General features: G+C 42.8%; 2 protein-coding genes across 11 annotated transcripts; one reads left to right on the top strand and one right to left on the bottom strand.

Annotated features, from left to right (window-relative positions):
• Positions 1 to 12,576: 12,576 nt before the first annotated feature.
• LOC114588784 (THO complex subunit 2) lies at positions 12,577 to 70,514 on the bottom strand. Of its 9 annotated transcripts, none has more exons than XM_028714254.2 (39): positions 70,103 to 70,514; positions 59,698 to 59,741; positions 58,542 to 58,633; positions 57,504 to 57,555; positions 55,210 to 55,280; positions 54,465 to 54,586; positions 51,369 to 51,502; positions 50,757 to 50,923; positions 49,140 to 49,232; positions 47,578 to 47,733; positions 43,862 to 44,034; positions 42,757 to 42,952; positions 40,374 to 40,415; positions 38,889 to 39,019; positions 38,684 to 38,785; positions 37,771 to 37,855; positions 36,943 to 37,036; positions 35,134 to 35,214; positions 34,341 to 34,437; positions 33,715 to 33,832; positions 31,771 to 31,950; positions 31,069 to 31,233; positions 30,526 to 30,801; positions 28,889 to 29,030; positions 28,051 to 28,208; positions 27,381 to 27,509; positions 26,828 to 26,959; positions 26,560 to 26,744; positions 25,666 to 25,850; positions 24,867 to 24,972; positions 23,741 to 24,189; positions 23,420 to 23,478; positions 21,848 to 21,883; positions 18,223 to 18,360; positions 17,899 to 17,968; positions 17,658 to 17,812; positions 17,236 to 17,312; positions 17,100 to 17,147; positions 12,577 to 13,409 (listed from the first exon to the last, which is right to left on the bottom strand). In XM_028714254.2, the coding sequence occupies exons 1-38, from the start codon at positions 70,486 to 70,488 to the stop codon at positions 17,120 to 17,122; spliced, it is 5,106 nt and encodes a 1,701-aa protein (XP_028570087.2). In that variant the 5' UTR covers positions 70,489 to 70,514; the 3' UTR covers positions 12,577 to 13,409; positions 17,100 to 17,119. The 9 variants fall into 9 exon arrangements, 4 of the variants coding, with proteins under 4 accessions (XP_028570087.2, XP_028570088.2, XP_077778626.1 ...); XM_028714255.2 differs by having other exon boundaries at positions 12,577 to 13,405; XM_077922500.1 differs by lacking the exon at positions 17,100 to 17,147 and adding an exon at positions 14,015 to 14,039.
• A 3,351-nt stretch (positions 70,515 to 73,865) lies between these two features.
• XIAP (X-linked inhibitor of apoptosis) lies at positions 73,866 to 94,200 on the top strand. Of its 2 annotated transcripts, none has more exons than XM_028715081.2 (7): positions 73,866 to 74,020; positions 80,245 to 81,161; positions 82,299 to 82,398; positions 83,265 to 83,340; positions 89,368 to 89,401; positions 90,244 to 90,444; positions 92,010 to 94,200. In XM_028715081.2, exons 2-7 carry the CDS (start codon positions 80,279 to 80,281, stop codon positions 92,201 to 92,203), a joined length of 1,488 nt encoding a protein of 495 aa, XP_028570914.2. In that variant the 5' UTR covers positions 73,866 to 74,020; positions 80,245 to 80,278; the 3' UTR covers positions 92,204 to 94,200. The 2 variants fall into 2 exon arrangements, with proteins under 2 accessions (XP_028570914.2, XP_028570915.2); XM_028715082.2 differs by lacking the exon at positions 73,866 to 74,020 and adding an exon at positions 74,086 to 74,299.
• Positions 94,201 to 103,459: the final 9,259 nt, after the last annotated feature.

Raw genomic sequence — 103,459 nt, 5'->3', positions numbered from 1 at the left:
TTGTCTTTGTCCATGGAGTTTTCTTGGCAGGATACTGGAGTGGCTTGCCGGTTCCTCCTCCAGGTGGATCACGTTTGGTCAAAACTCTCCACTATGACTTGTTCATCTTGTGTGCCCTGCTCGGCGTAGTTCATAGCTTCTCTGAGTTCTTCAAGCCCCTTCGCCACGGCAAGGCAGTGATCCATGAAGGGGAGACTAGAACTTAGGCAACTGCTAACTCTGTCACAGCCATACATATTTAGATCTGCCTACCCTCCACCCCCCAAGCCCTAGACATTGTAGTTTTAATTCTCACAGAGCCACAGTTGCCATGATCTTTAATAATACTAACAACAACAACAACAACAACAACAACAGATTTTATTTATAATCCGCCCTCCCCAGCCGAAGCCGGGCTCAGGGCAGCTAACAACAATAAAAATAAAATAATACAACATTCTAAAATCATTTCATTAAAATTAATTCAACTCAAATTGATGGCAACCATTAGGATAAAATTCTATGAAGATTGCCAAAGGAGGGAGTCAGGCTGTGCCCTGGCCAAAGGCCTGGTGGAACAGCTCTGTCTTGCAGGCCCTGCGGAAAGATGTCAAGTCCCGCAGGGGCCTAGTCTCTTGTGACAGAGTGTTCCACCAGATTGGAGCCATAGCCGAAAAAGCCCTGGCTCTAGTTGAGACCAGCCTAACCTCTCTGTGGCCTGGGACCTTCAGGATGTTTTTATTTGAAGACCGTAAGTTCCTCTGTGGGACATACCAGGAGTGGCGGTCCCGTAGGTACGAGGGTCCTAGGCCGTATAGGGCTTTAAAGGTTAAAACCAGCACCTTAAACCTGATCCTGTACTCCACCGGGAGCTAGTGCAACTGGTATAGCACCGGGTGAATGCGATCTCGCAGCGAGGACCTTGTAAGGAGTCTCGTCGCGGCATTCTGCACCCGCTGGAGTTTCTGGGTCAGTCTCAAGGGCAGCCCCACGTAGAGCGAGTTACAATAATCCAGTCTGGAGGTGACCGTCATGTGGATCACAGTGGTTAGGTCAGGGCGAGAGAGGTAAGGAGCCAACTGCTTAGCTTGGCGGAGATTAAAAAATGCTGCCTTTGTTGTAGCTGCAATCTGCGCCTCCATGGAAAGGGAGGTGTCGAAGATTATACCCAAACTCTTAACGGACAGTGCTGGCCCTAATTGCACCCCCACAAGAGATGGGAGTTGTCCCCCCAATCCCATATCATCCCTTCCCAGCCAAAGGACCTCTGCCTCCGGCTCCCACGTACCCATCCAGCCACAGCTTCCAAACATCTGATCAGTGTGTCTGGGGCTGAGTCAGGATGGCCATCCATCAACAGATAGAGTTGGGTGTCATCAGCATACTGATGGCAGCCCAGCCCAAAACTCCGGACAAGCTGGGCGAGGGGGTGCATAAAGATGTTGAAAAGCATTGGGGAGAGTATTGCACCCTGAGGCACTCCACACACCAAGGAGTGGCGCGATGACTGTTCCCCCCCCAGCACCACCCTCTGTCCCCGACCAGCTAGAAACGAGCGCAGCCATTGAAGGACTGTGCCCTGGATCCCCACGTCGGCAAGGCAGTGGTCCAGGAGTTCGTGATCGACCATGTCGAAGGCTGCTGACAGGACTAGAAGAATCAGCAGCCCCGACCCGCCTCGATCCAGCTGCCTGCGGAGATCATCTGTTAGGGCGACCAGAGCCATCTTGGTCCCATGACCAGTGCAGAAGCCGGACTGGAATGGATCCAGAGCCGATGTTTCATCCAGAAACCCACCAAGCTGTTCAGCAACTGCTCTCTCAATCACCTTACCCAGGAATGGAAGATTCAAAACCGGGAGGTAATTGGATAGATCTAAAGGATCTAATGATGTTTTCTTTAAGAGCGGGCGCACCACTGCCTCCTTCAGTTCCCCTGGGAATGTCCCAGTGCCAAGGGACAAATTGATGATATCCCCTAGGGGGGCCCGCACCTCGTCTGGACACGCTCTAATCAGCCAAGACGAGCACGGGTCAAGAGGACAGGTGGAGGGCTTTCCAGCTCGAAGGAGTCTGTCCACATTGGCTGGGGATATCCAGTCCCAATACTGGACCCGAGGACAGTCGAGGGGCCTCCAGTTCCTTTATTGTATCCAAATTGGCAGGGAGGTCATGGCAGAGGAACAGGACCTTCTCCGCAAAAAAACTCGCAAATGCCTCACAGCTGTGTGTCAAATTATTATTTAAATTTGGCTGTCCCTCGAGAGACGTTAAAGACCTACCGTATTTTTCACTCTATTTTTTGCTCCAAAAATGAAGGGGAAATGTGTGTGCGTCCTATGGAGCGAACACAGGCTTTCGCTGAAGCCTAGAGAGTGAGAGGGGTCGGTGCGCACCGCCTGTAGCCTTTGGAGCGCAGCGGGAACTTGGGTTGTGCTCCAAAGGCTTCGGGTTCCTTTTGCTGAAGCCGGGAGAGCTGCATCTTGAAGCGGGACTGGCGGGGTCTGCACAGCTTGCCCCGAGGCAGCTTGGCCAGCTGAGTGGGCTGAGGGAACTCCTCGGCTATGCAGACGAAGTTTGGCATCACCGCCTGGTAGCTCGAGTAGATGCCCATCAGCTCCGCGGGCTTGGCGGTGGCGGCAGCCATCAAGCGGGGGTAAGAGAAAAGCAGCAAAAAAGGGAAAGCCGAGAAAGAGCGCGCGCACCAGAAAACCATCACCCCAAAGAGTGCCTCGCGCTTTGGTCTTGCTTTGTGCTGCTGCTTATTCTTCGCTGCCTTGAGGTATTTCTCTCTAATGCGAGGGAGACCCGGGCGAAAATGGGGAAATGTGTGTGCGGAAAGCCGCCGGAGGTGGGGCGAGAGGGTGGCTTCTGCCGCTTCGCGGCCGAAAAAGCGCGCTGGGGAGGGAGGGCTGGTGGCGGCGACTGGCAGAAAGAAGCGTGCGCTCCACTGGTGTCCCCGTGCCACGCTCTCTCTCTCTCTTTTTTTTTTAAAAGATATTTATTAAGGTTTTCAAATTTAATACAATAAAAAAGAATCAAAGAGAAAAAAGCAAAAAAGTTTAAAAACACATAAGGTTCACAATACTTATTTTTCAATAACATATTTCACTGACCTCCTCATACCTTTCCTTCTTGTATTCCAATTCAAATTGTTAGTTCAGCAAATCCTTATCCGTAATTTTAACCTATTTCTATACCCCCTTCCCCCCCCATATCGCATTACAGCTAAAAAACCCTTAATTTCTATCCGACATCATTCAACATTCATTAATTTTACAATATTTCTGTAAATAGTCATTGAATTTCTTCCAATCTTCTTCCGCCGACTCGCCACGCTCTGTCTCTCGCCTGCCGGCACAGGAGCATGCTCAGATGAGAAGCAATGCCATTTAAAGGCGGTGAGGCCGCTTCCCTTCCGCCTGACGACGACGCAGATGCGCGCTCCCACCGCCCCTCTCCCTCACTGCCGTGGGGGGATTGCTCTTCCAAGGAAAGCCCTGCCAGCACCCACCTCAGAAACGGCCGGGGGAGGGAGCGAAGGAACCCAGAAGGCGAGGCGGGGGGGGGGGAGATGAGGAATGCGCCAAAACACGTCACCCCTGCCAGCTGGGGGAAGGGGGGTTCCTGGAGAAGAAGCACCCCCTTTTTTTGCAGGGGGGTCGGCGAAGGCAGCCGGGAAAGGAGACGCGAAATAGGCGCGATGGGATCTCCCGACTTTCTTTCTTTTTAAAAAAATTTGAAGCAGCCACAGGGGAAACATAGAATCATAGAAGTCCAACTTCGATCATAGAATTGTAGAGTTAAAAGGGATCCCAAGGGTCATCTAGTCCAACCCACCACAGTGCTAGGGGATTTTATTAGCAGCGTTTACGGGGGGCGGGGTTTAAGCGCGTGTGTGTGGATTTAAATCCCGCTCCCCACATGGTCTGTTTCCTTCCTCTTTGCAGCCCCAAATCCTGGCTGCTGTCACCCCACCTGCACTCGGGACTGTTATGTACTGAAGTTCTCACCCTGGGCCAGCAGGGGGATACTGTAGATAGTTATGCAAATGAAGGATCGAAAAGTGACGTTCAGTGATTGGATAGTTTGTATGCAAATGAAGGATCGAAAAGTGACGTTCAGTGACTGGATAGTTTTAGAAAGTTGCAACAGTTACACTGTTCTGGAGCTCTATATAAGCAGGCTGACTGAGCTCCTCAGTTCAGTTCAGTTCTGGCCTCAGAATAAAGAAGAGCTGTTTGAAGAATCGCTGTGTCATCTGATATGTTCGCCCACAACTTAACACTGGCGACGAAGGTGGGATGGATGGACATCAGAGCACAGCCAGATGCAGCCACCCTCTGAGCAGAGCTGAATCACTGAGCTGAATCACTGAGCTAAATCACTGAACAGAACCAATTCAGAGCTGACTGTTCTGGCTAGAGCACTGTGTTCCATCCATCGCCCTTCACGCCGGCATCGGAATCATGGCTTCACTTGTGCCTCTACCGCCCTTTGCGCCAGCCTCTGAATCATGGGACTCCTACCTCGCTCGGTTCGACTGCTACCTCCAAGCCAACGAGCTGACGCAAGTATCACAGGAGCGGAAGTGGGGCCTATTCCTCAGCCTCTGTGGGCCTGAGGTGTTTGAGATGGCCCGAGCATTGGTTGCGCCTGTAGCAGTCCAGGAAACACCGTGGGACACGATCCAAGAGAAGCTCCGCAACCACTACTCGCCAAAGCCGTCCAAGATTGCTGCCCACCATGCGTTCTACCACTGGAACCAGGCAGAGGGGGAGTCAATCAACAACTACACCACCGCCCTCCGACAAGCTGCAATGCACTGCGAGTTCCGAGACTTAGACGATGCCCTGATGGATCGAATCGTCTGCGGGGTCCGGGACATCCATCTGCAACGGCGTCTCCTCGCCAGGCCAGACCTCACGCTGCAGAAAGCCATTGAGGAGGCCGTGGCATTGGAAGCTGCTGAACGCTTCGCCCAGGAGATCCGCAAGGCCAGCAGCCCACGTCTTGCTAGGAAGCCAGCTCCAGTGCATCACAAAGAGGCCAGCAGTGATGAGGCATCCTCCAGTGAAGACGAAGACGTGCACCAGACAAAGTGGGAGCGCAGGAAGTTCCATAAGAAGTCCAAAGGCCAATCGGAATGTGCCGGCTGCGGAGGCAACCATTCCCGTGCCAAGTGTCGATTCAGAGATGCCATCTGTCGGAAGTGTTCCAGAAGGGGCCACATTGCTAAGGTCTGCCGATTGGCTCCATCTGACACCCCCCCCTTCACCGACTCGCAAGTCCAAGTCTTCACTCCAGTCTGCCAAGGAAAGCTGTTGCGCTCTCACCAATTGCCGCTGCCCTTCTGGAACCACGATTGGCCAAACCGGCTCGCCTACGCGACACAAGCTGAATGTCACGGTTCTCATTGAAGGAGCTCCATGTGTCATGGAGATCGACACCGGGTCTGCCCTGTCCATCGTGTCTTGGAGCACCATCCAAAAACTGGTACCCAGAGTGTCCAAAAGGCAACTCGACTCTCACCGCGTACACCTGAGAGACTACCAGGGAAACAACATTCCCGTGGTAGCCGTTGGCCGGTTCCGGATCGCCTTCAAGGATTTTTCGGGCCTGCTCCGACTGGTGGTGGTCGAAGGTCAGCGGCCAAGCCTCCTAGGGTTAGACTGGTTTGATGCCCTCGGCCTGGAAGTCACCGGCATCAACTGCATCTCTAACGCAGAGACTGAGGATCTGGTCAAAAACTTTGCTGAGGTTTTTGATGGCACTTTGGGGCAATATACAGGTACGCCCATCTCCTTTAGCCTTGATCCACAAGTTGCCCCCATCAAGCTAAAGCCACACCAGGTTCCTTTTGCTCTCAAGGCTAAGGTTGATGAACAACTGGACAAGCTGATCGCCCAAGGAGTTTTGGAGCCGGTTGACCACGCCAAGTGGGAAACCCCCACTGTCATGCCTGTCAAGCCGGACGGGTCGGTGAGAATCTGCGCCGACTACAAGTGCACGATCAACAAGGCACTTCAGCAGCACGCTTACCCGGTTCCTGTTGTTCAGCACCTGCTGCATTCCTTGGGTGAGGGTAAGGTCTTTGCTAAGCTGGACCTTGCCCAAGCCTATCAACAACTGCCCGTTGTTGATGCCACCGCTGAAGCCCAGACAATCGTCACCCACCGAGGGGCATTCCGTTGCCGCTGTTTGCAGTTCGGGGTGAGTGTGGCTCCTGGCATCTTCCAAAGCCTTATGGAGCATCTCCTGTAAGGGATTCCGGGCATGGTATCATATTTTGATGACATCTTGGTGTCCGCAGACTCACACCAGCAGCTGTTCGAGCGCCTCCGCGCCATGCTGACCAGGTTCCAGGAGGCCGGGCTCAAGGTAAAGAGGGAGAAGTGCCAGGTAGCCGTTCCACAGGTGGAGTTCCTGGGCTATCTTATCAACGCCTCTGGCCTTCACCTGACCACATCCAAGATCTGCGCTATCCAGCAGGCCCCCATCCCAAAGAACAAGTCGGAGTTGCAGGCGTTCCTGGGACTGCTGAACTTTTATAACATGTTCCTGCCCCACAAAGCCACGGTGGCTGAGCCTCTTCACTGACTCCTCAGCACAAAGACACCTTGGTCCTGGGGTCATCGGGAGACGGCGGCCTTCAACACGGTCAAGGCTCTCCTTTCATCGGACAGTGTGCTAGTACAGTACAGTGAAGCCAGGCCGCTGGTCCTTGCCTGCGATGCCTCACCTTTTGGCATAGGCGCTGTCCTCAGTCACCGTTTTCCAGACAGAAGAGAAGCACCGCTCGCCTACTTTTCCAGGACGCTATCTCCAATGGAACGGAATTACAGCCAGCTCGACAAGGAGGCACTGGCACTTGTGGCTGGAGTGAAGAGGTTCCATGAATACCTCTACGGCAGGACTTTCGACCTTATCACCGACCACAAGCCGCTCCTGGGCCTCCTCGCCGGTGATCGACCAACTCCAGTGGTCCTCTCGCCACGCATGCTGTGATGGACTGTTTTCCTGGCTGCCTACCACTACCAGCTCGTCCATCGCCCAGGTAAATCGATGGGCCATGCCAACGCCCTCAGCCGTTCCCCTCTTCCAGCGTTTGTGGAAGACCCAGCTCCTGCCTCATCGCTCCTCCTGATTGAGGATCTTCTGGCAGCGCCTGTATCGGCTGCCACTGTGGCCTCCGCATCTGCCCAGGATCGCACCATCAGCCTTGTGCTCAACTGGGTGTGGAGGGGGTGGCCACAAGGGCCTTTTGCATTGGAGTTCCAGCCGTTCGCAACCAGACAACATGAACTCTCGGCTCATCGCAGCTGTCTGCTGTGGGGAGACCGCGTCATGATTCCACAAAGACTCCGTCAATGCGTCCTTGAGGCTCTGCACGTTGGGCACCCGGGAATCGTCAAAATGAAGGCGTTGGCTCGGTGTTACGTCTGGTGGCCTAACATGGACGATGCCATCACTGCCTAGGTTTCCGCCTGTCAAGTGTGCCAAGAATCGAGGCCTGCGCCACCGGCAGCTAAGGGACACACCTGGGAGACGCCCAAGACACCCTGGTCGAGGGTGCACATCGATCTGGCCGGCCCCTTTCACGGCCGGACCTTTATGGTAGTGGTGGACGCCTATTCCAAGTGGCTGGAGGTGGCCCTGATGCCCTCCACCACTACCCAGGCCGTCATCTGGGTGCTGCGAGGCCTCTTTGCGACGCATGGGTGTCCTGATGTCCTTGTCTCTGACAACGGACCACAGTTCACGTCCGGCACGTTTGAGCGGTATCTTTTGGGACTGGGCATCCGCCATGCCCTAACGGCACCATTTCATTCATCCAGCAAAGGGCAAGCAGAGAGAATGGTGTGCTCGGCAAAAGAGGCACTGGCCCGCCTGGACTGGGGAGACTGGCACGAGTGGGTCGCTGAATACTTGTTCGTGCAACACATCACCCCTCATGCAGCCACAGGGCGGAGTCCTGCCGAACTGCTTATGGGCCGCCGCCTCAGGTACCCACTCGACCGGCTGCACCCGGACTTTGCCATGGCTGAACCCCCAGGCTGTGCCAACGCGCCACAGTCATTTGTTCCAGGTCTTTGCGCGGAACTTTGTGGGGGACATTCCTTGGGTGCCAGCTACAGTAGTGGGAGTCACTGGACCTCGCTCGTACCAGGTGGCACTAAAAGACGGACTCTTGTGGCGCCGGCACATAGACCAGCTTAGATGCAGGGTTGGGGACTTGGACACTACCGTGATGCCCCCAACTGCGCTCATGGCTCCGGAAGAGACACTTACAGATGGTGAGGCTCCACCTACACCTCTCTCGCAAACTGCCGTGTGGAGCCAAACCAAGCCACTTCAGAGAGTCTGCCAGACTTACCAGACTCAGACCACTGCCGTGCCTGACATTCCGCCAACTCCACTTGCAGAGGTTCCATCCACAGCAGCGGATCCAGGGGACTTGGTTTCAACGCCACCTAAGGTCGCACCGCAGCCTTAGCAAGAATTGGGTGGCCCCCGGACTTGGCTACCAGTCCCCAGCGGTCTGGCAGATCTTCTAAGCGCCCAACTTATTTAAAGGACTATGTTGTTGGACATGTATCACTGTTGGTCTAAGTATGTGAAATGTAACAGATATGCTTTTGTGCCTAATTGAACCATTACGTGTAGTACTGTATATAAGGAAACCATTACGATTGTAACTAACGCTTTATCTCGGTGGGGAGGGGTGTTATGTACTGAAGTTCTCACCCTGGGCCAGCAGGGGGATACTGTAGATAGTTATGCAAATGAAGGACCGAAAAGTGACGTTCAGTGATTGGATAGTTTGTATGCAAATGAAGGATCAAAAAGTGACGTTCAGTGATTGGATAGTTTTAGAAAGTTGCAACAGTTACACTGTTCTGGAGCTCTATATAAGCAGGCTGACTGAGCTCCTCAGTTCAGTTCAGTTCTGGCCTCAGAATAAAGAAGAGCTGTTTGAAGAATCGCTGTGTCATCTGATATGTTCGCCCACAACTTAACAGGGACAGTTTTCACACACAAACACGACTTAAGACAGCAAAAAGATCAGTGCATACATACATCGTGTCGCTTGCAAAGCAGCGCTTGGTTTTGTCAACCCGATTTGGAAGGAAGATGTCTTTGGGATGGTTGGTCTGGGGCTCCGTCACTTCAGCCCCCCTAACCCTAGCCTTGTGCTGCAAAATGGATCCCCACATCAATTTTCTTGACCCCCCCCCCCTAAAAACTAGGTGCCCCCTATGGTCCGAAAGAGACTCAGAAACAAGTTGGTGGTTTCTACCTCAACAGCCTCCGTCAGTTTGGTGACCTATAGATGTTTTGACTGGAGCTTCTGGAACATTCCTGGACACCAGCCATGCTGTCTATGGCTGATGGTACTTGGAGTCCTACAATATCTAGAAGTTGGGGAAGGCTGGCGTTGTAATGTAATGTCACTGACTTTCAGAGTTTGACAGCCCTATAAGAAATTCACTTACAGATCAATCTAGATGAATTGGATTCCTTTCTTTTTAGGTTGGCTTGGAAGAAATCCACCCCCAAGCTGCTTTAGAAGGCAGAGGTGTTTGTCGTTGGCTTGTGGGAGATCAAGCCAAGGCTTTTTGAATGATTTGTGGGTTCCTTTGCCAATATTGGCTTTTGAATTCCAGAGAAGGGCAGCACATGCAAGTTGCCAGGAATCAACAAATGTAAATGAAAGAGCTGTATTTTGATTTCTAGCCAATAAATGAAAAGCGTTGACTGAATGTTCAGAGGCTGTGTTGAAAAGCACCACTTGCCACAACCAGTTAAATGATTTCCAAAGTGCCCAGAAGGTAACGGGTGCTGTCCCCTCTTTTGGGTGGTCTGGAACCCCAGCAAGGTGAATGTGTGGGATTCTGCCTATCCGACGTTGACCAAAGGGTAACGGCGGGGGTAGCCGAGTTTTTGGTAGCAGTCCTCCAAGGAGCAGGTTAACAAGGAAAACCACAGTGCCAGAGTAATCCAAGGATGCCAGCAAACTATTTGCCTTGGCTTTTCATCCCCGTCAATTTAAACCAGGCATGGGGACCCTCCAGCTTGTGGGCCAAATGCAGTCTGCCAGGGGTCCTAATTCACCCTGTGTGGCTGTTTTTCTCAGCCACAACCACCTGCCTCACACTTGACATTATATGACATCAGGTGTCAGGCAGGGAAAGCCACTGGTGTAAAGGAACGAGAAGGAGCCTTGAAGTGTAGCTTCCATTTCTCCACCCATGTGTTAGGCTTGTGTTTGCTGCTTTTAAATCTGGCGCCCAACGCAAGTCATGCCGAGGTTGGCTGTGTGCTAGGGAAGCACCCACCCATTTTAAACCATAGTTACGGTTTGCAGACGGTGTGCATGCTGGTGCACAGGGTGAAAACTGAGGGTGCTTCACTCCCCAGACAAACCATGAGTGGCAAGATAAGAACATTGTTTACAACTTGTGGTCTCTTTGGAGAGAAATAACTCATAAGCCCGAGTTCAGATGCAACACTTGGAGGTGCAGAGGAGAAAAGCACTGTGCACTGGCAGGCTGCGTGTTCAACTTCAAAACTTAGATTTAACTATGGTTTCAACTAGTGTGCGAACCAGGCCTGTATCTAAGCACGTGAGAAATATGCTGATTTATGACCAATCTGCATATTACAAACAAATGTAAGACAATCAGGCTGCGGTCACATGAGCCATCATGCAATGTGAAATCTGGAATATTTTCTGTCCCAAATGAAGTCTATTCAGGCTATGCCAGAGTAAAGTTTGTCCCTGGTCATCTAAAATTTAAAGGTTTCTTTTACTGGCAGTGAATTATTCAGCGTAGCTGTAAATCCCTTGAAAAAATTCATTCAGCTGCTTACCAGGCATTACTTTAGAGAAACATATTTTACAGACACTTCTTTTTAATGAAATAAGTACCTCCAAAATACAGATTAGTATGATGGTCAGCATCCCCCAATCCAAATAAAATTTTTGAGGACCACATTCTTTGGGCTTTAACATATCTTCCACATCACTTCAGTTCCTAAATGAAGTGGAACTTAAGGGTAAAAACAGTTCAATATGCTTGACTTGCAGGGGGTGACAATGTCCTTACTACCCTTTCTTTTTGCACCATGTCAGGAAAGTAGGGGAAATGCCTGCTCTGCATCCCCCCCCCCCCCAGCTTTAAGACAAGGCTATAGTGCTCTAGAGATGCAGACTACACAGCCTTTTTATTTCAAGCACCATAAAAGGGAATAGTTTTTCAGATTTAAAAAAAACCCCACAAGAACAAGCCAACAGAAAGCTTCAAGTATGATTTGCTCACCCCCCCCCAAAAAAAAGGCCTGGGGTGTTATGTGCAAAGAGCAAAGGCTGCACACAATTTAGCTATTCAAAGCTCTAAATGGGGGTATCTCTGCTTCCCGGATTTATTAAAACCCCCTACAAAGACAGAAAATTAAACATTTAACCTATTACGTCCCCTCTCTGCTAGAGAAATCATTACAAATTAGCTGGAGAGGAGTCTGATTTCCAGACACTTGTGTTTTTTTTTTTGTAGGCAGTCCATAATTTTATTTTCCAGACTGGGTCAATAAAGAACAATCTCTGTGCGCACAGCTGAATTGATTTTACTGAGTCTCAACGGCCCTTGGTTTAAGGGTGTGTGTTTCTTAAAAACACATCCAATGCACAAGTTATGGGTTGCTCTTTTTAAAAAGCACAGCATGGGCCTCAAACACTCAGGATAATCCATCCAGAACAATTCAACACCTGTTGTTTCTCCTGATATATCCATGGCAGTCATACACAAAGCGGTTGTATTTTTCCTAACTTCAATTACAAATCCGCTCTGATAGTCTTCATCACCACCCCCTTTTTAGCAGTTCTTGTGAGTGTGCTAGTCATAAAAATGGTGGGATACACTTCTGTGGAAGCTCTTTTGTTGTATGAGAACATCATTTTAGATGCAAAACCTACATAAAACTTAACCTTGCAGCCCTTTTATGCTGCTGCAGACGTGACAATTTTCTCTTGGCGCTCTTGACTCTGCTCCCAACCCACTTCTTTCATTATAGACATAGATATTAAAAGTCATGCTAACGAACTGGCGTTTCTATCTGCTCCTCTCCATCCTGTATTGGTCATAAAGACAAAACTGTTTGGTTGAAATAGAGGATGGGTGACGCATCAGGTAAAAAGCTGGTTTCTTTTATCAAAAGGAGAGGCAGAGCGTAACAGAACTCCAGCAAGGGACTCGGCTATACAGCTGCAAATGTGATGTTTTAAGTGCATTATACAAATGTGACACTAGATGGTAATGGTGAGCTTGTGGCAAATTTGCTATATTTCCCCAAACCCTTAAAAAGCAAGCAAACATTTGCACAGCGTTTTTTGTGACCCTGTTTTTCATTGCTTTAGGTGTAGTCCTAGCTGCACCACTGCTTGGGCTGCAATATTCCCTAAAGCTTATGAAATAAAATTATGAAATAAAATAAAATAAAAATATATTAGGTGTCAAAGTGGACTGAAGAGGACAAAAGTATACGACAGTTAGAAATTACAGTACAGAACCACCTGAATAAGCAACACACACAATGATTTACGACCCATTGAGAAAACTATTGTTTATTTAGAAAAAAAGGTTACACTGGTAGAATTTCAGATAAAAAAATTGTTTTACTTTTCTTAGAAATGTCATTGTGAAACGTTTTTTTTCCTGACTAAAGTCCAGCGATACAAAGCTCCTGTAGCTGTAATATGAAAACCTAATTCTTAAATTTCTGTTTGGAATGAAGTATTTCCCAATTTCTAGAAACATTATGACAAACATATAAGGTGTAGCGGGGAACAATAAGTGAGGGTTCCTTTTTTTTTTCTTTTTCAACTGGTGAAATGCTGTGCACATAATATACAAATAATTCTTAAGCACCGCACAAAAACAATGCTCCCACTTGGTTTTAGTTATTGATATTAGAAACAATAAATAAAAACTGGATTTTAAATGAGGTAAATTCCAAAGGTTCAACAACTGTTTATTTGTTGGGTTTTCAAACACAGCAAATGTTTCAATTCCATCTGAAAAGGATTACTGAAATCAGGCAGTATTTGGGTAACCTAATGTGAAACTCTGTACACGTATAAACCTCATTTGCACGATGGCAACAATTTGCAGCACATTGTGCTAAAATATGGAACATGTAACACTTTCAGCCAGGTACTGAAAATAAATGTTTAAGAAGCTAACCAACAAAAATACAGTAATGTACAACTCAACAATCAAATCTTCAGCAATGGGAGGGAAATAAAGCAGAGAACTGAATAATTTAAGGAGATGCAGATGGGTCCTCTTCATTCGCAATCTTCTGTGCAATGTATATTCCGGAAAATACATATATGGTCACACCTCAGAATCTTCTCATTTTCAAACCTGCCTAAAAAAGAGAGAGAACATCAGGACAATTAAATCTATTTCATAAAGGATCAGGAGCTGAAACTAACAGAACTAAGATTGCAAACAAGCAGAATGGCGTGAAGTTGCTCTCACTCAGATAAACAAAGCGCATGAAAAAGATGCCCAGTTTTTACAGTGGCATGAAGCCCAAAATGGATTAGCATGGCTCAGGACATGATGCTCTACTTCCCATAGACGAACAGGAGAGAATTCTTACTAAACCCTCTTTGAAGAGATGAAACACTGCACAAAACTAAGCACCACGTGTCCCCATTGTGCAGTTACAGCCCTAGTATCAGCCCAAGAGCAAAAGTAGAAAAAGGAGTCTGTGGTAACTTAGGGGGGGATTACTTGATACAAATGGAATTTAATTTAACCTGAGAGCAACACCATCTGTAACAAAAACCTTATTTTATATACAGTAAGAGTGCAACTTTTATGTTAGAAGTGAAACGTGACAAGTGGTAAGATTGCCAGTGCCCCCCGGGAATTCCTAAATTAGATAAATGGATCAAGAATAAAAAAAAGTGAGATAGCTCCCTTCACCTCGTGAATGCCCAAAGTAAGCATTGTTTTGACACTTACAGAATACCTGGGCAGCCACTGATAGCTGAAGCAGCATGTTAAAGCTTGACATCTGAACATGTTGACTTTTAATCAGAAATGGACAAACTTTTACCATTATTATTTCAAGTATTAGAATACATAATTCTGTCTTTTGACTGAAATGGAATTCATGATATATAGTAATCTCAGCATTTATCAAAGTCTCAATGACATTGTGCTAAAATAAGTCTTTCTTTAAATAAGTCCTATCCCCACAAATACATATGTGGCAATACAAGCCCATCCCATACAGTGGTGCCCCGCAAGACGAATGCCTTGCAAGACGAAAGGGTTTTCCGTTTTTTGAGTCGTTCCGCAAGACGAATTTCCCTATGGGCTTGCTTCGCAAGACAAAACGTCTTGCGAGTTCGTTTCCTTTTTCTTAAAGCCGCTAAGCCGTTAATAGCCGCTAAGCCGTTAATAGCCGTGCTTCGCAAGACGAAAAAACCGCAAGACGAAGAGACTCGCGGAACGGATTAATTTCGTCTTGCGAGGCACCACTGTATTGGTGAGACAATAACCTCAGGCAGCATGATCCACAGGGGCAACAGATCTCTGTTGCTGCAGCAGCCAGAGTGGCAGCTACAGATGTGGAGTGCTCCTGGAAACCAGATCTGTTGCCTCCTCAGCATCCTCTTGGCAAATAGGAGGCACTGCTGGTTTCCTCGCACCCCTAATGAGAAAATGGTGGGGGTTGCCCTCCGGGATCACCTGTCCAGCATGTTTCATAGTAGGCCCTTTCTTCCAAACAACAGCCTTTGATTCACACTTCAACCATCAGATAAGGTTGGAGTTTTTTTTGGGGGGGAGGGTACCATTTTGTGGTTCGCCTCAGGTGCCAAAATGTATTGGGCTGGCCCTGCCACAGTATGGTCATTTCAATAGTAGTAGTAGTAGTAATAATAATAATAGTAGTAGTAATAATAATAATAATAATAATAATAATAATAATAATAATAATTTATTTATACCCCGCCCATCTGGCTGAGTTTCCCCAGCCATTCTGGGCAGCTCCCAATCAAGTGTTAAAAACAATGCAGCATTAAATATTAAAAACTTCCCTAAACAGGGCTGCCTTCAAATGTCTTTTAAAAATAGGATAGCTGCTTATTTCCTTGACATCTGATGGGAGGGTGTTCCATAGGGCAAGTGCCACTACCCAGAAGGCCCTCTGCCTGGTTCCCTGTAACCTCACTTCTCGCAATGAGGGAACTGCCAGAAGGCCCTTGGCGCTGGATCTCAGTGTCCGGGCTGAATGATGGGGGTGGAGACGCTCCTTCAGGTATACAGGACCGAGGCTGTTTAGGGCTTTAAAGGTCAGTACCAACACTTTGCATTGTGCTCAGAAATGTACTGGGTGCCAATGCAGATCTCTCAGGATCAGTATTATGTGGCCCAGGCGGCCACTCCCAGTCATCAGTCTAGCTGCCGCATTCTGGATTAACTGCAGTTTCTGGGTCACTTTCAAAGGTAGCCCCACGTAGAGCGCATTGCAGTAGTCCAAGAGGGAGATAACTAGATGACTCCCAGGCTGCGCACCTGGTCCTTCAGGATCACAGTTACCCCATTCAGGACCAGGGAGTCCCCCACACCCACCTGCCTCCTGTCCCCCAAAACAGTACTTCTGTCTTGTCAGGATTCAACCTCAATCTGTTAACCACCATCCTCCAACCACCTCCAGGCACTCACACAGGAACTTTACCACTTTCACTGGTTCCAATTTGAAAGAGGTAGAGCTAAGTATCATCCGCATATTGATGAACAGCCAGCCCAAACCCCCTGATGATCTCTCCCAGCGGCTTCATGTGAATGTTAAAAGCATGGGGGAGAGGACGGAACCCTGAGGCACCCCACAAGTGAGAGCCCAGACTCATCCCCCAACACTAATTTCTGGACACGGCCAAGGAGGAAGGAGCGGAACCACTGTATAACAATGTCCCCAGCTCCCAGCCCCTCTAGACGGTCCAGAAGGATGTTATGGTCGATTGTATCAAAGGTCGCTGAGAGATCCAGCAGAACTAGGCAACAGCTTTCACCTTTGTCCCTAGCTCGCCGGAGATCATCGACCAGCGCGACCAAGGCAGTTGAAGGGATCACAGGTTAACCTGGCTACCTTGGTAGAATTTTTCTATTAACTGAACAACTTGAGAGTTCTTTTTGAAAAATGACTTATGTTAATGAACCTAAAGCTAGAGTGACAGAAACTTCAGTCTGCACAGCAGTTTTTGATGGTATAGAAAGCTTTCATTTAAAACAAGTGACAGAACGAATCCATGGGTTACTGTATGATTTTAGTCTTGGCTATAGAGACTTGCTCTATAGAGCAACCTCTGAGACTACTATTTGGGATTCGGCACTATTTTTTTACACATATAATGTGGTTTGACATTATATTTGTATGCTTTTTTGCAGTCATTCTCTATGAAGGAAGAGAGAGAGAACATTTACATTTTTTAACATCAATATGATGTTAAAGAGCTGGATTTAGGACTGCTGAGTTTTTTCAGTTGGCATTAACTTAGCTATCAGCAACTACGTCTGCCACAGATCCACAACCCCATACAGTGGTACCTCGGGTTACAGATGCTTCAGGTTACAGACTCCACTAACCCAGAAACAGTACCTCAGGTTAAGAACTTTGCTTCAGGATGAGAACAGAAATCGTGCGGCAGCAACGGGAGGCCCCATTAGCTAAAGTGGTACTTCAGATTAAGAACAGTTTCAGCTTAAGAACAGACCTCCAGAATGAATTAAGTTCTTAACCCAAGGTACCACTGTATTTAACAACTCGCCTAGAAGCTATAAGCAGTCAGGAATTTCATGCAGCGGGGTAAGCAGGCCAGAAGAGGAGGAGCCGATTGCTCCATCCCTCCTCTGCCAGTCCACCTTATTTTTGTGCTAGCTGCAGAGAAAGGAAAGTCTCTTCCTCCACAAGAAGCCCAGAAATGTAGCAGACTGGCAAAGGAGGGAACAGATCACTCTGTACCTCTTCCATCAATCCACTTGGCAAGGAAGATTCTTTCCCATCTCCAGTGAAGAGAGAAGATCAAGAAGTTATTCTCACCTTGGTCAGAACATTGTTCATTATCTGTGTTTGTCTGAAGACTTATGAGTAAATCAAAAGATTAAGGGAAATTTGGTTGTTTTAAATTTTTGGGAAACCAACAGACACAAAGACTAATGGCACAGTGAAAGGATATTGTTTCTTTTCTTCTTTTCCTCCAGTACTATCCCGTTTCTCTTTTTTCTCTGTTTTCTCCTTATCATGTCTGGACTCCTACACAAAACAAGTTTAAAACATGAGGAGAAATAATAACTTATACATAACACATTTGATTCTTCTTTCACAGGAGTGGGAAAGGCCAGGTTAGTGAAAGGGAAAAAAAAGAACAAGGTATTTACTCTTCCTAATCAAAATTTCTGGTTTGTTGTATTCTACTTCATACATTAAAATGAAAGCTTGCATTCACACATACACACACTCATTAAAAAGCTACTGATCTGAACTCTATATTCAATGCAATTATTATTATTATGAAGGACAAGCTTCACATGCTACCTAAAATCCACTGAACAAGACAATGATTTTACTAACGGGGGGGGGGGGGGGAGTCTGACTTGCCTTTTTGCTACCAGAGCTTTTCTCCATCTTTTCAACTTTTATTGAGTCTCCTTTCTCTTTGCCGGAAGATTTTGATTTGCTTTTGTCCTTTTCCTTCTCATTGGAGTGAGGAGAATCTGAAGGACTTTCACTCTTACTATGTTTGGAAGAACCAGCTGGAAAGACAAAAGCTACATAAATAGAGCCACTCATATCACCACCTAGGCATTGTCAAAAAAAGAAAAAGCTGGAGAGAACGTACTTGTTCCATTTTCCTCTTTGCGACGTTTGGTTGAATCCTGAGGCACTTCCCGATCACTATTTGAATGATCCTAGTCAGATACAACATTAATAAATTTAATACACACAGATCTCCAAAACAATAGTTTAAATATTATGCTTAAAGAGAGCTGGTTTGTTAAAAGCTGCTTCTTCCTTTGAAGTGCCTCCTTGCACCACAAATTGTAGTAATTTGCTCCCTGTTTTGTCTTAGTGAAATCAAGAAGCAGTCATTAAAAACTTTGCTGAAACCTGTCGTCATATTTTAAGAACCACAGTTTAAAATTGTTATGTATAAGTCACAAACCCTTTTTCGATCTTTCCTTTCCTTTTCCTCTTTCTTCTCTCTCTCTCTGGATCTTTCCCTTGACTTGTCCAAATCTTTCTTGTCCACTTCTCTCTCTTTACTCTTGGACAGTGTTGGAGTTGAGTGGTTAATGTAGTGCTGTTAAATTAAGGCAACATTACCAAGGATTAAAGCTTATCTGTCATGACGGTGCACTAAAATAATTCTCTTTTGCAGAAATCCAGAAATATTTATTTTTCATCTCTAGCAGTCTCTCTGCTTTTCCTTATGCACCACTCTGAAAAATTCCTTGAATATCTTGAATTCAAAGTAAAGCTGGAAAAAATATTTTCACAATTTTATTGTTTTACTCAGCATTGTGACTTACTACATACTGGAATCCTGAAATTTCAGTAATAGAAGGACAACAGACAAAAGTGGTGTTCAAGCATGCTTGCATTGTAGAACTCCAAACTTAATTGTGAATCCAGTCTATTTAAATAATGAGAAACATTAATGATGTAGACTACACTTGCTTCCTAAAAGATTTGTTATCAAGCTCATTTATAAAAGGTACATAAAACTGTATGCTACCGTTTGCCTTTATTGTTGGTGATTATATGAAATAACTAAGCTTCGGTGGCAAGAAAGAAGACAGCGCATGGAAATGTTGCATGAATATAATTTTTCATTCAAGTTCGGGGATGGGTTAGCACAGAACTCATAAAATTACTTACAATAATATTGCATAGTAGCTAGTTCCCTATTTTAAAAATAACTGCACAAAGTACTTAGTAGAAAAATAGAGCAAGCCTTGTTCCAAACTTAGTACGATATAGAAGATCTGTAGTTAGGATATATCAAAATTTTCAAAAATAAAATAAAAGCAGCCACACAACAGGGGCAGGTCAATCTGATCACATATTTAAACACATATTTAAATATGCTCAGTTTTTCTCTGTTTAAACTAACTGGCCTGGCATTTTCCCACTTTATATTCCCCACATACCTATATGGTTTTTTTTCCCTGCAGGGCAAATAGCTTCAGGGAATGAGGGAATTTAAATCGTAAAAAATACATGAAGAGAGTTATCAGATTTTCCATACCTGGCACCAGTCTCACTTGGTCTCTCTCTCTCTCTCTCTCTCACACACACACACACACACAAAACACCCTTCATGGCTGCTTTTAAACAAAAAAAATTGTGTGATCTTGTTCAAGGATCTTCCATATCCACCTAGTTTAGTCTTCACATTCTGCATTTCCCCAACTTTTGGGTTTTTCTTGAAATAGCATTCCCCACGGGAGCCATTCAAGAACAGAAATCTTTACCTGGGCCCGCTATTTCTAACCATATGCAATTATTCCCCAAGAGAACCTATTATTTCTGGCTTTTCTGAAGTACAAAAAAAACAAAACAAACAAAAACCCCAAATAAAATATACTGGGAGCTGAGGGTTGCAAGTTTAATCTCGGATATATCCATAAGCAGATCAGTAAGTCTCCTCCCTCACCTGTCAAAGCAACTTTGCCCCTTCCTAATGGAACCATAAATGTTGCATCCATTATCATCTCATACTGACCGCCACACCTAAATCAGTGTACTCCCTATTCTTTCAAGAACCTAAGAGCAGCCCTGCTGGATCAGGTTGGTGTATCCTGGTTTCCCTGGAGGCCAGTCAGATGCTGCTCAGAAACCTGCAACCAGGACCAAGAGCAACAGACTTCTGCTATTGCTCCCTAGCAACTGGTATTAATACATACAGCTATCCCCCAAGAACCTATCTACAGTGGTGCCCCGCAAGACGAATGCCTCGCAAGACGAAAAACTCGCTAGACGAAAGGGTTTTCCGTTTTTTGAGTCATTCCACAAGACGAATTTCCCTATGGGCTTGCTTCTTGCGAGTTTGTTTCCTTTTTCTTAAAGCCGCTAAGCCGCTAATAGCCGCTAAGCCGCTAATAGCCGTGCTTCGCAAGACGAAAAAACCGCAAGACGAAGAGACTCGCGGAATGGATTAATTTCGTCTTGCGAGGCACCACTGTAATGCCTTTTTAAAGCCAGCAGCCATCGCATCTTGCAGCAGGGAACTCCATAACATGTTTCTGAAGTGTTGTGTACTATTACTGTTGGGTGTTGTGAAGAGAGAATGGCTTACTGGATAGACTATTTAGATTAAGAGGGAAGGTACAATGTGGGAGGGAGGTCCAAATGAGATTTGTCAGTTAAAAACCAGTTAATGGGACTATCAGGAGGAGATGGAATTGCTGGGTTCGGCACTTACTAGCCATTCAGATTTACAGCTTCTAGGCCAGACAAATCTACCTGCATTTTAAATTTTTTAGGTTAGAGCACTGGCCAGGTCTGCTTTTCGCCCAACCCCAAAGCAATCCTAGCTTTCTGATTCAGGAGATTGCTTCCAAAGCCACTAGCTGAAGTAAACTTGCCCTTTGAAGGGCAATCCTTGAAGACAACACAGAAGTTTCAGCTTGTGCACGTAGATGGAACTGCCGCTTGCACAAAGAGTAAATGCTTTTTCCAACTAAAATCCCGTGAAAAATAGAATAATTAAAAAAACCCCCATTTCATTCAGCATAGCTGGCAGCTGAGGAAAAGCATAGGGGGAAACGCATGTAACTGCAACAATTTGGGACAGAAATGCTAGATGCTGCTTTCCTAACAAGCAAAAACTCTTTAGAAAAATATGGCACAAATACATTATAAAACCTTAAGTGCAATCAGGGGGATTTAATGAATTGGCAGGAGGGAATAATCGCATCAAAAGTGCTGAATCATTCCAAGCACCTCGGTAAAAGACAAGCCCCCCTGGTTGCTCATATGCCACAGTGGTTATCAAACTTTTTTTGCCTTCAGGGAATACTTTCAATATTGATCAGACTATTGAAGAATGTCTACCACAGAATAGTTGTAGAGGATTCTAGCGCATGTTCTAGGAGGATTGACCATGTGGGGGCCTGACATGCCCCAGGGATGCCCTGCTTTAGCTGAAAGTGTGACCTTGAACTAAACAATATGGAAGAAGCCCCAAAAAGCTTTGTAGGGCTTTCCAGAACACAGTCCGAAAACCAGTGGGCATATTGCACTAAAGCAGTGCAGCATGTTGCAGTAGCCAGGTTTGCACAATTCATACATGGCTTGCAATGCATCTTGCGGTGCTAACGCAGGCAGGGTCTGCACAGATATTAAAAAATGCTATAAAAAACTCCTATATATCTATATATCCAGTGCTTTTTTCCTAAAAAAAAAGTTTAGGGATACTTCTCATTTTCCTACTCATATTGAAATACTGCCCCACAATGAGGCCAAACTTAGATCCACAAAATGTTTAGGGATACTTCTCATTTTCCTACTCATATTGAAATACTGCCCCACAATGAGGCCAAACTTAGATCCACAAAATGTTTAGGGGTATGTGTACCCCGTCCCCCAGAAAAAAGCACTGTCTATATCTAGAGAAAGAGAAAGAGATCCCAATGCAATTTACCATTGACTTTGGATTGCAGCACTACAGCGCCACCTGGTGTCATATTTTTATAATGTACTCCATGTTATAAAATTGTCACAGCTGAACCTGCAAAAACCATTATTTTTTATTTATTTTCTGTGAGTGATTGAAAGATTCAAACCTTTGCTGAAGAGTCCTTGAGTTCGCTGAGGTTGTCCTGTAGAAAATGAATGGAGATGACACGTAAGGTCGCACAGTTCTCAGAAACTCAGGAACTTGGGGAAGCAGGGCCATACCCTTGAAACAAAAAACAGCTACTCCTTCTGGGAATAAATGAAGTATTAATACTTCTCATATGCACTTAAATAATAAGAACAACCTAGCTACAAAATAATGTGTTTGCCAATTAGTTTTTTTAAAACACCCAAACCCACATTATATCTTAATTTATTTATTTTATTGAAGTGCTATATTTTTAAGTAATAGCTATACAACTGGGTTGAGGTGGGGAGAGAAATTCTCTACCTTCCTGACTTAACATTAAACATGTGAATAGCATTCCCCTAAATAGCTATAAATGCAGCTATTTAAATAAATGCACAGAAAACAATACTATTATAAATGAAAACTGCAATCTTTGCCACATGTTTGCCTGGGACCGAATTCCACTGATACCAATGGGACTTGCTCCCAAGCAAACATCCTGAGGATCAACATCCCAACTATCTATCATTACTCAAAATCTTTAATGAAATTGTACTACTCCATCCAGCTGCTCTACACCTCATGCCAACGTCTTAAGAGATAGGTTTTTTTAAATGTTGGCAAGATGGCGACACACCCACATAATCCATCCCAGTTTCTCTGATGACGCATCGGTAACTTACAGTTTTAAAGCTTCAACGTACTGCAAATTCAAAGATTCCATGAGCTTAGTTGGTTTAGAAATAAAATTATAAACATGGAGCAAGGAATTGCTACCCTGAGTCTTCAAGAAGGCTACAGCCATGGTTTTGTGCTGCACTCGACTGCTGGGGGTTTTCTCTTTGCTGGGTGGAAGGTTTTGGCTGCCGCATCTGGCTTAAGCGTAACGCAGAGCTCAACAGGGTGGGAACCCACTGGAATATAAAAAACCTCGCAGGAAAAGGTGCAACAGAAGCTGCCTGCTCACTGAATATACACAACTACAGGAGAACTGATCACCAAGGAGACTTTAAAACGGGGCTCCTTTTCAAGGCTCCTCCTTGGAAGGCACACCGTGGTATGAAGCTCATCAAGAAGCCTGGTGAATTCAGAGGTATCGCATATCCCACAATCCTCCAGGAACTCTTCAGTGCTACAGATTCTTCAACATTAGTGCAGGAAAAATAGGCTCCTCTCTCTGCGTGCTGCAAGACACTCGTTTGCTTGTAGCTACCACTGCACTCCAAAAATATATCTGACTGTTTAAAAACAGTGAGGCACTTTTTGGTTTAAAAAAAAAAAAATCTTGACACTTCCAAATTCTATTTACAACATTTGTGCTAGGTCCTTGAAGCTTTTAATTTCTTTTTCTAATTTTTTTTTAAAAAATATTTTTAAAAATTTTAATATGAAAAAAGAGTCCACCAAACCAAGAAAAATAACGCATTTCGTAATGCAATATAAAACCTCCAATGGCTCCAGTTGGCACAAAACTTGAAGGAAGTCGAACACTGGCATTCCAAACACCGAGAGCCTAAAATGGGCGCTGCCTTCCTCAGGCTATACTAACCTTTACTGTTGAGGAATGTGATGGAGAAGAATGGGTATCAACTTTGCGACGTTTTTGTTCTAGGAAAGAGAGAGAGGAATGAACTAATTTATTAAATCGTTAAAATCAACGTGAGTCAGGTCAAGTGCTTGGAAATTCACAAGCCTCAAATATTCAAGATGGTTTACCAATTTTATGGAGCTTTTCCACGAGAAACAAGGAATGGCTTAATCTGTTAACTGGCACGCAGCTTCCATTAAAAAAATCAAAATCAAAACCTTCTACCCTATTATGTGTTACAGTTAAGGAAAGAGAAGACCACAAGAAAGGAGGTGAGCTTACCCCTTTCACACTCTGATGCTTCTGATCGGGGAACAGGTGACTTCAAGGACCCAGCTACTGGAGCCTTCTCTCCTCCTCCTCCTCCTCCTCTAATGTTTTCCTTGGATTTCACATCCTTGGTTACTTCTCTCTCTCTGGACGGCTCCTTCTCTTTCTCCTTTTCTGCAGCTGACTTTGACTCAGCATTGGTCACAATGATCTTGGATTTTTCATCCTTTGACGACTTCTCTTCTCTCTTGTTCTTTTCCTTCTCTTTATCAGACTTAGGTGTCTTTTCCTTGCTATCTCTTGCTTTGTCTTCTTTGTTCACCCTTTCTTCCTTTGGTTTATCTTTCCCATCCTTCCCAGGTGTTTTGGCCTCAGGAGTGGCAGCTGGAGTTTTCTCTTTTTTCTCCTTATCTTTTTCCTTCCCGCATTTCTCTTTCTCTTCTTTTTCTTTTATAACTTTGCTACATGAAATAAAAAGGAAATCAGTACTAACACGAAATGCGATTTAATCATCCTTAATTTAAAACATCCCTCTCTATAGAGTGCAAAAACCCTTTTAAGTTCTGCTTTTCCTAAACATGTTAACAAGAGATACTCTCACTTTTTAAATTTAAGTGGTGAGTGGCATCAAAAAAAAATTTCTGGAGCAGTGGTTGCTTCAGTTGGTTAAGTGGGTCAGCATAATTGAATTCTGTCACATCCCTACATTAGAGGCCCATAAAGTTGCATTACCCCATCCCTACATGGCCTCATGGTCATGTGCACCAGTGGGAAGTCTCCATTTCATCCCAAGCAAAATGGAAACATTTTAACCCCAGAATTCTGTCGTCCTTTGAAGATACAGTCAAGCAGTTCCCAAATGGCTTCGTTTTGGAATGTTTTGGCTCGCAAACACCAAAAACCCAGAAGTAAATGCTCCAGTTTTCAACGTTACTCAGAAGCTGAACATCCAATGTGGCTTTCTGCTTGAGTGCAGGAAGCTCTTGCAGTCAATCAGAAGCCGCGCCTCGGTTGTCGAACATTTTGGAAGCCAAACGGGTTTCCGGAACGGATTACATTTGACAACGGAGGTTAGACTGTACGGATCTTTTCCCAATGTAATTTGGATTCTAAAGAGAAAATGGTGGCAGTTACTCACCTGTTGGAAGCATTGCTTCCATTGCTCGTAGTCAGCTTTGGTGTTGCACTGGCAGCTTTATTAATCACTTTAACAGCACCCTGAGATTTCTCCTTTAATAATTTATCTGTTGAAAGAAAAAAAAAGATACTGACAATGAATAAACCAATAGACTAACTGAAGTATAAATTCTTCAAAACAAATTATACTGTGCTTAACACCCAAGTAAAATCGTATTTGTTTTACAGAGAAACAGTACGCATCAATAAGGATTTGTCAGTAACAAAAAAGTTACATTGCGGATAATAATAATAATACCACTAAGATTAACCTCAGCAATTCTTATTCATACAGTAATAAAGAACTATTATGAACATTGATAGTACAATCCTATAAATGTCAAAAGTTAAATCTCAATGAGCTCAACAGTGCTTGCTCTTGGGTAAGGTGGTGCTTAACTTTTTCATCACAAAGTAGGCAATTTTTTTATTTAAAAAAATCAATTCAGCATTATTTAATGTGTAGCACACATGCATCTTTCCCTTCCTGATAATACCGAGCTAAACAAGTAGTGGGCAGGTTCACACATGTATGTGCATAAAGGACCAGAATTCTATCCATGAAAGAGCATTAACTCACTATCTCAGTCATAAAGTGTTTCAACGGAGTAACTTCTCACTCTTGCAGGTCATCAGCAGTTTAGCTGATGATACAGGTATGCATGTGTAAACTGGCCCTTATCTGTTCATGTTTTTAACTAAGAAAACATCAGTGTGAATTCCCACCATCTATACTGCTACTTTTATGGTAACTGACATACCAGTCTCCTCAGCTGTGCTTTCTTCCAGTTTAGCTGCATTTACTGTGAGTGAAGAAGTAAGCCCAGCTCCTCCGGGCCCATTTTGGACTGTTGTAGGTACTGCATTCTTGGTGGGTGGATCCTTGTGGTGGAAATCATTTTCAGGGATCATGCAATGTTTTCTACTTTTCAACTGTCCAGAATAGCTGTAAGTCGCATAAAGTGTTAAATACGCACAACACACACAAAAAAACAAACACAAGAAGTGGATAGCCGCTTGAAAAGATAAAGCAAATGATTTAACTGTAGGTCGTTTAACTAAGCCAAGTTAAATACAAACATTTAATTTTGTAGAATCGCATAGCTCTCTTCAAATCAACTGTAACAACTTAATCCTTACTGTGATCCTCAAAACCTCTGCCACCAAAATATTTTCCCCTCGGTCTGAAAAGAATAACCAATCACTGACACTATGAATGAAATGCATTAAAAGTTTTTTTTCTGGAACATAGAAAGGAGGTTAGCATGTATAAGAATGTGGTACAAAATGCAAAATACATGAGGATTTAATCAAAGAAGTATGAAAGTTCAATATGTACAGAATAACACTTTCTACCCTATATTATACTTTTAATCAACTTGCTCTTATCTGCCAACTTTGTTAAACTCTAGATGTACTATCTAAGTTTACGCAAACGTTTTAAGGACAGGACTTTTGAATTTAGTGTGCCCAAGAAGGTTCCTGACAAATAAGCCATCTACAATAAAAACCCAAAGTTCCTCTGAAACCAACAGATACACAATCTTTCAAGGTAAGGCAAAGTCAACCTAAAGTAAAAAGCTGATCTAGAAAAAAACCCCAGGAATGCTTTCCTTGTATTATTTAGTCATGTTTTTAAATGAAGGATTTGTTACCCCATCGCTAATGCATATAGGTCAGGTCTCTTCTCTTTCTCCTCTTGGCAGATCTTATGGACTCTTCTCTCCAAAGCCTGGCCCAAGTTCAAAACTTTGGGGTACCATGGAAGGATTTTGATCAGCACTATCAGGATATTTCTGATGTGTGTATATTCGCCGGTTTCCAGGCAGTGTACCGATGCCTAGGAAAGGCAGAGGAAGATGTTGCCAAGAGGCTCTCAGCAAAACTACAAAACCAACAAGCTTCACAGTGTCGTCAGGTTACCTTGGTTAACTTATAATGCCACTTGTGTACCACATGCCGAAAATTTTCATAATCTAACTGGTCAGCTTTGTTCCCACCATCAAAACCAGTTGCCCGTAATATGGTGAGGAAGCCCGGATAGTTGCCACACTCCTGCATGTACACAAAGAAGGTATTTAAGCTTATTCAAGAAGCATGTTAAGATGAAAGTGGTTTATACAAAGCTATTGAAATATGAGCCTACTGGGGGGGGGGGGCAGATATTGGTATGGCTAAGGCTAGACAGGGGAAGTCAAGATCTCATGGGTATATTGCTACTTAAAATACAACGACAAGTTTCCCCCAGGCTAGGATTTAAATGCAGGCCTTCTACAGAAGCTACTAAACATAGTATAACACTCTACAAACATGTATCAGTTTTTAGTTATGATACAGTCCTTCCGAATGACACCAAGCTCCTATTATATGGGCTGGCAAAAGTTTCTACTTCCTTTAGTGGGAAAAACACCTGCAACACTGATACTTCTTTAAGTATGACAGGTTTTCAAATGAGCATTTTGAACATTTTACATACCTTTTCATATATGGCTCTATCACTATGCCACCGAGTTACAGTATCAAGCATGCAGCAGAGAAACCTCCCATATCGACTAGCTTCATTTTCAGTACAGCTGGCTACAGTATAGATTATATCAGAGAATACCTGCAAGAAATTTTTTTTATTGACACATTACAATGCTATGAAACCAAGTTTTTATACTTGAAACACTGGATTTTATTCCAATAATTTGTTGAAGGAAATGAAAATGAAATCCCCAATTATCCTCTCCACTCCAGTCAGGTTTTGTTTCTTGTATTAGTGTAACCTGATGTCAAAAAGCCTTACTATTACAAAAGTTAGAGAACAATTGTATAATAATTTTTTAAACACTGAAAAATTAACTTTCCTGATTTCATTAGTATCCTATGAAGGCAACAACTTTCTCAGTCTTTTAAAGCTACCAAATCATCAAATAGCTTTCTGATCCAGAAAGATTAGGATTCTTTTTTTCCTGCAACCACTCATTTCAAGTTTCCATAATATGTCTAATCTCTATTAGCAAAGGAATTGACATTATTACCTATACTCTAAGAGTTACAATTCAGAGAAATACGTCTTTCAGCTAGTGCGTCTTTCCTTCCTTGATGGAAAGGGTTCATCACTACTACTCAAAGAATCATAATACTAAACAAGAGCTACTTACTCTGTCATAACAAAGAAGTGTTGAAAAGTTTGGTGTTTTCTGTTGATGCACCAGTTCCACAAAGCGAGCGCAGTAAACAGCATCAATAGCAGAAAAGATACACCGAGGAAATATACACAACTGCAGAAATTTTGTTATAGTCTCATTTTTGGTGGACTCTAATAAACAAATAAGAGGTCATCATTACATCACCATCTAATCTTCAGTAAAATTAATTTGCCACATGCACCATGCACAAAAAGGCATTTAAATTTACTGATAAAGGGAAGAAATAAAGTGGGAGTACTTGGGTGCACAGCGTGTCCTTGCCTGATGAAGCCATCAGATTGAGATAGGTAGCCCTCAACCAGGTATCTCTATCTTCTCCCCAGAGGAAATCCCCCCTCCCCAATCTTGAAAAACTACTAAGAGATAAATGGGTACCAGTGATAAGACAGTTAAGCCTAAACCAGTAACCTACTTACTGAAGACAGGTTGAAGTTGGGCCGTAAAGAGGGATCCTATACCCATTTAACGCAGGATGAGAGAATGTGCTATAGGAAGGGCAAAAGTTGCAAGGCTCAATCTCTTGGGCATAATTACAATTGCAACGGCATTAGATCTGCAATTGCCCTAAGATATGTTTACAAGTGAGGGAAACTGCCACCCAAAGTGCCAAAATTCTGCCAACTTTTGGGTCTGCATTCAAGTAATGAATTTTATATTCATTACAAAAAAGTAAGAACGAACAGTAACTCATTTACAAATATTTATCAAATCATTTACACAGATGCTGCCAAAGTCAGAATGCTGCAATTCTGTGTAAGTGGCTGGTGATGAAAAGGTCTATCCTACTTACTTGCAAGAAGCCAATTATCCTTTTCCAGCTTCAGTCTCTGCAGCACTCTTTGCACGTGCTCTAACTGCTTCTTTTCCTCTTCAAGAAGCTTGTCCTGAAGAGCTGTACAGCGTTCTTTTTCTTTTTTCTTTTTGTTCAGAGGCTACGAAAAAGGAATGGCGTGTTCAGATGTCATAGTGTGCTTACTATCCTGCGGGTGGAGCTGTGGACGCTGGTGGCACTGTGGTCTAAACCACTGAGCCTCTTGGGCTTGCCGATCGGAAGGTCAGCAGTTCAAATCCCTGCGACGGGGTGAGCTCCCGTTGCTCGGTCCCAGTTCCTGCCAACCTAGCAGTTCGAAAGCTCGTCAAAGTGCAAGTAGATAAATAGGTACCGCTCCGGCGGGAAGGTAAACAGTGTTTCCATGTGCTGCTCTGGTTTCACCAGAAGCAGCTTAGTCATGCTGGCCACATGACCCAGAAAAACTGTCTGCGGACAAACATCGGCTCCCTCGGCCAGTAAAGTGAGATGAGAGCCACAACTCCAGAGTCGTTCACGACTGGACTTAACTGTCAGGGGTCCTTTACCTTTTAAAATCCTGCTAAACTGCTATTTGGTGGGAAAGTGAGCACGCACTTTATCTTGCAGCCCACTCCTTTTCCTTACAGGTGATCTGCAGAATTTTAACACTCCTAGATGCCCATTTGTGCTCATTTCTGATTGTTGGATCATCTAAAGGAAGGTGTGTATGGTTGTTGTTTCTGTCTATGATTCCCCATTCAGTTAGGTAAATGGTTATGGAAGCCTACTTCTACCATGGTGCCCCTAGCCCCTACCTGTCAGGGGTCCTTCTGTTTTACCTTATACCATCTGACCACATGGATAGATTCAAAACTGATCTTTCACAAAGAGCTGGCTTATTAAGGTGTAAAACATGTTCCTTATATTTCTATTCCACAAACCATATCAACACAAATCACCAGGGTTTGATAGTCTCCTTTGTAAGGTCCATTTAAATGGCTGGGAGCTGGACAGGACCAACATCTGCTGGCTTATGCCCAACACTGGCACTCCTTGTAAACTTACATACCACATTCCTCTGTCATTATTCTGCTGCTAACAGAGCCTTGTAAAGCAATTCAATGCCATTGGAAAGCTAATACAGTCGTGCCTTAGTTGTCGAACGCCTTGGCTCCCAAACGCTACAAACCTGGAAGTGAATGCTCCGGTTTGCAAACGTTTTTTGGAAGCCGAACATCCAAAGCAGCTTTTGATTGAGTGCAGGAAGCTCCTGCAGCCAATCGGAAGCCGTGCCTTGGTTTTCGGATTCTGTTTGAGAACCAAGGTACGACAACTGAAAGGCACTACAACTGAAAATAGCGCTATTCTCTTGTGTCTAGTCACTGTATAGCTCGATGGTGGAGAGGTCTAGAATGGCCCCAGAATTGCAGAAATGCAGTGCTCAGGCAGAATTGTAGGGAGTATTTTTTTTATTTAGAGAGAAGAGCAAGGTAACTAAAAACATCAGAGCAGAAAATGTAATTGCTTAAAAAAAAGCCTATTATCTAATGCTGTCAACTGTTCTTGATCAATGGTTTTCATGAACTGATAAGATTCTTAAAAACGGCAAGCGAACATACATTTAAAACGATACATACCATTTCCGGATTGTCATCAATAGCTTTCATCTGGACTTTGAGTTTGTTGACTTCCCGTTCGTAGCTACTATGTGGCACAGCAAGGTCATACATTGTCAGTGACCAGAACGTAGCATAGAACTGTGGACTGATATCATCCCAGACCTTTGGGATGTGCAAGGAGATCACCGAGTCATGAACAGGGGCCATCACAAGCTCACACGCTGTAATGTATTTGTGAACTTTCTGCTGCTGTTTGTTCCCTTTCTCAGCCTTTTTCAATTCATCATATTTTGACTAATAAAAAGAAGACACAAGAACTCAATTATCCACTTCTCAAACAGAAAACAAAATCCCTTTTTTATTAACTCTATTAGATTTAAATACAAAACTAAGTCCAAGAAATTAAGTCAGCTAGATTTTAAACCCAGTAACTGAATGAGGAGCGCTTTCAATCTCAGCAAGGTCCCTTTAAAAGAATCAGTGGAATGACAGGTTTAATTTTCAATACATCTGTGTGTTCTGGATATACAGACTGAAAGCTAACTGAACATCTGTACTTACTGAAATGTGATGTGCATACATAGGCCGTGAAAGGAAAAATGCAGCATCGTGAGGGGTGTGGAAGTCATTACAGAGAACATCAATGGAAGGCACTCGCTTAATATAATCATCTGTGCTTAAATTGGAAGCCAAAAATCCACCGAATTGTACCAGAGTATCATGGCACTGAATAGAAAAAATAGAGAAGTATTAGATCAGACTTTTCAATGAGATTTAAATATAATGTTAACCTTCTAAAAATCAAGAAAATAGCTGGAAAATCACTACTTTTTGTAATAAACATGCAGTAATACTAATGTTCCTCAGTAACAAACTTTGTTCCTCAGTAACAAACTTTATGTATTTCTTATGAATACTCAAGGCAACTTCAGATATGACAACACCATACAGTCAACTAAATCTGTAGTCACTTCTGAATCTGGTTAGCAGTACAGTACAAGATCACACCTGAAACAGAACTTACAGAAGCTATGCAGGCCAGTGGAATCTTGTCAAACAATGTGACAGCATTATGGATGGTAAGGGATTGCCATGACTGAAGCTACTTAGTTTTCCTTTTTGTAAATTTCATGAAGAACCCAAAACACAAGTAAAACAAACATCTATACCACAAAATATAAATTCAGTTTTCTGAATGCAGTATACATGGCATTTCCATGGAGGTTTGTTTAAAACAAACACAAATGTGATCATTTCACTTGCCTGATCATAGAGTTTTCCCACCAGCTTCAAATGTTTCTCGCCTCCTTCTTGAAATATCACTCCATTTCTCTGTTGAGCCATGAGAAGGCACAATGGAAGAGCAAGATCGTGGTCCAAAAGTGCATCTTTTAATCTCTGGGAAGATTTCTTAGTGTTTCTGATTTGCCCAAAATATCCACCCTGCCCAAAGAAGAAATGTAGTTAAGATACCTAAACTGAGAAAAACAGCAGAGGATGTAAATTAAGGTGTACAGTGCCAAACCCTGTCAGTAAATAGCCTTCAGGAAACCTTGAGTTAGAATGTTTCTTCCTCTCCAGTTCCCTAGCATGCTTAAGAGAAATTTGACATTTCCTGGCTTACAGTAGGATCTGGGGTTGAGAAGCTTTTTCAGGCTGAGGGTGATGAACCTTCTTGGGCAACCTTTGAGGGTCTTCATGCCAGTATATGCAGGCCCTGCTTTCCAATCACAATGCATTCCAAGAATTTGCACAATGAGCTGATGATTTCGATTATTTCTAATCTGTGATCTCTCTCCCCACTCCCACCTTGGTTTCTTCCTAAAACGGCTGCAGCCAACCAGCAAAAGTGAGACAAAGGAAAAACTGCTTTGTTTCATCTCTCTTCACACCTCCCTCTCTTCCATGGTTTCTGACCGAAAATGCACAAACAAGTCAAGTAGTGGGCAAAGTCTGGCTGCTTGGGTATCTCAATCAGCCATGCACTTGAGGCTTGGGTGTAATTCTTTATGTTTGGATAACTGAATCTGCAGATGAGCATTCTGATAGCAGCACTTGCGTGTTCTGAAACTGGAAGGCCATGTTAACATGCACTTCTCCTCCTTTCCTATGCTATGCAATGGTCCAAATACCAATCTTAACCACCGTTGAGGCAAACAGGAAAGTTCACTGCTGGCCAGGATTTCACAACACATTTGAAGGCAGGTTTCGAATCCCTGGTTAGCAGCAACCCCCTTATTTATTGCTTTGGTAAGAAGCAAACGTTAAAAAGTTAACTGAACAATGCATTGTTTATTTGTGATTTTGGACAGTTCTCTCTCTCTATGCCATATTTAAACTAGTCCATTGTTATACTGGTGACGGGCTGCACATGCTCCAGGGTGGGTGAAGCCTTGGACAGGCAGTTGGTGGAGGCGGCCAAGCAAGCTGGGATCGCATCTTTGGTTTAAAGTAGGCAAGTGAGTTGCGTCTGTGAACTAAATGACAGGAGCTGTGTGGGCAAGTGGAGCGGGCGAGTGAGCTGGGCTTGCAGCAGTAGCAAGCTGTGGAGGTTTGGTGAGAAAGGGGAAGGGGAGCTTTGTGGAGGTGGGGTGAGCCAAGTGAGCAGGTACTTGAGCCCCAGGAAAGTAATAATTAATTTAATTTAAAACAAAGAGTTAACCATATTTAAAGATGGTACCAGTTAAGAATGCTTAAGGCCAGCAGTGAGAAACTTGTGTGTGACAGAAGAGGAATAATCCTGCTAAACATTCCTGTTTAACTGCTGCTAAGAATCTGAAGTGTTACACGTAGATCAGGCACGTGAACACGCTGCTCTAGATTGCTACTAAAATTATTTCCATAGTTGTTATTGTATTAATATACCTTTCAGAGGTGTATCAATTATTCATCTACCTTAAAAAATAAATACAGTCGTACCTTGGTTTTCGAACATCTTAGTTCTTGAACGTTTTGGCTCCCAAATGCTGCAAACCGGAAGTGACTGTTCCGGTTTGCGAACTATTTTTGGAAGCCGAACGTCAGACGGGGCTTCTGATTGGTGAAGCCGCGCTTTGGTTTCCAAACATTCTGGAAGTTGAACGGACTTCCAGAATGGATTCCGTTCGACTTCCAAGGTACAACTGTACAGCAGGTGAAACATCCTAAGCTACTATGTATGTATTTTTGGGACATCTATTTTTCTTTTCTCTCTAGCTTCAAACACACCTCTGCTTTCAGCTGCTCTCCACCAGTCATGGCCTCTAGCTGGTCCATTGTCATCTCTTCAGTGATTTCTATTCCAGCCATTTTTTGTACCACCTCTTTCAAAATAAGCAGGTCAAAGCTATGGAAAAGAATGAGAACAAAAATGGGCGAGGGGGCGGGGGGAAGAGAGAAAGAGTGAAACATAGGCAGGTAAAACCACTGCTCTTGAACTCTACTGAAAGTATTGTGAAAGGTCTAAGAGCCCATTACAATATCTTTCTGAAATTACTTGCACATGAAGCACAAACCACTTTGTCTCCAATCCAAGTGCATCAATGTCAAGATGTTGTAACAGCAACATGAACAGCAGACCGTATACATGAGCACTTCAATGCAGTTTCACAATGTAGTAGGCACTCTGTGCAATTTCCCTGGGAGATGTGAATGTAACCTAGCTGCTCGGTGCAAATTACCCAACTGTTTATGTCTTAGTGTATTTTGAATCCTAGGATTTTCATAAATCTTAAAGATTGCAAAGTTATATTAAACACAACTAATCAAAATATATTAAAATACTCCAATGAGGGCAACAAAAACTACCAAACTGGCATAGTTTTTGAGATCTAAAGTAACCATGCTCTACTTACCTTTTCCCAGCCTTTAGCTGGTTTGCCACATACTGAAGTAGACCAGCTAGTTCTATAGGGTATTTTCGAAAAACAGCACCACAGAAGCTAGCTAAACCTAAAATAGATGTGAGGAAAATGAACTTTAATTACTGTCACTGAAATATAAGCTTTCCTATGTCATGCACATTCAGTAACATCACATCAATAGACTATTTCTCATGCGTCAAAAGCAAGTTACCCTTAGAACCTGTTTTTCACACTTCTTGGTGTGCAAATGACATTCTACCTGGTCCCTCCCTCCTGCCCTCTCTTCCTGTACTTAAGGAATCATGTCTGCAACCATACATTTCCTGGCTCCAATTTTTATTCAAGTGCCATGAATTTACAGACAAGTGGCTCCCAAGCTCTTGCCAACAACAGAGGTTCTTGGAGGCCCTCTCTTCTACATTCCTGCTCTTTCTGAATTGTACTAGGGCTACTCAGGCCTATGGAACTCCCATCCTAGAGCCTTGTTGATTTTCAGACAGGTGGCTAAAGCACTCTTTTTTTTCCTGTAGCTATTTCAGAATTGTATTCCAGATGGCTCTGGAATACATTTGCTCTGTGTGTTTTTTGAAATGCTGTCCCCCCTTGATTTGTGTGTGTGCGCGCACACACACACTTTAACAACCATTAGCCACAACATGGATTTTTTTAAAAATAGAAAGGCAAGATACAAATGTTTTAATTAATGAATTAAACACGTTAGCAGATGCTAAGTAACGAGAGGACTGCATTTCTAATTAAAAATAAATAAAACCCAAGTACTAACTTTGAAGCCAACTGGAGATTGTGGTGTCATCGTGTTTCATCCTCTCCTTCTCAGGATTAGCCAGTGCTTCAATTATGCAATCTTTGCTGAGGTTAAGGAGGAATTCTTCCCCAAACATAATTACATCCAGTAATAAGCATTTAATTATTTTGCTTTGTAAATTTAACAATATTTTGAGACACCTGGCATACACTACTACCTGTGATATTATAGCAGAAACCTAAAACGATGAACACTTCAGGAATATATCTTTGTGATTCCGAAGTGTTTTGAGTTCTTGTTCACTCAAATTCCTTTTTCTCACACACCTTTAACCACAACTCAAACAGGATAAAGCAAAGAACAAGGAACACCCTTAGGAGTATTTATTCCTCTTCTGTCAAAAGCTACAGCTCCCTAAATCTATGACACATGGCCAAATGAGCAGTCAAATACGGCTTGGCTCTTAATAATTACACTAACAGCAGTTCATGAGTCTGAATATTTAGAAATTTACAATATATGATAAAGGGATTACTACTACTGTGCTACAATGGCAGGACGATTTTTTTTTTTAAAAAAAAATGCTTTCAATTATTCAATTTGTGCAAGGAGTAGGCCTGGGCAATATGGTGATAGATTGTTGAAAACCAGCTTTAAATCCACACGTGATAACCCGTTCAAAATATTTGCCCAGATGGTAAATCATTCAAAGCCAGAGGATGCTTTTGTCTCAGCACTCCCCTGCCTCCCGCAGAGGGCAGCAAATCACAGAGCAGGAGCAGGCCAGGAACTTTCATCTGGCTAGAACAGTGTTTCCCAACCTTTTTTGGGCAAAGGCACACTTGTTTCATGAAAAAAATCTCGAGGCACACCACCATGCCAGATGGGGAAAGGTCACTTTTTACTTATGTAAAAAAAAATAAAAAAATAGTAACAGCATAGAAGGTAATGGTTAGGCTAGCATCCCTCTTCCAAATATGCTAGGTTTTTATTTGCAGGGACTGTTCTACATGGGAAAGCATTCAGCACTGTCATTCTCCCATCTGCCATCTGAATTGGTACTATTCTGGGTCAACTTACTCTGCTGCATGTGTAGATGAAAATGGCACCAAGTGTGGGGGAGGGGGCAGAACAGGTTTCAGATACAGGATATTAAGCATACACGTACTTCAGATTGAACTGGTTGCTTGCTTTGCAAGTTTTCATTTCCCAAATGACTGCCTTGGCAAGCGCAATACCTACCAGGCTCAAGGCCGGTCTCGCACTGCCGCTTCCCGCGCTCTCAAGGACCCGGGAGGAGGAAGGCGTGAAGGGAATCCCGAAGGCGCGAAAATCTCGCGCATGCGCAGGCCTTCCGCCTGCGACAGCCCAGTAGGCCGGCCGAAGCGAGCGGCAATGGGATGTGGGAGGGAGCTCACTCGCCGCCCCGCGTGTGCCTATGTGGGGCACGTTACAGCCCCGTGACGTCAGCGCCACGCAGGCAGCCAGGCAGGCAGACGGCGAGAGCCCCGCGCTGGGCGGCCTCTCCTCGCCGTCGCCGCCCCGCCTCTCGCCGCCCGACTCGCCCGCCTCCCTCCAGGCAACATCTCGCGGCACACCAGGCAACGTCTCGCGGCACACTAGTGTGCCGCGGAACACCGGTTGGGAAACACTGGGCTAGAAAGCAGCTTGCTTAGATGAGCTGTTTAAGAAGCACCCCTGTACAACGAAGGCGCTTGCTCAGCTGAGGCAATGATTCTCATTGGAGCAGTAAAAAAAACCTAAACAACTTGTGTAAGATATAACCATTGGGTAACTAGCAGTTCTAGGAAGTTAGCAAAAGGATACATGCCAAGACATCATAGTTCAAGGAAGTGAGGTATTTCAGTGAGTCGACAACAGGGGTGATTAAATTATCATACTTCTGTATCTGAGACAAAATCTGAAAAAGAGCGAAAATGAGTTTCCCAAGTATAAGAAGAAGAAGCCAGAAGTCCTTAAAAACTCTTAAAAGAAACTACTGTTATGGTTTTCAATCTGAAGAAAAAACAAGTAAATAATGAAACTTCATGCACACATCTGTATTACATAGTTAATGTGTGCACTTTTCCTGTCGTATTATATGAGAAGAGCCCTGCTGGATTAAGCCAATGGCCCATCTAGTCCAGCTTCCTTTTCTCAAAGTGGGCAACTGGACGCCTATGGGAATCTCACAAGCAGAACCTGAGCAGAACAGCACTCTCCTCACTTGTAATTCCCTGCAGCTGGTATTCAGGGGCATACAGCCTCCAAAAGTGGAAGCAGAGCTAAGCCATCGCGGCTAGTAGGCATTTACAGCCTCATCTGCCATGAATTTGTCTCACTCCCTTTTAAATCCATCCAGGTTGACAGCCATTGCTACATATTGTGGGAGTGAATATAGGGTCTTTGAAGAAGCACCTCCCCCCCCCCCCCCGTCCTGTCAACACAGTTTTACTGGATTGCCTCAATTTCTAGCACTTTAGAGGGAAATTATCCATTTTCTCCACACCATGCATAATACTATATACTTCTACCACGTCCCACCACCCCAGTATCAAACACATTTTAAAATATTCAACTTGTTTTTCGGAATAAGGTAACTTAAATGGGGCTACTAGAAAAGCAAAGGTAGACAATACTTATCTTGCCACATACATAATCAAATAAAATGGTTGGGTTGCTGTGGCTCAGTTTTCCTATTTGTCTTCCAGATGGCTTTACGTTTTCCTTGGTTAGACGCCTACAAGAGTACATTCACATTTTAGTCCCTCTCTTTGCAGTCTTATATTCACATTTTTCTAGTCACGGCTTTAGATTAATCTAGTTTCCTGTAAATGTAGATAGACCTTCCCAATTCCCCCAGGGAAAACTCATGTTACAGGCAACTTTCACATACGATTTCTGTATTCAGCTTGGAACAGAGGATATAAAATACAAATAGGCAAGCTGTAATGAATTAACGCTCTGGGGCAGAAAAGATTCAACAAGGTTTGTAAAGCTAGTGTATTTTCATTTTATTTAAGCTGGCATTATTTAAAATAGCACAGTCCCAACAGCTAAATTTTCTGACACACCTAATACTCCTATGGTAACCACCTGTACCCAGGGTCCTAGCCAACACATTTCCTTATGGGGTGGGATAATTACTCTCTTCATGGAGCAAGCTTCCATGCATGAAAAGGGAGCTGTGTTCCTGAAAGGACCCATTCCATGAATCAAATTCTCCTTCTGTAAATGGAAACTTCTTTGTGTACAGTAATTTATCTAACCATCTAATGAAACTGATTTAATATTAAATTGTAGAAGTCTTGTCAGGCTGCCCAGCTTTCTAAGTTAAGGCAGTATTTTTTGTTAAATATAAATTACATTTTTAGGAAGTTTCATTTAAACACGGTATTACTTGGTAATAGCAGGTAGCATTTCAATCCAATACTTAGGCTGCAATCCTAAGGATACTAATTGTGGGAGCCAGCTTCATGGAACCCAATGGGACTCACTGCCCTGCTACAATTTGTTCCATAGTCTCGTCAACATTCCCCAGGAGAAAACAAGTTTCAACATAACTTACTTCATAATGTATTTGGCTCGGTCAATTGTCTGAGCTTTAACTCTCACCAGTAGTGGATGACTATTGTATGTTTCATTCTTCCACTGCCCATAGAGGCGATACCTATAGAAGGTTCCAAGAAATCAAAATATGTATTTAATGCCTCTCTTAGATGATTTGATGAAGAAATTCTGATGCCATATAGTTTTTACGGGTAATTACTCACCGATACTGGTATGGAAATGTTTTAAACATCCCCCAGAGTTCCTCAGACATGCATGCATTACAATCCATCAAAGAAAGAGAAGGAAGCAAAACCTGGTCGGTAATACTCAGCAAACAGCTGAATAATAACTCCTGAAGGAAAGGAAAGGAGTTACCTTATTTGAAGGCAAAATCAAAGGGTAGACATTCTACAACTTTATGAAGCAAAGTCTATGGCTACTAGTTTTACATTTAAAAAAGGATTACCGTATTTTTCGCCCTATAGGACGCACTTTTCCCCCTCCAAAAATGAAGGGGAAATGTGTGTGCGTCCTATGGGGCGAATGCAGGCTTTCGCTGAAGCCTGGAGAGTGAGAGGGGTCGGTGCGCACCGACCCCTCTCGCTCTCCAGGCTTCAGGAAGCTCTGTACAACCCTTCCCCCGCGCCAGCCCCACGCCTGGGGGGGAAATAATTTTTTTTTCTTTATTTCTCCCCCAAAAAAACTAGGTGTGCCCTATGGGACGGTGTGCCCTATGGGGCAAAAATTACAGTAAATTCTGTCAGTTTTCTGTTATATATTTTTGAATTTAAAAGATAACATGGCTTTAAAATATAACAATATACAGAAGCTGCTGTTGCAGTACATTTCTATGCCACCTTCCCACTAGACTTGTGAAGAAAACAAAACAGCAAAAATTAATGAAGTCACTGTGGGAACAGTGGGGTCATCTGGTTTTATTTTTTAAAGACAGGTGTTAAGTGTCTACAGTCCCATTATTCCAAGGGAGAAGGTTCACCACAGTCTTACTAGGCACTACTAAATCAGGACACATTTGTCCAAGTTGACCAATCACCTGCTTTTTCTATTCAGGCAACCGAGGTAGAAAAGCTGTATTTGGCAGCTATGACATGTGATGTACAATAGGAATAGACATTGGGGAAGGTGGGGGGGGAGGCAAGAAAGGTTGGTGCATATGTAACATCCTCTCACATCCCCTCACCCTGTTGGCGAACTGCTCTAATAACACAAGCTCTGAAAACTTTCTGCACTGAAAAGAATGGACATTGTATGTGACTATCTCAGTGCACATTTGAGGCCAGACAAGTGTTTGGGTCTTCAACAGTACACTTGAGCCCTGGAAGCTAGAGAGGCTTTAGAAGAATTGTGCCTCTTGCATACTTTGAAATAATAGTATGCCACGCTTCAGGGTGAAGCCCATCTAAAGCATCTTACAACATTAAAAATGTTAATACAACAATTAAATTATTATAATAGAAACAAAGAAGTAAAACATATTCAAAGCTTTTGAAACCTTCTTTGGCCTTCCAAGACAGCTCGAGTGGCAGGCCAAAGGATCAGCACTGAGTTGCAGCTTTTATTATAGCTGTTCCACCTTTAAGCCACATTACATAGACTATCCAGATATATGGTGGTCATTTCTGCCACACTTATAATCAGGATTGGAAGGGGGGAGAGAATCAAGAATACATTTTAAAACAGCTCACCATTTTCTCTTTTTCCTCTTGCTTGCCTGCATCTGCTTGGTGCTAAAAACAACAACGAACAATCAAATACTACTAAAATGCAATGGTTTCATATCAAAGACAATATTGAGCAAGTCAGGTTATTCCCCCTTCCCAAGTGCAGGGATCAGCTGAGCTAGAGCAAGGTCTGCAAAATTGGATTCCTTGGTCCTCTGCTGCTGAAGAGAAAGTGGGGTACTGAATAAGGTGAATACAAAGCTGAGTAGTAAGGAGAAGCTCTCTTTACTGCTGAACACAGGAGGGGAATGGTGTTGCTCCAGCCACAACTGTCTATAGCAGTTCTCCAGAGTATGAACAACCACAAATGTCTGGACACTCTTGTAAGTATGCTTCCCTCCCTTTAGAAGCCAACAGCCAAGTTGGGCTTAATACTAAACCAGTTTAGAGTTACATGAATGGGCCTTGGGTTTGTGAATTCCCTCCTTCCCTCTGACAAGACAGCAAGAAAATTAGAAGAATCTCCTTTCTGTTTTCAACTAATCACTATAAATTAACCTATGGTTAATTACTTTAAGTAAGGTCTGTTGACACACATTAGGATCAAACTGTAATTTAAGACATGACTTCTTGTTAAAAAAAAATATATACCGTTTAAAATAAACAGAGCCTGCAGTTTTTACATAACAAGAAAACTCTGATTAGTTTAATCCAGGAACAGATGCTTCCAATCTCCTTTTTGTGGAAGCGCACCAAAGGAGAGGTTCATCTACTCTTAAATAATGGTTGGGCCAATGTGTGAACTGCAACCTTGTCACTTTGTGCTTAACTTGTTTGCAATTGAACACTTCAAACATTTTACCACTAGGGGGGGGGGGTAGAATCAAGTCTCAACAGTATGCTTCATTCTTTCTGCAAAAGATATTGTGCCATGCAAGTGATATTTACAGAGACATTTGTCAAAAGCTGCCAAGGATTTAGATTTACAAGTGCTTATCCAAGTAGTTAACAGATGCTTAAAAACTTGCAAGTGTTAGAAGACATATTTTACTGTACTTCCCATGGAAACTACTGTGTTTAACAAGGAAATTACACAGGGCACTTTTCTGTAAGAAAAGGGTTAACATTTTCTCTCAATGGATTGGCAACAGTACATTATTTGTACAAACAACTTCTTATAACATAATCCCAAAGAAACACTCCAAAATACAAATGGCATAAAAGCTTCATTTTGGTACCTGTTTACATGTTTTTTGTTTTGTTTTGGTTTGGGTTTTTTAGTCAGTCGGAAATAGCATTTTAAAACCATGGAAGTGTGCATTACTCACAATTTACAACTGAAAAGATGAAAAGTAAAATATGGAGTGGCAGGTTAGGGAAAGAATAAGTGTTACAAGACTTACAGACATCTTGTTAGCAAACTTCCTATATCCCAAACATCTACTAAAGTTCAATTTTTTTTAGAGCAGAGTTGCCAACATTATACATTAGCATTACTAGAGGAGAGCAGGTGTGGGCCTCTGGTTTGTAAATTCCCTTCTCCAAGCCCTTCTTTGCACATGGCAATTAAAAACTTCCAGTCATTTTCTTTGTAGCAAATCATAATTTGCTATCCAAATCTGGAAGACCTGAACATGTATTACCCAGGCCCTGGCATCCTCTCATTTGGATTACTTCAATATGTTGTATATGAGGCCGTCTTTAAAACAGTATGGAAACTTTAGCTCACAATTCTGCTGCCATACTCTGAACTAACTAGGACTGGGCATTAAAAAACACATTATGCTGAAGTTCAGTCATCTCCAGCAGCTTCCATTCCATATCTGGGCCCAATCTGAAGTGCTTGCCTTTATCTTTCAGGATCTTTGGGGTTTGATGCTACAGTAACCAAGCAATGAAGGGCTCTAAAGGACTTCAGGGCAGTTCAAAATCACCTCTTACCGCATGTGCCAAGTCAGATCCTGACATCTTCTCCAGATAACTTTTTAAAATCCTGTTTTAAGTATTACTGTTTTACTCTACACGTCTTGTTTTTTAGGCTGCATCATTTTTTATTGTTACTTTCTATGCTACTATCACGTAATCTTTAGCTAGTTGTATTTTATCTTGTAAATTTGCCAAGGAATCTTTCGTTATAAAATAGCTTATAAAGGCTGTAAGTAATTGTTTCTTATTTCTGTTTAATAAGAAATATATTCTCCTATCGTTATTCAACTTTCAGAACGCTAACACCTTTCACTTTAGATAGGGACAAGATTAGGCCATCAACAGTTTCCTTTTAAAATCTTTTCAGGAACTCTTTGATCTCCCACATATGCATTCTAATATGTACAAAGCTACAAAATATACTTCTGTAGGGCACAGAAAATTTTGGGAAATTTTGTTCATTAACTATAAGGTTACCAACCTCTTTCATAAATGCTTTTCCAAGACGCACTACTTTTGCAAACAATATGGGGTCATGAGAGAGATGTGGGCCAAGGTAACAAAGCATGTTGATCACTTCCTTTCTTAAATCTTCAAAACTTTCTACTTGCTTGGGTGCTCTCTTGTTTTGCAATGGAAGAATTGGTGTCCCTTTGGCACCTTTGGGTACTCCAACCCTGTAAATGAGAGGCAAGTTTTACAGTTAGGAGCAGTAGAAGTTGCTGTTTACCGAGCCAGACCATTGGTCCATCTAGCTCAGTATTGCTTACACTGACTGGTAGCAGCTCTCCAGGGTGTCAGGCAGGGGATATTCAGAGATTCCAGTGATTGAACCTGGGTCCTTCTGCATGCAAAGCAGCTATGGCCCTTCCACAGTTTATACAATGCACTTTAAACATATCAAAGTACTTTCTTCTACAGTTTCTGTGCATTACTTGTAATTGCCACATCCGTGCACTTGTCAGATTTCCTCCATATAATGCACAACCAACCCCAAAATAGAGGACCTGGTGAATATTAGGCAAAGGGATATGCATTCAGTAAGCAACTTCTGCAGACAATTTCCATGTAGCACAAGAGGTGCAGGTATAGAATGATTTTTTTAAAAGATACACCAGACCAAGCAAAAATATTACAACAAAAAAATCATACTGTGAAAAAGCTTTTCTGCCAAGACCTTCTCAGCAACACTGCTATCGTTGCCTACTAATGGACAGTGTGACTGAGCAGGATTTTTCTCTTTCTTTTGGATCTCTTTCCATCCACTTGCCCCCTTTTATGGCTTTACACATTAGGAGAATAGAAGGTCTGAAACTAGGCCCTAACACAGACAATGCCTACCTAGGTATTAGTACATTTGTTTTCATTTTAAGACTTGGCATCCCTAAACAACAAGCAGCCTCATTGGCCTCCTAGCTTTGGGCACCATGTGTGAGCTTTTAGAAAGTTTATAAACATTTCCTAACATCTCCACAGATGAATCAAAGGTTAAGAAGAGCTCATTTCAATCAATCACAGCCAGATTTATGCATGGTTAGCTTGTACAAATATTCTCAGTGCACATATCATCTATTCAATTTCTTTACCTTCGGTAGAGAGGTTCAATCATCACATGAAGAAGCTGACAAAGAGCAACAGCAATAGGTTTGTGTGAAGTTGCATAAAATGGAGGCATCTGATCCATAATGTTTTGTGCATGTTGCCAGTCACCAATTTTTAACATTGCTTCTAATAAGCCCAGTTTCTGGTTATCAGGTGGCTGAAAAGATAAGCAGGCATGCAAGGTTGTTTAGTGCAGAAAAACTTTTTATCCTCCCAAGGTAAGAGGAAGAACTACCATACCCATGCTTTCTATGTACATTTGCATCTCTTACATACATGATAACTGGGAGGAAATATTAGGGCTGTCACTTGTTTAAAGGAAATCATAGCTGATTAATAGCATATGAAAAAGTAATGAGTTTTAATCAAAGTCCTGCAACCGGACTTCCAGCGAGACAAGATGGCAAGCATCACTGCTGCAAGGGGCTCCTAAGGACCGCCAGCACCTACTGCGCTGACTAGCTGGTCCCCACACTGCCCACAGTGCCACCACTGGGGGGGGGGGGACCAGGGTGCTCGGCTTGACAGCTAGGAAAGCTGTGCGGAACCCACAACCCACCCCCCTGTGGCCTCGACCACACAGGGACCAGGAGCACCCGGATAAGAGGTCTGGAGGCCTCCAGAGTCAAGAAGAAAACAAAGCAAAGAGCAACAAGGAGCCCCACCCCCAGTTGAGCACCAGCCTCTGAGCACCACCTCTGAATATACAAATAAAAACATCAAATATCTATATACATATATCTCCCCATTAATTCTCAATAGTGTGTTTGTATTCATATTCTTGTCTTTTATCTCCTAACTTGAATCCACAATACACGATATTTTTTCTCTTCCTTTTCCTTCTTTTAATGACAATCCTGTTAAGCCTTTAAATTTTTAATTCTTCATGGTATTTACATACGTGGTGATGCGTACGTAAACACCATGAAACCACACATTGCCTTCCTACAAGAAGTATACAATCCACCCAAAGGAAGCAAACTCCTGAGCGAACCCCGCTTCAGTCAACAATGGGTGGCACCTGACTCAGAAAAGGCCAGCGGAGTAAGCATAATACTCAGTAGAGACCTAAATTTTAAAGCCACAACAGTGCTAAAAGACAAAAAAAAGGAAGATTCATTTTTCCTAAAGCGCTATGTACTAGATGGCAAAACAAAAGCAACAATTGGCTCCATTTACGTCCCAAACACAAAACAACTAGAGTTCATCCAGAAAACACTAAACAAATTCCTCTCCTTCTCTGAAGGAGAAGCAATCCCCCTGGGCAACCTTCCTCAGATGGAAACCCCAAACACTTAGAGACGCCTACAAACTACTGAAAATGCTAAAAAACATAGGCCTTTATTGACATCTAGGGAGAAAAGAACCCAAGAGACTCCAACCACACATTCCAGTCTGGATGCCACAGCACAATGTCCAGAATGGAGAGCATTCTGCTCACACAACACCTGATCCCCCTGGAAGAAACAACAAACACTGGTAACATTAAAATCACAGACCACACCCCAGTAGAAGCTACCCTCAAAATAGGAGAGGAAGCGCAAACTACCCCATCATGGTCTTTCAGCCCCATCCTAACCACAAACCAACTAGCTAGAGAGCCTCTTGAAAACTCTCCAAAACTACTTTAAGGACAATGATGTGGATGACATAACAACTCCCCTCCTCTGGGACACAATGAAAGCAGACATCTCCTCCTGACAGCAGAGGGACATGAAAAAGGGATGGCATTCACAATATACAAAATACTGCTCCAAAATCCCACAAACCCCCTTGACGCAATCAAAGAATAATAGGAGCACAACAGACTATGAAATTAACCCCATCCAATGGACTAGAATGTGGTCTAAACCTCCTTTTAAGTCCATATCAGCCAAAAGAAGGGAACTCACTCAAACTCACCTACAGGTGATACTTAACACCACAGAAACTGGTACTGATACGCCCAGGCCTCACTTCCACATGTGGTGGGAATGCCCTAAAATCCAACCTTTCAGGACAGCAGTCCTACAAGAGGTATGCAAAATAACTAAACAGGTATTAGAACTCACCCCAGAACTGGCCCTACTGAACATCTTCCAAGATCATAATGGCCACTCACATTATACAGAGCTCATAACCCTCCTACTCTCAGCAGCCAGAAGTCTCATAATCAGACACTGGAGGGACCTGTCAGGTTTAAACACGAACCAATGATATAAAATTGTATGGGAAACGGCCTTACTAGAAAAGCTAACCAATAAGCTGAAACTGACATGGGGACAAATAGAAAAGGATGCCTTCACCCCAGTATGGCTCCCCTTTATCACATACACAGCCCAACAAGAAGACAAGAATCCACCAACAGCATACAAATCAATCTGGCATACCTGACCCAACACGTCCTTCCCCACTCCCAAATGCAAACAAATCCCACTGCAGCCAACTACACCCTGCACCCCAATACCTCTCACTACCAAGAAAATGTAATAAACGAATAGAAAGAACCTACCCAGTTGATGCTGACACAAAACCCCACAGGCACACTATACAAAAGAATATAAGCCTCCCCACCCCTCCTCTCCCCTCTCTTCTTCCCCAACCTTATACTGTACTCAACACCAAGGACTCATAACAAATGTAACTGATCTGTAAGAAAGACTATACAACCTGAAAAAAGAGGCAAGGCATGTTCTTTTGTAAACCAAGAAAATCTTTAATAAAAATGTATTTTTTTAAAAAAAGCTGCAGCCCTATGGTCACTGGGAGGATGTTTCAGACCTCCCTCTCCGAGTGTAGAGAGAAATTTGCCATCAGTGAAATCTGACCTTGTGAAGCTGCTCCCTGCTGCTATGGAAACCTTCACATCCCTTGCTTTACCAACATCAGAGCTTTAACCTCAACAGAAGTATAAAGAAGGCTTGGCTGAGGGCAGACTGGAAAAATGACCCCTGATATGGCCACAAAATGGAGGAAACATACCAGCCCTGGAGCTGGCATATTTATTCTTCCCTCCCACTGTTTCCAATGGGAGCAATACTGCTAAAGGAAAAATCAAAACCTTGGAAAGAGGATCAATACTGCCACTTTGTTCCTGCTTTTCCTCTGCTGCCACAAACCCAGTAGTGTGTTTGGGGAAACTGGATTGTCCACCTTTGGTTCTCCCCATCCTGCTTGTTGAATTGCTATGTAATGCTGTGAACACCCGCACAGTGGTTTTGAAAACCATACAAAACTCTCTCCCCCTCCCCCCGCCCATCTACTCAGTATTGTCAACTATGTCTCACTGACAGCAGCTCTGTCTCAGGTCATTCCTTCCTCATTATCTACTACCTGATCCTTTTAACTAGAAATTTGACTTTTGTCATTCTGCATGCAAAATATATGCTACGCCACACAGTCTCTTTAGAAAGCATTTTTTTTTAAAAAAAAAGATGAATATAGAAAACAGATAAACAGATATAAATACTGAATTTGAACTGTTCATTCTAGTCACAGAGTTTGGGTTTAATGGGCACACAGCTTAACAGATTTGTCCAAGAGCTCTGAATTAGTTACAAGTGCTTTTGTTTTTCAACAGCTGCATATCCCCCCCCCCAATCTCTCAACAAAATAGATTTCTGTAACTGCAAAAAATGTGCTATTTAACTAAAGTTCTGCTCAACTGAGATGTCTGGATATCTGTGCTAGATTTACAACTCTAAATATCCTTAGAACTTACTTTTTCTGTTTTCTCCTCTTCCTTTTCCTTTTCCTTCTCTTTCTCTTCAGTCTTTTCGGAAGACAATACAACCACTGTGAGCTTCCTCACAATTAGTTTGGCTTCTCCGATTTCTCGTTTATGTTCTTCAATAATAGTGTTGTCTGCTGGAAGAAGCTAAAGAGACAATTCGGAGATTCTTATAAATAAAGGTGTTTTACTTAATTGTGAATAAAGATGCCTACTGTAATCCTCAGTAAAACTCCACAAAACAGATACCGTATTTTTCGCTCTATAACACGCACCCCACCATAACACGCACATAGTTTTTAGAGGAAAATCCGTAGGCATGCCACTCGTAGGCATTCCCTCCATAACACGCAGAGACATTTCCCCTTACTTTTTAGGAGGAAAAAAGTGAGTGTTATGGTGCAAAAAATACGGTACTTGAAATACTGGAGCTGAAGATTACGAGATTGAGAACAAGTATTGTGTCTCTGGGCTACATCCTTACCCCTCCGCCCACATGTGCCCACTTTCAAGTACATATATGGTTTATTAGTGTCAGTTCCTCATGATGTCTGAGCCAGAAACCAGTTTAAGCCAAATCAATGGGTTTTTTTTAAAAAAATAATAATAATCATTTTTTTATTTAAATGGCATTTTTTTATTTAGGGTGAGGCAGGGCAGATTGATGCAGAAAAATTCAATATCATATTTTATGTAACAAAAATGAGTCAAGTAACATTTTTTTGTTTTCTGCATGGCATGACTAATCAATATTATAATAGCAATCACAAGAACCATTAAAGTTAGAAGATAATGAGGATATAGTGACTTGAGTAAAAAAAATGAGTTTTGTATCATTCTGCCCCACCTACGGGGCACTTTGATACACCGGATGGGGCACTTTGATACAAAGCATAAATTATATGAGAATCGTAATTATTTACAATTTTTTTTAAAAAAAAAACTTTTTTTTTTGTGAGAAATCAGCCTCACCATTTGTTACTCAAAACCTAAATTATGTAGCAAAACAAAGTGTTTCACACATATCATAGACTTTATGGCAGGTTTTCTTAACAAAACATCAAAACCTCTCTTAATCTTTCCCCAAGACCTATCCATTTAAAAAAAACTTTGGAAAAACTTAAGTATAAGAACTCACATTAGGTAGTCAAAAAAATAGTAATTTAAACAAAATGCTTATGAAAAATAAGATAATAACATTTAGCTTCTATTGCACATTATATCCACTGAAGTCAATAGAAAAAGTATAAAGAGATGATATTTGAGATGTGCCCTTAGAGAAATTTGTTTTTCGCAACTGCAAAACAACATCCCTGAAATCAACGTTTGCCTTATCTTCTACAATGGGGAAGACAAACATACAAGATCCTAGTTTTCTCCTGAGATATGACACTGAGATAAACTTACCATAACCAACTATATGAACAGTCTAGAATGCAAATGTGCACAGAAATTAGCAATGAGATACTGTTGTTGTTTTTGTAAGCCACAAGCAACAATCTCAATAAAAATAATTCATATGAGCAGTTTTCACTTCAAGAAAAATAACTTACATGGACATAAAGGTCTTCCAAATCTATCAGATTGCTTTGCAAAAGTACTGCAGCAACTCTATACAAAGAAACAGGTGTCTCTCCATTTGGCTCCTAAAAAGAAAAGGATAGCTTTAGAAAGTCAGTTCAGAGTGTTACAGAACATTAGAGGGTCCTCCATTTTAAAAGAAAGGTAAAGAGGGCGGAGGTTTAACAGAGAAGGCATCTCCCATGCAAGAACTTGCACAGCCGTGCAATAAATCGGTTGTTATATTACCACTGCTTTTAAAAAAAGTCTAAGCGCTTAATCTTCTGACAGTTCAATTTTCCTCAATTTTCTGTAATAACTTCTATAATATGAAGTTTCTCCCAAATTAGCCTAGTGTGACTGCAAAAAACATAGATCCATTGGAGGGGGGATCACAAGAGGGGAAGAACAGAACAAAGAAGGTTACGTTCTCCTCTCCCTATACCCACGTTTTTCATCTCCTCCGCAGAGCCAGTTATGGTGACAGCTGCCCCTCTGCTTGAGCCAGAAACTGGCTTCAGAGGCAAAATGGTATTGTGATGAAGATAAGGATCAGCCATCACAGGGACTTGTCAGGCTCAGAAGATAAACAACCTTCACCACGGGAGAAAGATGAGCTCATCTCCCAAGTACAAAGCACTCAAATCCTAGCAATGCCAACACTGGGGAGGGAGGAGTTTGCTTCATCTCCCTTTTGGCACTTCCAAACATATTGTGGGTTGGGGTGGGAATGTGATGAGAGAATGCAAGGTATGATGTCCTCTGTGCCAATTTCACATGGTTTGATGCTTAAAACTATTCAGCACTGATTTGCAATCTTACTGCAAAATCACTCCATTAAATATGTATTAAATTTATCTCAATGTACAAATTTTCAAAACATTTTATTCTAATATAAGCATTTTTAAATGTATTTTTGTACTGTTTAAAGACAAGAACTGTATAAAACAATTTGAAGGAGTGGAAAACACAAAGGATATTTATAAACTGATCTGCATAGTAGCTCATTAAGAAGCATGAACATTTAAGGCTATGAGGCTCATTAAAACCTTAAAGGTAAAGGTAAAGGTACCCCTGCCCATACGGGCCAGTCTTGACAGACTAGGGTTGTGCGCTCATCTCACTCTATAGGCCGGGAGCCAGCGCTGTCCGCAGACACTTCCGGGTCACGTGGCCAGCGTGACAAGCTGCATCTGGCGAGCCAGCGCAGCACACGCAACGCCGTTTACCTTCCCGCTGGTAAGCGGTCCCTATTTATCTACTTGCACCCGGGGGTGCTTTCGAACTGCTAGGTTGGCAGGCGCTGGGACTGAACGACGGGAGCGCACCCCGCCGCGGGGATTCGAACCACCGACCATGCGATCGGTAAGTCCTAGGCACTGAGGTTTTACCCACAGCGCCACCCGCGTCACATTAAAACCTTAGGTCCAAGTAAACAAAATGTTAGCCATGATTACCTTTTCACAGTCAGCTCAATGAGGCTTAAGTACAACTAACTGGATCCAACACAAAATTATTTCGACTAATGTTTCATATTAAGAAAATAAGCATCAGGTAACTGAAAAACACACTAATACCAATGAATTTTAGAGTACTAATACCTGCATTACCTGATAAAACTTAAATTTGAATCCAAGGATATGGCAGAGTGTTTGAGGTTCACACATGTACATGTAAGATTCTATCAAAGGTACAAAGAATTCATCATACTCTGGCCTGCATTCATAGACTTCTAAAATAATATCCAACACTCTGTTGGGATCAAGGTTGAAACAACCTACAAAAAAAAAGGAGATTTAAAAAGTTATCACTGCCTAAGGCAACTAAAACAACCCTTTTAGCTGTATCAGAAAATGTTTTCTATCAATTCTAAACAGAAATTTATTAACTGTATTCGTAATTAGGCACACCAGTATCAGTACATTTACAGGAATATGGAATTTGCCCTATGTCTTTACAGGACTAGATATAAGAATTAAGGGTTGTTTCTGACCAATTTAAGTTTCAGCTGGCCTATTCAGAGTGTGACTTAGGTCAGATACCACACTTAGAAACTATAGAGACATGGCCAAAATTTCAGTTGGGCTGAATGTTCAAAACCAGACAACATTCTTTTTTGGGGGGAGCAAGTGTTTATAAATTAAAATTAGCATTGGGTTAAATCCAAGACATATCATAGCTATCCAGGAAAAATGTCAAACATGCCAGTGTATTCGCCTTACCTATTAAAGATTTGATATTTTCTAAGATCAGTTCACTAGTGATATTGCCAGATAAATCTTGGCCCAGTTCAGCAATCAGTTTTGCATAACCTTCATTCTCTTCTCTTAATAAATTGAATTTCTGTTGCTTATAACTACAGAAATAAGAATAAAGAACAAAAATAACATGTTGACATTTTTAAATTAAAGCCGTACTTACAGTAATACTGAACTGATCATATCTGCATTTATTTTTCTAGGTTTTCATATTACGTTTCCATAGATGTGAAACTGAATTCAATTTAAGAACTTGTTTATATGGTCTATTTAACCCAGGTATGGAGAACCTTTGGCCCTTCAGATGTTTGCTGAACTACAACTCTCATCATCTCTGGCCCTTGGCCATGCTTGCTAGGGCTGATGGGAGTTGTAGTTCAGCAACATCTAGAGGGCATAAGGTTCCCACTCTTGATTTAACTCTACTGCGTACAAGCTACATGCTGATGCAAGCTGCTTACAGTGAGGGGGGAAAGTATTTGATCCCCTGCTAAATTTGCCAATTTGCCCTCTGACGAAGAAATGACCAGTCCATAACTTTAATGGTAGGTTTACTGTAGCTGTGAGAGACAGAACAACAACAGGAAAACCCCCAGAAGACAAAAGTCAGAGATTGATGTGCATTAGAATGAGTGAAATAAGTATTTGATCACCTATCAACCAGCCAGATGTCAGGCTACCTGGTATCTTCACTGTATGTAACAAGCTGAGATTAGAAGCACCTGCTGTAAGGGAGAGGTTTTACCTGTAATCCCAGCTCATTTCAGTATCTGTACAAAAGACACCTGTCGACAGAAGCAATCAATCCAGCAGATTCCAAAGTAGCCACCATGACCAAGACCAAAGAGCTGTCCAAGGATGTCAGGGACAAGATTGTATATCTGCACAAGGCTGGACTGGGCTACAAGACTACAGTGGTACCTCGGGTTACATACGCTTCAGGTTACAGACTCTGCTAACCCAGAAATAGTACCTCGGGTTAAGAACTTTGCTTCAGGATGAGAACAGAAATCATGCAGCAGCGGCACGGCAGCAGAGGGAGGCTCCATTAGCTAAAGTGGTGCTTCAGGTTAAGAACAGTTTCAGGTTAAGAACGGACCTCCAGAACGAATTAAGTTCTTAACCCGAGGTACCACTGTATTGCCAAGCAGCTTGGTGAGAAGGTGGCAACAGTTGGTGCAATAATTCGCAAATGGAAAAAACACAAGATAACTGTCAACCTCCCTTGGTCTGAGGCTCCATGCAAGATCTCATCTTGTGGAGTTGCAATGATCAGGAGAACGGTGATGAAGCAGCCCAGAACTACACGGGGGGGGGGGGGACTTGTAAATGATCTCAAGGCAGCTGGGACCATAGTCACCATGAAAACAGCTGGTAACACACTACACCGTGAAGGACTGAGATCTTACAGAGCCCACAAGGTCCCCTTGCTCAAGACAACACATGTACAGGCCCATCTGCAGTTTGCCAATACACATCTGAATGACCAAGAGGAGAACTGGGTGAAAGTGTTGTGGTCAGATGAGACCAAAATCGAGCTCTTTGGCATCAACTCAACTCACTGTGTTTGGAGGAGGAATGCTGCCTACGACCCCAAGAACACCATCCCCACCGTCAAACATGGAGGAGGACATATTATGCTTTGGGGGTGTTTTTCTGCTAAGGGGACAGGACACCTTCACCGCATCGAAGGAACGATGGACGGGACCATGTATCGTCAAATCTTGGGTGAATACCTCCTTCCCTCAGCCAGGGCACTGAAAATGGGTCGAGGATGGGTATTCCAACATGACAATGACCCAAAACACACGGCCAAGGCAACAAAGGAGTGGCTCAAGAAGAAGCACATTAAGGTCCTGGAGTGGCCTAGCCAGTCTCCAGCCCTTAATCCCACTGAAAATCTGTGGAGGGAGCTGAAGGTTCGAGCAGCTACACATCAGCCTCGAAATCTTACTGACTTGGAGAGGATCTGCAAAGAGGAGTGGGACAAAATACCTCCTGAGATGTGTGCAAACCTGGTGGCCACCTACAAGAAACGTCTGACCTCTGTAATTGCCAACAAGGGTTTTGCCACCAAGTAGTAAGTCATGTTTTGCAAAGGGATCAAATACCTATTTCACTCATTATAATGCACATCAATCTCTGACTTTTGTCTTCTGGGTTTCTGGGGGTTTTCCTGTTGTTATTCTGTCTCTCACAGCTACAATAAACCTACCATTAAAATTATGGACTGGTCATTTCTTTGTGAGAGGGCAAACAGGCAAATTTAGCAGGGGATCAAATACCTTTCCCCCCTCACTGTACATACCTGGAGCTCATTGAAAATACTGTATGCAGATAGGAGTTGCAAACTGCTTCTTCCAGCTGCATTATTTTGCATCTATTAAATGCTTATACTGTATAGAGAGGTTCACCAGTCTTCAAGCAGTGGCTTTCTGTGTGATGTCTGTCGGAGAGTGCAAAGCACGTGTGTGTGCGCACACGCGCACGCATGTGTGTAACATCATACACAAACTTTGGATCAAAATCTTTTGTCATCTTTGACACGGATGTATCTCATGACTGTAGGAATACCTTGCCCTGTTTCAAAAGTAAGTTTCACTTTTTATCTTGTAATTAATGTTAAATGGTTCTGTGTTCGTAATATTGTACATGGGCACCAGGTTTTTGTACTGCGAGATCAGGAAATTAAGTTCTTCAAATATCTGAAAATTTCAGATATTTCAACTTGAGCATGATTTACTATTGTATGTGTCCCTCTGGCTGCATTTTAGCCAAAGACTTGAAGCATTTAGGCTAATAACCTTATCAGCGGCCACATTCAGCATGCTGGGCTGAAGCTACAAAAGTTGATGCATGCAGCTTAACACTTGTATTTCATTGTTGTTGTTATATTATTGTTACATTATTATTATATGCAGTGAAACAAAACATGGAGCAGCAGCAGACTTCGTGTCTGAACCAGTGTTTGTTTCTCTCTACATTCAGGAGCAAACCACAAATACAATTTTGGATTGCTGCTGAGACATACACTCAATTGGAACTTAGTTTTGTACTTACAAAAGTTTTGTCTTGATTTTCACAGATTTCTGATTAAACTGCTGAGACTGCTTGATGAGCCCTAATGATTCTAATGTTTCTGGGTCCAGACGTTCTTTTAGTATAGTATCTGAAACCAAGTACTGAGTGGAAAAAGAACACAGTAGACATTATCTATTGCAGCATCTGACCTTTGGTTATCTTACAATGAAAACAAAAATAATTCATATTAAAGACATGAAGATTCAGGCCTAGTGAAAAACCTGTACATGCAGCTTTACTGCTTCAGGCTGTGCTCATGCGACTGAACGTTTCTTGGTACAAAAAAGCCTTCCTAGCAAGTGAATGGGAGGAGGTTTCTAACCTAGATTTCTCTCTGTAACACGGTACCTCTGAGAGAGAAAGACGACAGAGAGAAACATTCAGTCACTTGGAACCCCACTTACAACCTAAAGAGGCACAGCTCAGACACAGGTTTAGCAGTGAACTGAGAACTAAGCCTAAGTCTCAAGGGGGGAAATTCTACATTTCACGTGTGCAGAACTGTATATATTCCACAAGAGGGCATCAAAATGAACGGGAGACTGTCATCTTTTCACAAATGGCGTGTCTCATATAAATTGCATCAAATCTGGATAATGAAAATGTAGCTAAAATGTAGGGGTCAGCAATCTAATTATACCTTGCATAGAAATTTTAACATCGCCACCTAAAACTCAACATTTTCCTTTTTTAAAAGCAAAAAATATACAGACGCATAACTTACCAAACATGCTGACACCAACTGCATGAACTGATCCCTCTTGCTTTTTTCTTCTAAGCAACTAGTTTCAATATCTTAAAAAACAACACAGGAGAGGAATTGGCATAACGTATCAACAATATCTGCCTGATTTCTGAGTCTTCTATTCTATGATTTTTCATTTCAGAGAATATCCTGTAAATACGCCTATCAAACAACTACCCCAGAATTTAGTATTTCTGGAGTAGTTGTTTGATAGGTATAGCTGGCTCGTACGAATAGTTGACTATTCCAGTAATAAGGATTGATATTAGAGGGTTATTATTAAATAAATATAAAATTAGCTCATTCCCCAAGCTTAAATTAGAATGCTATTTCCTGTAGTTTTATTTTAAATAAAGCCCAGAATTACTTAATACAGTCATACCTCGGGTTGCGAACGTAATCCATGAGGGAGGCATGTTCGCAACCCGCAGCGCCTCGCCTGCGCACGCGATGCAATTTGGTGCTTCTGTGCATCCGCAAAGCGTGATTTAGTGCTTCTGCGCATGTGCGAGAGCCGAAACCCAGAAGTAACCTGTTTCGGTACTTCCGGGTTTGGCGCGGTCCGTAACCTGAAAACGCGCAACCCACAGCATTCACAACCCGAGGTATGACTGTGGTGCAATCTTGAGCATGATTCTTGAGAAGAAAACATCACTGCATTCAATAAGCCTACGTAAGTGTGCACAGGTTTGCCAACTGCAGTCTAATGATACTAACACTCTTTGTCTATTAACAGATCTAATCACACAATTGTGACCAAGTCACAAATCTAAGCATTGTTTAGCTCAGGCCTTGATAAGACAGAAATAATTTCAGACATGATTTACAACCCGCGTACATCTAGATTTGTATCATATTTTCTCTCTCCTGCAATGTTTTAACACAACTAGCAAACATCTAAAGAGAATCTATCAGCAGTTAAAACAGAAACTGCCAAGGTTGCAAAAGTCTAGGACTATTTTATTTTTCATACGCATGCCTTCCTTTTAATATTTTTTTAAAGTTTTTTCCCCTTTTTCATATTTTTAATTGGAACCATTTTTCGTAAGCAACAGTTAATACATTAATTAGATTAAATTTGAAAACAGGAATGGGAAACTATTTCCCATGAACTTGATTTGAAAACCTTTAAGGCATCAAAACTGTAAATAATAATGGCACCAAACTTAGCATATAACTAATTTCGTTTATTTAAAGCATGATTACTCAGATATAGAATACAATGTGTTCATTGCTGAATAATAACCAAGCTTTAGAAATTACTAAGATAGAATGGTCCAAGATAGTCACATTAAACCTCAACAATTGTTAGGTCAGTGGATCATTCTCCTCAAATTTTATAGTAGCTAAGAATTTATGCTTTTGGATGGGCAATCTATTCTATTACCATAAGCATATACAGTACTCAGATGTTGCTGCAGAAACTTGCTTAACATGTTCAGTGGTACCTCTGGTTACAAATGCTTCTGGTTACAAATGCTTCAGGTTACGAAGGTCACTAACCCAGAAGTAGCTGCTCTTGGTTGCAAACTTTGCCCCAGGATGTGAACAGAAATCACATGCCGGAGGTACGCGCACAGCGGGAGGCCCCATTAGAAAAAGTGCGCCTTGGGTTAAGAACGGTTTCAGCTTAAGAACGGACCTCCGGAACGAAGTAAGTTTGTAACCAGAGGTACCACTGTACAAGCAACAATGTAAGCTAACATATGTGATTTTTGGACTGCTTTTCTGTGCAAAATACTTATCTAAGCATAATGCTTGGGTAGCAAATTTCTTTTCAATATCTGCTAAACCAAATTAAAGTAGTGTGTTTTAAGAAAATGGTTAAAAATAGTCTGAACAACAAAAAACTTGCCACAAACACTGCAATGTAAAGTTGTCCTGTTCAAATTTCCAGGCGGACCTGTTCTCTTTTAGGACACTTTGATTCTGCTTCTCTCCCCTACTGCCCTCTCACTCATCAATAGACATGCAGCATTCCACAATCACTGATCATACTCGGTCCTCACTGGACTTGTGTGGGTGAGTTCTCCCCGCCCCACCCCATTTACTATACTCCCGCAAACCTTGAGGTTTCTCCAAGCATAATGACAGTCCCTCTTGTATCTGAATGACCCTGTTTTGGCTACACAGTCATCAGCACTAAGCACCTGAGCTTGCTATTAGAAGAAGTGATTATTTCAAGAGAAGTTAACCTCATCCCTTCATGGTGACCTGGGTGCTACATACTAAATGTGACAGTGCTTCTGAAGGTAAAGGAGGGGTGGACTTACCTAAAATGCAAAATACATCTGCTAGAATGGAAGGCATGTCATCACGAAATTCCTTTTAAAAGAAAAGAGTTTGATGAGTACACTAAATATGTTTTAACTGTATACATCACAGTGTCTCCCCAACAGCTAAGGAAAACAGATACAACTGTTAAGTCTCACATGTTTTTGGTTTTTATCCAAAGAGCAATGGCAAACTGCCTCTGCAGTATAATCCAGAGGTCATCAGCTATAAGCTATTATAAAACACAGGCTATTTAAGAACAGTGACTACAGCAGTCCCAAGAAACACCATTTAAAGCACAAAGCGAAATCCCCTTCACCCTCAAACTCAAATGTAGGGCATGAAACTGGTTAAATTATATTTTCTGAAATCCCACTGATTTCAGTGGAGAAGTTAAGTATGAACTAGTGTTCATCCCGTAGACATCAACAGCACTTAAACATGGGCTGAATTAGCTTGCCTCAACTGTGCCCTTAGTTGTTTTAGACCGGGGTCAGCAAACTTTTTTTGGAGGGGGCTGGTTCACCATTCCCTAGAGCTTGTGGTGGACCGGACCGTGCACATGCGGCAGAGGGGGACTCTCTCTCTTCCCCAATCTCCCCCAGCCCCTCCCCTCCCCCTGCCTACCATCGGCGCTGCGCTATCCCAACTGCAGCTTCTGTGCCTGCCCTTGCGAGAAGTGGGTGGTGGCGGGACCAGCGGCAAGAAAGGGCTCCTTTCGGGCCGCTTGGCCCTCCGCCACCCGCCTCACTCAAGTATAAGCCGAGGGGGGCTTTTTCAGCATAAAAATATACTTATACTCGAGTGTATACGGTAAATAGTATAATTATATCAAAATGAATCAGAAACAGATTTTGTTATCAGTAGACAGCCTGACATTCAAACCTCCTACTTAGAACATTCTGGCACAAGGAAAAGAATTGTGGCAGAAAACCATTCTCCAACTTGTTCAGTTTCATTTGGAAATTTAAAACAGTGTTGAACTAAGAAGGCTAAGCAAGAAGTTTTGGTAACAGGTACCACAAAAATATACTTACTATTACATCATTAAAAACACTGGAAGCTTGATCGTACTTTAGGTTTCCCTTGACAACATGGTATGCAAGCTCATATAAAGCCTGCTGGATACCTGCAAGACATGGGGGGGGGGGTGAATCATGTAATTTTAAACTCTGATGAGGGTATTTTATAGCATTCCTATACAATAATTTCACAGAATTCATTTTGTTATTTCCAATTATGTTCTAATTATGGCTGAACATTACCAAGATAGATTTCAATCCAATTTTTTTTTGCCAAAACCTGTTTTTCGCCAAAAATGATTTCAAAACAGGTTTTTTACAAAAGCTGAAAAAAGTCTAATATATAGGTATCAGAGCAGAGTGCTGTTGCACAGTTCCTATTAGTTTCAAGAAGGCTTGCAAAAGGGAATGTTCCAAGTGACTATGCAAGAGCTCTGATCCAAAAATCAACAAATTTTATCTATTACACACTCAATGATCTCTTTTCAAGTTTATCACAGTTACTATTGCAACAAGAAAGCATCGCTTAAACCAAAACGTGCAAAGAACTGTGATCTTCTCACAGTACTAATGGATAAGTTTAACTCATTTTGAACCTTTTGCACCGTTACTTCATCCTCAAGACACTTCTGAAGGAGTGAAGGAAGCTCCTTACACTTATTAGTTGTATCCTACTTCCTTCTACCATAGGCAGAAGCAAATTAAGTAGGCATACCTCAGGTTTATTTGAATATAAAGTCTCTTCGCCAGGATAGAACCCACAGCACTACTGAGTACCTCCTGAGTAAAGTATAGGGACAAAGTATTGCCCCAGCATCCCCTCTTTTATTCATGATAAAGTTTGTCCTTTTAACAGTAGTCTGGGATGAGTGATCACTATCTCAGACAGTCCAAGGGCTGGCATACAACTATTTGGACTGTATATACTTTCTTATTTGAATAAACTTTCCCATGCATATGTTAAAATGTTTTTAAGATGTTCATTTGAAAAGTAGTTAGCTATGTGGTGTGGAATGGCTGCTATACAAAAATCATGTTTAAAACTAGTTTGAAGGCACACAACTGGTTTTGAAAGTTTCTAGATCCTGACCTCTATAAATAGCTATCCTAGTTAATGTGTAAGATTAATTTCATTATTTTTAATAAAAAAGCCTTAAATGTATTTACTTACCTCTGAAAGTTACATTTTCAGACAGATTACGGCAAAGCTGCAAGCTAAAACAAATGAAATGGATTTTTTAAGCATCTTAGTTCCCAGAAAGTTCGCCTACTGAAAATTTATTATTTTTGATTGTGTGGTACAATATTCAAAATTTTGTAACTCAGTAATACATTATACTGAAAATTGATGCTAAAGACAGGATAACGGATAAACAAATACAGTAATACCTTTGTCCTATAGCCCACCCACCGAGGCAGCAACTCCAATCAGTGGTGGAGGGGAGTTTTCAACCTAGCCCTCCTCCACACCTGCTTGAATTCTTGCTCTTGAGGAAGCCAGCCTTTCCCCACTTTTGGCTGGCAGAGATAGAAGTTGCCCTGCTTCTCCCACTGCTGACTTATTGACAGCCCACCTGGGCTCAACCTACCAGGGGAGTGGGGACTATATAAAGCCCAGGGCTGATACCAAATGGGAGTCATCCCCTTGGGGAGACCAACTTCATGGGGAGAGCAAGGCCAAGGGCTACCTGCTTAACATCATCCTAATTGTTTTTACTGTTTCTTAATGTGTTTTGCTTTTGGAGGGAAGAAAAGATGTGTATGGGAAGAGAGGAGCTGGGGAGAGTAGGAGGAGCCCCAATCACAGGGGAAGCCTGGTGTGGGTGGTGGGGAAGACACAGCACAGGCAGTTAGTGGCTGTGCTATGTGCCAGCACCCACACCCCACAACCTGGGGAACTGTGCTTGCCCTATCAGCCAGTCCTTAAGTCTGAAGCTGCTACTGTTGAATGCCAGGTAGATTCTAAATAAAATCTCCCTCAACCATGATGTGATTGTGGACAATGAGACTGATCAGGTCTGTATTATGGAGACCTAGGTGGGTGAGAAAAGTGGAGTTGGTTTCACCCAGATATGCCCACTTAGGTACTCAGGGCAGCATCAGTGCAGACTTGAGGGTCAGGGAGTGTGAATTGTGGTGGTTCGAGTCCTGCTTGGATTGGATGCTTGGGGAGTGTTGTTCAGGATCATGGAGCCTTCAAGGCCTTAAGGTTCAATTTTATATTCTATGCTGTTTAACATCTACATGAAACTAGTCAGTAGGGTCATCCCAGGTTTGGGACTACATGGTCACACAGCTATGCTTCTCCTTTACATTTGCAGGTGTGACAGTGGATATGCAGGACCCCTGTCTTGCCTCAGTAATGGACTGGATGAGAGCCAATAAGCTGAAACTCAATCCAGCACAGTTAGGGGGTGGTCCCCTAGACCAGATGGATAGGAGGTGGCCTGCTCTTGATGGGGGTAAACTGCCTCTGAAGGAGCAGTTATGTAGCTTAGGGTATTTCTGGATCTTTTCCTGTCACTTGAGGCTCAGGTAGCCTCAGTGGCATGGAGTGCATTCCATAAACCTTGGTTGCTGACTCAGCTGTGCCCCTACCTGGAAAGTGAAAGCCTAACTTGTATGCTCTGCTTCAGTTCAGAAACTTAAGCTGGTACAGAATGTGGTGGCCATATAACACCAATCCTGGTTTGACTACACCAGGCCCAATTCAAAGTGCTGGTTTTGACTTATAAAGTCTTAAATGGCTCAGGACTGCAATAACTACAAGTACCACCCTCTCCCCATATGAACTGACCCAGACCCTATAATCATCTGAGCCCTTATTTGTGTCCCCACTCCCCCGAGCACTTCAGAGGGTAGCAACACAAGAACAGGCCCTTTTTTTTGTCCCCCTGTTTGTGGAATGCTCTTCCCAGGAATGTTTGCCTGGTGTCTTCATTGCACAGTTGGTTGCCAGGTGAAAACATTCCTCTTCAACTAGGACTTTGACTGCTAAAGAATCTATGGCCTTTTAAATGTGTCAGGGGTATTTATTATTATATTTTGTGTTTTTATGTTGTAAACCATTCTGTGATCTTAGGATGGTGGTATATATATTTAGTGAACAATAATGCTTATAGGACAGAGATAAAGGTTTCTCTATGTTCACAGGGTTTTGTTTTTTAAAAAGATATTATTCTCCAGCCTCTTGAATAAATGCCTGTTTATGAAGCATCCAGTACTTTCTACATTACTTTGACCACAGGTAGGTTGTCACTGGGCACAAAGGTCTAACAAGAAAATCACAACAAATATGCCTTCAAGAAGTAGCTCAAGACACAGCAATCAGATTTTTATGAGTCAGAAAAAGGGTTCTGGAGCAGGCTTTGTACACTGATTTTGCTCAAGCAGCAAACTGAGTGAAAAATAAAATCAGTATCTGTTTACACTCATATCTACTGCTGTGATAAACACTACAGTTTAATTCTACAGAGAAATACTAAAACTGATTAATGGTAAATCTTCCATAACAATTTCACATAACAATCATCCAGCCACGTCTACACAGCTGCCATCCAGCTGTTTCACCAACTGACCGATAACTTAGCAAAAAGAATGGTTCAAAACATTCTAGAATATGAACCTTCAAATACAAATGTAACCGATTCTATCAATAGGAAGACCAATGGACCTTGACCAGTTTTTGTTTTTTAAAGAGCCTGTAATTTCTTTTTTACTGCTAACCATCTAAACAGTAAATGAGTACATGCAATTACAAAGAAAAGAAGCAGCAAATGGGATCTGTAAATCATGGTCTCTCACATCTCACTTCAATAATGTATTTTCTTCTTTACATTCTTAAATATGGTAATATGTTCCCTCTCTTTTTCGTTCTCTCTCTTTCAATATGTATTTAAAAATCTGTAATTTCAGCTGTTACGAGCGGAATGTATATGAAAGTATAATTTTTAAACAGCATTCATTTATGTCTATTAATTAAGTGTATATGTAATGTAATAGCTCTTAGTTATGCAATTCAGAAAAACCTTCAGCATTTAGGTCATGACATAGTAGTGACATAAATGAGCTTAGGTCATGCACTCCCCTCACCTTCCACGTAGGGGGAATGGTTTGGAAGTTTTGGCTTCTGCTTAACTGTTTTATCATTCTGTTTGAGCTGATAAACCAAGATAAATATTAACATGACCTAAAACCTTGTTTTAGATAAGAGTAACCAGTTTATCAATGCACATGAAGTAACAAATCATGTTTAAGCAAAAACAGAAACAAATGCTTCCAACTTCCTACTTCTGTACACTTCGGAGAAAATGTGAGCTTGAAGATCTCCGAGCTTAACTATGGCTTAGTTGCAACCTTATCCAAAGGCAATGTTAGCAAGGAAAACATTTTCATGAGTCAACAGTCCTAGTTTTTCTCACATCTTGAAGAAGTGAAGTTTCAACTAAGGCAGATTTTTCAATACTGCAAGAACGGCTACAAAACATGTATTTAGCGTTCTAAGGGGGAAATGGCACTGTAACTGATAATATTATTACTGTTAAAAAGCAACTGACTCACAAATATATTTCAGTCGTAAGCCTCAAGTGGTAATTCTACTTACATAAATGTGGCTTATTCTCAAATCACTGTACTTATGACTGGGGAGTAAACAACCACTGTCTGGCATTCTCAATAAAAAGAAATTAAGAGTGAGGAAAATAAAAGGAATCCAAAAGTCACCACCAGAAAAACCAAAAGAAAACTACAAGGTATGAAGAGTAAACAAAATAATGTCTTAAAGTTCATTTAATAGTCATTCATTTATTTTACTGTTTCCAGTGTACATAGGATGTAACAAAGGATACAGACCTCCAGTTAAAGCAGGAAAGAGGTCTGTTAGTTTAAAACAATTGCTGAAGCAAAGTAAATATGATTTACATTACCAGTCTGCAGGCATTTAAGATTAGGCATTTAAGATTAGAAGCATATAGTCTCCGAGAGACGCCTGATAAATATGAAGTAATTACTGGCAATGAGAGTGATTTTATTTTGCTCTTTGTTCCTTTTGAAAATTCTGCGCTTGATCTTTTCAACTCTTCATTCAAGGAGGAAATACTTGTGGTATCAGAATCAAAGGATTCAACCAATAAATTCTGGCAGCAATCCTTTAACAGTAACTCTTGAAAAATCCAACTAACAAGTTAGAGGCAACTCCCTCATACAAATCTTCATTGGCAATATCACCAACACCAGGAGATGATGCCAAATAAAATACCACTGGGCAACTCAGAATTTGTATACCACCACAAAACAACGTAAGCAAACAAACCAGCCTAATGCTATTATCTGCCCATTTTCACTCCTGGAGTTTAGATTAAAAAGGTAAAGGTAAAGGATCTCTGGACAGTTAAGTCTAGTCGTGAATGATTCTGGGGTTGAGGCGCTCATCTCGCTTTACAGACCGAGGGAGCCGGCGTTTGTCTGCAGACAGTTTTTCCGGGTCATGTGGCCAGCATGACTAAACCGCTTCTGATGAAACCAGAGCAGCACACAGAAACACTGTTTACCTTCCCGCTAGAGCTGTATCTATTTATCTACTTGCACTTTTTGGCGTGCTTTCGAACTGCTAGGTTGGCAGGAGCTGGGACAGAGCAACGGAAGCTCACTCCGTTGCGGGGATTTGAACTGCCGACCTTCTGATCAGCAAGCCCAAGAGGCTCAGTGGTTTAGACCATAGCACCATCAGCATCTGAGTTTAGATTAAGAAAACACAATTTTGTATAAACCTGCTCTGTTATTATATTTTTGTCAATGTTAACTAATCTGTTATGTTAAATATGCATTTTATGAAACAATATTTCCTATTGTGTGCGCTAAATCTACTGCCAATCAATTTCATTGGTTGACCAAAAGTTTTAGTACTATGAAAACTAATTCTGTCTCACCATGGGCATGCCCCATGGCTTACAGTGCAAGTCTGATTCCGTCCTTTTTTGTGCTTGGGAAATAAAACATGATCTGCTTCCGAAGTATGTTGTTAACATACTAATCATGGTTTATTGGAAACTAAACAAACCATGATCTTTGGATTAACATAACATGAAGCCAGGAATTGTGGTTTGCTTCGTCAAAGCAGCAAGAGCAGCAAAACAAACTTGCTAATACACACCAAGTCCCAGTTCAAGTAAGCCATAAACCACCATGGCTTAAGTCACATTCAAATATGGTCACTGGCTATTTTATAAACTTCAACACATTTTCCCCATGTCATCTTTTTTAAAAACGACACATAGACAGGCTTCGTTACATGGTTGTTCTTTTTTCGGCAATTCAATTATATAATGTTTACCAAATTACTTGTATCTATACCAGACTTTCCCAACCTAATGCCTTCTGGGTATTTCGTACTACAACTCTCATCAGCCCCGAACAGCATGCAGATGTTTGTTTAGACTAATGAGAGATGAAATTCAAACATCTGGAGGGTACCAATGAAGGTAGCACTGCACTTTGGGGCTACCTTCAGAAAATACTTTTAAAATGGTGAGAAAAGCCTTTTCTTTGCAGAGACTATTATTCTTCCTCTTCAACCTTATTATTCTGTATGTTTGATAATTGTAGCTCATAGCTCAGGGAAGAACCAAAGCTCAGTGATGGAGTACTTTCCTTGTGTACAGAAGGTCCCAGATTCAATCCAGGTAGTGCTGGAAATAACCCCTATCTGAAACTCTGGAGAGCTGCTGCTGGTCAGAGCAGATCATACTGAGCTAGATGGATCAATGTTCTGACTTCATATAAGGCAACTTCCTAAGTTCCTATGTAATGCTTTTCACTCATTTACCTGGGAGAGACTTTAGGCTAATGAGCCTGTAATTTCTTATCTTCTCTGACCCAGTGCACGTTTTAGAAATTGTTGTAATATTAACACACGACTGACTGAACTTTAAGCTGGTCCTAACAACTAGTTTAGAATGTGAATTTTTTTTCCTAGAAGATATTTAAAGGCACAAAAATACAGTAAGCAGCAGAGCAGATAATGAGGGACCTTTGGGGAATAGCAGCAGTCATGTTTATGAACAGAGACACTACAAAAACAAGGTATTTTTTAAACCAATTTAAAATTAGTTAGGAACTTCTATCATGCACAAAACACACATCTAAACAGGTTTTGAACTCTATGAAAACAAGGGTTTCAGCTAATATTCATGCCTGACAGCAGGTATTTCTGGGAAGAGGTGGACACAGTCTAACCCATGGGTTAGCAACCTTTTTCAGCCGTGAGCCGGTCCACCTTCCCTCATACCAGGTGGTGGGCCGGACGATATTTTGAAAAAAACACACAAACGAATTCCTATGCCCCACAAATAACCCAGAGATGCATTTTAAATAAAAGGACACATTCTACTCATGTAAAAACACACTGATTCCCGGACCATCCATGGGCCGGATTGAGAAGGCGATTGGCTGCATCCAGCCCACCAACCTTAGGTTGCCTACCCCTGGTCTAACCTATGCTGGTACACTTTGAAAATGGAAATCTTCTGTGACCCAAAAAAATTAAGATGTTTTGCTCACAGCTATAGATTTGTATCAAACCCACATAGTGGGCTACTGAAGTCTAAAACTGTGTGGATAATTGACCCAGCACATCAAGGTGTTGTGGCTAAGATTTTATGGACCTGGAAATTTCAGGAAGAAGGAGAAGAATTTATTTATACCCAGCTCATCTGGCTGGGTTTCCCCAGTCACTCTGGGTGGCTCCCAATCAAATGACAACAGCTCTTGCCCCTGGATCTCATTTCTTTGTTAGAAAGTGTATCTCAACTAGATTGTTTGCAGTTTTGAGGTGCCCAATAGTTTCAGCAAATAAACTGGACCGACTGTATCTAACTGGACCTAAAAATTATTTTGTACTAATATCCTAACTACACTGTCAAAAGAAATCAGAACTGGGATGGCCACTCTCATACTTAGGTACATTAACACAGAAGGATTACTTAGAATTTGTTCATTCCAAAAACAAGTCTTGTACTATGTGGACCTTAATACCTACTGAACTATTACAAGTCGTATTTGCAAACCTATCTGCACATGAAGAACACTTGCAGGATTGGTAATATGATGGGACCACATCATGCATATTCCAAGAGATAGACTTTCTGAGTCTCTGTTTGGTGTGTTTAGTAAGATGTCCCACCAAGATCAATGAGACTTTGTTCCAAGCAATCATATACAAAGAGTGGGATCCTTACAGTCTTCATCCCTCAAAAGTAAATTACCTGTATTGAATGCGAGTTACCTTCAAGAGAGTACTGCTCACACTAGGGTGGTCCAACATGTGGCCCTTGAGGCCTTTTTTGGCGGCCCTTCCTACGACCCCCCTCCCTGTTAATGACCACCAGCAGTAGCAGCAGCAGCAACTAAGTGTTGCACTCCATTGTCATCAGAAAGTCCTGCCTCCTACATTCCCAGCTGCGGGCACACCAGGTCGTTGGACGGCACTGCTCGGGAGGACAAGAACCTGTGGTTGCACTGCTGGCTCCCTCGATCCTCCCCTGCTCCAACCCTCCTCCTCTATTAATGCACTACAATGCTAATAATTATTGGCACATTGATCAAAGCTTAAATAGCATTCAGGTGAGGGTTGCTCTGCTTGCACCTGAGCTTGGCTGCAGCCCCATCACAGACAACTGATTCTCATTACAGTGGTGCCCCGCAAGACGAATGCCTCGCAAGACGAAAAACCCGCTAGACAAAAGGGTTTTCCGTTTTTGAGTTGCTTCGCAAGATGATTTTCCCTATGGGCTTGCTTCGCAAGACGAAAACGTCTTGCGAGTCTTGGGATTTTTTTCCGCTTCCCCCCTTTTTTCTAAGCCGCTCATAGCCTTTTAGCCGCTAAGCCTTTAATAGCCGCTAAGCCGCTAATAGCGCTAATAGGGTTGCTTCGCAAGACGAAAAAACCGCTAGACGAAGAAACTCGCGGAACGGATTATTTTCATCTTGCGAGGCACCACTGTACAGAGATTGGGCAAATAATCAGCTGTGGCATTCTAAGGGGCACTTCGCATATCACATGATATGTGTGTGGTTTTATTGCTGTGTTGTAGAGTGGGGAAGGCAGTGCAAGAAGAAAAATACTTCTATAGGAGGATAGATAGGAAAACAGCCAAATTCGCATTCAGCTTCCCTATTTTAGTTTGCTGCTGCTGCTTCCTGTGTCCTCCTGGATAGGTTTTGATCCTGGCTGCACACAACGCAATGAAGGTGCAGTTATTTTCCACGCTAGTTGGCCACCCCCTCCCCACCTCCTTTCTTTCCTTCTTAAGCAAAAAGTTGGTAATAGCACAATCCTATGCATGTCTACATGCTCAACTGGACTAAATCATCCTAGAATTGTAAACGTCCCTGCAAAGAGGAAGCTCTGTTCTCATTTTGCTGCTTAAAAAAATACAAATAAATCCAGATTCCTTCATTGCACTAAAAAAAAAGTGATGCAGCAATTACTGTATTTTCTGGTCCTCTCCATTCATTTGGCCAATTTAAAACTACACTCCAGGATTTTTTGGGAAGGGTTGGGGAGAGGAAACAAGAGTTCCACCCTCCCACAATATTACCTTTAAGTTCAGGGATTTATTCGTCAAGCTTTTCAAGCTTCTTCACAGGCTGCATTTATTTACTGGCTTCACAAGAGCTTTGAATTGTTTTTTATTAGAAGCCTTCTAAAATGATTTTGTTTTTATACCCTGCCTGCTTATGCTGACAGGAACTCAATGTCTTCATTGTTAAAGAAAGAGACAACTGTTTGTGTATTAAATTTTATTAAATAAATGTATTATTTTTATTTAATTGTGTATTCATTTATATATCCATTTGAATATATTGTGTATATTAAATATAATTAACAATATTGCAAGCACTTTAATTTACAATTTGGAAATTAAATTCAGTGTGTGGCCGCATGTTCTGCATTGAAGTACTCTTGTGTCCCACTAAGTCTGAGAGGTTGGACCACACTAGCTCAGGCTATAGGCTGAAATCCTAAGTAAATCTGGAATTAAATTTAATTGATGTCAGTATGATTTAGATATGAATAAACATACTTGGGACTGGGCTATAAATCGTGGTCTGGGATACTGCATAGCTGCTTGATTTCAATTCAATTCAATTAAATTCATTTAAGGAATTTATATTCTGTTTAGTTGTTAGCATTTGTAAGTTGATAACTGAAGTACAGTAGTACCTCGGGATACATACGCTTCAGGTTACAGACTCCGCTAACCCAGAAATAGTACCTCAGGTAAATAACTTTGCTTCAGGATAAGAACAGAAATCGTGCTCTGGCGGCGCGGCGGCAGCAGGAGGCCCCATTAGTGGTACTTCAGGTTAAGAACAGATTCAGGTTAAGAACGGACCTCCGGAACGAATTAAGTACTTAACCCGAGGTACCACTGTATCTGCTTTCTGCATAAGGACAGCTCTCGATCCACAAAGTCTTCAAATCCCTCTGCAGCTAAACTACAAAAAGCAACTTTTATAGCATGATCCTACTAAGCACGTTTATTCAGAAGCAAGCCTGACTGACTTCAATGGAACCCACTCTCTAGTGAGAGGGATTAGGGTTGCTGTCCAACCCCATTACACCTTCAGCAAGCGGTCCGATTTTATTAGCAGAAACCCCACACTAAGATGTACAAAACTGGAGCCAGAAAGACCATAAACCTCACTGGGGAAGGTACCAAAAGGAAGCTAAGATGGTGGGGGAAAGGCTTACACTTACAGCATCCAAGCTTCACGCTTCTCTAAAGATAGCTTTCTATTCAGATGGTTGAAAGAATAAACTGCTGAACAAACGAACAACAATGCAACTGCAGGAAGGAAGGTCCAGCTATGGTGGGGAGCGGGGAACATTACCAAAAGGCGAGGGCTGGTTAACGTAACAATAATGACAATAATAACGGGGGAGAGAAAGAAAGGAAAGAAAGGAAAGAAAGGGAAGGAAGGATGGGCCCAGGATACCTAACATTACACAGCTTTTGACGAACGTCTGCCTCACGATGGAAACGGGAAAGGCGGCGATCGTAGGGGAGTGGGATCGTTGGTGGGGGGGGTCCCACCGAGAGACAAACCCCCCCCCACCCAAGCGAGCGCGCCTGTCCCGTTTCCATCGCGCGGCAGGGAAAGGAGCTCAAAGCGATCTGATCTCCGAGCAGAGCGAGAGAAAGGAGGACCGAGATCTAAAGGTCTGGGCCGGGGGGAGGATTAGCGCAAGAAGAGATGGGGGCGGGCGCGGCGCTCAAAGGAGCGAGGGAAGCCCGGAGTCACCTCAGGGCCTAGCGCTGGGAAGGGGCGGCGGAGATCGGGGGAGGGGGGAGGGGGATCGCGCGCGGGAAAGTGGGGGGGGGGTCTCGCCCCCACAGCAGGAGCCGCCGGTCTGAGGGCTTGGAGGAGTGGGATCAGGCCCTCCATTGCCCACCCTCGCCGATCTTCCACCCAGCGTACCTTGCCAGCTCCCCCTCCCACCATGTCTTTCCCCCCCTTACCACCCCCCACGCCGCTGCGCCTCCCCCCAGACCCCCACGCCCCCCCGGACTCACAATTCGATCTTGCCCGATTTGTCCCAGTTCTTGATCCACTCGGCAGGGAGCGCCGCCGGCGTGGATGCCCCTGACGTCGATGCCACCGCTGAGGCCGCCGCTCCCGCCGCCATCTTCCTGGTGTAGTGCCGAAAGCCCGGATGCGAGAACGGCGGGCCCGAGGTCAGAGGGGACGGTGGGGGCGGCCATGACGAGCATGACGGGAAAGTGGGCGGCGATGGAGGAGGAGGACGAGGACGACGACGGGGAGGAGGAGGAGGAGGGAGAGGAGGCTTTTGAGGGCGGGAGAACCTGGGCTTCCTTGGCGGCATGGCGCGGACTAGGCGCAGGGGCAGCGCGGGGCTCCGCCGGGAGGGACGGAGAGGGCCAGCAGGCCAGTAGACCATGCCTTGCCTTCAGTACAACTGCAGACCTCTTGGGCCGAGGCCTGCTGTTTAAATAAGTTCCCGTGCGCCGGGTCATGTGATGGACTTTGCGCGGGGGAGGGGGCCTTACATGGACGGCGCCCCGCCCCGCTTTTAATTCAGTTTTGCACACCTGCGCTGCTGTTCTGGGGTTAAAGTGACCCACAACAAGTTTCCGCACGCTAAGCACAAAGTCTATCTCCCCTCACCCTTTGCCCCACTCATTCCAGGCAAAGGATTGCGCTTTAACATTGCATGCCCTAGCTTTATTATTATTATTATTATTATTATCCCAAGCTTTCCCACGAAGATTTGCTCTTTAAAGCTGAATTTGAGCTAAGGTCAATTCAGATTTTCCACGGTTTTCTTTCCATTTGCTCTGATTTAGTGTTAAAAAGAGGGTTTTCACATGGAAAGCTTTGGAGCAAAAAACAACAACACAGGGCTCTGACACAGAGCACAGGAGAAGTAAGTACTGTATGGATAAGCCCCCAGCGGTAAACAGCCGGTTTTCCCCAGGGAAACAATGGGTTAAACAAGAAACCTCTCAGACTTGTGCTTAGGAAACATGAGGCAAGCATAAGCGAGAACGAGCCCTACTAGTCATGGCCAAGACCGAAGATTATGGGAGTTGTAGTCACAAGAATTTCATATGTGTCTAGATTCCACCCATGTTGGCTATCCCAAGGCTCAGGAGATGTGTTTTAGGCACATAGCCTTAATTTTATCTTATAACAACAGAGCCATGTTGCACCTTGACTTGACTCACTTAGCTTGTTCGCTTTACACTTAACACCAGATACAAACAGACTACAGTGGTGCCTCACAAGACGAAATTAATTCGTTCCGCGAGTTTTGTCGTCTTGCGATTTTTTTCGTCTTGCGAAGCACGGTGTCGGAAAAGTTTCGGAAAAGCTTCAAAAATCACCAAAGTCTTCAAAAACCTCAAAAAAGGCTACCACACCGCATGCTATGAATTGCTCCTCGAAGTCAAGTCGCAACTGTATTAACAGTGTTAAGAAAAAGGAAACAAACTTGCAAGACGTTTCCGTCTTGCGAAGCAAGCCCATAGAGAAAATCGTGTTGCGAAGCAGCTCAAAAAACAAAAAACCCTTTCGTCTTGTGGGTTTTTTGTCTTGCGAGGCATTCGTCTTGCGAGATACGACTGTATAGATGTGCAATTGTTTGCATGAAAGAGTGTAAACTAGTTGATTTGTGAAGTTAAATGGTTGCGTAAACAGGTATAAAGACTGCTCACTCATAGAATGTAACATGTGAATGCCCCTTTTTCTTTATAGCATTTAACAACTTTGATGTGCCTCTGCTTTGCCCTCTATGCCAGCAGGGAAAGGCTACAATATTAATTCTACTGAATTTAATTCAACTTCTGGGTATGTAGATTGCATGTAACCCACCCACCATGGCACCCCAAGGTAAAATGTGATCTAAGAATACTGTTACAGAACTGGGGGGCTCCCCTTAAACACTAAAATTACTGTATTTTTCCATGTATAAGACTAGGTTCTTTTCCCTAAAAAATTATGTCCAAAATTTGGAGGCGTCTTATACATGGGGGCCATCTTCCCCCGGTTTCTTAAATAGGAGTCTTAAATGGGGGTGTCTTATAAATGAAAAAAATATGGTAATCAATGCTAGGATTTGGGGTTATTTGTGATAGGAAGGGATAATATAAGGAATAAGCAAAGGAATTCCTGGGTAGCTTAATAAAGCAGTAGAACTTCTTGCACCAGGTGTGACCAGTGATTGGAGATTTGGAAGGTTGCCAGTGAACTGCTTTGGGGAAGGGGAAGGGGCTTCTGGGAAGAAGAAAGAGGAAGAAAGGCTGAGATTGAGGGAGAAGGAATGCTTTGGGTCATGCAATAACATTTGAACCCTGTTCACGCAGACTGAGAGCATAAATAGACAAATAAACCTTATTTCTTAAAACACTGGAGTCTCCACAGTGTCTTCTATTCTCCACACAGACCCTGGGGTGTTTGTGACCCCATGCGCTCTGGCCACTGCTTGGCAGAGAGAGGGAGCAGACACCTGGCTTTTGTAACAATATAAACAAACATACTCCAGAATGTAATCATTTGTTGATTACAAACCAGTTTATCGTTTGGAACATTAATGAGCCTTTGAAGATGTTTGCCAGAAGCAGAGAACAATCCACATCATGCATTTAAAGCACATTTTCTCTGGCTAAATGTGATCTGGCAGGTGGTTGTTACAGGGCCTTTTCAGTCAATTATGGCAGAGGTTTTCAACCTTTTTGTGTCCACGGGCCCCTTGACCAACTACATTCACTCTGCAGCACTCCCATGGGGCTCAGGAGCCCAGCTATGTCACCCCTTGCCTGCAGAGCTGGCATCCTCTCACCCCTTTTCGAACACCCTTGCAGTGTTCCCTCAGATTCCTCTCTCCTTGGGAGTCCTCTGGGCAGCTGCTGCCGCCCCTGGTCTCTGAGCAGCCCCCCGCCCCCCTTTCCAAAGGAGAGGTGTCTCTTCACACTGCCCCACAGCAGTGTTGCATAGCTGTCAACTTTTCCATTTTCTTGTGAGGAATCCTATTCAGAATACGAGAATTTCCCTTAAAAGGGGGAAAACGTTGACAGCTATGGTGTTGGAAGGTTTTTTGGCAAATATATGAATGTCGAAAGTAAAAAAAATGTACATTCATTCATTCATTTACCACTTAACATGGGCAAAGCCAGGGGGGCGGGGAGGCAGGTGTGTCCTCTAAATCAAGTAAATAATAAAAATACTTAACTAATCAAGGGCAAAACACTGCGGGGGCTCAAGGTCCCTCCACACAAATCCACTAAGTGACCTTGAGTGATGGAAAACACGATACGTGGGAGGGAAGAGTTCTGCCTGAGCATACATTTACTAATGTAGGGTTGTCATATTTCAGAAACCAGGACACCCCGAAAGTTGTTGATATTTTCGTAGGCAATATATATATTTTAGATCGCAGCCACAATTCTTTTATTGCCATTGCTTATGGCGACGTGCCTCCTTCCTTCATTTCCCTTTTTTCTCCTTTTTCATGGAAGTGCAGTCCGCAAACACACCAATAAACCAACATAGGCAAGCTGATCCTATATGACATCCTGCTCGATTTTGAGTCGCTGTCTGTTACAAAAGAGCGCAGCGCACCGCCAACCAAGGCCAGGGATGGGGACCTGACTACAATTCCCATCACCGCTGGTCACTGGCGACGCAGAGCGTGGGGACTGACGGGAATTGTAGTCCGCCCGTGGCCTCCACCGCATTTCCCCGCGGCTACGCTTCCCGCCCTGGCAACTGAGTCCCGCCAGGTGCCGCTCTTCCGCGAGGCGCTTCGCCCGGCATCGCGGCTCCTCGCCGAGGCCGCTGGGTGGCGCATCCGCCCGCGCCCGGCCGCTCTTCTGAGGAGACGAAGGGGAGCCGCCGCCATTTTTCCCGCCCCTCTCTGAGGCAGCTGACGGTTTCTCGAGTCACAGGAGCCGGTTGGCCTCGCGAGTCCAAAGGTAAGGCCTACGTTGCGGGGCCAGGCATGGCCTTCCTCGGCGAAACGGGCGGGGTGAAGCGCCCGAGGCTAGGGTCAGTGGCTAAGCGAGGAAAGGTGGCGAACCCCTAATTTATGGAGCGGGGCCGCCAAAGCCGCACCTCTTGCTATAATAAGCAAATGCAGAGGAGGTGGCCTTGGGGAAGACTCAAGAGGGAGTAACTTGGCCCACCCTCTCACGATTTCAGCCCCCTTTCAATAGGATTGGCGTGGGTAGGGCCGGCCCACCCCATGAAGCAAGGTGAGTCGGTTGCCTCAGGCAGCAGGATGCACAGGGGCGGCAGATGCCTATGTGGATCTTTCTTCCCACCTTCCCACCCCGCCCCCGGTGCAGATTATTGCTTGCCTATCAGGAAGGAGGGGCGTTTTGTGGTCCGCCTCATGTGCCAAAATGCCATGTACTGGCTCTGTGCGCGGGTGTCCCACGCGCAACCCCCTATTTGGACAGTTCCCTCCTTGCGTCTCCACCTTACCCCACAGATCTGTGGGACTGTGAGTGTGGGACTTCACTTTTGCACTCCTGGAGCCTTTATCTTGTAAGACTTGAGTGTGTGCATATGTGGAGGGAGGAGAGTGTGCTATCTTGAGTACACCCTTCCCACCCACCCCGCTACTTTCCTGGAAAAGGGTGTTATGAGAGCAGAGTAGCTGCAGTAATCTGGGGGGGGGGGGGGGTTATATTATTATGCCACAATCGCTTCCCTCAAGCCGAAGATGACAGGTAGCTGGGTGGTGGCACTGCCACATGCATGTCATGTTTTCTTTGGCTCCTGCTTCTTAGGTCGCTTGCTCGGTTTTGACACATAGAATAAAAGCTGTGCAGGATAAAAGCAAGATGCTTCCTTGTAGTATGCAAAGAAACGATGCCCCCTGGGAACCAGGATGGTTGGGTGTGGCTGCTGGACACACCTGTACACATGACAAACTCCTGAAGCTGAATTCTCCTTTGATAATGCAACCCAAATCCTTTTCTTCCTATAGTACAACAGGAATGTCGATTACTCGGAATGTAATTGCTCAGGTTTTTAAATAAGTTGTTTGGAAAATGCAGCTTAGCTCAAATCTGTCAAGGCATGGGAAAAAATAACTTCCATTCCTTTGAAGAGAGGTGGGGTTCCTGTGACCAGCCATATGTTTTGTCGGCTGATGATAATGCTGGAGCATGACATGCTCCCATCGCTCATCAGCTGATAGCTAGTGGGAGCATGCCTAGCTCCAGGTAGGAACAGGTTTACAACATTTGGGGCTTTTTAGCTTAGGAGAAAAAGCAACTAAGAGAGCACATAATGGAAGTTATAGAATTATGCATGGTGCAAAAAAATATTTTTCTCCTTGTCTCATAATACTAGGACCTGGGTCATCTGATGAAGCTTAATCATAGAAGATTTAGGACAGACAGAAACACAGAATTGTAGAGTTGGAAGGGACCAAAAGGGTCATCTAGTCCAACTCCCTGCAATGCTGGAATCTTTTGCCCAACATGAACCTGTCATTAAGAGTCTCATGCTCTAGTGACTGAGCTATCTCTGTACTTCTTCACACAGCTCTTAACCAGGAGTGAGGAACTCCTGACCTATGGGCCAGACTGGGCCTACAACACTGTTTTCCCCAAGGCACACCCATCTATGATGTCTGGTCTGCTGTGGGGTGGATAAATATGATATTTAAAAGGAACAATCCAGTGCTTAAAGTGAGCTGATAATTGTTTCTTTGCTTAGAGCAAGATGCAGTTCCGTGGTGAGAGTGCACCTTGCTCCAGCAGCATTTTGTTAAGAGGAACTCGCTTAGGTAGCTGATGCTTCTCTCTCTGCACCCCCATGGGCGAAAGAAAGAGGCACTTTGCCAGCCCTATGCCATGTGCTTCCAAAAAGTGGCTGTCAGGTCAAGTGCTTGGAAACTCCTCACAAGGGATTTTGACAGATGAGCCAGACAACCGACCTGTCAACAACCCACCTGTCAATAAGGTGATGCCATATTGATGTCATGTGATTGAGAGGTGGGTTGCGATTTTGAATCGAGGCCTAAGATACTTGACTCTTGTGGCAACCAGCAACTGATGGGCATCGTACATCTTGTCAACCATGTGAAAGAGTGAATAAAGCAGCTGAAGTAATTGAGGTTGCTATTGGTACATGCAATGTTAAATTTGATATATTGAGTGAAGGAAATAACTGGATGTCTCTGGTAATGCCCACCAACAACTTCTTTAGTATTTGAATGCTGTTTAAAATCTCTCATCTGTAACATGTCCACCATGACCGAAGCTTTTAATTTGCCGAGAAATTATGCACACACAGCTGCAGAAAAGTAAAATGCACCAGTAAACAATTTTTGAACATTTTTTCCTGTGGATGGCACATTACTGCAATATTTGAAAGACGCTAATGAAAAAGTATGTGTAGTATGCTTTCTTAAAAATTTAAAACAGAGGTCAGGTGTGTATTTGTCTTTGCTCCTCTTTCTTCCAGAAATTTTGTGAACATAATGATTTCAGAAAAATCTTGGCCATATTTGTATTATTTGTGTAAACCAAATTATTTATTTATGTATAAAGTTTATCATTTGCTTTTCAGCTGCAAGTTGCCCAAGGCAGTGTCCAATTTATAAAACTAGAAGAGCTGGAACAATAAAGCCATTAAGCTGGCACCATTGACAGGGCTATTCTATGCATGTATACCCCGAAGGAAGTCCAGTTGTGTTCAATAGGACTTACTCACTGGTTAACCCAGTGTTTCCGAAACTTGGGTCTCCAGGTACTTTTGGAATACAGTTCCCATCATCCCTGACCACTGGTCTTGCTAACTAGGGATGATGGGAGTGGTAGTCCACAAAACAGCTGGTGACCCAGGTTTAGGAAACACCAGGTTAAACTATTTAGGATCCCACATGTTTAATTAGTTAATTAATGTTTTAATTAGAAAAGTGCCCGCAGATTAAGTCAGCACCTGTACTATCTAATTTCAATGCATATGCTAGCAAAAGCTACAGCTGCCGGTGGCATTTTAGGAGAATTCAAAATATTTTTATTAGAAATTTGCAGGTTAGACCTATTTATGTCGATAACAAATATTGAGGTAAGCTAACTGAAGGCTAGAAGGAGCAATTATTAACCAAGAGCTCAGTCCTCTCAAAAATTAGTCCCATTAAAGTTGTTGGGATTCATTCCCACTAAGGGTGCAGGCTGAATATTTGGAAAGTATTTGGAAACCATCTTGGCTTTTCCCACCTGGCCTGAGAGTGAAGGGCCCTGATTGACTCCAGCTACAAAAGCTGAGACTGCTGAAGAGGCCAAAGGCCATCTTGGTAGTCTCTTAAGTGCAGAACCAGGCCATCAAGCCTGAGCTTCCACAGCCGCCAGTTGCCATGAGCCACCATTGGCAGCATTAGCAGCAACAGCTGCAAATATGTTCTATACATATGATAATACTTTGTTCTCTTGTTAATTATGCTGTTTTAAATACACATTTCATATTTGACTTCCTTTAGTAATGTTTTCTTTTGAAAAGTTTAAGGTAACTACGCGAGACTATTATTTAATACTACATTTAATACTATTCTTCCGCATAGATTGGTGCCCAAATTATTAGGCTTGGGACTTCCACCATGCTTGTGCAGGTGGATATTAGATTTTCTATCAAACCGTTCCCAAAGGATCAGGTTGGGTTCCCACGTCTCTGCAGATCTCATCACGAATACGGGAACGTCGCAGGGGGGCGTGTTGAGCCCGCTTTTATATACACACTGTACAGCTGACTGTGCCCCCAAATACCCCAGTAATAAGATCATTAAGTTCGCAGATGATACAGCGGTAGTTGGTAGTTGGTTTAATCACGGCTGGAGAGAGGGAGGCGGCCTATAGGAAGGAAGTTGAGCAGTTGGGGGAGTGGTGCAGGAAAAACAACTTACTCCTTAACTTAAAGAAAACAAAGGAGATCATTGTGGACTTTAAGAAATGTAAATTGAATATTCAGCCTCTTATTATTGAGGGGAAGTGCATGGAACAGGTCTCGGTGTTTCAATTCCTGGGAATGGAGTTGAGAGACGACCTAACCTGGGGAGAAAACAGCAAAGACCTTATGAATAGAGCACAGCAGAGGTTATATTTTCTGAGAATCCTCTGGAAAAACAATCTCTCAAAGGACCTGTTGATGGCATTTTACCATTGCACTGTGGAGAGTGTTTGGGAGCTGCACGGCCAGGGAAAAAACAATGCTGTCCAGGGTTGTGAAGACTGCAGAGAGAATAATTGGGTGCACTCTTCCCACCTTAGATCAAATCTATGCTGTCAGGTGCCATAAGAAAGCGGCAGAGATAGCGCAGGATAGTACGCACCCCGGAAATGATCTCTTTCAGCTTCTGCCTTCTGGAAGAAGGTATAGGGTTATTAAGGCCAGGACTAGCCGCCTGAGAAACAGTTTCTACGCAAATGCAATTCTGGTTCTAAACGCAGCATAAGGGGTCTCTATAGTATAGTGTATTTTAAAATGGGGTTTCAGAGTTTTTAAGGGGTTTTTGAATGTATTATGTAGTTTTTCAATTTCATTGTTCTGCGTGGGACAATGACAATAAAGATATCGTATATCGTAATCCCCTTGTTAGGTTTGCAAGTAAAGAAGCTATGATAGACTCAGTGTTTATTTTCCAATCTCATTATGCTGGTCCAGATTTAACATTCAAATAAATCATTTTAACAAATGTATTTAACAGCTGTTTAGATAACACAGTGAATGGTATGTCAGAGCCTACCTTGAATTTATAGTATCTGAATTAAGGCTTAACCAGAAGTGCCACATAAACCTAAGAAATTGTTAAGTTCTTGAAGAAGATCATCCCTACACTGTAACAGCAAGTGATTACTTGTTGGTGTTTTCTATTTCTTCAAGAGTGGGACAACATATATTTCTACTTCTGAGAAAGGCTTGTGGCAGTCAAGGAATCTCATCAGTTAGCTGAGTACAGGTAACCCCCAATTTATGTGGGGGTTACATTTCAGTGAAATTACATATACAGTGGTACCTCAGCTTATGAACTTAATCTGTTCCGGAAGTCCATTCTTAAATCAAAGCTGTTCTTAAACTGAGGCGCGCTTTCCCTAATGAGGCCTCCCACCGCCGGTGCCCTTCCACCATTCGGCTTCCGTTCGTAGACCGAGGTAAAGCTAACCAGAACACCTACTTCTGGTTCTGCAGAGTTCGTAAACCGAACAGTTCATTAACAGGGCTGTTCGTAGACCGAGGTACCACTGTATTTGAAACACCACTGAAAAAGCCTGCATAGACCCAATTCTGCCCCTTTTTGTGACATTTTCAGCTCAGTTCTGGCATGATGCACGCAGTCACACACATACCAGACACACTTAAAACAGTCACTGCCTGTAGTCTCAACTACTCACTGAACGTTAAGGATTCATTCACCACCTTACATTATGTTGGTATATGCCAGGCTTCCTCAGCTTTGGCCCTCCAGATGTTTTGAGACTGCAGTTCCCATCATCCCTGACCACTGGTCCTGCTAGCTAGGGGTTGTGGGAGTTGTAGGCCAAAAACGTGGATGGCTGAGGTTGAGGAAGCCTGGTATATGCTGTTATCTACAAGACATACCTTTCTGCATTCTGCATAAAACAAACAGGTTAGTCCTTAGGAAAGTGAATCAACTCACACAAATCGGACACATAGCTGTCACCTTTCAGATTTGAAAATAAGGGATCAGCAGCCTCGAAAATAAGGGATCAGCAGCCTCACCTGTCCCAGGGACAGTTTACAGGATATCTAACAATCCGGGACAGCAGCGGAAAACGCTGCTGGAATAAGGGAATTTCCCACCAAAAAAGGGAAGGTTGACAGCTATGATCGGACATCAGGAGTGATACTTAGCTGCAAGCCCACCCCTTTCAATCTGTAAAATAGAAGGTAATAATGGAGACGTTTCTAGGTTTGTTTTAAGGATTACAGCCGGATCTGAGGTAGCCAGTGTGGTACCCTCCAGAAGTTATTGAACTACAACTCTCATGATGCCTGGCTATTGACCATGATGGTGGCTGGTGTCAATGGGAGTTTGAGTCCAACATCTGGAGGTCATCATGTCTACTCTGAATATGAAACACTTTGAACTCTCAAAAACCCATATAAAAGTTAAGTATTAAATTTCATACTTTAGAATTCTAAACTTAAATGTGTTCTTATTTAGGAAAACGCTTGAAAACCCTTTTCTTGAAGGAGGGATGACATGTAATGGACCAGATAACTGTGAAGCTCGTGCCACTCCAGAGGATGATCCTGACCAAGATCTTGCTAAAGAATGCTCCAGACTACAAACATTTACCAATTTTCCAAGTCACTGTCCTATCTCCTCCTCAACTCTAGCCCAAGCTGGTTTCTTCTACACTGGAGAGGGAGACAAAGTAAAGTGTTTTAGTTGTCATGCAGTCATTGAAGGATGGCAAAATGGGGACTCGGCAGTTGGAAGACATAGAACTGTTTCTCCAAACTGCAAGTTTATTAATGCCATTAAGATTCTGAAGAATGATACGCATTCTGTTTTCCCAAACTGTTCACACAGAACTGAAATCAGCCTTGCAGCTGACTCTCCCCAACCCCCTCTTGATCCATCCTCTGATCTCTATGCAGATTATCTTTTGAGAAGTGGGCAAGTGGTAGATCTCTCTGGTTCTCTGTACCCCAGAAATCCTGCCATGTGTAGTGAAGAAGCCAGGCTGAGATCTTTTCACAACTGGCCCTCCCATACTCTTATCACTCCGAAAGAGCTGGCCCATGCTGGACTCTATTACACTGGCACTGGTGATGAAGTTGAGTGTTTCTGCTGTGGAGGAAAACTGAAAAACTGGGAACCTTCTGATCGTGCTTGGTCAGAGCACAGACGCCACTTCCCTAGGTGTTTTTTCGTCCTCGGCCACGATGTGGGAAATGTTGGAAGTGTTTCAAATCAATCTGGTGATACCAGCCTGGATAGAAGTGACATACATAATGCTGACCTTCCCCAAACTCCATCTATGGCAGATTACGAAAACCGAATCAAGACTTTTGCAACATGGAGGTATTTGGTTAGCAAGGAGCAACTTGCCCAAGCAGGCTTTTATAGCCTAGGTAAGCTGAATACAGAGCTTCAAAGTTTGTATTGCTATCCCTCAAGGGGGAAAACGACATTATATGATTAGTAGTGCCTAACATGGTTTCAATGAGCTCTTAATAAAATTAGCAAAATGATGGAATTAAAAGCAGTGGCCTTTTTCAATTCTCTTACTGTTTTTTAGAGCACCAAGTTTGACTAACTCTTGTTAACATGTTAACACTAGTGTGTAATTCTAAATTTGGTGCTTTTTAAATAATTCAAACAACTGAGTCACTGTTTTTGTTTTTTGTGCTAAATAATCTTCAAATGAAACATTTGTTCAAGTGCATAATTATTATTATGTCCTTTGCATTGGAGAGGATATACTTTTCATGTACTGTACTTGATTTAGTGCAGATTCTTTTTCTTCCAACTTACTTAAAATTCACCCCATCCCAAGAACTTGGGATAGTTAAAAATATGTTAATGACAGAAATTTACAGTTGGCCTGTTCTTAGAAACCAAAAGTCAAATTGAATGTAAAAGTCTTACGCTGCATAGGAGAGTTTAATAGGCTACCTTAAATGATGTGGTGGGACATAAATATGGACATGCTGGTTTTCAGTGATGCACAGTTCATTTGTGCTGAACTTTGGTTCCGCCCCAGAAAAATGTGAATATCTGTATGTTAATTTGTATAAATTCAGCCTTGTGTAGAGGAGAAAAGTGTTGCCTAGCCACTTGAAAATAAAATAGGGGGTTCTAAGAGAAAAGATAAGGAATGATAGATAAGTTTCCTTTTAAAACACAGCTTGTCTACCTCAACTTACCTGCTGCAATGGGTGCATATGTGTCTTGGGGCACACACTAGTTCATCTGAGGCAGTTGAGAGGCATGATCAGCAGCACCCCATGTAAACTGAATGTGCACCCCAGACACTCCAGAGTCTGCAGCGCAAGCATGCTAGACAGATTAATGTGGAAGGTGAAGGTGAAAAGGCCTGAAAACAGTTTATTTAATTAGGGCAAAACTTGCCCCCATTTTGGATCATTTTCTCCAGGACTGCTCACCTGGCACCTGGCATAATAAGCTTTCATTCAATTCGAAGAAATATTTGCAGAGGCAGATTTTATTAAGAGCTTATACATGAATATATTCCTACTTCTCCACAGGTAATGGTGATAACGTTGCATGCTTTCACTGTGGTGGTGGATTACAGGAGTGGAAGACAGATGAAGATCCTTGGGAGCAGCATGCAAAATGGTTTCCTGGGTGAGGCACTTCATTTCTCCCTATGTGTATTATCTGTTATCTCTGCTAGTGTCTATATATACATACTGTACATTGTATACTTATGTTAATAAGTACTCTTCATGTGGTTCCATTCCATTTTCAGGAGACTCTGCAAATGTAGATTACCTATTTGTAAAGTGGTCTGTGATGTTGGAATTTAAACCAGCTGCTCTGTGACCTCCTTTGCAAGCTTCTCACTAATCTATTCTTTAATATTTCCCTTAACATTTTATTTTTGGGAGGGGTGCAGAGACATTCCAGACAGCAGCCTGGTAGGAAAGGGAGGTCATCTCAGAAAGAGTTGTTCTGTCTGTCAGCTCGGAGGCAAAGTTATGTGGGAGATGCAGTTGGGAGAAATTGGATCTCTAGGACTTCTGAATCCTGGGCAAGTTTTGGTGATTGCTCCCTGCACTGTCCCTCTCCCTATGATGGAATGGAAACAGTCCAACAGAGACCTCACTGCTTATGTTGGTAAATAGGATCTGTGATTGATGCTTCCAAAGCCTCTTCTTTCTGGGGAAAGGGTGAAAAGAGAGCTGTACCGTTAGCAAGCAAATTAAAAGATGGAATATAACATGGTAGGGCGGGAGCTTGTTTGTTTGTTGTTTCCAAATCAGTCACTCACTGCACCTGTCAATGATTTAAAGCAGTAATTTGGTTTTTAACTTCCAGGTAATCTGATCCGTGTACATTTTAAGGAATTATGTCAACTTCCACTTCCATAACATATTAAGAACTTTTTTTCATAGGCTACTATGTTCTTCCAGATTCACTATAAGTGCATTCTTCCATGTGACTGTTTTAGGTAATATCAATTTTATTTAGTTCAAATATTTTCCATCTAGGTGCAAATACCTGATAGAAGAAAAGGGGCAAGACTTTGTGAATAACATTCATTTAACACCACAACAGGATTCTACAGTAAGTGTGTGTCTTCTCCACTCTCCCCACCTTCCTGTCCCCAGGAACCATGCTTTCTGGATACCTCCATTGAAAATCTATTTTAAGATAAATGTAATTTTGAACTATAAATTCACTGAACCAGTCAAATGAATAAAAGGGCTTTGGTTACTATCTTGCCATCTTTCTCCAGCTGCCTATGTTTGAACAGATGGTGCTTCCATATGTTGTTGTAAAGGTTAATTACTATATGCTGCATTCAAGTTACTTAATTTATTATTAGTATTATTAGTATTAGTATTAGTATTTATTAGTTGGTTTCTTTTGCCAAAAACAACTGAAAGTGATTTGCCACCAGAAAAACAAATAAACAAAAATCCACATAGATAAATGAAAAGAAAAGAAAAAACCATCCCTATAAAAATGTAAAAATTAAAAATACTGTTTCAGTGTGAGATTCCAGGGGTTCCAGGTGCTTACCCAGGGTTTGTGCTTCATTTGGGAATGAGGCAAAGTGGAGACTGGAGTCTTTAGGAACTGACAACACCTCCAACTTCCACCTCCATGTCCTTAGTCTTGCTCAGCTGCTGCTTCTGTTGCTGCTGTTGTTGCTGCTTCTGGTGGTGGTTCCTGTCAGGCAGTGGCAGTGGAAGCATGATGATGATGGGGAAAACATGGATAGTAAATGAGCATAAGACTCCATTTAGAATTATTGGTCCAGAATACATGCTGTTCTCAGCAGAGTAATTTACTTGCTCAAATTTTAAAAATGGGCTTGTATAAATCGCAATACTACTTTATTGTTTTTAGGGCTTCAATGTAATATTGCTAGACTATGATTATCTATGAATGTACATTATTAAAAATAGCACTGGTCGTTCCTTCAGCCTGAAGATTACAATTTACAGATTGACAAATGGGGCTGTATCCAATATAGTCAGACTCTGAGTAGACCCACTGAAATTAATGGAAAATAATAATAATAATAATAATAATAATAATAATAATAATAGTAATAATTTATTATTTGTACCCCGCCCATCTGGCTGGGTTTCCGCAGCCACTCTGGGCGGCTTCCACAGAGACCAAAAATACACTAAAAAGTCACACATTAAAAATTTCCCTGAACAGGGCTGCCTTAAGATGTCTTCTGAATGTCAGGTAGTTGTATATCGCTTTGACATCTGATGGGAGGGCGTTCCACAGGGTGGGCACCACTACTGAGAAGGCCCTCTGCCTGGTTCCCTGTAGCTTTGCTTTTCGCAATGAGGGAACTGCCAGAAGGCCCTCGGCGCTGGACCTCAGCATCCGGGCAGAACGATGGGGGTGGAGATGCTCCTTCAGGTATACTGGGCCGAGGCCGTTTAGGGCTTTAAAGGTCAACACCAACACTTTGAATTGTGCTCGGAAACGTACTGGGAGCCAATGTCGGTCTTTCAAGACCGGTGTTATGTGGTCTTGGCGGCCGCCCCCAGTCACCAGACTAGCTGCCGCATTCTGGATTAGTTATAGTTTCCAGGTCACCTTCAAAGGTAGCCCCACGTAGAGCGCATTGCAGTAGTCCAAGCGGGAGATAACTAGAGCATGCACCACTCTGGCGAGACAGTATGCGGGCAGGTAGGGTCTCAGCCTGCATACCAGGTGGAGTTGGTAGACAGCTGCCCTGGACACAGAATTGACCTGCGCCTCCATGGACAGCTGTGAGTCCAAAATGACTCCCAGGCTGCGCACGTGGTCCTTCAGGGGCACAGTTACCCCATTCAGGACCAGGGAGTCCTCTACACCAGCCTGCTCCCTGTCCCCCAAAAACAGTACTTCTGTCTTGTCAGGATTCAGCCTCAATCCATTAGCCGCCATCCATCCTCCAACCGCCTCCAGGCACTCACACAGGACCTTCACCGCCTTCACTGGTTCTGATTTGAAAGAGAGGTAGAGCTGGGTATTATCTGCATATTGATGGACACCCAGTTCAAACCTCCTGATGATCTCTCCTAGAGGCTTCATATAGATGTTAAAAAGCATGGGGGAGAGGATGGATCGCTGAGGCACCCCACAAGTGAGGGTCCAAGGGTCTGAACACTCATCCCCCACCCCCACTTTCTGAACACGGCCCAGGAGGAAGGAGCGAAACTACTGTATAACAGTGCCCCCAGCTCCCAGCCCCTCTAGACAGTCCAGAAGGATGTTATGGTCGATTGTATCAAAGGCCGCTGAGAGATCCAGCAGAACTAGGAAACAGCTCTCACCTTTGTCCCTAGCTTGCTGGAGATCATCAACCAGCGCAACCACTTTCAGTCCCATGATGAGGCCTGAATCCCGATTGGAAGGGATCCAAATGGTCCGCATCCTCCAGGCGTGCCTGGAGTTGTTCAGCAACCACTCGCTCAATCACCTTGCCCAGGAATGGAAGATTTGAGATTGGGCAATAGTTGGCCATACTGGCCGGGTCTCAAGATGTTTTTTTAAGAAGCGGTTTAATGACCGCCTCTTTCAGTGGATCTGGGAATGTTCCCTCACAGAGGGAAGCATTCACCACCCTACAGAGCCCATCGCCCAGCCCTTCCCGGCTTGCTTTTATTAGCCAGGATGGGCAAGGATCAAGGAGACAGGTGGTTGGTTTCACACGTCCAAGTAGCCTGTCCACATCCTCGGGGGTAATGGATTGAAATTGATTCCATATATTTTGCCTGTGCAACCAGTGGCAGACTTGGGTACTATGGTGCCCTGTGGAAGTTCAAAATTTGGTGCCCTTCCCAACCCTCACACTGCCTTACCAAAGGTAAGAAAGAGAAACCCCCAGGTTTCTCTGTCCTCCATCAATCGCGGACTGTGGGTCAGGAGTAGCGTTGTTAATCCAGGAGGATTGCTCTTTCAGAGCTCTGCCAGCACCGGCGATCTCCGGCATTGAATGTGTTGGTCTCATGTGGGGGCACCAAGGAGAGCTTGGCTGTCTGGCTGGTGTACCAACCACGCAGCGCACTGGCAGCCACCCTGTCAGACCTGCTAGAGGTGGTGGTGGGCTGGGCCTTGGAGTTCCCAAGCTTACTGGTTTTGGAAGACTTCAATGTTCCATGCCAATGCCGCTCCCTCCTCACAGGCTCTGGACCTAGTGACTTCCATGGCAACACTAGGGCTTTCCCAGTTTGTTTTGGGCCCCACTCAACAAGCAGGCCACACACTGGATCTGATCTTTGGTGCTGGCATAGATGTGATCATGCTCCCCTCTGTGGAAGTTCCATGGTCAGATCACTACACTCTGAAAGCCAAGATTGACTTCCCACTCCTCCCCTGCTCGGGTGGCGAGCCTATTTGGGCTCGCCCGCAAAGGCTGATGGATCCTGATAGAGTCCGTCAGGCCTTGGGGGACCCTGCTCCTCCTGGCGACTCATTAGATGACCTTGTTGAGGACTGGAATAACCGGCTCTTGGCGGCCATTGATGAGATTGCACCTAAGCTCCCTCTGCGACCCCATCAAAACCGGGCCCCTTGGTTTACTGTGGAGCTTCGGAAAATGAAGCGGGATCTCAGACAGCTAGAGCGAGTATGGCGATGGATTCGTGACGGAACTTCAAGAACATCTTATAGGACGCTTATGAAAGCCTATGAGCACAAATTCGACCCACAGCTGTGAGGCATTTGCAAACTTTTTTGCGGAGAAAGTCCTGCTGTTCCGCCGTGACCTCCCTGCCAATTTAGATACAGTGACAGAACTGGAGGCCCCTCGACTATCTTCAGGTCCAGTGTTACTCCCTGCTGATGTGGATAGATTCCTCCAAGCTGGTAGGCCCACCACCTGCCTCCTTGATTCATGCCCGTCTTGGCTGATCAGGGCGTGCCCAGATGTCGCACGGACCCCCTGGTTGAAATTATCAGTTTGTCCCTTGGCACAGGGACATTCCCAGGGGAGCTGCAGGAAGCAGTGGTGTGTCCACTCTTAAAGAAAACTTTACTAGACCCTTTAGACCTATCCAGTTACCGCCCAGTTTCAAATCTTCCATATCTGGGTAAAGTAATTGAGAGAGCGGTTGCTGAACAGCTTGGTAGGTTTCTGGAGGAAACATCAGCTTTAGATCCATTTTAGTCCGGGTTCCGTCCTGGTTTTGGGACCGAGACGGCTCTGGTTGCCATAACAGATCATCTCCATAGACAACTGGATCAAGGCGGGTCAGGACTGCTGATTCTTTTAGATTTGTCAGCAGCCTTTGACATGGTTGATCATGATCTTCTGGACCACGACCTCACCGACGTGGGGATACAGGGCATAGCCCGTAAATGGCTGTGCTCTTTTATCTTTGGTCGGGAACAGAGGGTGGCACTAGGGAGGGAGATGTCGTTGCACCACTCCTTGGTGTGTGGAGTGCCACAGGGCGCAATCCTCTCCCCGATGCTTTTTAACATCTTTATGCGCCCCCTTGCCCAGATTGTCCGGAGCTTTGGGCTGGGTTGTCACCAATATGCTGATGGCACTCAGCTCTATCTGCTGATGGATAGCCACACCGACTTGGCCCCGGACACACTGACCAGATGCTTGGAAGCTGTGGCTAGATGGTTTCGTGGGAGCCGATTGAAACTAAATCCTTAGAAGACAGAGGTGCTCTGGCTGGGTCAGGATGGTATGGGGATGAGGGACCAACTCCCTTTTCTTGCGGGGGCCCAATTAGTGCTATTGCCTTCCATTAAGAGTTTGGGTTAATCCTTGACGCCTCCCTTTTCATGAAGGCGCAGGTTACAGCAACAGCCAAGGCGACATTTTTCCACCTTTGCCGCATCAAGCAGTTGGTCCCTTACCTTTCCCGCCCCGACCTGGCCACAGTGATCCAGGCCACGGTCACCTCCAGGTTGCCCTTGAAGCTGTCCCAGAAACTCCAGCGGGTGCAGAATGCTGCAGCGAGGCTCCTCACGGGGTCTGTGCCATGGGAGCATATTCACCCAGTGCTTTTCCAGCTGCACTGGCTCCCGGTGGAGTACAGGGTCAGATTTAAGGTGCTGGTTTTGACCTTTAAAGCCCTTCATGGCCTAGGACCCTCATACCTATGGGACCGCCTCTCCCGGTATGCCCCACGGAGGACCTTAAGGTCCATAAATAGCAACACTCTAGAGGTCCCAGGCCCTAAGGAAGTTAGATTAGCCTCAACCAGAGCCAGGGCTTTTTCAACACTGGCTCCGGCCTGGTGGAACGCTCTGTCTCATGAGACCAGGGCCCTGCAGGATCTGATTTCTTTCCGCAGGGCCTGTAAGACAGAGTTGTTCCGCCTGGCCTTTGGCTTGAAGTCAATTTGATTCCCTCCCCCTCTTTTTTTCTCTTTCTCCTCCAGTGATGAGGCTGCATTTTAATTGTTTTAGTGTTTTAATGTTGTATTTTAATCTTGTTTTTAAGTTGCATTCATTCAACTTGTTTTTATTATTGGTTGTTAGCTGCCCTGAGCCCGGTCTTGGCTGGGGAGGGCGGGGTATAAATAAATTTTGTTGTTGTTGTTGTTGTTGTTGTTGTTGTTGTTGTTGTTGTTAAATCCACCCTTGGTGATATCCACCCTTCTCCACTGTTTTTTTTTATAAAAAAAAACTATCATTTGGCTCCTCCTTGAACCATTCCCAAACACAGTAACTTCTCAGAGGGAGAGGTGATTTCACTCTCAGTACTGAGTCCTGCAACAGCCATTCCTCTTGATCACTGTGTGACTTCCTTTCCTAACAATAGATGTAGTTGGTACTTGAATTTGCTTATTTCTCTTTCTTTCGTACCACTTTTCTTAGATTGTAAGCCATTATTTTAAAATGTTGAGTGCTTTGGCGGTAAGGTTGATTTAAATGTAGCAAGTAAATGGGGGGGGGGGTGTAATGTGTTTGTAACTGTGGTTTGTATTTTTGTGTTTTTGTATTGTAAACCAACCTGTGATCTTTGGATGAAGGGTGGTACAGAAATTTAATAAATAATAATAATAGTAATAAACTGCTCTAGCACAAGATTTTACAGAACAACACCAGTAGTTCTTTTCTATTCTGCTCACAGTTCATTACATCCATTCTAATGTCAGTGTTTCTGTTTAGATAGAGGAAGCAGAGAAGTTTTCACACTTTACAGGTATGGATACAAATGTTTGTAACTGTCCTGCTCAGTTTGTTACTCAGTAAGCCTAACAACGGTCACAAGGTCTTCAGTAAACTAAGCTTCCTGTATTTGTTTGTGCTCTTCCTCTCCTTGGATTTGTAAGGGAGATGGCAAAACCACAATCAACATTACCATAAAAATCTGGTTGAAGCATAGAAAGATTCTCCTCCTCGAAGAGAGACTTTACATTCCTTCAGTGGAGTCTTTTCTAGTCCCAAAGGAAATCTGAAATACAGTTTGCAGCAAGGAACACTTGGGGAAGAGGGAGGCCAGGTAGAGGCAATGAATGAGTCTTGCTCAAGTTTAAGCAGAAGGTAATAGGGAGGAGCCAGCTCCTGTGTGAGTTCCTGGGAATAATACATCTGGAAAAAATAGCATAGAGCAGCCTCAGAATTTGAGTCTGAAAAGATGAACGAAATTGGGATGTGATGTGCACCTAGCAGAAGGAAAATTTAGCAGATAGCCTCACCCTGAGCTTGAAAGGTCTTTCCAACAAAGGATTTGGACCTGAATGTCCTCACATAACAAAAAGCATAGATCGTATAGTTCTTGGGCCAGCCTGACTCGTGTCAACTAAGTGCCATGCCACAGGACTAGAGCTCAGCCATTAGGGCACTCTAGGAGCTCTACCTGCACTTCAGGAAACTTCCATTCCGGTTTTAATCTTACATGTATCTGAACAATGATAAGTTGTACTGTAAACTATGTTTTACATTAAGTATTTTAAAGTAATTCAGTATATCAGGACACCTGCTGTATTTTTATCTCAGTTAATTTCCTTGCTTTGATTATATTTTCATCTCCTGGTTTTGCAGATGAGGAACTTTTACAGAACCAGCTGGTACAGAATGCAATGCACATGGGTTTCACCCTGGATGAAATTAGGAGCACTGTGGAAAGGAAATGTCATCTGTCCGCAGAGGGCTACAGATCTATTGAGACATTGGTCACTGACTTAATCAGTGCCCAAAGAGATAATAACCCTAGTGCATCCTGCGAAAGCACCTTGCAAAAAGGTGAGCACAGTATATGTCCAAAGCATATATGGGAATTGAGAACAAGAAAGGTTGCTCTGGATGGGATATATTTTTGCTTGAGGGCAGAGTGTTTGCTCATGGATACATGTAGTGGGGTTTTGGTGACCAGAATTTTGGGCAGCAGCACCCTTCCAACATTTTATTACACATTACTCCATTGACTGACTGCTTTGACAGCTGTTTCCTATTTCTTTTTTGGTATGTTCTTGGTGTTCACTGATTTATCATTTTTAAAATACTTGTCCTGCTATTCCATTTAACATTCCTTCTGATGTTGGTCTAGGAAGACCCAGCTGCTCAGTATGTTGTTTAGAAGTTTGTTGGGGGTCAAGATTTAATTTTAGAGGTGCATTAATTTTGCTGCTATTATGCATTTGCATTTTTTATTGTTAGACCTTGTGTATTACTTGAGGATTACTTGATTTTATTGTATATTTTTCGAGATGTTTTCATTAGTTCATTGTTTTTGATATATGTATAATATGTAACTGTTAGAGGATTATACATTTCTGTTGTTTATTTTTTGCTGTTGTAAGCCACCTTAGTATGGTTTGACTATGGATAGATGACATACAAATTGGTGATCAGTTGAATAATTCCCCTAACTTTCTGGTAATCTTTGGATAATTTTCCTTTGTTTCTACAAACATGTTGGTAAGCAAATATTGTTACCGCTTTTGCTTTATAGTTTAAAACAAAATTTATTTATTTATTTAAAAAAAAACATAAATTGGCAGGTGTACAAAACATTTTGTATGCCAAAAATGCATAGTCTCTAAAGAGTTAGGCTGGTAGTTTTATCCTCATAATGTGGGGTAAATTAGTTGTTGCTTTGTTTATTTAATGTACCTTTCACCCATTCTTCCAGAGAATTTTCAAGGTGACTTCTAAACATAGAATCAAACAATAGCTAAGGCTGCAATCCTAATCCCATTTACCTGGGAGTAAGCCCCACTGAATTCAATTGGAGTTCCTTCTGAATAGACATGATAAGATTGTGCTGTAAATTAGCAGTCTCAGTGAAAAGAACAAGAAAATAGGCAAGGAAAAAAGCTCTCAAATGGACTGTAGCGACAAAACACAAAATTATTGTTTGCTGAAAGGTTGGTCAAAAAACAGTTGACCTGGTGCTATGTTATTTTCCCTTTGATACAGGAGTCTGTCCTCTACTGATCTAAAGACTAACTGGCTCTCTGTTCTTTTTGTTAAACAAGTGAGAAAAAGTGATCTAGGGACAGTTTATTGTCAGCAGTTCAAAACTTAAACTGAGGATGACTACTCTAGTAAAATTCCAATGGAATTTTAAAAGGCATCCCAATAAACAAAAATAGGAAAGGCAATATACTGGGAACAGAGGCTAGAAAACCTGGTAAATGAGGACAGTTGCAGCTCATTAAAGGTTCACAACTTGTACTCTTGTCCAATATGCCACATCAGCTTAATTTAAGTTGTCAGCTATGTCTTTTTTTGTCAATAGTTGTCATATTTGTTTAAGGAGGGAAAACATTTCAAGAATTTTTTATAACTTTCTGTTTCCTTCTTAGATCTCAGTGCTGAAGAGAAATTAAGAAGTTTGCAAGAAGAAAAGCTTTGCAAAATCTGTATGGATAAAACTATATCAGTAGTCCTCATTCCTTGTGGACATCTTGTTGCTTGTAAGGACTGTTCTGAAGCGGTTGACAAATGTCCTTTGTGTTGCACAGTTATTACAAAAAGGCAGAAGGTATATATGTATTAATAAAAGCATCATACTATGCAACTGGAAAACTCCTACCATTACAGAAATAGATTGACTGCATATGCAGTGTTAATATGTAAATGGTTTTAAAGGAAATTAAGCTTAAATTGAATGCACTGATTTACTCTATGAATTATGTAGCTGCTAAATTGTGTGTACTTTGACTCACTTTAGTCCTGATGGCCTGACCCCGAGAGCCACAATGTATGTAGAGGCATCAGAAAGCTGTCCTGAGATGGTATATAGGGCAATATTTAGTTATGTCACCCACCACCACCTGCAGTCTGAAGGGATACAGCTCAAGCAGAAGCTTACTTCCCCAGTAAGAACTAGGCTAGAGTTGCCCTGAGGTCTAGCCAAAGTTTTGTCCCATGAATGGCAAAGTGTTTGAAGAATGTTTCACACCAGGGCAGAGAGAATCGGTAGATCAACATTATTTTATATCGCTTAGGATGCAGTGGCAAGTTGATTGCACTTCATGTGTCTTTGTCATAGAAATGGAAAGCACATTATATCTCTACAACATTCAGTTTTCATAATGCATGTATATAAATAATTTATGTTGTTGTTTTATGTCTAGACCTTCTAGGATGTTTGGGGAGTTTCAGAACAATAGCTTTTTGTTGGTGTTTTTAACTCTAATGACTCTTTAGTCTCCAGTTGAGAGTTGAATTGCTGATGGGGAACCTCTCCTATATGTCAGAAGGCTTATCCCAGTGATTTGAAGGAAATAGTTGAAAATTAATCCTATTTTGTACAATTTGTATTTCAAAATATTTACATCTACTAGTGTTAAATGTCAGGTGGTTATGTTTCCCCTTCCATCAGCTCACTTAATATATTTGTTACTGGTGTCTCTTTCTTGTTGACTTTGCAAATGGATTTGTTGAATTTTGCCATTCTGTAGATCTATATATATCATGCTGCTTACTATCATGGTTAGATCTGCATGAACACTAACTGAAAATATGTGTGACATCTTACATGCATAAATCTATATGATTTGGGCTTTTTCCATTAAACTGCAACATTACAGCTGCAGTTCTGCCTGAGTTCTATATTTGGAAATGCTGTTGACTTTATTGGGAGTTACAAAAGAGCATAGGATTGTAATATTTGGGCTTGATTTAAAACACTGTTAGGACCATTCCCTTAAGTTGCTAGAAGGAGCAGCATGGTGGCACAGATAAGTCTCTGAGCCCCAGGGCTGGCAGCAAGTTTTTGTAGTAGCTGTAGGGCACCATGCCCTGCTGCTCTGTGGAACTGCATTGTGGAACAGGCTTTAAATGTATTTGCTAGTTGATTTGAAAACAATCCAAAGGATAAATACCTCCAAGATGTGCAGTAATCAAACAGGCTTTTGTATAACATTTGGTTTCCCACTTACTTTAGAGTTATCTACAAGTCACATGTTTTGAATATGATTCACATTGGTTAAGCTCAGTCAACCTAATGCTGTTGTTCATTGTAGTTTGTGTAAGAGCACACAGCCTATCAACATTAATTAGTACTGTGCAGCGGCACTGCTAGTTAAATTATACCCTTCGTTGGTAATTTATCCATCCTGAAGGTTATATCTTTGTAGCTTTCATTCTTATCCATTTGTGTTTGCATCATAATGAGAATATGATCTGTATCCAAAAGGGATTTCCACAGCATTTATTCACCCTCCCCACTTCTTTCACTTTATTTTAAAATATATTTTTTTAATTTTATTACAATTGATAGCAGCTTTAAACTATGTATATTTTGTGGACAATATTTAAACACACTTATGCAAACAAATAGGTTTGGAATCTAACTGTATAATGAGTTTTGATTGTAAATATTGTTGATCTATAACTATAAAATAATGGTTCACCACCATCTGGAGCAAATATATGCCAATGTCTTGACAGGTGATATATTTTTTTAAAAGTAGTATAATCATGTAATATAATCTTAGTACTATTTTGCAGTTCAACTCTGACGATTTTTAATAAAGTGATTTTATATTATATATTGAAATTTATTTCTCACATTCATAAGGGACACCACAAATAAGTCCGACTCCTGTCTTTTCTCTTCCCCTTCTTATTCTTTGGATACAGTAGAGTTGAGAATATTAGTGCTTCAGTTGGAGTTACCATCTCACTTCCCATCAAAGTATTCATACAGGGGAGAACCACATCAATGCTTGGAATGTGGAAGGAGCTTCAGCTTAAAGCAAAGTCTCACTAGGCGTGAAATAATTCATGATGGAATGAAACTATAAAAGCGGTGATTGCTAGCAGTCACTGAATCAGAAACAGCTGTGCTACAAGGTGTGAATCTACACCCATACGTGTTTCCAGCACTCTTGTATATCCCTAGGCACACTCCTAACAGGTTTAGAATCTTACTGGAGTTAAAACATGCATCCACTATAAATATGTGTTTCTGTTCTTATCCTTATGCCCCTTAAAGATGTTGCACACACCAGAGGAGGTATCTTCAGCTTTGTCAGACCCAGGACCCACTGTTAACCCAAACATGCATTTGGGGACCCATTTCTTAATCTTATACCATATATTTGTATACTGGTAGTGCTCCTCTTGCACCGCACCTTGATTATACCTTTGAATCAGATTGTGACCAACTGGTTGCAACTGGTCCCAACCCACCAGTGGAAGACCACAACCCCAGCGGAATAAAGAAAGATTGGTTTATTATAATAAATGGAAGTGATAGCATATACAGCTGCTGTTTTCAGGCAGCAAGCTTACAATAAAAGTCGGTAGCAAATCGGGCAGCATGCACACCTTGACCATGAGGGTAAAAAGAATCCCTGTACTATCCTAAAGAAAGGTGTGGAATGGGTATATCTGTCCTAAAGAAAGCAGAACCTGTTAGGGATCTGAGGTCTGTACCTTTGGTCTTGAGTTCTGCTCTTCTCGGTAGCCTCAACCTGCAAGACTACAGCATCCCTCTCAGCCCTTTGGTCCATGTCCAGCAAGGCATGAAGCAGGGAATTCCACTGGAGCTTTGAACTACCCAACCATTGAGAATTGGGGATTTAAGTATTATTTGGAGCCAACGTATCCTTATGGGAAAGGGATGAGTGAGGGTTATAACAGCTTTATTTTTAGTACCATTGTTTGTTTCCTACAAGTTCCTGTATGTTTAGTATTTTGAAGTTGAAAGGAGATGACCCTGGTAAGAAATGACTCGTTGGTTATATTATATTTCTCCTGTTTCAGGAGTTTACCATTGGAGGAAGATTCTGTAGTCTGTGGAGAATGCCATTCTTTCCCACAGGAGGTGATAATTAAATTTTGCTGGTAACACAGGATTAGTGTACTGAGGTTTACATTAAGCTTTAGGAGGTCAGGATATTTACCCATATATTCCAGAACACATCACAAGTTACAATTTCTAGTGTTGGTTCATGCCACAATAGCCGTACATTACTCAGAAATACGCCCCACAGAATTCAGTAGAGGTTGCTTACATACTAGTATGACTAGGGTTGCAGCTTGAATAGGCTAGTCTTATCAGTGTCACACAGAACTTTCAACAAGTTACCCCATCTGTTTCTAGAGCAATGGGAAATTATTTTCCCAAGGATCCAGTTTATTCATTCCTTCGACATCTTTCCAGCCATGGCAGGCACTGTAACTTTCCCAGTAGTTTGACTTTACCCCCAAAGGTGCACTCCGCCATTGTCTCCTGAGAAAGACTGATGCCAACCAGTGACAGTAAAAACAACACAGCCCCAGCCCTTTCATTAAAAGCATTCAGGTTCCCAAAAGGCTGTTGGAACAAGAAAGTCTGCTGGCAGAAGGACAACAAGGAGGAAGTAAGTGCAGCTTCTCCAGGGAGGGAGTTCCAGAGTCTGGGAACAACCACCGAGAAGGTCCTCTTCCACATCCCTATCAAGGGTGGCTGTGAGGGTGGCAGGACCAAGAGAGGGTTATTCCCCAGATATCCCCAAACCCAAGTAGGTTCATATGAGGGAATAGGGGCATTCAGATAGCTTGGACCCAAGCCAAATAGGGCTTCATAGTTCATAACCAGGATTTTGAATTTTGCCTGGAAACAAACTGGTAGCCTGTAGAGCGATTATAAGAAGCAAGTTGAATGCTCGCTAGAACCATCCCCTTTCAAAAATCTGGCTGCAGCTCTTTGAGCAAGTTGGAATTTCAGTGCACTTTTCCAAGGTGGCTGTCACATAGAGCATGTTACAGGAATCAAGAGAGGATGTAGCCAAAGTGTGCGTGTCCCTGCCCATCTGCATAAGTCTTTAAAGGGCTGCTTGGCTATTGTTTGTTTCTGCTGTAAATCATTATGTGTTCACTGCCTTTTGATCTTGAGGCGCTAAGCAAAAACATCCTTCTTCTCACAGGCCTGTTATTTTATATTGTAAACTGCCCTGTGATCCTCACATGAAGGGTGGTATAGTAATAGTAGTAGTAGTAATAGGAGCCTAGTAAGTTTGAAATAAGCATAGATATCAGCCTTGTATTTGATGCTCTGCTGGGAGCAGAGGAGAGATACAGCACTCCACCACCAGCCTGCTCTCTATTATCTGCATGCAATTCTTCATCACCTGTGGCTATCAGATTAGTGCTTAAATACAAGGCTTGTTTATTTGTTCATAGGTTGCTATATCCTTTGACTGCACCTTCAGTCTGCCAGCCTTGATAATCAGCCAAGAAAAGTTCATATAAACTTTTGACTCCCCACCCTGCCTGTTCCTATGCATGAATATTAAAATGCCCTTGTTATAAATTTTAAAGAACATTCCATATGAACTTGACTTCCTCCCCTCCCCCCTCAGTGGACTGAAATGTGAAGTCAATATTAATATTTAGATTTTATGTACAGTCGGCTCTGCTTTGTAGCTCTGCTGTCATCAGCTCTTGCAATAGATTCTTATAATCTTCAAAGGCTTGGATTTCAGCTTTCATAGAAGCGGGCCTATTATTTTGCAGGCACAGTTATATGGATTCAAAATTTCAGTGTTGCAGAAATGCTTTTGATGGGTTTGAAGCTTGTATGTTATGTAAAGTTAGCTGTCTTATTCACAGCTTGAAATTGCAGGGGACAGAAAAAGGACAAATTTCTCCTAATGAAGCTCTAATGCAGCATTCCAGTAACTTAAAAAAAAAATCCTCTCTCTTTTTACCCCATTTATATTTATGAAATAAAATATATCCTTCCTACAAAAATGCATTGCTGTTGTTTTTCTAAGTACTTTCCAAACATCTGTACCAGCACTACAACATTTTCAGCACAATCCAATGCATGTCTACTCAGAAGTAAATCCCACAATGTTCAGTGCAGTTTACAGCTGAGTAAGTGTATATTGGAGTATAGAGCCTAGGAATGTGAAAGAAAAGGAAGTGATCTTAAATCTTTATTTAATGAACTCTTTTTTTTTCTATATATCAGTTACCTACAGACATGTAATTCTAAATTTCACATTTCTATTATTGAGAGAGTGAGAGGGAGACAGTGAGAAAGAAACAGGCAGGCAGGCAGAGATAAAAGCTATTTGAAGGAATTTTGGAGTGTTTCTAAGTTTCTATGTGTAATAAGAGAGAAGTTTCCTGGCAGCTTATTCTCCTATTCCCAGTTTTCCCCTGTAGTAAGAATGGTAAGTGTGTTTTAAACTGTACCCTCAGTTTGTCAGGGGCAATAGGTGATCCTAATGTGCAGACTCCAGGACATATGTATTCCTTAATAGGCAAATCAATGTGATAAAAGATTGTCCAGTGATAGCAAGGGTTTTTTTGGTGGTGGTGGGACTGGGGGATCTAATGTAATAGAGCAGGCCTGAAAGTCAGAAGACGTCAGATCAGGTTAGATGCGTTCATATCCAACCTTCCTCTAAGGAGTTCAGACAGTACCTAGTTCAATCCCTGCCTCTTCCCTTTTATCCTCACAATAGCCCTGTGAGGGAGGTTAGACTGAATAACAGTGACTGGTCCATAGCTGTCAACTTTTCCCTTTTCTTGCAAGGAATCCTATTTGGAATACGGGAATTTCCCTTAAAAAAAGGGAAACGTTGACAGCTATGGACTGGTCCAAGGTCTCATTGTGAACTTCTTGTCTGGCGCAGGGCTGTGTGTGTGTGTGTGTGTGTTTTGAATCTGGGTTTTCCTAGTCCATGGGAACCTGTTCCAACTCCAGCTTGCATCAGCCTGGCCAATGGTCATGGTTGATAGAAGTTGCAGTTCAACGCCACCTAGAGGACCACAGGCTCCTGACTGCCTCTGCAGCAATCTGCATGGTGCTGAAGAGGCAGCCTTGTGTATGGAGTCAGTATCTTGAATGATCTCTGCAAAAGGCATTGGGTCCCTTTCCTCATTCAGTGGCACCCAGTGGTGAAAGTTCTCAGCTGGGTGCTGAAGTGCCTCTAGATGTAGGGCTACTTCCAGTCAGAAGGATGATGATAACCATAACTCTTCAGTTTGCTGACACCAGCTTGCCACATAAATTGCACCATGCCAGCCCACTCCTTTCTAGTGTTACTAGCAAGGATTAGGGCCCAAATGGGGACGGTTATTGAATCGCTCGCTAAAGGGGCAAGGAGAACCATTTTGGATTCAGAACACAGTGAACACACAAACTGGGTGAAAGCTAAATACTTCATTAAATGCCCCACAGAAAGCTACAAAGCACCAGCATCAATGGGTGTGATGCCCACAGCTGGAGCTTGCTGGTACATAATGCTTTCTGGATAGCCCAGCCCATGCAGAGCTTGTCTGAGACCCGGGGTGGCAGTCTTGTTAGAATAAAGTTATAAACTCAAACAAAAAAACAGCCGGCAAGCATAAGATGGCAAGGGAGTTCAGATAAACCAGTTTATTGCAACATTTCCAACACAGTATATCTTACATGCTTTAGAAACTCAAAAGTTAGTAATCACTAATCATTCGTACCCAACTACTGTGCGGCCTTTGGTCACACCGTTCATCGTCTCATCAACTAGTGATCCAAATAAAAGATTGAATAGTTCAGGACTAGAAATAGAAGCACAAAGGGAACATTGGGAAGGTTGCAGTATGTTAAAGCACATATAAGCATAAATATAAACTCAAGATACCTGCTTTCTAGATTTCTGTTCAGCAAAACACTCTATAATTGCATTTTGGTCAATAAGATCTGGGATGGAATGTTCGATGCTGAGAACGAGAAGATCATTAAGGCGTTCATCACTCATGGTTGACTGAAGTGAGTTCCAATGCAAGATAACTCCAGCACCAGACATGTGGTGTTAAAAGACTCTCAAGTCGATGAGATGCGCCACCACCTAATCTGATCTGATGCTCCATGCTCAGGCCCTCCAAGTGTCCCTGTTTTCCAGGAACAGTCCCAGATTTACAGAAGCTGCCCCAGTTTCTGATTTGATTCTGGAATGTCCCGCTTTTCCTTAGGACATCCCTATTTTAATTGGAGAAATGTTGGAGGGTATGGAGTAATTCAACCCCCAAGCCAAGGAGATAAATAACTCTACAACCTTTAGGAGACATCTGAAGGCAGCCCTGTATGGGGAAGTTTTTAAATGTTTAATGTTTTATTATGTTTTTCTATATGTTGGAAGCAGCCCAGAGTGGCTTAGGAAACCCAGTTGGATGGGCGGTGTATTATTATTATTATTATTATTATTATTAAATAGGGCATCCTTATTTTCATCAGAGAAATGTTGGAGGATATGCATGCTAGTATGCAGTAACAGAGGTCCAGATTTTACTATTGAAGCCTTGCAGCACATACAGACAAGTATGAGCGTCTTGCTCATTAAGTCGCTGGTCGGCTGCGAGGCATGGGGAGTTCTTGGCAAGAGAGCGTAAGCCTCCAAGGCCAGTGTACTTGGCTGCCCCTCTTCTGCACAGGCTTGCTGAGTTCAGGGACTGTTTAGTCCATGGAAAATGAAAGTGTTTTAATCTGATTTGTCAAGTTTGCTCTGATAAGGATAATATTTTCGGATATTTTCTGATTTGTCAAGTTTGCTCTGATAAGGATAATATCGGATGATATCTGATGTGGTTTCTTCCTATTTTAACAACACCCTGATGCTTGGAAGCCCCAACCTTGAGACACTTCAGGAGCTGCTGGAAATAGAAGGTTGTTTAGAATCATAGAATCATAGAGTTGGAATAGACCACAAGGGCCATCGAGTCCAACCCCCTGCCAAGCAGGAAACACCATCAGAGCACTCCTGACATATGGTTGTCAAGCCTCTGCTTAAAGACCTCCAAAGAAGGAGGTCTTTAAGGAGGTAGGCTAACTGATAAAGGGGGAAGCCTCGTAAAAAAATTTCCTCCCTTTATATGGTGGCAGCGGAATACCGTGTTAGCTGGGGATTCCCTTCCCTCAGACGGCGTGGCTGGAAGTTGGTCATGACAATCTGCTTCCCATTTTGGCCTGGTGCAAGCTGCAATTCTCCCTCCTGGCAAACTGGAACAATGGGAGTGTTGCTGTAGTTGTAATACTGCTTTATAAATTGATATAGGCTTAAAAGTGATATAAAATGATTTAAAAACAACCAAAGTGGCTTTGTGTCTTGAAATTAAAAGACCATAGAGGGTATCCTGGGCCCAAATTGTTAATTCATGAAATAACCTTAAACCTGGTCTGGTAGTGTACGGGCAGTCAGCACAGTCTTAAGATAACTTGAACTTATTTCAGCTCAGATCCACCTTCGATATTAAACCAAAATAAATATTTAAATCAACCTATGCTACACTCATTATTTTCACAATGAAAAAAAGAGGGGGGGAAACAAGAAACGACATAATCAAAGTAACACAAATATTGTGGAATTAAAAATGCAACTAGCCTTGCTCTCTGCCTTTTATCTTATTATTATAATTATTATTATAAGTAGTGACTGACCCAAAGTGAGTTTCAGGGCTGGGTGGGAGATTTGAACCCAGGTCTCCCTGGTCCTAGTGCAACACTTAGGCAGCCTAGTCACAGTCATTATGAAAGTTCATCAATACACACAGCTGCCAGTCAATGCCAATGTCACTGAGCAAGATGGACTAAGAATATGATCGTGTCCTATGTTACTATTCTGTGTGTAGCGAGCATCAGTTATTGTGTTATTAAGGGTGCAAGGTGATTTATCTGTCCAGAATGTTGGCGCTTCCTCGCTATTAAATATCAAGTAAGTGCAACAAGTGATCAAATTATCTGGTATTACCAGCTTAAAGCACTCAAAACACACAGTAGCTTTAATCACCCATGAATCATGTCAGGTCACAGTGTAATGACAGAGTAAGAGAGTTTCAAGGTGGAGTTGCTATATTCACATGCAACTTCCTTTGAACGGTGCGGAGTTTGGAAGCAATTGTTTTCAGCTGTTAGAGAAAGGTTCCTAAAGATAGCACAATTCAGCAGTAACAGAATCAGACTCCACACGTCCTTTTATGAACTAATTTTCTTATGGGGGGGGGGAATAAACCCTTTAAATCTCTGGTCTTCAGCTTGTGGGTCAGAACCCACTAGTAGGTTGGGGCCTAATCCAATATGGGTCACAACAGGAGCACTCCCCACTGTGCAAATATCTGGCGAAATATTAAGAAATTGGTCCCCAAATGCATGCTTGGGTTTAAAGTTGGTCTTGGGTCTGAAAAGGTTGAAGATATCTGCTTTAAATGAAGCGACGTGATTTACCAGAGAGACAGAGTGACATAATGTTTAGTGAGCGCCGCAACCCCAGAGTAGTCCGCGACTGGACCTAACGGTCAGGGGTCTCTTTACCTTTAGGATTAGGAAGGAGACCCAAGTTCAAATCCTCCACTTTGCCATGAAATGAACCGAATTACCCTTAGGCCAACAAGCAGCCTAACACACATCTAGGATTGTTGTGAGGATAAGAGGAAGCATGTGTGTGTAACCTAGAGCTCAAAGGAGGAAATCTGCAGATGCGAGGGAAAGAAGGAAGCAGTATAGCATAGCACAGGAGCAGCTGTGCAACCTGATCTTATTGGACTTCCTTCCATGTAAAGGTGTACGGAATTTGTGCAGCCAGATCTACTCAGGAAGCAAACTATACAGTTTAATGGGACTTATTAGTAAGTATTTAAAAGCATTTATAAACCGCTTAATATTTGATAAATCTCTTAAGCAGTGTTCAGTACAAAAACAAATCATTATAAAATACATAAAGGTAAAGGGACCCCTGACCATTAGGTCCAGTTGTGACCGACTCTGGGGTTGCGGCGCTCATCTCGCTCTATGGGCCAAGGGAGCCAGCGTTTGTCTGTAGACAGCTTCCGGGTCATGTGGCCAGCATGACTAAGCCGCTTCTGGTGAACCAGAGCAGCACACGGAAACGCCATTTACCTTCCCGCTGGAGCGGTTCCTATTTATCTACTTGCACTTTGACGTGCTTTCGAACTGCTAGGTTGGCAGGAGCTGGGACCGAGCAACGGGAGCTCACCCCGTCACAGGGATTCGAACCGCCGACCTTCGGCAAGTCCTAGGCTCTGTGGTTTAACCCACAGCGCCACCTGTGTCCCTTATAAAATACATAAAAGCATATAATAACAAGTAGAGCAGGAATTCAGGACACTCAGTTGCCCCAGAGAAATGCATATGGAATCACTGCAAATGTACAACCCAATTTTCCCCAAGCATATTTTACTCTTAAACAAGCCTTTCTACGTTCAATGGGACTTTCTTCCACAAAGCACTGCAGCAGATGTACACAGTGAAGTATCTAAGTGTCAGCCATGCGTCTGCTCAGGATAGTAGCACCGCTGTATTCTGCCTATTCAGACCACACCTGCGATCCTGTGTTCAGTAATTCTGGGCGCAGTAATTTAAGAAAAATATTATTGACAAGATGAAACATGTGCAGAGGAGGGCAACTGAGATGATCAAGGGTCTGCAAACCAAGCCTTATGAGCAATGGTTGAGAGAGCTGGGTATTTTTAGCCTGGTCAAGAGAAGACCGAGAGGAGATATTAAAGCCATCTTCAAGTATCTCAAGGGCTGTCCCATGGAGGATGGGGCAAGCTTGTTTTCTGCTGCTCTGGAGGCTAGGATCTGAACTAATGGGTTCAAGTTACAAGGAAGGAGATTCCGACTAAACAACAGGAATAACTTTCTGATGAAAAGTGCTGCTGGACAGCGGCCGGCCTCCCGCAGAAGGTGGACTCTGCTTCATTGGAGGTTTCTAAGCACTGCAGAGGGTCCCTCGAGGTCCCTTCCAGCGCCACAATGTTATGATTCTGCAAGTCCAGAGGAGCCCAACAGAGCTTTTCCCAGCCTAATTTCGGG

This window comes from Podarcis muralis, chromosome Z, assembly GCF_964188315.1.
Source record: "Podarcis muralis chromosome Z, rPodMur119.hap1.1, whole genome shotgun sequence".
Lineage (NCBI taxonomy): Eukaryota > Metazoa > Chordata > Lepidosauria > Squamata > Lacertidae > Podarcis > Podarcis muralis.
The sequence above is the reverse complement of the archived record's forward strand: the minus strand, read 5'-3'. Positions and strand labels throughout refer to the sequence as shown.

Coding starts and splice junctions, on each gene's coding strand:
- LOC114588784 (XM_077922500.1), bottom strand. CDS start 70,488: ATGGTCTACTGGCCTGCTGGCCCTCTCCGTCCCTCCCGGCGGAGCCCC. Junction 28,209..28,888: donor GGATAATTGGCTTCTTGCAA/GTAAGTAGGATA, acceptor TTTGTTTATTAG/AGTCCACCAAAAATGAGACT. Junction 26,960..27,380: donor ATAGAGCCATATATGAAAAG/GTATGTAAAATG, acceptor GTGTACATGCAG/GAGTGTGGCAACTATCCGGG.
- XIAP (XM_028715081.2), top strand. CDS start 80,279: ATGACATGTAATGGACCAGATAACTGTGAAGCTCGTGCCACTCCAGAG. Junction 83,341..89,367: donor CACCACAACAGGATTCTACA/GTAAGTGTGTGT, acceptor GTTTCTGTTTAG/ATAGAGGAAGCAGAGAAGTT. Junction 90,445..92,009: donor CGAAAGCACCTTGCAAAAAG/GTGAGCACAGTA, acceptor TTTCCTTCTTAG/ATCTCAGTGCTGAAGAGAAA.